Genomic DNA, 144,179 nt, shown 5'->3' on the forward strand with positions numbered 1-144,179 from the left:
AATTTTCTTTGTGTGGTGTCACCCCATTAATTATCAATACAATACAATACAATACAATAGCAGAGTTGGAAGGGGCCTTGGAGGTCTTCTAGTCCAACCCCCTGCCCAGGCAGGAAACCCTATACCGTTTCAGACAAATGGCTATCCAACATCTTTTTAAAGACTTCCAGTGTTGGGGCATTCACAACTTCTGGAGGCAAGCTGTTCCACTGATTAATTGTTCTAACTGTCAAGAAATTTCTCCTCCATTCTAAGTTGCTTCTCTCCTTGATTAGTTTCCACCCATTGCTTCTTGTTCTACCCTCAGGTGCCTTGGAGAATAGTTTGACTCCCTCTTCTTTGTGGCAACCTCTGAGATATTGGAACAATGCTATCATGTCTCCCCTAGTTCTTCTTTCTATTAAGCTAGACATACCCAGTTCCTGCAACCGTTCTTCATATGTTTTAGTCTCCAGTCCCCTAATCATCTTTGTTGCTCTTCTCTGCACTCTTTCTAGAATCTCCACATCTTTTTTACATCGTGGCGACCAGAACTGAATGCAGTATGTTATCGTTCTTGAAATGCCAAGAAGTTTCTTCTTTTCTTTATCTGAACCATGCGTCTATTCCCTTGTTTCATTTTTCCTCTCAAATGGGTATTTAGGAGGGGGAAAACCCCTAACCTGAGCTCCATTGTACTTCTTTTACACAATGTGACTGCAACTTAAGGAAACAGCTTTAACATTTAGATACAGATTTCAAATACCTCTAACTGCCCTCTAAATAAGTACCAGAACATTTTACTCTATCCATAAAAAATTCTCTAAAATTTTGTTCTAATTTAAAAGCAAGTTATTTTTATCAGATTCAAATTAAAATCAGTAATGGAAAATAATGTCACGGAATTTATATTTATGGTTAACAATCAGCTCTGTTAGTTTTCTGTATGGCTCAGCGCTCCCCTCTTATCTGTGAGCCAGCAGAAAAATTAAATTGGCATAGATATTTACTCTTGCATTGCCAAACTCAGCTGTCAAGCTTCATTTCTTATTTGTCTTGCAGGAAGTCTGCCTCTCTTATAGCTTTTCAAAATCACCAACCAGCAGGAAAACCACCCATTAATCACACCACTGCTGGGAGAGTTTTGAGAGACTAGTAAATCTGCAGGTTTAAACATTTGTAAGAAATGGTTTCCTCTTCACTGCTACTTCTCCCCATTGTGGCCTTAGTCACTGAGATAGACAGGCCAAGAGAGAAAAGGCTCCCACCAAATCTATGGACTAATCTTCATCGGGAAATCTGGCTCAGTCTCAATAGTTTATAAACTCAACAAGGGTTTGAAAGAGTTGCAGAAGGTCTCTTTCTCTCTTCTCTTTCATAGCACACTCCAGCCTGAAATGCCCAATCAGTTGCTCCCAGTCCTTAAGAGTGACCTGGCACACTATCAATAAAATAGCTGATGGCACCAGAGCAGCTAATGAACACTTATGGTTCTGTTGAATAGGACAGTACAGGGACCAATAACAGCAACATTATGTGGACATGGAGGATAAATGTGGTTCACCAAGCATGTTCATGCTATGGTTAGAAGCAAGTGGGGGAAAGCCCTATATACTGTATCAAAGCCCAATATCAAGTTATTCTAAAAATTTAGAAGATTCCAAAAGGCTAGCTTCTGCCATATATTGATAGTCTGAAGAATATTCAGCAAGCTACACAGAGGGAAATATTTAGCTACCATATCTTCCCATCTACAGATCTCCCCATTTATTTCTTAGCAGTTCTTCTTGCTACATTTAGCTTTCTTAGGACCATATAAATGTTGCTTTGAATTTTAAGAATCATGGTTGAAAATTAATGAAACAAGACATTTGTACACTGCTGTCCTTGCACCAACTTATTTTTTATCGTATCTCCATAAAACATAACTCCATTTCATTTTATGTGCTCCAAGCATAAAATGGGAATTAAACTGTGCTGTCTCCTCAGCTTGCTAGAAGGATAATTACAGCAAGAACTGAAAAAAAAATCATATGGTACCATCAGTTGTTGCATAACTTTTCTGACTCATTTGCAGCTAACATCAGGACATAAAGGTTAAAAGTGAAAGATAGAGGGATACTTAAATGCTATCTCCTAATTTCCAAATCTCTGATTTCAAGCTTTAGTAAATAATGTCAGCATCAACAGCAGTTAAAATATAAATATACCCAAAGAAAATTGGCAGTAGTTGGAAGTCAAAATTGCTAAAGCTGAAAGAGGAAAGTTGAAGCTTGCATCATCATATGATAAAAATCATTTATGTAAAGAAAATGTAGATTTTCCTTCCACTAAAACAATCTTTTAACATCTTATCATTCTGCTTGAAATAATTTAGTTTTTAACATAAAATGTATCTTATAGCATCAATTGTGAAGTAATACTCATGTTTACTATAATCATCTTCCCATGTAAACTCACTTAAATCAATTTCATTCATTTCATTTCTTTTTCAATTTCAAAATCTTTGATATAGCCACAAGTGAAGACATATTTTAAAGAATTTAAGCCATTGAAATCCCAATTATTAATTATTATAAATGCCCATAGAAATATTCAAGTCTATGACACCTTTATGGGACTTATTTTAGTTAACTGAATAACTTGATAATTACAAAAATACTGCATGATATAAGTGTTTAGATACAGGAAAATACATAGCAATCAATGACATTTAATATATTATCAGTATATAGAAACAGTTTATATTAAACTCAGTCATGATTATAGCCAAAATGTTCTAGATTGGTCTAATAAAATAGATCATTGGTTTCAATACTAGAAAAGATAAGGGATATTCTTGATGAGTTCCATGAGCTTCTTTAAAAGTTAGGAAGTAATTCAATCTGTAAAAAATATAGTTGAGGAAGTATCAATTTAACTGAGGTATCTAACCAAGGAAATTCAAATTTTGTTTCAGAAATCTCCACTGCACAATTTCAAAAGATCTTTGCATGCTAAATGAGACCACTACACTGATCTCATTTTTTTCTGAGTACGTCCAAGATATCAGTTAATAATCTATATTGGTACATATTTATTCATCATTATTGAACAATATTTTACAAGGAGAACAACCAAGGTATCCACATCAGGGTTGCTTTCAATGTTTTATGTGAGTTTAATAAGAAAATGAGACAATAGTTTGGACAGTCAGAAGACTCTTCACCAGCATTCAAAATATACAGTATGTCTCAATGAAAAGGTCAGAAAGATTATTGATCCTAACACACTGGGACAAAGAGCTGAATACATTTTTATTCAATTCAACATGATATCCATCCAAAGTGGAACTTTTTCCAGTTTTTATGAATTTGATCATATTTGTTAATAGACAGCTTGTGCAAAATATTAGCAAGAACTGTGTTTTATTTAAAAATAATTTCTTCCTATGTTCTGTTTGAATTTTTATATTACAGTTGAGAATATTTTTAAATGATTTATTGATATAAACTATTTAAAATGTTACCTTGGGTATTCTTACTAGTAAAATGCTATTGCTGCAACAGAGAGAAACTGACAAATATGTCTTATATCTTATTCCCAGAGGGAAATGAATTCCTGATTAATACTCATAAAACTGTTGCATAATTCTGATGATTGATTGTATAATGACACACCTCTGGTATAGATTATTTTGCAGATCCTTTCTAAAGTTACTTATTTTTTCCCACAGATGTTCTTGGGTTCTTTTATTTTTTACAAAGTATAAGCAAAAATATGTAAATAAATTTACAGAATGTTTATAAAGAAAAAATGTTCATACTTTTGCTGCATCTGTTTTATAAAAAGCAAATCCATTAAAATTATTTTTATATGCCATCTAGAAAACATTGATATCAATTTCTTCTAGGAACTGATAGTGTTTCTGGGTTCCAGAGGATGGTAGTGGAGAGGAAGGCCTGGAGGAACATTGTCCATGAGGTCACGATGGGTCAGACACGACTTTGCAACTAACAACAACAACAAAATTTATCTCACAGAGGACACCTTGGATGGATTAAACTCCAGCTTAAATCTAATAACGTGTTCTATTTATGAGAATTACATTTAGGTGAGGTAGTATTATAATCCAATAAAGGTTCTAAAAATGTATTAAGATTGCCAACCATAACGATCTTAGACATAGCCAAAATAAAACGATATTCAGAATATCTGTGTAATGTATCCCACAAGTGATGGGGCTTTTCACTGGTGACTTTAGCTGGTTTTTACATCATAGCCTCTTGAATCTTTATTGGGGCAGATATATCAAGTAAGCAAAGAAGGGAGAAAGCACAGGGTGTTTCCTTGCAGCAAACCAACCTAGCAGAGATGCCCTCTCCACTGCAAAAGAGAGGGAAGGAAGCAATGCAGGAGGCACACATAAAAGCAGAATTTTCCCTTGCAGATTACTCAGAGAAGAAAGCAGAACCAGCAGAGATTATGGTCAGCGGAATCAAGAAGAAGAGCATAGAATCGTGACGGCGAACCTATGGCACGTGTGCCACAGGTGGCACACAGAGCCCTCTCAGCAGGCACGCTAGCTGTCACCCCAGCCCAGATGCACCATGAATTTGTGTGTGCCTCCTGCCAGCCAGATGGTCTTTTGGTCTCTGCCATGCATTGGGGGGGGGGCGCATGTGTGGTCAGCACTTGCATTGCATTTGGGGGGGGCGAACCCCATTTTGGGTCTGGAAAGCCTCCTGCACCAACCTGGAAGCCAAAAATGGGTGAAGGGTGGGGCACATGCACGGGGGGAGCTTGCATTGCATTTTGTGCATGTTTTGGACACTTGGCATCAAAAAGTTTAGCCATCACTGGCATAGAACAATAAAACAAATTGGACAAGAAAATCGGGATGGAGGCATCATGGACAAGACAGACTACAGAGAAAAAAGGATTTTGGACTGTTGGCTCCGAAGAGTGCAGCCTATTTGACATGTACTGTGTTCATAACACTGAAAACGTGCAGCAGAGACAGCTTTCAAAGACATTCCTGGCATAGAAGGTTTATTTTAGTGGCATCTATGGCAGAGGGGAGGGCAACGGGGGCAGAATGATGAAAGCAGCAAGATCCTATTAATGTTTGTGACTCTTTTGGAAATGCGTGTGCATGAAAGAAAGAAGCTAAAGGATAATTGTGCAGCCCAATCTCCAGCTTTAGAAACTAAATATTGATTTCTAATAGGATTTTTTCCCCCTGCTTCATTTTATTTCAGCACTGAAAGTTTCTTTTTCTTTTTCTGCTGTTAGGTTGTAAAATTGTCCATTTGTTTTCTGTTCACAGTGAAGAGATAGTTCTTGTTTCATTGGATTTCTCAGAAAAGGAGCTAGAATTGATCCAACAGACCCCTCAGCCCAGATGGAGTCATCCCATTAACACCAAATTTGTTTAGACAAAAAGCATGTAGGGAAATTGGGAACAATCTATTGAGTTGGGATTTTTTTTCGCAAAAGCCAGATCCTGAGACTAAGTGGGGGAGAGGGGAGTACAAAAAAATTGCAACTACAATGTTTCTCTTGTTTAAAAAAAAACAACTTAGGAAGGCCACCTGTGTTTCTGTAATAAATTAAACATTATGCACCCAGTGTTGTAATCACATTTCCTTTCTTTTTGCAGAAGCGAAATCTTGATTTAGCATGCATTTATGGCTGTTTAAAATGCACATGATCAGCACCTATCGCTCAACCAGTTTGTTTTAGAAACAGTTTGCAGTTGCTGAGGGTCCTAGCATACAGCTGAAGCACTAAGGTGCTGTTAATGGCCTAGAGACAGGGGTGTCTAACTCAAGGCCTGCAGGATGCTTAGATCTGGCCCATAGGGCTGTCCTGGAAACAGTGAAGGACTGGCCTGCGGTGCCTCTGCTAGCAAAAACGGGCTCCCGAGCTTTGTTTTTGGCAGCAACCCCCTCCTGAAATCCTTTGCCAGTGCACGTGGCACTCTCAAGTTCCGTTTTCACTGGCAAAAGGTTGCAGGAATCTATCACATCTGAAAACAGAGTTTGGGAGCCCGTTTTTGCTGGCGCTCAGGTCACCACGGGTGCCAACACACGTGAGTTGGCCACACCCACTCCGGCTGCCCCAAGGTCGAACACAACCTTGATGCGGCCCTCCATGTAATTGAGTTTTACAGCCCTGGCCTCAAATGCTTTGCCTGCAGTCTTGAAATATGGCTTAAAAAGAAGAATAGGAGGCAGAAACAGAGAGCACGCCATTAGCACAACCTGTCAATGCTGCTGCTCGTGAGAAATATCTGATGGTTAAAAACCTCTTCCTCTGAGTACCTTTGACTTAATCATTTTACCAGATGATTGATTTAAAAGAACTATGGGATCCTTGGTGCTGGGTTGTTTTTTTGCAGACATTTCATTACCCAAACTAGATAACATCCTCATTGCTAGTCGTGTTACCTAGTGTAAGTAATGAAACATCTTGCAAGAAAAGAACCAAGCTCAGAGAGCACCAAAGAGCCCTTGTTTCAATCGTGAGCTACAACTATTCTCCTTTATTAGTAAAATCATTATTTATATATTGTTTATATAGAGCTATGGTGGCACAGTGGTTAAAATGCAGTACTGCAGGCTACTTCTGCTGAGTGCTGGCTGCCAGCAGTTTGACAGTTCGAGTCCCACCAGCTCAAGCCTTCCATCCTTCCGAGGTCGGTAAAATGAGGACCCAGATTGTTGGTGGCAATAGGCTGACTCTAAACCACTTAGTGAGGGCTGCAAAGCACTGTAAAGTGGTATATAAGCTTAAGTGCTATTGCTATTATAAGACTAGTAGAAAAACAATTTATTTGGTAAAGGGAAAAGAAAATAATTAGATTTACACTGTATTCAGACAACATTTTCACAATAAAATGTGTTAGATTTAAGCTTTTTATGTTGTATGAACTCATCCCTACCTTTTAAAAAAAGAAATAAGTGTATAGCTCAGTTGTGTCAATACAGCTAACTGTTTATTCAGTACATACAAATCTGCTGTGCCATTCCATTTTGGTGTACACAGTGCTATGCAAAACTCAAGAAAAGATTAAAAAATAGTAAGTAACAGAAAGAATAGGACATAAGAAGAAATATTGTTCAGTAAGAAAACAATAAGTCTCCAAATCAAGCTTGATGCGTTGTTAAACAACCCATGGGTTGGTGTGATATTGAACCACTGCATGGATTACAAACAGATAACAGATAAGCAGACACAAAGCAAACAAATTAGCACAATAGATGTGAATTGTATTACCGAAGTGGGAAACATATTCTAGAATGACCATGACCATTCCTTAGTAAAATAGGGATAGAGTTAACGATGGAAGGGTGGGCAGGTTATGAATGTGTGTGAATTGAATACATTGTTATGATGTATTGAGGCATCGAGTGTTTATTGATTAGCCCTTGGGCCATATCAAAGTGCAGAGTTCCAGAAACAAATTATTACTAACATTTGATAAAAAGCAATTTAAAATGAAATTTGATAAAATACAGTCTAAAGTGAAATTGGAATAGAATACAATAATTTAAGATATAGATAAAATATGATAAAATTATATTTCGGTGTCACCTCTGCAATCTACCCCAATCAGTCCCACATATCCAGATCTCAACTGAACCATTTTGTTTAAGTACTGTGCTGTGTTAAATGTTATTTTCTGGTTCTGGACGCACATACTGTAAGGTAAGTTATTTTGATATGGGGATCCCAATGGCTCATTTGTTTGGTATATAGACCAAGGTACCTGTCTCTCACCCCCTTATACAAGCAATTACGATCAAATAGGATGTGATCAGGTCTTCTACCTCTGCCGCTCCACAAATGCAGAGATGCTCATTGTAGGGCATAGAATGGAATTTCCCATACGTATCTAACCATTGTGTCAAGCTGTTCGAATCTCACTCATGTAAATATCTCCCTAAGATGTTTTGGCAATTATAACTTCAAATAGCTGTCTACTTGAAAAGTATGTTTGTATTTACTCAGCCATTTCAAGTTACACACCTTACTAAGGATAGCTATATCATTTTGTGCTTCTATATCCTTAATTCTTTGGGCAGCTCTTATTTTGAATTGTTCTTCTGTTACGTATGCAAGAGACAGGAAAGCCACAGCTTCTTACAAAAATTTGTTAATTCGGTGATCCAGGAGATTTGTGGTTGTAATTTTGTTTGCTCTAGTAGACATAACTTGGGGAGTCTATCAGTCTCCATTTCATTGACTTTGCACCAGTAGTTATAAACTCTAATTTTGTATAGTGCATGAATTGTATGAATTCCCAATTCAGCTCTAACTGCTGCAGCAGATGTTCTTGGATCTATGCCTAAAATACATTTGAAGTGTTGGGACTGCATTTGTTCTAGGGCTGTGGTTAAGTATAGATCCCAGACTTCTGCTCCATACAAGAACATAGGGGTAACCTTAGCTTTATAAACCTTAATTAATGGGGCTATGGAACCTGGGTAACTATGGTTCTTTAGTTTAAGCAGTAAATTCAAACAGGCTTTTGCTCTAACTGTACTCTGTTGATGATGGCAAGCCCAAGATCCGGTCTTGGAAAAAGTTACGCCTAAATACACAAAGTTGTTAACCTGTTCAATAGGTTCACCATCTAATTGCCACCTATGTCTCTAATAGTATTTTCCAAACACCATTATTTTTTATTTAGATTTACTGATATTAGGGAGTTATCCTGGCAATAAGAGCTGAATCTTCTTAATAGCCTTCGTAATCCTTCTAGTGAATATGATAATAAAATCATATATCAGCATAAAGCAAGCTGTTACAGTAGGTATTTAGGATCATTGGCATGTGTACCATGGAATCCTTAATTAACTCTGGCAAGTCGTTGATATATAAATTAAATAATAATAATGGGGCCAGGATGGTTATGATATAAACATCAACGGTTTGCAAGACATTTTAATTTCTTCTCCTTGTGATTCCTTACATTACTTAATATTCCTTATCCCAAAAAGGAATAGATTGATGTGTATGCAGCATAGTATATAGATTGTTGCAAGAAGCATTTTGACAATCAGATCACAGTTCAGCTCTTTAAGCAGAGATCACAACTGTTTAGTACCACGACATGCTCAAAAGATAATACTGACATATCATAGGGATGAGGATGTAAGGCACAATTGGTAGAAGATAGTGCAGGATAAAGGGAAATTCTTCCGCACCAATATAACACAACTTCAGATCTGGCATATCATTGTCACCAGGTTCCATAACATAAATCTGTTGTTATTGTTTTAGTTTAACCATATATAGAAAATTATAGGAGTATGTATTTAATTTAGATCAATTTGGTTATCAGTTAAATTCAACAAAATAAATAGGGTAACTCAGATAGGAAATCTTTCCTTCGACGAGTTCTTCAAATATTGTGCAATTTTTATATGTATGATACTTTTCCTGTATTGATGACAGTGACTGTAATAAAAATAAATCCATTTTCTTTTTTTTCTTTTTTTTATTGTTCAAAATTTTTATTAGTTTTAAAAAATTTACAAGAAAAAGGGGTTATAGGGTTATAAAACATTTTGACAACTACATCGTGCGAGGAGAAGAAGCCCCCCCCCCCCAGGTCTTGCAACTTTTACAAACGAAGATAGAAAAAAATCAACATTTACATAAGTATTAGCAGTTTTGAGTTTAACACAAAATCATCAGTATGTTTCAATCATTTGTTTTGTATCATTTCCGTAAAGGTACATTGTAACAACAATTGCAATATTGTTTCAAATCACTTTTGTGATCTGAGTCTTCTAGTTGTTGCGTCCTCCCTCCCGTCCACCGGCTGAGCCTCAGCCCCTCCCTCCTTTGTTTCTTGTGTAACATCCCCCATTTCGCCTAAGAGAGCACTGTGTTTTTTTAATGAAAGCCTCTGCTTCCACTACTGTGTTGATTCTAATTCTGCTGCCCTCCCAAAAAATCAACATGCCTTCTGGAAACAGCCACCTGAACCAAACCCCATTATTGTATAAATTTTTTGCTAAGAAGGAAAAATAAATCCATTTTCAAAGCTCCTCATTTTCTTATTTGAATAAGAATTTGTTATTTATTTTTTGAATACTGGCTTGAACTACTGGTCACTATCTCCTAATCTCTGAATCTACATGCAGCAGATCTTTCCATTATTTGTTTGTTTCCCTCTCATTATTTTTCTCAATGGTCTCCATGTCAACTATTATTTCTACTGACAAATGCATACTGGTTTGGTATCTAAGGAACATAATGAAGAAATGTTTTGCAGATGCACAAAACAGAAAACCTATTCCTTCATTTCTAATGAACCTTTGCCATATGATTGTCAGGTTCTTTGGCATATCTTTAATTCACTTTAATTCATCAAGTCATAATTCACTATATAGCATATCATTTGGCTTAAATGTGCCATCATTTTTTGGAAGTCTGATGATGCATTTAAAACATAATAACATAATTAGCCACTATCTGCCCTAGATTATGCTTTGTAGACAGTTGGTCCTCAATTTACAACCACAATTGAGCTCAAAATTTCTGTTGCTAAATTAAACATTTGTTAAATGAGTTTTGTCTCATTTTATGACTTTTTCTTGCCACCGTTTTACAACTCATTGAGCCACTGTGTCTCTTTTGCTCTTTATAATAGGACTATACCATAACTATGACTATGCTGATATCAGAACAACAATATTCTCAGCAACCACACTATTGACTCTTTCTAGAGCTCTCTCTTTATCTGCTTTTGAACATCAACCACAAAACACTACCAGTTTGAATGGAGGATGTGGGACAAGGTGTTAATTATTTTCTTTCTCAATATTCTCAATATTTCTTTCTCAATAATTTTCCAGTCTGCCTTTGAGTTTGTATTCAAAACAGGAGAGAGGGAGAGGGAGAAAGAGGAGAGGAGTTATAGAATCCCTAACTCCATATTAATCCTGAGTTCATGGGACTGATCATGAGCCACAGTACGAGAACATTTGTTAAATGAGTTTTGCCTCATTTTATGAATTTTCTTACCACCATTGTTGAATGTATCATTGCAGTTGTTAAGTTAGTGACATAGTTGTTTAGTGAGTTCCCCACTGAGTTTGCTTGTCAGAAGGTGTCAAAAGGGGGAATCATATGACCCCAGGATACTGCAACTGTCATAAATATGAACAAGTCGCCAAGCGTCTAATTTTGATCATATGAGCACAGGGATGTTCTTAAGTGTGAAAAGCGATCATGTCACATTTTTCAGTGCTGTTGAAATTTTGAACGGTCACAAATGAACTGTTGTAAGTTGAGGACTACCTATATACTATACATATCTGAGTCCTTCCACTTGTAGATTGGATTCTTACTCTAGCTAGCTAGCCAAAACAGTCATGGAAAGGACTGGAAGTTGACTTACAAACAATTTTACTCAGAGTGAGGGGATGCGGGGATGCCAGTCACTTTTTCTCCAACTCCAAGAAATCAGGAGCCAGCAAAATGTAACTATCATCCTATCTCTGGCTTTCCCATTCTCTAACAAGAAGCTAGACTGAACTTTGATCACCTCCATAGGATCTGGTTCAAGGCTGGAGTCCAATTTGGAGGACTTTATCCAAGAGATGCCTCGCATATTCCTCATAGCAACCCAGCAGATAACTCTCTAAGTCCTCTCTCCCCAGGAGGGAGTGGTTGGCAATAGGAATTTTCTTAGTTTTGTTATCTATTATTCTGCAATAATCAGTGCTATGTAGTTGGTTGCATAAAGTTACAGCAGGGGACAGCCTGTGAATTCTTAAAGGAATGTTACAGGCATTCATTTCTCTTTGTTTCCTTCCAGTTTTCTCCTACCTACTTTCATGAACAGCATGAAAGAGAGCAGCTCTGCATCCATTTAATTAAGCACAGTTATTACATTGTGCTTAATTTAAAACATATTATTTCATGGAAGAAAGGCATCGGTTCAGCTTTCCCTAAGGAAAAAAAAATTGAGAACATTGTGCCTATCAAGGACAACTAATAATGTATGTTATTATAATCCCTAAAAGGCTTTGCTAGCTCCCTGCTTCCACACCGCTGCATAACCAGCCAACTCTGAAAAATGTCACCTCTACTAGTGGTTACAATAAAACAGATCTTCACACATCTGTTATACAAGGTGCTGTGGTACTTATTATTAAAAGCATGATGTTCAGTATACATACCCATGAGCAGTGAACTGTGGGTGGAGAAAAAACTGCTTTTTAAAAAAAAAGATGTTGGCCTGAATCGTCTTTTACTTTGCTTTAAAAAATAGCTTAAAGTCCACAATAAATGTAATCAAGGAAAAACAATGGAAAGGAATGTCAAGAGAAGATTGAATTAATGCAAGAGATTAATTTGTGTTCAAACTAGGATGTACCATATCAAAATTATACAAACCTGTTATATTTGAAAGGAACAACTAGATACAGAGACAGTTTTTTCCTTCATTCCATCATTCTGCCGAACACGTAATTCCCACAGTAGTCTTATCTCTAAGTATAATTACCATGTGGTATGGCTGTAGTATTATCCTTCTCATCTTCTCTACTACCTCCCCTTACTGGTATTATTACAATTATTATTATTCTGTTGTTTTGCATGTACATTTGCATGTAAATTTGTCTCTGCACCAGAGACAAATTTCTTGTTTGTCTAATCACATTTGGCCAAATAAAGTATTCTAAAAAAAGGATTACATAGCAATTTGTAACCTGCAGCCTACAGATGCTGCTGAAATCTCTCTCTCTCTCTCTCTCTCTCTCTCTCTCTCTCTCTCTCTCTCTCTCTCACACACACACACACACACACACACACACACACACCATTATTCATACTTAATCTATTAGCATATCAACTGTTCAAATAAGAACAGAAACTCTGTGGCAGACACAGAAAAAGTATAAGGCAATTGGATTTTACAAATTGGGGATGCCATGCTACAGGGTTATGTGGATGTTAAGCAGATTAATTAATTAGCTAAAAAGAATAAATAATGTGATTTAAATGTCTCATAAATCGCAAAAAGAAAAGAAAAATCAGCTAATCAATGATATGCATAGACATGTTTGCAAATGGGGCGGAGTTTGGGAGTCCAAAAATGCTGTTTTCAGTATATAAGAAACCCCCAGTTTTTCACCCTTTTTTGGGGGGGGGGGGAAGGTGCGTCTTATACTCCAAAAAATACGGTAAATCAAACATACTCCCTTTGAATCTGTTAGAAGAAATGTCCATCTGAGTTCAGTTCTGAGTGGGAAGAAAGACACTGGAAACATGGAGACTGCTTGGAAAAATGGTTTAATGGTGGATCACATGGTTTGAGGACCTGGGCAAAAAAGGGAAGAGATGCTGGGAGTGCCTGGGTTTCATGTACTCTCTGGGCTTTTGAATTTGAACTTGAATTTTGATTGGTTGTCAGACTCCCATAGGGCATGTAGGGGAACTTTATAGGTTGTGTTTCGAGTCTCAGGCTTGATTGAGCCTTGCTGGGTGATGTAATCTTCCCAGGTGCCATGGGATGAGTTCTGTTGCTAGATGGGTCCTATTATGTCCTGGAGGCCATGTCTTTTGGGTTGTAGATAAGCTGGCCCAGGCCTTAATGGCTCATTAACAAAGGTGGGGGGGGGGACTGGGTTTCTGCCTCCCCTTTTGGTGAAAATATTCTGCCCTTTTAATATTTTCTAAAATATTTCATTTTTCTAGGAGAGGGGTGGGTGCAGAGGTGGGTTGCCAATTTTTCTAATACTGGTTCGGGTGCGCTCCCGCCCATGCGCCCACGTATACGCAATGCTTCTACGGATGCCTCCCACCACCGCTACTACCGGTTCGCTTGATCCGGACCGAACCGGGAGCAACCCACCTTTGGGTGGATGCTATCTTCTTACAAATAAAAACCCTGCATCCAAGATTCACTACAGAACTAGATAATGAACAACATTTAAAAATGCAATTTTTAACAATTAACAATTTCTACACGAACCTCACTTCAGTACATGAAGTGGGACAGAACATCTCTTCCACTTCAAGGCAATACGATGGCTTAATGCAGGGGTGTCCAAACTTGGGAACTTTAAGACTTGTGGACTTCAACTCCCAGAATTCCCCAGCCAGCATGCTGGCTGGGGAATTCTGGGAGTTGAAGTCCACAAGTCTTAAAGTTCCCAAGTTTGGACACCCCTGGCTTAATGGGTTCAGGGTAGGCTACTTAGCCTAGACATCTACCCTCTGCTGCCAAGTTTCTGTCAACCCAGGCAGTTGTTGTTGTTTTTTCATTTCGTAATTGTGTCTTTAAAAACTTTAAGCTATGGATTGGCCAGATCTTCTATTAGAAACATTACACTGCTGGCCTGGAGAGAACCGTGCACCTCCTGGGCATTTTTAAATTCTATTGAGACTATTGTGCTATTCAGCTTTTCACTGTGACCTTGTGGCTAGGTCACCTCCATGAAGGATTTGCATGCCGCATCACAGAAGAATGTGGAGTGTGCAGGTTTAAGGGAAGGCAAGGTGGATACAAGAGTCCTGCTTTTTAGAACAAAAGAAAACGAAGCAAGCAGAAGAAGAAAGGCTGAATTAAGCATCTGGAAAATTACTGCAGCCTCTCAGCTTCAACTGCTTGCTACCTAGGATGAGTCATCTGCTGGTTGCTGAGGCAACAGCAACTTTCCTCTTGCTGCTGATCAATTTTGTCTGCCCAAAGGTCCTATAAAACTGTGAGCTGGGTAGATAATGCAGCCAAGTCAGAGAACTCCTACCAAGCATTTAAAACATGCCAGGCAGGCTTCAAATTCTACACCAGGATTTTTTTTCCCCTTCTTCTTTTGATTAAGACTGCAACAGGTTCATTCAGACTACACATGTTGTTATGATTACATCACTACTGGATTTAACAATTCCTTGGGATGCCATTCCGATAGATATAGATTAGCATTTCATCATAAAAGGAAAGGAAGGAAGGAAGGGTAGGATGTATTGTAGGAAGTTAAAACCCATCCCTCTCCTAGAAAAATGAAATATCCTAGGAAATATTGAAAAGGCAGAATATTATATTTCCCTGGATGTGAAAAGGGAGAAACATGTTTTAAAGAGAGATTAGCTCCCTGCAGCTTCCTGCCCACGCCCCTTGTCAATGGGCCATTAAGATGCCCAAGCCAATCCCTTTACATAATAAAGAGTTCCCCCCTTCAGGTCCAGGGGGATGGGATTAAGGCATGATTAGCCTTTACCCACTCACCACATGGCATCTGAGAACTCAACCAAACCTGGTTTCAAAACACAGCCTAGAGCAGCGATAGCGAACCTTTGTTGGCTCGCATGCCATAAGTGGAGGGAGTGCGGGGGGGTCGTGTGCAGGCATGCTGCACCTATAATGCAATTATGTGCACACTACAGGTGCGAACCCCCCCCCCCATATTTGCATACTTTTTCACCCTCCACAGGCTCCAGAGGCTTTATAGGAGCATGGGGAAGGCAAAAACAGCCTCCCCCGCCCTCCCAGAAGCCCTCCAGAGGGTGACTCTCTGAGCAAACCGGAAGTCACTCTTCTTCTCCAACATTGAAGCATGTGATCACCTTTTCTGTTCAGGATTCAAGCCATGTGGTCCTGTCCACCATTAAACCACCTTTCCAAGCAGCTTCCATGTCTCCAGTGTCTTTTTCTCCACTTGGAGCCGAACCCAGAAGGACATTTCTTTCAACAGAAGGAATGAAGGAAGGAAGGAAGGAAGGAAGGAAGGAAGGAAGGAAGGAAGGAAGGAAGGAAAGAAAGAAAGAAAGAAAGAAAGAAAGAAAGAAAGAAAGAAAGAAAGAAATGAAACTGTGCACTATGGGGCAATAGGTTTTGAACCAAAGTACCTCAAATGGGCTAATTTACAGAATGGGTCCAAAATTCAAGGGAGGGAGAGGGAGGGAGAGATTTCAAAACTGAATGCAATATAATACAAATTGCATTGAATATTCTGACAGACAAGGTTCCAGATTTTTATTGAGTTACATTCCGACGATTGTAAAATTTTGGCTGAAATCTCTTGGTAGCAACAATATAATTAAGAAGTCCATAATCTCTCAGTCATCTTTGAAAAGCAGGTAGATTTAATGCCATACAGTTAGTATGAAGAGGTACTGTTTCTTTAGATTTGGATATATGCATGCTTATCTGCTGCTATACCTTGACAGGCAGAGCACAATCAGGCATATACAATATGGGCCAATCCAGAAATATATCTTCACATAAACATATAAACTGATATGGGGAGAAAAAAAATCAATGAAGATGTAGAAAGAATCAGCAAAACCTAGCCCTCCTTTGTACATCACCTTTCTAGGTCATTATTGTTGTTGTTGTTGTTTATTGTTTATTATTGCTGTTATTATTGTTGTTGTTTACCTTAAAACTGAGTCAGTTTAAAAACAAAATGTCTAAATCCAGTGTTCACTCAGAACCTTTGGTAAATACAACAGACATTCATTCTTTCCAGAACAATTTCAGAAAGGCAACAGACATCAAAAGGAAATGGAAATGTGGAAGTTTGGCAGGTTTTAATTTAGGTTTATTTGAATTGATCAAATGTCTCTTCACATCACACTTTAAACAATAAGATAAGCGCAACATCTGAGCTAAAATAATAGTGAGAAGATCAGTCATCTGATTACTATGATTAAGGGAATATACCCACCAAAATGAGGCCTACCACTCTTCATAATAAGGTAAAGGCAATTCTGTTACGTGGCACTAGGAATTCGAACCGCCAAACTGTCGACCTTTCTGATCGACAAGCTCAGCGTCTTAGCCACTGAGCCACTGTGTCCTTTTTACTCTTCATAATAGGTAGGACTATACAATACCGTAACTATGACTGTGCTGATATTGGAATAACAATATCATCCTCAGCAACCACACTACTGACTCTCTCTAGAGATCTTTCTTTATCTGCTTTTCTTCATATGAATGGCGGGGGGAGATGTGCTTCCAAAACATGTCTATTCAAGTTATTTTACAATAATAAATAAATTTGCTTGATTGTTTGGTAGGACTCAGTCAGATTCTGCATAAAAGTTTCCAAGAGGTTTTGTAACACTCTTCAAAATAAAAAGGGGAGGACATTTGCTTGGTCTTCAGTATGAAGCAAGAGCCCACCTCGGTTTCATTATCAAGTGCCAAGTGGGTGAATTTATATTTTAAAATGAATAGTATCATTCAATTTGCCTGCTTTTACAAATTGTGGACAAAAATGATATTTTCTTGAAAAATTACTTTTCTAGTTCTGAAAGAATTTATGCAATTCTGAAAGATTGGCCCAGGATAATGTTGTTTATTGATTTTTATTGTAGAGAGATTCTAGGAAGAAAGGGATGAAACTAACAGGTAGTAATATTTTCCTAAACTGTTTTTTAAAATGAACATCAACCACAAAATACTACCAGTTTGAATGGAGGATGTGGGACAAGGTGTTATTTATTTTCTTTCTCACTATTTTTCCACTCTGCCTTTGAGTTTGTATCTAAAACAGGAGAGAGGAAGAGGAAGAGAGGGAGGGTCATGAAATCCCTAACTCCACATTAATCCTGAGTTCATGTGACTGATCCTGATCCACAGTATGAGAATCCCTGGTAAACAGGGATTCTTGTAGATTAATTTTTTTCTTTTTTTGACACATGTGAAGTTTCATCAGAAAAAAATACACTTTCATAAATCAGGTAATCAAATTCTATGAGCATGACCACATTTTATGAATTCATATGCTTGTGTAGATTGCTATTTCAATTTTTTAATCATCCCATTATTCCACATTGTAAATATCAAAAGGCTGGTATTCTAAGTAGGATTTTAATTATTTAATGTGACTCTAGTTCTATGCTCTCTCATGTTTTATGCTTACTGTACCCACAATTCAATGTGAAAATGAATAAGACATTTGAAAACAGCTAGGCTTTGTTTCATACTTATTGAACATACAACAAAGTAATAATACAGTTTGTGGACTTTTCATAATTCATTTTATATTTAATGTATAAACTCCATATCATTTGAATCTTCCTGAAGCTAGGATTGGAGCTGCTGGAGAGAAGGAGGGGGTGAGTCACAAGACAAAGACACTGAGGTGGGGGCCCTTAAACTCCATATCATTTGAATCTTCCTGAAGCTAGGATTGGAGCTGCTGGAGAGAAGGAGGGGGTGAGTCACAAGACAAAGACACTGAGGTGGGGGCCCTTAAACTCCATATCATTTGAATCTTCCTGAAGCTAGGATTGGAGCTGCTGGAGAGAAGGAGGGGGTGAGTCACAAGACAAAGACACTGAGGTGGGGGCCCTTAAACTCCATATCATTTGAATCTTCCTGAAGCTAGGATTGGAGCTGCTGGAGAGAAGGAGGGGGTGAGTCACAAGACAAAGACACTGAGGTGGGGGCCCTTAAACTCCATATCATTTGAATCTTCCTGAAGCTAGGATTGGAGCTGCTGGAGAGAAGGAGGGGGTGAGTCACAAGACAAAGACACTGAGGTGGGGGCCCTTAAACTCCATATCATTTGAATCTTCCTGAAGCTAGGATTGGAGCTGCTGGAGAGAAGGAGGGGGTGAGTCACAAGACAAAGACACTGAGGTGGGGGCCCTTAAACTCCATATCATTTGAATCTTCCTGAAGCTAGGATTGGAGCTGCTGGAGAGAAGGAGGGGGTGAGTCACAAGACAAAGACACTGAGGTGGGGGCCCGCGCGCCTAACGGCGCGCGAATCATATATCTATAAACCAAAATAGCAATAATACATTCTGGATTAGTGTGTTTGAGATTGTGATTTTATTTATTTCAAAATGACTGGCTTAGTTCAATGTAATAGCTGTTTTGCACCTGTCTTTCGCAGTACTCTTTTCAAATTTGGATACTGTCCCCTGTGTAAACAAATTACGAGTCTACATAGGCAGATTACCTATCTAGAATCTGTAATCTGTGCTCTCCAAGCAGAAACTAGGTGTCTACGTCAGCCATTCCACTCTATGGTGAAGCCACACTATCAGCCCCCTCTACCACAAAGATCTTGCAGGAGAAGAGCTGTCTGGACAACTGTGGGATCTGGCAGGTTGAGAGCTGTGAACCATAAACCCAAAGCTTTTGCTGTGACCCAGCAAAACAGATATAGTGCCCTTGCTGACCTTAATGGGGACACTAAAGAGATAGGTCAAGGCAGTTGTGATAATGATGACTCAAATAAGCAGGGGATCGTGGTCCAAAACGAAGAACTTTCTTCGGAAAGGCGAAAAGGGGAACCAGGTATCACACATCAGTCGCAGAAGAAGATCAAGGTATGTAAAAAGAGAAGTCACCTTCTGGTTGGTGATTCAATCGTAAGAGATGTTAATTTAGGAGAGGATACGGAGGTTTTAAAAGAGGTCAGGTGTCTGCCAGGTGCTACTGCCAGCAGAGACAAGAGGCGTATTCTTAAGATAGTCAAGAATGCAAGTAAGGACTGTGACGTTGATGCTATTATACATCTTGGCACTAATGATCTATCCCAGAAAGATGTACTTACTGTGCAGAATGATTTCCAGAACTTGGGGTATGAACTTAATAGTATAGGTTGTAGGCTTATCTTTTCAGAGGTTTTACCTGTATATAAGGAACAAAAAGGGAAGGGCCAGCGTGTAGCAGAGTTTAATGTTTGGCTAAAGGAGTGGTGTAAAAGGGAAGGCTTTGGTTTTATTAGTCATGAAGCCTGTAGCTGGTCCAATGAAAAACTGTACAAAAGAGATGGGTTGCACCCATCCAAGAAAGGAACTGAGTTACTTGGCATTAAATTCACAGATTTTCTTGATAAACATTTAAACTGAAGAGCGGGGACAGAGAATTAATAGATACAGAACATCTCTGTCCCCAGCAAACTAAAATTCATAGGGTTATAAATGCATGTAACATAGATGTGTGTGTGGGTAAGATTATCACTCCTGCTGTCAAGCAAAACCAAGCATGTAATAGTGATTGTCATACCATGTGCATGAATCACACAAGTGGCAAGAAAATAGGGGCAGTCAGGCATAATACAGGTTATGTAGACAGTAAACACAAGGTCAATCAAAATGGACTCAAATGTCTATATACCAATGCACAGAGCATGAGGAATAAACAGGGAGAATTAGAAATTCAAGTAAAAGAGGGCAGATATGATATTATTGCCATTACAGAAACTTGGTGGGATGAAACTGACAAATGGAACATACAGCTAGAAGGATTTAAATTATTTAAAAGAAATAGACCAAATAAAAGAGGAGGTGGAGTTGCACTATATATAAGAAATAACTATGTCTCTACAGAAATAGAGCACAACAATAATGAGAACTATCTTGAATGCATTTGGGTCAATATTAAAGGTTGTGGGGGAAATGACATTGCCATAGGTCTATACTACAGGCCACCCAACCAAGCAGAGGAAGAAGATGAACTTTTTGCTAGTCAGCTAACTAAGGTATGTAGGAAGCACACCACAATAGTAATGGGAGATTTTAACTACCCTGACATCAACTGGGAAACAAACTCTGCACCAAGTGGAAGATCCAACAGGTTCCTAACAAACCTAGCAGACAACTTTGTTTTCCAAAAAGTAGAGAAGGAAACAAGGGGATCAGCCATACTGGACTTAATTCTCACTAACAGAGAGGAAATGATAGAAGGTGTTGAAGTCATAGGAACCCTGGGGGCAAGTGACCATGCAATATTGGAATTCAACATTATCCAAACACAAGTAGTAGAACAAAGTCAAACTAGAGTCTTGGACTTTAAGAAAGCTAATTTCAATAAACTTAGAGAGAGCTTGGGAAAAATTCCATGGATGAGAATCCTCGAGGGGAAAACAACTCAAGAAGCTTGGGAAATTTTGAAAAATGAGATTAGAAAAGCCCAGTCTAACACAATACCAATGAAGAAGAAAAACAACAGCTCCCAAAAGAAACCAGCATGGCTGCATAAACAACTATCTGACAAACTGAAAGACAAAAAAAGTAAGTATAAAAAGTGGAAGGAGGGGGACATAACTAAGGCAGAATATCAGCAAATAGCCCGAGCCTGTAAAGATGAAGTGAGGAAAGCTAAGGCTCACAATGAAGAAAGGCTTGCCACAAAAGTAAAAATTAACAAAAAAAGCTTCTTCCAACATGTTAAAAACAAGAAAAAAGTTAAGGAAACAATTGGTCCATTGCTAGGAGAAAGTGGCAAGAAGGTGACAAGCAACAGGGAGAAAGCAGAACTATTTAACTCATGTTTTGCATCTGTCTTTACACAAAGGGATAAAACAGTCCAACCTATCAAAAGCAGCACCACAAAATTAGGAACACAAATTGAAATAGGGAAGAAAATGGTAAGTGAGCACCTGTCTACCCTAGATGAGTTCAAATCACCAGGACCGGATGGATTACACCCCAGAGTTCTGAAGGAACTAGCAGACGAGATCTCAGAACCACTGAATTATATCTTTCAGAGATCCTGGAACACCGGGGAACTACCAGAGGACTGGAAAAGAGCTGATGTGGTTCCCATCTTCAAAAAAGGGAAAAAATTAGATCCAGGAAACTCAATACCAGGAAACTCAATACCAGGAAAGATTCTGGAAAAAATAATCAAGCAACGAATTTGCGAACACCTAGAAGCAAACAAAGTAATAGCCAAAAGCCAACATGGATTTGTCAAAAACAGATCATGCCAGACTAATCTTATTGCATTCTTTGATAATGTGACAAAATTAGTGGACCAGAGGAATGCCGTTGATATAGTTTACTTGGACTTCAGTAAGGCTTTTGATAAGGTAGACCATAACCTACTACTAGATAAAGTAGAAGAATGTGGGTTAGACAGCATCACCACCAGATGGATTGGTAACTGGCTGACCAACCGCACTCAACGTGTAGTTCTCAATGGAACTGCATCTACATGGAGGGAAGTATGCAGTGGAGTACCCCAAGGCTCTGTTTTAGGCCCAGTACTCTTCAACATCTTCATCAATGATTTGGATGAGGGAATAAATGGGGAACTCATCAAATTTGCAGATGATACCAAGCTGGCAGGAATAGCCAACACTCCAGAAGATAGGCTTAAGATACAGAAGGATCTTGACAAACTTGAACATTGGGCACTATCTAATAAAATGAAATTCAATGGTGAAAAGAGTAAGGTTCTACATTTAGGCAACAAAAACGGAATGCACAGGTACAGTATAGGTGATACCTTACTCAGTAGTAGTAACTGTGAAAGGGATCTTGGAGTCCTAGTGGACAACCATTTAAATATGAGCCAGCAGTGTGCAGCAGCTGCCAATAAAGCCAACACAGTTCTAGGCTGCATCAACAGAGGGATAGAATCAAGATCACGTGAAGTGTTAATACCACTTTATAATGCCTTGGTAAGGCCACACTTGGAATACTGCATTCAGTTCTGGTCGCCACGATGTAAAAAAGATGTGGAGACTCTAGAAAGAGTGCAGAGAAGAGCAACAAAGATGATTAGGGGACTGGAGACTAAAACATATGAAGAACGGTTGCAGGAACTGGGTATGTTTAGCTTAAGAGAAAGAAGGACTAGGGGAGACATGATAGCATTATTCCAATATCTCAGAGGTTGCCACAAAGAAGAGGGAGTCAAACTATTCTCCAAAGCACCTGAGGGTAGAACAAGAAGCAATGGGTGGAAACTAATCAAGGAGAGAAGCAACTTAGAACTGAGGAGAAATTTCCTGACAGTGAGAACAATTAATCAGTGGAACAGCTTGCCTCCAGAAGTTGTGAATGCCCCAACACTGGAAGTCTTTAAGAAGATGTTGGATAGCTATTTGTCTGAAACGGTATAGGGTTTCCTGCCTAGGCAGGGGGTTGGACTAGAAGACCTCCAAGGTCCCTTCCAACTCTACTATTGTATTGTATTGTATTGTATTGTATAGTCTAAATCTTTTAGACCAGAATTCCCCAACCTTTCCAGATTTGCAAACTAGTGGGGGGCAGGGAATGGTTCGACGCCAGTGGTGGGCAAGTATGCATATATGTACCGCTTCATTTCCACAAGTGGTGGGCATGTGTACCTGCCATCTGCACAAATAGAGTGCTTGAGCGTGGTGTCACTCACTGCTCGCACAAGTGGGTAAGTGCTCATGCTCACATGCTTGCGCACCACTTCTGAAATCCAGTTCTGAACAAGTCAAGGCCCGGTAGTGGGCCAAGGCCTGGAAGTCGGGGACGGCACCTTGTTTTAGACAAAAATGTAATCTAATTACAGTGTCTTAAGAAGTCAAGTTAAGGAAGAACTAGGCAGAAATGAAATTTCCCAGTCCTGCTTGCTTTCTTAATGAGCAGGATTGTAAAACAGGCTGAAATTACTCCAAAAAAAATTGCCTTATTTTGAGGAATGTTTCTTTTTTAATGGTCTCCCTCACAAATTTTTGGAGAATATTAGCAAACTATTTTCCTAATGCTCTATGGAAAACATATGAAATCTGAGAAGACAGCTGATGTCGCGACGGCACGACGTGCAATCTTGGTGCTGTGAGATCGCAGTTGAATTTTTTGCCGCTGGACAGTCCATTTGGACCTAAATCGTCCGGCAGAGACAGTGATTGAGAAGGGCACCTCCTGCTGATCTCAGGGACACCGGAAAGATCCAGGAATAGCCTTTTTTCCGGTGACAGAAACACAGCTAATGAAGCTACTGAAGTTGGGACAGCTCCAGAATGGGAAGAAAGCGGAAAGAGAAAGTGTGTCAAAATGGTGAGGAAATTTTATTATTAGACGAAGAGACTACCCATGAAAAACAGTTAAGTTAAGTTAAGATTGAAGGCCAAAGACTGTAGGCGGCGAGATTGATCTGCATTGAACTTTGTGTTATCCAGTTTCTAATTTCTTTTTTTTTCACGGATTGAACTTTTGCAGGAGCTCCCTATTTTTTAAACTGAATGGATTAATTCTTTCTTCTTCTTTTTTCACTTTTGCTTATACCTATGGATTAAAATTCTCCTTTTTTTATAATGCTTGATTTGATTGATTGGATTGTTTTTGATCTCCAATTAAGGGTTTTTCTTTCTTTCTTAAGCTTGGAATATAAAGAAGATAATAAGAAGGTTTATAAAGAGGGTTGTAACAACAGGAGGAAAGTAACACTGCCACTTAGAGGCTGGAGGCTGGATACATTGTTTTTTCTTCTTTCTCTTTGATCACTTGAGATTCAAGGTTCTTTCAACTTGTTTACTGACAGTGATAGTAGGAAGAGCAAAAGTTGTTTATGCAGGTGCCTTTTGGAAGTTCTATCACTAGCTATTGGAGGGAATACAACTTTTTGACTTGAAAGATAATAAATGAACCTGTTTGAAGTTTATTAAAATAGCCTTCAACTCTATAGTGGCAGTATCTGCAAAATTGAAGGAATGACCCAGCAGGAAAAAGAAACTGTAACATTGCAAATGATTATGTTTGAAATTAAAAATCTATTAGTTGTGACAGAGAGAATTGAAAAGAGATTGGAGAATATGGAATGCAAAACAGAAAAATCTGATGGAGAAACTGAGGGTGTTTACCAAATGAAGAAAGTGGAGGACAGAGTTCAAAAGATGGAAGAAAAAATGAGCAAAGAGATAAGAAAACTGGCTACTGACAACAAAGTGAGCATGATTGGTAATGGCAAGAGCGGAATATGGAAAGGGGAGATGGATGGATTGGAACTCTACCCCAGACTTCAAAGCACAGAAGAAGAAAAGAGAGAAAAATTGATGGAGATAAGGAGAGAAATCTTGATAGAAACACTAGTGATAACCAAAGATAAGCTGATGGAAAGAGCAGATGTTGGGTTTCAAGCTTTTGTGAGATACGAAAGGAACAGAATGTTGCCAAGAGAGGTTTATACAAGATTTATTAAGAAAGTAACTAGAACATTAATGCTACAAATGGCAAGAGATATAAGACCGTGCTATTGTTGGAGGTATACAGGTTGATGCAATGAAAATGTATAATAAAAATTAAGCTAAATTTAGTTTACTAGTAGTATGTATAAAATGAAGTGACAATAGCTATAGTTAATAATGATTAATAATGATAACAATACATATAGAATTTTAGTTTGATAATATGAAATTTTATATAAACAATATATGGAGATTATGAGAGGAGGTTTAAAAGCTTTATCTAGAATATGTTATAAAGATGTATTGTGATTGGATGATTTTAGGATGATTTAATGGAATGTTATCATATAATCCTATTCTAGATTTTGAATCTATATAAATAAAAATGTAATATTTGTTTGTTCAAAATCTCAAATCTCTGAAAGTTCTTCACCGATTGCTTTGAAATTTTGACACAATGTTGCATTCAACTACGCGCATGTTTTTATATATGTATATTATATAGATGTGACACCTGTGATAGGTATAAACATGCTTTTTTGTAAAAACATGCTTTTTTGAAAACCAGCGCCATCTGCTGGACGTAAAAGCAACACATGCTATACCATAGCGTTCATTTCTTGAGTATAGTATATTCAGAACAGTTTGGCCTCTCTCCAGCTTCATCCCGACGGTCCCTTTATATGTGTGGCTGGGCTGCGGCTGCACCCTTTCCCCTTTCCGCCCCTCCTCTGACGAGCTTCACCATTTCCACCAAGGGGAGCCAAAGTCTTTCAGCCTCCCTGCCCCTCTCTCTCCTCCCCTCCTGCCAGGCCTTTGCTGTCTGCGGCGGGGCAGCGCCTGCCCCATCCCTCGGCCGCCTCCTCTCACCCTTATGCCAGCCTCCCCCGCCCAGTCCAGTGGAGTTGAAGAGGAGGTGGAGGCGGAGCGTCTCCTCAGCCCAGCCGGCTTGCACGTTCTCCACCCCCCTCACAGGGAGCCAGTTACGGCCTCGCCAAGGCGGCTCCAATGGGGCGGCGGCGGTGTCAACCTGAGGTGCAGCGGAGCTGAGGTGGCCGCTGGGTGCCCCGTGAGGCGGCGACTGCAGCAGCAAAGGTGTCTCTGGATGGGGCTGCGGCCATTGGGGGCTGCCTCATGTCTGTGTCACCAGGGGCAGTCCTTCCTCCTCCTCCTCCTCTTCCTCCTGCTCCTCAGGGGACGCCGGCGGCCTCCTCTTGCCGCCACTGCTGAGGGAAGCTGGGTCGGGGGCAGCAGCCGCCTTCTCCTCCTCTCCTCCTCAACTTGGCCAGGCCGGCACCTGTGGGAGCGTCCTCCGTGGTGGCTCTTGCAGGGACCACCATGGCTCACTTCCATGCGGGGGCCGCCTCTGTCTGGAGACTTGCGCTTTCTCTTTTCTTTCTTTTCCATTTAACCAGACTGGGCCACAGCAGCGCGTGGCCAGGTACAGCTAGTATTATATATAAAAGGATGTAAAAACAATTATAGTCAAATTAAGGTGGAGATGTAATAATTGTGATATACATGAATATAGGTGAATTTAAAATATGCAATTTAATATGAAAAGCAGGTGGTGACTATGGAAGAGATGCATGGAAATACTGTAACCAACTGACACACTTTCTACAATTTGTAATGGAAGATGGGTTTTTTATATTTATGTTTGTTTGTCCTTGTTCAAAAACAAATAAAATTGTTTTTTTTTAAGAAAATATACGAAATCTGAGCTGAATTGCACAATCAGTCTGAATGCATTTTGTTTAACTATGATTAAGCAATTGTCTCTTCTAATCTGCTTCATCAACTTCTGTATGTCCTTTATTCACCAATATAAATTCATTATAGCAATTCAATCATAAGAATGCTTTTGTTTTCCTTCCATATGCAAATGTGAAAGTAACTGTTTCCACTCATTTCCAAATTAGAAGATACTATCTGCAAAGAAATTATTATATATCTGCAAAGTAACTCCAATAATAAAGAATTATTGGAGTTTGTGATGTTTGAAGTACAACATTTGAAAAATATCTGGTTAGGCACAATGGCATGATAATGCAACTAGTTATACTTGTTGGGGAGGGGCAGATTTCACCTCATTGAACCTACTCAAAAGTCACAATTCCAAACACTGCTCTTTGCAAAAGTCAACCAGATGCCTTCAAAAAGCCTCAAGCTAAGCTACAATCTCCTTACTCCACCACTGTGTTCCTGAAATTAGTAAAATCACTGGCCTATGCTATCTTTGGGTATGGAGATTCCATGAAGGTAACTTGACTTCGAATTAAATATCAGATAAGTGTCGTGAACAAAATCAAATAAAAATAAATAGCAGGAATTTATATGCTACTGCTTAACATATACACTTATTGGAATGTAATAGAACTGGCTTTCAAGTCCATGTAAACATCACTTATATGTTTGCATATATATGTACACACATACATGCATGCTAACCTATGTTTAGTGTACTGGAATTTTATAGCATTCTTTTGCTGGTCAGCCAGTTTCTATAATATAAAACTATAATTATCAGTGTAAATATACATAGGATGCTTAAGTACCCATATACAGTATACATTTGATTAAGAAAATGATGGAATTAAGCTGCCTGAATCATCTTCTATATTTCACATCTATTCTTGCCAAACCAACAGCCTCACATGAATGTCTCTCAGTTTTGTTATTGCCAGAACGAACTCCTTTCCCGATCAACCAGAGTGTGAGTCATTAAACTGCCACCTGTCACCATCTGCTGGAGTGTAACAAGAAAAAAAAATACATGAAAACATTCAAAGGGTGATGGAAATTTCAAGAAGCAAAGACTAAAGATTTTGTTTTGGATGATGGGGGTGTTATCTTTTAAACTTCATGCTTAGTTTCTGCTTTGAGCCAATTTTGAAAAAAAAAAGGACCTGAAATCAAGGAAATCTTGATTCTTTGAAATTGTAGAGACTTGAAGGACTTCTGTTGATAGAGAATCTACATTACAGAAACAACTGGCTGCATATCTGGGAGGGTTAAAGCTCTTGTCCATAGGTCCTTCATTCTATTCCTCTTGGATTTGAACAGTCAATTCCCACTTACTGGGCTTTTTCAGGTTTCAATTTTAGGAAACATTTTCCACTTACTTCATTTACCTTAAAAAGTAAGACGAAACTTTGCTGGTCTCTCCAAACAGATGCTGCATGTCTTTTGAGGGTGGCTGATATGTTTTGACTACCTAAGGATATGGGAAGTAAGGACTGCTAATAGCATGCTTTGCATGTAATACCAGTCAGTGTTGAATAGGATGGAAAGGTCCTCTGCTTTGTGAAGTTCTGCAGTATTGTTCACTCCTGGTTAACATTTATATGAAGCCCCTGGGTGACATCAACTGTTGCCATGAGATGACATATCATCACTATGCTAATGATACCCTATTTTGTCTCCATCCCAGTGAATTAAGTGATGCTGTTAATATCTTGTCCCAAAGTCTGGAGACCATCAGGGTGTGCATGAGCTTTAACTAAACCTGATTTGAGTTTTGTGTTGTGTGCCAGTTGTTACCATTTCTAGTCCAGGAGGCTCTGCTCAGTCACTCATGCCCTGATCACCTCTTGAATGGATTACTGTAATGCACTCTGTATGGGATTCAGCCAAAAGCTGCAGTTAGTGCAAAATGTACCGGCAGTTATGTGCACAACTCGATCTATGAATTGTATTGGTGGCCAGCATGTTTCCAGGTTTAATTCAAAGTGTTTGGAAATGACCTTCATGATATGGGACTGGGTTCTTTGAAGTAGTGCCTCTCCCCAGTTACACCAGAACAGCAGGAGAAGAACGTTACAGGCCCTGTCTATGAAAGAATGTCCTCTGGCAGGATCCAAGAGAAGAGTCTTTTCTGCTATGGCGCCATCAGAATCTAGATTGAACTCAAACCTTTTGGTCTTTAGGATCCAGCAATGGTGGGAAGCTTTTACAATGTTTGTGTTGAGCTGATTCTGCCTCTGGCCATGATTAATTTTATTTGAAAATGAATGATAGTTTTATGTTTGTATATTTGGTTTTTTCACCTGGCTTGTATTGAATTGTTTTTATTTAATCTGAGCCACCCAGAATCACTTACATGATTGCATGCAATCATGCAAATAAAATTAATAACTTTATTCATAATAATATTATTAATGTATTGCTAGACATTTATTATGGAAGAGAAAAAAATAATTCTACCTAGGTTGCTGTAACAAAAATCTATAAGGGACCAAACTATAGCTATTGTTCTGGGTAGTATTTTTCATAATTATGATATACCGTAGCTCAATAGCTACTAAAACTCTCATGTCTGTTTGATTGTTTGTAACCTTCCATTGGATGAAACAATGCATCATGCAGCATCAATTTTTGACTCAACATACCTCAAATGGGTTAATTTAAAGAAGGTGTCCAAAATCTGGGACACATACAATAATACAATAGTAGAGTTGGAAGGAACCTTGAAGGTCTTCTAGTCCAACCCCCTGCCTAGGCAGGAAACCCTATACCGTTTCAGACAAATAGCTATCCAACATCTTCTTAAAGACTTCCAGTGTTGGGGCATTCACAACTTCTGGAGGCAAGCTGTTCCACTGATTAATTGTTCTAACTGTCAGGAAATTTCTCCTCAGTTCTAAGTTGCTTCTCTCCTTGATTAGTTTCCACCCATTGCTTCTTGTTCTACCCTCAGGTGCCTTGGAGAATAGTTTGACTCCCTCTTCTTTGTGGCAACCTCTGAGATATTGGAACACTGCTATCATGTCTCCCCTAGTCCTTCTTTCTCTTAAGCTAAACATACCCAGTTCCTGCAACCGTTCTTCATATGTTTTAGTCTCCAGACATGACTCTCATTGGATTGAATTTGTCAAAAGTGTTGCTGCTTCAGTGATGCCATTCTACCTAACTACTGTTCTACTCTAGTAAGACATGATTATGTGATCATCATTTCCATTATTCCCTGCCAGTTTCCTACAAGGAATGTCAATGGAAAATCAAAAGTCATTTCCATTTTCACTGCTTTTCTTCACTCTGCTCATTATGATTGTCTGTTTAGGTAAAGAAATGTCTCTGAAATGATGACTCAGTACAGCACGGGTTGTCTAGTAGCTTTTTAAAAGACTCTCACAGCACATATTTGTGTGTATATGTTTAAATGCTGGCTTGAACTGTTAACGTTATTTATTATTTTATTATTAGTTTCATTGTTGTAATTGATAACTGAACTGTGCTAATTTATGTTTTATTGGAAAGCACAGAGAAACATCAGTGATCAGCAGTATGTCAAGGAAAATAAACTAAGCAGAATTGAGTCATTCTTAATTACTCAAATTAAATACTCATCTTTTATTACTTGCGTTCACATGCATTCAAAGGAAAGCAGCTAGTAGTAAATTACCATTTTTCACCAGCAGGATGTTTCTTTTCCCTTTTATATCACACTGATATATCATTTTTCCAGGGGAATGTGAGTCTAAACTTCAGGAGAATGTATTGCAATCATAGTAAAAGGCATTAGATATAATGGTTTTTCAGTTGTGATATAGCAATTCTTTAGTATCAGAACCGGTTTGATTTTTCTGGATCTCCCCCTCCTCCTCCTCCTCCATCACCCTTCTCACCCAAATAATAACACCCTTCCCCATCTACCTACTAGCTGTTCGTGCTGGCTTTGCCCATTTCCCTCTAAAAACCTACAAGGAAATAAGGTTGCTAAAGTGAAAGTAATCAGATTGCAATTCTCAGTTGTTCCATTTGTTTGCTGCAGGAATCTCTCTGGACAGTGATGAGTCATACATTAGCAGTGCAGACTGCGCAAGCAAAACATCAGCCATTATTCTCCCCACATATTTTCTGTTCAAATTACCCAGTGCACTTTTGCTGGAAGCACTGCAGATCTACAGCAAGACCATTTAGCCCATCCGCCCTTCCAAAAGCAATTTGTTTAAAGAAGCAAAATTTCTTCCCAAGCCCTTGTTTTTGCACACAGAATTATATATTGAGAGAGGAAAATTACAAGAAATAGACAACAATCCAGAAGTACTAAGTAGACCATTCATGATTGGCATCCAAGCTAAATAATGTATATGTGTGTGTATATAAAGAATTAAATGTTAAATAAATAACCAAAAGGTCTTTTGATCAGTACTAGGAATCAACTGATGGATGAATCATAGCTGGCTTGCTGATAACATCGGCTATCAATCATTTGAGAAGCAGCTAAGATTATCAAGTACAGCACAGGCAAACTCAACCGTCAAGACTTTTATATTTCCATATGGGCAACCTACTTTCCTACTTTATTTATTTATTTATGGCAAGGTTGTTTTTAAAATAATTTAATACGCTGTGAGGAAAATGTTAAATAAATCATAATATTTTCTAGGTTGTTTTGTCTTCTGCACATTAATGTAGATTTACAAAAAAAATACTTGAAACCTATGGTGTAGCAGGAAATGAATGGGGGCAGGCAGTGTAAACCTGTGGGCCTTTTCCCCATGTTGGTGCATGTTAGAATCAGAGGAGGAGGACGTGGCCTTCTGCTAGAAGGTTTTTTACCCTGAAAGAAAGGCCATCAAAATTTTGAAGTTTTCGTTGCTTTTTAACGTTCTCAGAAAATATGTACACATGTAAGCTTTCCATTTCCTCCTTCCTCTTCAATCTTCCTTCAAGCCCCTTCTGGTTTGAGAAGTCCTACATTCATCTGTCATCTTTCCAGATTGTGGGTGGTCTCATTTTACAATCTCAATCTAAGTAATATTTCCATTAGGTTACTCAGAGTAGTTAGCATGAAAGGAAGCCACCTTTTTGTGTAGAGAGCAAATTACACACTGTAAACCTCAATAAAGGCGCTAATAATAAAACCAGATGCGTGGTTTAAACATGCTTTGTAATTAGAGGTTAGTGAACCTGTCGGAAAGTCTGTCTTTCAGTTGTTCATTCTTGCAAATATGTCAAGTCTGATTTCTTAAACTTTGAAACTGTATTTTAATATTGTGCCCAAAATTTGCATTTTACAGTATCCCCAAATACATTAAAGCCATTTTTTTATCTTAAAGTGTCTAGGGTGTATACATATCCCACTTGTATTCTAGATGATGCAAGATAGTTCTGAGTATATTTTCTTGTCCTGAGCAGAGTTCAAAATCATTTCTATAATAAAGATTTTTAATATTGCTGGCAGCTGTTCATCAGCACATACCCATACAGAGGCTTAACTTTATCATCTCATGCAGTGTTCAATATGGCACTTTACTCCCCTTAAATATCACACAACACAAGCATTAATATATCAAGAAATGTTTATCCAGAAGTAAATTCCAATTGATTTAAACTGTCAGAGCTCTTTTATTTGGAATCAACCTTTATTGAACATTTCCTGTTATGCCATGGCCCAGAGTTAGCATAATTTTGGTTCCTCTGGCACCATAATGCCTTTGATAGCATATTTCTTCCTTGAACTTAGAGTTATCCTGCAGGATTGGCTAATTATATGTTTCTTTTGCTTATTTAATTTGCATTAATAAAAGCCAATAAGAATATAATAAATACTCTTGTTAATTCTATCATTTCTCTGTCTGACTGTCTGTATGTCTATATCTCATAGTTATGGAGTTCATTGACCTATTGGATGGAGTTGCAAAATACATGTTATTATAATTGTAGAGTACAGTATGCTAACAACAAATTTGTACTTGGGAATGGCTATTAGATTTGGACTGCAATACTCTATCAGTAGATAACAGCCTAAAGGTGGACTGCAGTATTTCTTTGTTTCTATCTAGTGGTCCTTTTAAGATCTTTCAGTTCTTATCTATTGGCCATTGATTATACTGCTGTGTGCTCACTTTGCTGGCGCATGGTTCATATAATGGTTTCATCCTTGCTAACCACTTATTAGAATTAATGGTGTGTGGATCCAAAGAGATACTGCATGCTTTCATTGGTACATCAAGGCTTTGAGGAAAAGCATAAAGTTTTAGACTTAATGATTTTATTTGTGATGCTAAACTATTGCTTATTATCCTAAATTGCCCCCATATTGTGTGGGGTGGAGGATGGAGGGGGGGTAAGTAATTGATCTCCAGACATATTGTCCTGATACTCATAATGTGTCTTCAAGTTAAATTTTAATCTAAAAGAGACATCCTGTGCTAGAAGCTATGTTATTGGATTCTCCAAGAAGAGTTGGATAGCAAGAAAGAATGATTCAAATTTCAGAGAAAATGGGCCCCATGTAATCGACCTCAGAAGTATACCATTCTGGCATAAAAGTGGGCATAAGTGGATATGTTGAGCAAGATACAAGACTCTGGGCATTTCATAATTGTGCAACAAGGGAGATGGCAGGTATAGAATCATTCTCCACCTTTCAATGGTGGTGATGGTGGTGGTGATATTGATGTTATCCATTCAGTCATGTCCAACTCTTGGCAATTCTGTGGGCCAGGTTTTTTTACATCTTCTGATCTTGCACTACTTCCTTGAGTTATTCTATGCTCTTGCTGATGTCAGCTTTGATAATGTCCATCCACTATGTTCTTTGGCGGCCTGGTCTCCTTTTACCATTAACTCTTCCAAATATAATTGCTTTATCCAGGGATTCTACTGGTTCGGACTGGTTCGGGCGAACCAGTAGCTACGACTATCAGCTGGGAGCAAACCGGTTTGCTCCGACTTTAAAGTGGGCCCGCCCATCCCTGTGCTATACTTATCTATATTTCCTTTTCCAAAGGCCAGCTGATCGGTGGAGCAGAGTGAAGTGAGCACGAAGCATGCGCTCAGCAAACCAGTTTTTAAACCGGTAGGATCCCACCCCTGGCTTTATCCAGTGAATTCCCCCACATGACATGGCCAAAGTAAATGAGACACAGTTTTGTGATTTTGCCTTCCACCCCAACTTTGAGTCCTATGCAAATGTAGAAAGATGTTTGCCATGCCTGCCTGCCTTCCTTCTATGGTGCCTTCCCTTATATCCCACCCTCTTGGTTTGACTGTTCTCATCTCACTCTGCTGTGTCATGATATGTGAAAATGTCCTTGATGAAGGAGCCACAGCCTGGACAACATCTGATAAATGAAATTGAGTCTGCAGAAGGAAGGAAGGCATGGCAAACATCTCCCATCCCAGAAGAGTTTGTAAAAGTGGTGGGGAAAAGAGGTACTTTCAGACTTAAGTTCTGTTAATAAACCCTATAATAAAGTAGAGCTAGCACCCCTGGGTGTTCTTCTTGTCTGGTTTACCTCACAATATTGACATTAACCTTGCAAGCCTGAAAGTATCTCTGTCCCCTCCTTCACCTTTACAGTCCTTTCTGAGAAGGTTGCTATGCCCACATTCCTTCCGTGGAGTCAAATTTTGTTTTCCAGACCATTATTCTAGTCTGCAGCTTTTCCACCTGCCTCTCAAGGTAATTCCCCTATACCATTATTGCGTGTTATTCTGGCCTACCCTTTCTACATCTGGAACAAAGGACATCCAAAAAATCAACCAGTGAAGACAACTTTCAGCTAAATCATTTAAAAATAAAATAAATGCCTGCTGTTAAATATGAGAGCCACAGAAAACATTTCAAAATGCAGCAAACATTGAGGTCAGTCCAAAAGATAACCAATCTGTTTTCCTGACTGAGGAAAAACTAGATAATATATGTCCAGTGGTTGTATGGACTTTTAAAATCAGTTACTATTAATTCTCCAAAAGAACCTATTGTCAAGGCATGCCTAGAAAAAATATATTAACTAAATGAGAGCACTGTTCTTGGTTTTTGTTTAGATCAAGGCTGCCATCTAGTGTCGAAAATGTTACAATAAAATGTGAAAATACTCCTTAAAATAGCAAGTCTTTGAACTGAAGTAGCGTAGAGCGAGACTAGGCCCCCGAATTACAAAGAACTTCCATTTTACAATTTCTATATCATAGAACCAGTAGTTGGTAAAAAGGAACTACTTGTTATCTTTCCTAATGCTTATGTTTATAAGTAAGCTATCAAAATTTATGCAAATCGTGCTCTACAGCTGAGTATATATTTTATATTTAAATAAATATCTATGTATGTATATGATTAGATTATATTTCCATACTGATTTACTATAGCAATTGTTCTAATTACCTATAATTTCAATAATTTTATTGTTTTATTAGTATTTTTTATATTTTTATTTTTATCTTTCACTTCAATATCTATATTGAATTTTTCTCATTCTTATTATGGCCCTCTCCAAAAGATATGTGTCCGTCCCCTGTTTTGCTTCTTTTTATGTCTTCCCTCACAGTGAACGCTAGGTTGAGTTCTTATATTTCTTTATCTCAAACACTGCTTCTTATAAGTGGATTTAACAGCCTGATGATGTTTTTTTTCCCAGTTGCTGCCAATTCTGGTGTATTTTGCCTTTACTGTGGCTTCAGCTGTTGTTTCTTTTTTACGACTAAGTGTCATCATACCAGAGCCATGCTCTAGAGCAGGGGTGTCCAAACTTGGGAACTTTAAGACTTGTGGACTTCAACTCCCAGAATTCCCCAGCCAGCATTGAAGTCCACAAGTCTTAAAGTTCCCAAGTTTGGACACCCCTGCTCTAGAGAAAACACTTAAAACAATCAAGAACATCGTCAAAGGAAATTCACAATGGATGAAGAAAACAACACCCTGGATATCCTCATCAGCAGAGGAAACTAGAAAAGCATGTTTATTGAACAACCGGCCACACTAACTCAGTGTCAATGTTCCAACTAATGAACCCAAGCAATTCAGCATTCTGAGACTTTCAGCTTTCTCAAAGAGCTGTTTTATTGAGTACATCATTTCGGCACGAATGAAAACAAAACCAGCTCTAAATATTTCCCGCGGTTTCAGTATAATTAAAGAATAGATCATTCCCTCCCTCGTGGTCACAGGTCACATTGTCCAATTAGATGGTCTGGGCATCTCTTTGGCAACTCCACTCAGTCTCTGACCAGCACCTATTGAGATGACCTTGGTTTATAAGGTTGATAGGATGGAAGAGGCTCATAAAGGCCCATAAAAAATTAGGGGGGGGGGGGTCACATAAAAGATGATTGAACATATTGTTGACATAATGCAAAACAAAAAGCTGCCAATGTTTATTTCTTAATTTTTGATTCTTTTTTTTTCTGTAAAAGTTGTGAGATTTGGGGGGATTTCTACCTTTCGCACGATGTAGCTGTCAAAATTTTCTTGTACCTATTTACCCTTTCCTATAAATATTTGTAAAAACCAATAAAAAAAATTTTTTTTAAAGAAATTAGGAGCAATAAAAGAGCTGCTGGTAGACTACATGGAATCAGTATAAAGACATCAACATTTTGGAACGGGGCCAGGGGTGGGGTCGGTTTCAAAGAAGATTGGAGGAACCGAGAGGAGAGGAAGCAAACTGGAGTCATTGGGCCAGATGGGACTAGGTTCATCCCTGAATGATGAAGTAAGGAACCGAATGATAAAGTAAGGAACTGCAAAGCGGGGGAAACAGGAAAGCTGCAGAAATAGCTGTTCCTGTGATCATTTTTGAAAGGGAGGGGTAGGATTACTGAAATACATGCTGTACTAAGCTTTAGAAATAAGCTGCATGTTTAATGAAGTTACTTTGACCCTCTCTGCAGGACACAAGGAGTTCATCTCCCTCGGTTCAACAGCTTAGTGTTATTTATAATTATTCTGTGTGATACTGTCTGTATTTCAGTATTGTTCAGAGGTGGTATTCAGCTGGTTCACACCACTTCGGGCCAACCAGTAGGAGAAATTTGACCTGGTTCGCTGAACCGGTAGCAACCTCTGGCTGGCCCCGCCCCAGCTTGCCCAGTAACCCGGCCAACTTGACTTGCCCTGCCCACTCGGTCAATGCTCGCTCGCCCTGCCCACCCACTCAACACTTGCTCATCCTGACTGCCCACCCGATGCTCACCCCACCCATTCCAGCCCTATATATGTTGCTTCATCATGCGGTCCAGCTAATCACCTTACTAATCACCTCCTCACCTCACCCACTCTGCTCAGTTCACCAAAGGTAAGCATGCCACCTGCTTGCCCTTCGCCTTGGGTCAGGGGACAGGGCCCAGGGATGTGCCATTCCCTGAGGCCCCAGAGCCTCCACCTGCTTGTCATTCACCTTGGCTGGGTTGGGGAATGCATCATTTCCTGGCTATGATCTTCCCGGGACCTCCTCCTGCATGCTTCCCGCTCTCCCTTCGCCACGTTTCCCCTCCTTCAAAGGTATGGCCCTTACTTAATCTCCCTGTGGCCTTATCTTAATCCTCCTGTTCTGTGGCTGATGGCAGAGGGGAAGTCAAGGCAGGGCTGAGCCATGCCTTTTTCTTTGGGCTTACCTTCCTCCCTCAGCTGCTGGTCCAGACTCCAGAAGGCAAGCTCTCTTTTTTGGTGTGACTGCAAGAAGCCTCCCAGCTGCCACCTCTTTGCCAGCCTCTTCCCAACAGCGGCGGCTGGTTGAAGGCCACCAAAAACTACTGCAGGTCTTTAACACACCAAAAAAGCTGCTGCCATTAGCTCCCTGTTCTTCACGCCGGCCGTGCACGTGCATCCCATTGCCTGCTGCACCGGAGAGACTTGCCCGGACAAGTCCAAATGGAGTGTTTGATGTTGAAGTGCACTCCTTATAGTGGTGTAGTAATTTTATGGATGGCACTTTTAATAAAAATTACACAGAAAACAAAGTAACATTGAAGAAGAATCGAAGTCACACTTTTTCCTTTTGGTATGAGAACATATTAAAAGAATCACACATTTAATCCATATGATTAATTTTATTCATCCATTAATAATTCAGTTATGTGGTTGCTGACTTTTTCTGTTTATTTTTCTGAGAAATGATAGACTCACAGAAATGTCAATTGGCATTCTGGGGTCACATATGCAATTGTCTATATGAGCAATGTTCAAGTAAGCCAAAATGGCACAGAAAAACTACAGCATAAAATATTTACCAAGAATGTGAAACAACAAGAACTTCTAGCCAGCAAATAGATCAAATGAAGTCTTATTGGATGTCAGTGAAAATGCAACAAAAATACAATATTCATTTTTTAATGATTATTCCTACACATTTATTGAATGCCAATAGAGATGCCTGGTAGAGTTTAAAGTTATCAGCACTACTAAAGGACTGACAGTCTACAATGGAAGGGCAAAAAAAGTTGATGATGGATTGGATAGCTTTTCACCAATGAATTAGTTCAAAGAAAAATATTGTTACTACTTTGGGCACTCTTATAATTTACCATAAACGTTCCTCTTATGAAGATTTAAGAAAATTATTGAGATGTAATATCTTCTCTGTCCTGAACAATAACCCAATTCAACAGAATTGTTGCATCCCTGTGTCTTTCTCTCTTTTCATTGACATGACAAATTGAATGTGTTCAGGGGCAAGCAAGCATTTGGGGATTAAATTCTTGTCTTATGGAATTTCATTCACCCTAGAAAAAAAAGATACGCCAAGACAGAAGTGACTGGGTTAGAATCAGAAAGATGGCTGTACTTGCTTTTCTTTGGTTACTCTTAGTATATTTACTATAACAAATAGGGCTATCAGTCTCTGCTGGTTTTCCAATTTCATCTGGAACATAAATGATCTTTTGCTTAATCTCAAAGCAACATGTTGTGCTACAAAGAATATTTTTTTTCTATACAGTTATATAAGGGGTGAAATGACCTTGAAGACTTCACCAATTCATGCTTGCTTTATCTATTACTATGCATTCTTGAGGAATAATGTTATAATAATTGATTCATTCCTTCATTAACAAAAAGAACAGATAGTGCAAAACCGGAATTTCTTATTAGATGTGGCTTTTTCCTATGCTATGGCAGCCTCCAGTTCTGTTGTCGGGTGATCATGTGCTCCTTCCCACAGCCCACTAGAAAGAACGAGAGGTGGCAGGTGTCCAGGTTGAATCAGTTAATCTGGAGAAAGCAGGTTCCAATTGCGTGTCCATGTTGCTGGCAACTGTGCCTGGTAAACCAGATGAGGATGTGGCAGGCAACGCAATGCTGCTTCGCAGAAATGGGGAACTGCTGCTTACATCACTTGCCAGGTTAGAAACGTTGACGGCATTGTTACTGACAGTCCAGAGGCAAGGATAGTGACTGCAACAAAGCAACACACACAAAAACCACAACTGAAATTTGCAGCTACCGTTATCATTGCTTGATGTACGACAGGAACGGATAATCATTTTGGGGGGCTGAAAATTGTATTTCTTTATTCAATGCATTATTTGTCTTGCAAAGAAATAGGGCTCCAGAATTATGATTTTATGCAAGTATATAGCACCCATTTTTCATTTTTTTTCTAACAGGGCAAGGCTGGGGAGAATTTCTTGCAGCTTTAGGTGCTTCAGCCTTTTCTGGTGAAACAACTTAGTAAAGCTCCAAGATTCAAGAGAATTTTTTTTTAAAAAATTAGAAACCACACGAAGCTTTTAACATGATAGTCTGCACTTGATATGAAGGAATATAACATTCAAAATGTTGACTTGTTTCATTTTGTTTTGTCCATATTTCTTATTATCTGAGAACTTAAACCAAACTCTCCCTTTGTTGGATCTGAGAATAAATGGTCTGACTGGGCTACGATTTACAGCACAGCTGTATGATAAATCAATCCCCGCAGTAAAACACTTCTTGCAACAATTAGAGTGTATTTGGAATCTAGTCAAACTCCTGGTGACTTCATGGACTTCATCTTGGCAAAAGTATAAAAAATATATTGCTATCACCTTCCACAATATTTTCCCCCAATTTCCAAGGCTAGTCTACAGCACCTCTATTTTCTTGTGGTTTTCCATCCAAGTACTAACCAGAACCTGTTTTGCTTTTGAGCTCAGACCAAGTTTTAAATTCCACCCTCAGAGACAAACCAGTCTTAAATACTGGTTTGGCTGCGGCCTGAATTGTAATAATACTTAAATACAATTCACCTGATATTTATATCAGCAAAATATAATCATTCTTCCTAATTAAAGTTGCCTCTTGTCATGTAGGAATTTAACATAGCTGTTTTATTTTATTTGTCTTTAAAGGAGGAAAAGTGCTATATAATAAAATCTGACCTATTTTTTTTCCTCGTTGTATACAAGAAGGGCTGCTGGGACTGCTGAGGTATTGCTGCTAGGACGACGTACATACTGAAGAGACGCTTGCTTACCTGGGCCCTGGAGCAGTAGAACCACTATTGTGTGGCACTGGGAGCAGGTTGTTGTGGTGACTGGAGGGTCCTGTAGGCCAACCTTCATGGCTTGGGGACACTTGGAAATCACTGTTGGCATTTTCTGTCAGATTCACTTTAGAATAGAAAACACAAAGGATTCAGCACCATTGCAAGATTATGTTTACATTACCAAATCAGGCTGAGTATTAAAGAAAAACCAGAAAAAGGCAGAAACTTGAGCTGAATGGACAGCCTTTATTCTTTCACTCCTTGATATGTTCACGAGGTGCAGTTTGTCTGAGAATATGACTCTTTTCAGTAGTTGTTGAACTATCCAGCAATTATGGCTTGGGGCAGGGATGGGTTCCAGCAGTCACTACTGCCAGCTCACTTGTGGTCGTACCACACGCGCACTTCGCGCACAAATGTGTAGTGCAATAAAAATTGCTCTGCACATGCGCAGAAGCAAAAAAAACAAGATGGTGGTGCCTATGGCGCCCCCTGCAGAACCAGTTCTTGTGTGGCAAGCCTAAGTCACTGCCAGTTCCAGCAACCCAGGTCACCAAATCACTACCAGTTTGGCTGATCCGGTCCAAACTAATAGGAACCCACCATTGGTTTGGGGGCCATAATGAAATAAAAAAACAAAATATTAAAAACACCCAGGGTCTTGTGAGATATCAGCAGTCTCATCTATGACATTCCATTCAAGAATAATGAACAACTAGGATTTCACATATTCAGATTTTTTTATTTTATTTATTTTCATTTAGCGTATGGCTAAGATTTTTGATGAAACTATATTTCTATGTAATGTTGTAGTACAATTCAATTTAAGATTTTGCAATGCTGTGTGTCAAGGGACCTCAGCCTGTGCATTGCCAGTTCCTGGTTTATTCCATCTGCTTCCTGTTAACTGGGACATAAGGAGAAACCTTTAAATGAGTTGTGGTGGTGCAGTGGTTAGAATGCAGTACTGCAGGTTACTTCTGCCAACTGCCAGCAGTTTAGCAGTTCGATTCTCACCAGCTCAAGGTTGACTCAGCCTTCCATCCTTCCAAGATCAGTAAAATGAGGACCCAGATTGTTGGGGGGCAATATGCTGATTTTGTAAACTGCTTAGAGCGGGCTGTAAAGCACTCTGAAGTGGTATATAATTCTAAGTGCTATTGCTTTTCAATGGAGCATCACTGGGAGAAGACAGTTGGACTATTATGCTCTTGCTGTCCAAGTATATTCCAGTATGTCTTGAGAGGAAGGAATTATAGTTCTGTTCTAGTGTACATACTTCGCTTGCATCATGTTCAGCATCCTATAGATAAGGCTTATATTACTATATGGCATTCTCTCTTTATATAAATTTATGAGGTTCCTGAGAGTATCAAATCGTGCCTCATGTTTTTCTACTCTTTTTAATCTTTTTACCCAAGAATATCATAATAATTTGTGAAAGAAAAGGAAAACTGCTCAATTCTTCTCTGCCATTAAAAAGCTGCTTTTCTGGAAGCTTCATGGGGAAGGAAGAGTGAAGAAAAGCATTTCCTGGAAATGTGCTCTATCTTTCCAAGCAGAAGCTTCACTGATTAATTTTGCCGAAAAATTAAGTCTCCTTGGAATCTAGTTTGACACCTGGGGATATCATTGGTGTAATTTTCTTGGCAAAATACATAGTTTCTATTCTCTGTGTTTGTTTAATTTCACAGCTTAATTTACAGTCTTAGTATTTCTCGGTGGTATTTCCCATCAAAATACTAATCAAATCTAATCCTTATTATTATTATTATTATTATTATTATTATTATTATTATTATTATTATTATTATTATTATTATTATTATTATTTGAACAAAATCAGCCAAGATCCACTATCTCTTTCTCAGCTGTGAAGGAAAATAATACAGAAAAGAAGGGCATTCTGTGTATTAATAGTTTTTTCCCCTTCTGTGGTTATTCAATATATTTTTCCATTTTTTTTTAAAGGAACACTTATTGACTGACATCTAAAATAGTTATGCATCTTCATTTACCCTTTCAAAATCTTTTTGCTGTGATTCACTTGCTAATCATTTCGTGTGATTGTAATTTGGCATTTGCTTTTGATAAATAAATTAAATGCAAGAACTTGCCTGGATAATTATTTTTTTGCATGTACGAAGCAGGATATGGAACGGCTCTGTGACCTCGTAGAGCTGCATAATGTTCACAGCCATGATGAGAATGTGGAGCAGGCAGAGAAAAACTCCCCGTGTATGGATAATTGGACGTTCCTGCTGCACAGACAGCATCAGGATTGGAAATCAGCCAACCACCCACTGCAGAAATATTGAGAATTGAATTACAAAAAAAAAAAGCTGAAGTAGGGAAACAGGAATGTGCACACGCACACATCTTTTAGTCTGTCATGCAGACTAAAATACTCAAAAAACATAGGATAACTACTCTTTGCATCTCAAAGAAAAAGAATGGAAATAAGAACCATCGAGTCTAAATCCTTTTTACTGGGATGGTTGCTCTCCTTGGGCAATTAGGCACAGCAGTGAAGTTCATGGTTTGATATATAGAGGTAAGGATCATAAAGTGTCTCTAGTTGTATATGATATTGGCATTTTCTATATTAAAATCTATAAAATCGATAAATAGCCTGCAGTACATTATCTGCTCTGAATATATTATTAATAAACCTAAATGTGAAATGAGTACCTTTGATTTATCAAAATTATCAAGGAAGGTATCAATAGTCCACATCCACTCAAGCACTTGAGCATTTAACATGTGTTTTTTTTACAAAGTAATAGCCATATACTAATTATTTATGAATGGTTGTTTGACTACTTAAATTAAAATTTCTAAAATAAATGTCACATATTTTATTAGCAGTAAAATTACTGTTAATGGTTCAGTTAATTAGACATAAATAGGGTGATCAAATTTTCACAAATTAATTTTATTCTGAAAGATGCAATTATTTTGTAGATTTTTTTCATTCCATGCATAATATACCAGCAACTTGGAAATTAGCAGAAACAAATGGACTTCTTTGATAGCTAAAACATTGATATTAAAAGACTGGAAGGGAATCTATTTTCTATCAGCAGTATAATTATGTACTTCAAGTCCCTGCTGAGCAAGCATTTTCTCATCGAGAAATCCACCTGTAGAACTAATAGATAGTTGGGATCCATAATTTATATGTTTAAGTTCACTTTTACCTATGTCAGGCAAATAAACTAATTTAAATCTTAATTGTATGCATCCTTGTAAAATAATGAATTTATTTTTCAATCAGTGATCAAGCTTCCTTGAGGTTTATCTATTTTATCACTTCAGAATCTATTCATAAAAATGAAATACTCTTCCTCAGCAGTTAAAGTGCCTGTAACCTAGTGTGTGTGTCAAATTATTTAGTACTTAGATTTGTCCAAATGTTTCAGCTTTTCCCACAGCTTTCTTGGCAACATTGATGGAATTGTTTGCCATTGGCATTCTTCTGGGTTTGAATTTGGAAATTTTTTGTCAAATGGCTTGGCTTTTCTCATGCCTATAGAGCCCTATATCTGTTATGAGTTGGCCTTTCCTTCGGCTCTTGCATGATCTTACTAACAAGGGGTTTAAGCACTTTTAGGAGTGCAAGCTTCTTGGGGCATCGTTATGAGAATCATTTAAATGACTGAGTTAGCTCACCAGATTAAAATAGCAATCCCTTGGAGGTTGATACAGAGAGCCAGTTTGGTCTAGTGGTTAAGATGCTGACCTGCAAACTAGGATGTTGAGAGTTCTAGTCCTGGTTTAGGCATGGCTGGGTGACTTTGGCCCAGTTACTCTCTCAGTACAACCTACCTCAGAAAGTTGTTGCTTTGGGAAAATAGAAGGAGGTGGTATTGTGTTTGTTGGCCACCTTGTTACTTATAAAATAATAAAAGTAAGATAAAAACCATATGCAGGCACGCACGCACGCGCGCGCGCACACACACATGCACACACACACACACACACACACACTGTTATTGTTGTATTCGGGTCTTTTCCCGTGTAAGATTGAGATTGTCTTGGCAACGTTTCGGCAACCCAGCCTGAAGATGGCGATTTCTGTGTATACAAAGAATGCTCACTAACCCATAATCACTACTATTTTACTCAATGTGTAAAACAAAATACAGTAACTTAGCAAGTGACAATATCTAAATGAGCTCATTTAGGCCCAAAGGTTAATCAGGAGGAATTCTTGGTTAATATTTGAATGGGGAATTACCAAAGAATACTAGAACTATACCATGGAAGAATACAATGATACACTATTCCCATTATGTTCCCAAGAAAACCGCATGGAACCACTCACAAAATTAGCAGCAGTTAAGTTAGATTCAAAGTGAACTTATCGTTTAACAATGAGTAAGAATAAATGAACTTTCGAAAACATAAATTAAGTATTTTTGCTTTTTAGAAATTCTTGTTATTGCTATACAGTATTTCTTATTATTATTATTGGACTAATGTAAATGTTATAATAATTTTATCTTTGAGAAAAAGTCAGTGTTGAATTACAGCTTTCTTTTGTAAAATTAAGCATCTATACTGCACATGTAAAAAGACTTCAATGGACTTAAAAATTTGAAAGAGGAACAAGGTTTTCCCATAGAGATTTGTGTTGTTTGTGTCATCACTGGAAGGAAGCCTATCTTGGCCAGAAAAAAAAAATGAAGTGAGAAAATAAAAAAGGAGTGCATGCAAGGAGCGACAATGAGGCAATATTACCACAGTTGGCTTTCTCTAAGTAGGTGTTTTATTATTAGCCATGACCATCATGGTAGCAATTTGTACATAGGCAGGTTCAACATGGCAGTGATATTATAAGAATATTCAAAACAATGTATCCACTAGTTCTAAAGTTTGCCTTCCTGTGAAATAAGATGCTCAGAATAATATGTTCTTGGAGAGAAGTGGTAATAAGGACATTTGAGTAAAACTCTAATCACAGCTGCAGGAAACTAGAAAAAATATTGTTTCATACTATTGCCTATTATTCAAAATACTTTTCCATCTGTGAACCATCCAATACGGTGCACTGACAGATGTTACAAAAGCAAAAATCACCAGTAAGCTCATGTTATCAATTTAAAATAAGCAACAAGCTATTATATAACTTACAGTGAGAATATGTCATGTGTTGACTTTCAGAGACAATATCTGGAGCATCCTTGGAGTGATTTCTGAGGGATAATGAGATTAAAGTTTCATTGATTCTGGTAAAATTATTCTTCCAATGACTTTTCTTTATTCCATCATGAAGTTCTGTAGGTTAATTATTATTTACATGTCTAATCAACTTCACAAAGCTCTCTTATATTTTTTGTCATTAAAATCTGCCAAAGAATTATTATGATCTCTAGTAATACAATACAATACAATAGCAGAGTTGGAAGGACCTTGGAGGTCTTCTAGTCCAACCCCCTGCCTAGGCAGGAAACTCTACACCATTCCAGACAAATGGCTATCCAACATCTTCTTAAAGACTTTCAGTGTTGGAGCATTCACAACTTCTGGAGACAAGCTGTTCCATTGATTAATTGTTCTAACTGTCAGGAAATTTCTCCTCAGTTCTAAGTTGCATAATGTAGTCATAATGCACAGATTAGATTAGTGTTTATCATATTTCTAATGCAGTGAACAAATTAAGAATGAAAAAGAGTAAGCTAGCTGGTATTCCTCTATCACCAACAAGTTTCATACATTTGATGAAGAACTGATCTTACCTTTCTTTTGCATCCAGAAATGCCTTGGCAAATGGGTTGTATTTGATTTTGAGAGCTGTTATCTTGAGGTTCAAGAAAGAAGGGTTCTGTTAAGTCTTTTAAAGGTGACGGTCGATCATTTAACCACATAAGGTTCAATGGGTTTTAATTAGCCACAAACAATTCACATTCAAATACATTATACCAAGAAGTTATACAAAGGCAAGGCACAAAATGTAAAAGACAGAAAGTTTTTTTCATACTATACATAATTTAGTAGAGCTCTGATATTTATTAAACAATGCATGGTGTGGAGTGGAAGAAATTTTTGTACCTTTTAAGGAAGTTAAAAGAAAGATTTTAAACTATTTCATAGTTGAATAGTTGAATACTATTTAGTATATGAGAGGGACACAGTGGTTCAGTGGCTAGGTGCTGAGCTGCCAACCTAGCAGTTCGAAAGCATGTAAAAATGCAAGTAGAAAAATAGGAACCACCTTTGGTGAAAAGTAGTGGTGGGTTCCGGATCCTATTGCAACTGGTACGGTTGCAACGGGACCCGGCATCCACTACATGAATGTGCGCAGCACGCATGCACACACATGCAGCATACAAATGCATCCTTACCTCTTGCGAGACCTCCGTGAGCCTCCGCGATACTCCAGCTGCTCAGTGGAGCATCGTGAAGGCGCTGTGCGCTCCTTGCGCGTTTGTGGAAGCACTGAAGAACTCAGGTACAGGTAAGGAGCTCGGGCAGGCGGTTGGGTCCTCCAGAGCACCGTACCGGAACGGTACCCGGTGCTCCGGGCAGGCCCCGGTACGCCTGTAGTGGGGCGTACCACCTGCAACCCTGCAACTGATGGGAAGGTAACAGTGCTCTGTGCGCCTTTGGCGTTTAGTCATGTGGGCTACATGACCACATAGATGTCTTCAGACAGAGCTGGCTCTTCGGCTTTGAAACAGAGATGAACACCGCCCTCTAGAGTCGGGAACGACTAGCACATATGTGCAAGGGGAACCTTTACCTTTATTTTATTTAGTATTTGACATTAATTTGGATAACTTTAAAAGAATATTAAGCAATTTTCTCAAAAAGAGAAAGCAATCAATCACATAATGATTTTGTATTATCCCTCACTATCAGAAGCAATATACTGAGGAACACAACTTGGTTGGAGTTATTGCATAGGCTTTTCTTGCTATGGGCATTCAGTTGTCCTGTGGCAGCCTATCCAATTTCTCTCTTAAGCAGAACTTTAGATTTTGCAGCAGAAAGAAACTAACTTTCCAATCCAGCAGGATAACTTCTGGTGTCGTACGAATGCCTCTTCCATGGCTATTGAATAGCAAGCATACAAGAAACACATCCTTTTTGATAAAATAAAACAATACTTTAAAAAGGACACTGGATCACAAAATTTACCTGTGCTCATCTGGACAGTTTAAAGTGATTCACACAACTAATAAATACATTGCTCTTGTACTATAGCCACCTACCTCTTCGTTCTGGTAGGCAGTCACAGCAATGAACTGAGTTTCTGGAAAAGAACAATTCATTACCATCCTATGTGGGCCTCCTACTCGCACAATATGAACTTGAGGCTCATATTTATGTAGGGAATTCAACATAATCTAGAATGAGAAAAAGGGAGAGAAAATAATTGAAGAGATATTATTTTGTATTCTACAAAAACTTGTGACATATGGAGGTTATTACACAAAGTTGTAGTAACTTTGGTTTCATGCAAAATGAGACCCCTGGTATTGAAATAATTGCCAATTAAACAAACATTTTGATATACTCCCATTATTTCCAAGGTCAGGCATCTTTCATTTTAAGGCCTATTGCTATATATGGATCTGACCAGTCATCTTTCCCTATCACACCACTCTCAAAAAGGGAGAGAGCAAAAATAAATTACTAATAACAGCAATAGTTGGTTTTTGCTAATGAACTGTGATCAGTTTCATCTCTAGTCACTTTAATTGGATGACTGTAGGTGCACAAACAGCTGCAAAGTAGGTAAAACAGAGAACAGGTCTGCAAACAGTAACAGCCAACTGAGTCTATTTTGAATACATTTTATTTTAGAATTAGAAGAGTTGAGAGATGGAAACCAGGTTGACTAGAAATGGTCCATAACTCACAAGAAGGATTCCAGGTTAGGTTTTTAATACATGATTACCCTGTCTTATTCTCAAGATTTTATGAAGCCTCCAGAGATCAACATCCTTCAAATCCTCCTGCCTTTTCAGGCCACTTCTTCCACCTTTTATTTTCCTAGAGAAAATTTGTTAAGGAAGAGAGAAGAAATAGCTGGTGCCTTTTGAATGGTAGAGGAAATGACCCTCCAGTTTAATTCAGTGTTAAAACAATGAAATCTTGCATTGTATTAATTGCATTGCACTTACTTGTAATTGAAGCAATGAAATTTAACTTTTCATTGTTTTAAAGATCTGGGTCAGTACAAAAAGATAACTCGATTCTTTTACAGTTTTTAGGCTTGCTAGGGGAGAAACTGTATGCATATGAACTGGAAAAATGATTCAGTTATAATCACAATGACACCCTAAACCCTTTTCTAGGTATCTTAGATGTTAACAACTCAGGTGGTTGGTTGAGGATGCTTCTTTAATGTGAACTAATAGTTAAGCAATAATTAGAATGTTCTGGACTTTGAAATGTAGGGAAGATACATATTGTTTTTGTAGTAAAATTACAGTGTTCCAGTTTGGGAATGAAACAGGCACTATCTGAATGCTTTGTTGTTGTTGTTGTTGTTGTTGTTGTTGTTGTTGTTGTTGTTGTTAAGCATCTTTCTTTGAAAAATCTATATTAAACAATTGCTACATATAAAAATCAAAGTTCCTGCTGCCCATGCTTTCCCAGTTTTATTTCTTCATGTAAATTCTGGAGGGCCCCAGATAAGCATAGAAATGGCCATAAACAGGTCAGGATAGATGTAAATAATATGCAAAGCTGGAAATTCGTTCTTTGCTTGCTAATGGATTTGCTTTCAGATTTAATCCTGCATTCCAAAATAAATCAAAGAAAATGTTCATCACTGTAGTCCTAGATGCATATTAAACAAACAAGCCAACAAAGCCAACTTTCCTCTTTCATTTTTAAGGGCCTTCAGAGAGAATGGCACTTATTTTCTCGTACAGGTACATACTTTGTATTATTATTCCAAAGGCCAAAGATGATTCAATAGAATATTGATAATTATCATGAGGCAAAAGTAAGCACAGTAATTATTTCATTTAGACGAAGCCTTTTATTTGAGTACCTGACTATTGCCAACATCCCACTTACGCACCAAATGGCAAAGGAGAGAAAACAAAGGCTCAATACCCCCCAATCATTTTCCCCTTCTCTGAAGCCCTATGTAAAAACTCAGCATATAAGGCACACTATGGAGGTAAAAATCCATGATGGTTAAACCACAGCATACTCTGTCTCTCTTGACATCAAGAAGTCCATTAAAATCTGAAAGCTCCAATTAAAGCCTGTTTATTCCTGTTTACATTTGGACTCCATGGAATAATTGGCATCTGTGGGTGAAGAGGCCTCTAAGGGCCCTTCTAATTGCATAAATGCACCCTTGATCATTCTTGATTGGTAGAAGCCAATGACTCAAGCCAAGAGGCCTACCCCGCAAAAAAAAAAACCATGGTGCCATACCTGCCCATTTCCATTTAGTTTATTGGTAAGTTTCACTTTGCTAAAAGATACTGTGGCCTTCATCCAGTGTGCTCCAAAGTTGGGTGAATCTGGATGGATATAGACACAGCTGTGGTTGGATGGCTCTGGCTTTCCAGCAGGAACCCATTCTCCATTCACATACTTCCAGCGGTGGCTATCAGTTGGAGCAAAATCCAGCAGAAAAGAATACATAGCATTTGGATCCAATCCTGAAACACTGATCTTTAAAACTGGAAACATCCGCCTGTATAAGAAACAATTATACGTGAAATTAAGTCTTTTTAAATTTGGGGAATAATTTGTTTTAATTGCTTGTTTTCTAAATTAACATATTAATGAGTCACATAATGACACAAAATCTTTTCCGTAAGAGAGACAGATAACACTCATTCCTCTTCTGTTTTGCATAGATAGCGCTATGAAGTATGAGATCTTGCAATCAAGACAGCATGTTCTGTTCCTAAAACAATTGACTAGGGAACATAAGTCATCACAAATATTTGGCTCATTATCCAATAGTCCCTCCAATGAAAACTACATTCAAGGATATGCTACATAATGATAATTGGTCAAAAGGCTGGTTGGTTTTGGTAGTGAGTTTAATTTTTTTCAGTCTGTTTGCCAGAAAGAGGACAACCAATATTGAAGCACTGAAAGGCTAATTTTCTATTTTCAGGAAGGATGGGAATAATTTTTTCAGTTTTCCTAAGCAGCAGTTTCTGGAAGGCAGGAAGAAAAGACAATATTAACTGTATTCAGGATATTTAAATTAGAGATGTTAACATTTTGGAAATGGAAAAGTATATGCATTTATTTGTTTATACTCTGTTCATGGGAATTCTGTCACTGTCTCGATTTTGAAATAATATATGTAGTTCTCAGTTTTCCTCTCAGTTTCCTGGTGAGTAAGGTTGGTGAAAGTGTAATGCAACAACATTTGGAGGCTTAAAGAATTATATTTTTCATATTATTTGTGTTTATTATTATGTATGTGAACCATTTTTCAAGACCTATTCCAACTATTGTTGATCTCAACTTATTTCAGTTTTCAGTATTTTTACATTTCCAATTACCTAGTAACTTGCTTTCCTTTCCTTAACCTCATAATGTCTGGAGAAAAACTATTTCTCCTCCTCCTCCTTCTCCTCCTCCTCCTTTTCTTCCCATGGGTAAGAGTCCTGGCCAATTTATTAGATTTTGATCTTGTTTATTATGCTTTTATTTACATTATTTACAAAATGAATAATATGTGGGTTACCTAAAAATAGAGATAAAAATCAATTCCATTTGGCTTTACTTGCTGTATCACAATATAGGATAAGACATCCTATCTGTTGACCTATTTAAATAGCCAATAAGAAAAAGAGAAAAAAAAATAGACTCAATTAAATGCATTACCAAAAACAACCAGCCTTTAGACCTATTTGCTTCCTAGCTCCAGTTTATGGGGAAAAAAAACCTCTATGCCTTGAAACTGATAAGCATGGAGAAGGAAGAGGCAGGATAAATATGACCAACGATAATTCCCTTTTGTTTTGTTTCTTTTGTTTGTTTTATTGGATTTATATGCCGCCCTTCTCCCAAAGGACTCAGGGCGGCGTACAACATTAAAAAAACACATATTACAAACTTTAAAAGGAAATTAGAAACAATCCCAAAAACAAACCCAATTAATATAGCACTAACATTTAAAAAATTAGATAAAATTAACAGGCCAGGCCGGCTTGCTGGAAAAGCCAACTTTTTAGGGCATGTCGGAAGGACCAGAGGTCAGGGATTATGCGAAGCTCTGGGGGCAGCTCATTCCAGAGGGAAGGCGCTCCCACAGAGAAGGCTCTCCCCCTGGGGGTCGCTAGCTGACACTGTTTGGCCGACGGCACCCTGAGGAGGCCAACCCTGTGGGATCGCACTGACGGTGGGAGGCTACTGGTGGCAGTAGGTGGTCTCGCAGGTATCCTGGGCCTAAGCCATGGAGCGCTTTAAAGGTCATAATTAGTACCTTGAATCGCACCCGGAAAACAACCGGCAACCAGTGCAGGCCGCCTAAAAGGGGTGTAACATGGGAGCACCTAGGTACCCCCATGATAACCTGCGCGGCTGCATTCTGGACCAGCTGAAGCCTCCAGGTGCTCTTCAAGGGCAGCCCCATGTAGAGAGCATTGCAGTAGTCCAGGCGAGAAAGGACGAGGGCATGAGTGACTGTACATAGAGAATCCCAATCCAGAAAGGGGCGCAACTGATGTATCAGGCGAACCTGGTAAAAGGCTCCCTGGTCACGGCCGTCAGGTGATCTTCGAAACTAAGCCAGGAGTCCAGGAGGACTCCCAGATTGCAGGCCCTCTCTGAGGGGGCTAAAATTTCTCCCCCTATCATCAAAGATGGAACAAGATGCATAAATCGGGATGATGGAAACCACAGCCACTCAGTCTTGGAGGGATTGAGCTTGAGCCTGTTCCTCCCAATCCAGATCCGCACAGCCTCCAGGCATCGGGACATCACGTTGAGGGCATCATTTGGGTGGTTTGGGGTAAAGATTTTTATTAGCCCATTGATTATTCTATACTAGTAATCTTCAAATGGATTGTTTTGCATAGTTTGTGTTCCATTATTCACTACTTAAAAGTTTGGGGAATGTTTCTAGGAATATTTCTGAACAGGTTTAGTCTGTTTTATGTATATACTTACTTAGAGAATTTCTATTTTCTCTTTTTACTCCACCTAAAACACTTAAATCATACTTGGAAGCAGGTCTGGGATGAGGATGAAGAAGATCCAGATTCAAGTCCATCATGAGTCATGAAAATTCACTGGCTGTCTGGGGTTTTGCTGCTTCTCCTAAAGCAGTGGTTCTCAACCTGTGGGTCGGGACCCCTTTGAGAGTCGAACGACCCTTTCACAGGGGTTGCCTAAGACCATCGGAAAACTCATATTTTCAAAAAAATACCGAAAACATAAAATAATTTTATGTTTGGGGGTCACCACAACATGAGGAACTGTATTAAAGGGTCGTGGCATCAGGAAGGTTGAGACCCACTGTCCTAAAGCAATATCTCACAGAATTCTTATTTGGGGGAAATTTTTGAAGAGGGCTATGTACGTTGCCTTTGATTTTCAGAGGAAAAATGTTATATAAAACTAAAGAATTTCAGAAGATTTGAGATCTTTTAGGCCATTTTTCCTAGCCTTGTGCTAGCTTGAGAGTAAATCTTCCATCATATTAGTCAGAGATGGTAGAAGTTGTAGCCTAGCACTTCTAAAAAGCTCAGAATTGGGAAAGGCTGCCTAGATATAAATAAACATCAAATTCTTTCTTAGTTTGTTTTGATTTCGTTGAGTTGGGTTGGGTTGCTGTTGCTTTTTAATAATAACATATAGCAATAGCACTTAGACTTATATACCACTTCACAGTGCTTTACAGCCCTCTCTAAGCTTTACAGAGTCAACATATTGCCCCCCAAAATCTGGGTCCTCATTTTACCAATCTCGAAAGGATGGAAGGCTGGGTCAATCTTGAGTTGGTAAGACTTGAATTGCCGAACATCTGGCAGTCAGCAGAATTAGCCTGCAATACTGCATTCTAACCACTGCATCATCGCGGCTCTATATAATATTCTTGGGACAGCTTGGTTGAACCCAGATGCAATCTACAGACTGTCTTAAATTAAAACACAATCTATGTATTAAATCTTGATGTAAAAATACTGTCTATTTCAACATCACTCTTTATAATTTTTAGAAAAACATTGTGAAGACTTTTGCTGCTATGCATGGATTAACTTAGTGTTCATAAATTCATCTGTGCATATTTTTTTTTGCCAATGAACCAAGTTAGCAAAAGCAATAGTGTGAATCAGAAAAGTAAAATTAGAGAAAGAAAACATTGAGCAACAGCACAAGCAAAATCAAAGCTATTAAATTTCATACCCATGGGCTACGACAACAGGGCTTTGAACTGAAAGTAATTGACTTCTGCATTGCTTGAGGACCTCCTCTTCTTTTTATCCATTATATTATCAATACTTGCTCAGCCATAATATTTCATAACCCTTTAGCCAACTGAGATGTTCTTAGAAAAAGAGACTTACCAACTGAGGGTAAAATCTGAGTGAATTTGCATTTTATAATTTGTATTAATGTTTAATCCTGTACTTCGGAAGGTAAATGCTTGATTTTGCTGAAATGCAACTGTTAGCAAACCCAACCAGAATTTTATATAATGAAAATACAACAAGTTACAGTTTAGCAGTTTAAAGAAATTCTTAGACCTCCCACACAGATACACATTATTCCTTAAGTATCCTTTGCATAATTGTTATATTCGCTTTAGCACCTTTTCTGATATATTACAGATTCTACTCAATTTTCCCCTTAAAATGAGACGATGCAAAAATATAATCCTTTACTATATGACTGGTCTTGTCATTTTTTACATGAGTTGAGTTCTCATTTGTACATAGCCCCGTCTCCATCTCCCAACATAAAGACCACAAAAGATCATCTAAAAAAATGTGACCATCAAGGGGAGATTGACTTGGGAATCAGTAAACTAAAGTATCAAAGATAGCACTGAATTTGGTGATTCAGTATTTATGTCTGTTGAAGAAAGATAATTGTCAAGAATCAATGAAGACAGAACAGAAGACAGTTTCCAGTTTCATACTCTGTCTATAATTACACATCATAGGAGAGAGAGTTTATTCTTTTAGCTATTAGGAAAAAAACCAAGGGTATTTTTTGTGTGTCATTATTCCAAAAGCTATACAGGCTACTGGGCTTACTGTTTACATAAGCAAAACTATACAAATTGTATTGATTGATGGATTATGTACAATCAAGCCATCAACTTCTACTGATCTTGTACATAGATTTTCTCCATGATGATGATACATATTGAATACATTTGGCCTTCACGTAATACTGACCACTGGAACTGAGATCTGTAGGTAATGTTTTCTCTCTTATTGTAACCACTAGAAAAGCATAGTTCCTGGATTCTTTTCGATAGGGAACTTCTAGCACTATCTAGCATTTACTCACTAGTGATTTATAGCATCTTCTATTCACATGCATTCATTCTGAGGCCAACATGACAGCAATGAGCATAGGCATATTATTTTGCAATTGTTGGCTCTATTGTGCTTTAAGTCACTATTAGAAAAAAAAATGTACAAAATGGATTGTGACATAGTTCCATATTTTCACCCCAAAGAGTTTTTTTTATGGAAAGAAAAGTGATGGAACAAGTAATGAAGAAGATAAGGTTAGAAGAGAAGTCAATTAAGAGTGGAAGGTCTTCCAGCAAAAATGACTTGCAAACAGCCCAACGGGACACAATGTTAAATATGCTTGGATAAATCCATGCACAACAACTTTATCATATATCAATATTGTAAGAATGCATTATAAACTAATCAGAGATTTACATGATCTGCATGTGTGACAGGTAAAATCATTTTAATTGATTTATATTATGTCATTTATGTTGGTTTTGCATTTTGAAGTTTATAATGCTTTTAAGTCTTCATAAGAGCAAATATGTATTTACCATACACAACACTAATCTCTTATATCATACAGGAAATGTCTGATATCCAATGGGACCCTCTCATAAGACACAGCCTTTCAGAAAAGAACTTGAACATTTGGTTCAGAAAAAAGATGAAACCTTGCTTCTTTTATTAAGATACTTGCATATGGAAATATTCTGCATCAACATTCATTGGATACACATAAAGAAGATATTTCACTTGCTTCCAAGCTGTCAATAAAAGCATCTCTCAACAACCACTAATATTCAAAAGGGCTCACTATTTATACACAAATATATAAAAAAATATTCAGGTGCAGTCCGCCAGCAAACTATCCAAGTTCACTTGAAAGAAGTGGAATAATGGCAAGACTATAACCCTGTTCTCATGCAGTTTTTAATTATTTCTACAAATCTTCTCAAGAACATCTCCAATGAAATGCAAATCAATCACAGTTGTTGTTCTATGTAGCAAATTCACTTCACCATTCACTGTAGCAAAAGAGAAAGTTAACACTCACCTGCCATTCTTGGTGACAATCATCTCATTTGTAACTTCTCTGAACCTCTGCCACAGGGCAGAATCTTCCAAGATAACCTGGAGTTGTTTCTCAGTAGGATCTCCTTTGTCTCTGCCAGCCAGGAGTTCATTTTCCACCACATTGAGCAGCCTGGAGATGGTGCAATCACTGTGTTTCTTACAGCCCAAATCAGTCATGGTGACTCTAATGTCAGAAACTTCTCAGGTTATTTTAAAAAAAAATGAAAGAGGGAAGCCTTCACAATCCCCTCTCTGATCCTAAGCCCAAACTAATTAATTAGCCACAATGGAACAAAAGTGCCCACCTCAGCCTTTTGCCACAGACCTGTTCTTTCCTCCACTACATCCCAAAACGATGATGACACCTGCATGTTAAGGTTTTAAAAACACACAACCATGTCCTAATTACCAACAGTCAGGTGGGAGGCAGTCTGATTAGGCAATTGGCTGCTTCTGAAGATGAATCTTCCATTCAATTTGTTAAGCTTTTATCTTTCTGAGAAGGGTCTAATTATTCTGCTCAAGAACTATATTTCCATTAATGAAAATGGGTTTAATGTCTCAAATGAAACAATGAATGGAAAGCAAATCTGTACAGATTTGTAAAATCAAACTGAAAGGGGAGATACACATGGCACTGAAAAGCAAACTGTATGATATACAATATTAGCCTTTCTTGAGGCAAGTGTATTTTCCCATGTTTCATTATATCACTGTCTAGAAAAACATTTATGTTCCTCACCAAACTATATTTATATACTGGAGAACAATTCATAGGAGCTTCCTATTTGCAAGCCAGATTCCCAAATTCTAGGGTGGCAATGACCAATTTATGTACTTTGGGAAATGTAAGGGATACTATGAACAGTATTTGGAGGAAAACATATTGGATATTGCCATACAATAGACGACCATACTGTTTTTTTCTGTGTTAGCAGGAATTCCAACTTATTACTATGTTTTTTTTAAAATGTAAAACTCTTTTTTTATTGATTGACACTGCAGTTTTCATTTATTTCCCATCTAAAGTGATGAGAATTTTAAGCTTTCGCAAATTTAATATTTTACTTATTGAGTATATACAGTACAGCTGCCACTCACCAAGAGAGCTGGGCTGCTAACAGAGTTATCTCAGAAGAAAAATACCATGGTGAGAGCAAAAGAAAGTGATCTTAGACAGCATGTGGCATTGAGACTGCAACCGCAAAATGAGTGAAGAGAGAGTGATATGTTCTAATGTTTCTTGTTCATACTATCATTCAAAATTGATAATTATTTACCATCTGCTAATAGGCTATCTACCACTGAATATTGACCACTGAGGAATAACTGTAGACCAGGGGTGTCCAAACTTGGCAACTTTAAGACTTGTGGACTTCAACTCCCAGAATTCCCCAGCCACTGGCTGGGGAATTCTGGGAGTTGAAGTCCACAAGTCTTAAAGTTGCCAAGTTTGGACACCCCTGCTGTAGACTGTGGAATCCTTGATGCTCCCTGAGTTTGATTGCTTGCCTGCAGATATTTCATAACCTGGCTGACTGGGTAACATCATCAATGCTAGTGAGTGCGGGATTTGCTCCCTTTTTATGTACAGCATCATACTTTTCCATGTTGCTTGGGGGGGGGGGTATGCTTTTCCTGGTACAAGAAAAATGAAGGAACCATTTTTCTTCTTGGTCAAGGAAAATCTATACTCCCCAATGCAAGTGCTTTCTATATTATTTATTTATTTATGATTAAATTAGTAGGCTGCCCATCTCACTAATACAATGACTCTGTATAAGGAGAGAGCAAATCTTACACTCACTAGCATTAATGATGTTACTTAATCAGATGATGAAACATCTGCAAGCAAACAACTATCTCCGACAGCACCAAGGACTCTATAGGATTTGCAAAACCTGAGGGTAGAGCTAAAGGAAGGATCAGCCTAGAATCCCGAGGTAGCCATAAGTGAGCTAAGTCCAACTCCCTTGAATTCTATGGACCCCTATTTAACTCCAAGCAGATACTAACAGTTGGTGAGAAATTCCTCTGCATAAGCTGTTTAGCAATAAATCAATTAAATTGGACTTTCACATGTGGATCTGGTCTTTTGTACCTGACAGTTCAACTCTGAGCTACCTGGATTTCTTTTATTGAATATCTAGGCATTAACTAAATATGCTGCTTCTGGCTGCTTGGTGTAGTAGCAAGCAAGAGGAAATATATGAATCTAATCTATGCAGTGAATATGATAACCACTTCAAGTGAACAGGTCTTAAGGAAAATGAATTGATATGTCTGTTGGATTAAGAACCTTTGATTCATAGACTGAATCCTGTTTGCAACGTATTTTTGTCTACCTCACATAAACTGTTTCTGTTCCTAAAACTTTACCCAATGCTCACAAGGGTGTTGTATGGAAATCAAGCTCTCAGTGTAAAAGAAATAATTTTGCTGATAAGTGGCAGCACCTAACACTGCTCTGATCATTACACCACAAACTAAACTAAACCAAAAATACTGAGAGCCTACCAATTATTATTTTAATGAGTAGACAGCTGTTTTCTAAAGAGGCATCAAATATTGGTACTAACTACTGGATTTACTGCTTCTTCATAAATTTTATGGTAGACTTAGAATCAATATTTACTGAACCTATCTAGAAATAAATTTTCCTGAGAATAGCAATAGACTACACTCACAATAGTGATGCTATAATGATGTAGGTGTCTTGGAACAATGTGAAAACGGTGTTCTAGTCTTTTTTCAAAATGATTCCTCAACTTCCTGATCAAGCCTACTGACCTCATGTTCCTGATGGTTTTACCATACAAGTACTAAGCAGTTGTAATCCTGCTAAGCTTCTTGAAATCAGCAAGGCTGGCAAGATGCTGCCACTGGTTGGACTTTGCAACACCTGTCATTATTAATGGGATGTCTTAAATTAGGCTTATCAGTATGATACCTAATAGCCTTTAATTTCTAGAGCTCAGTGGATAAAGTATTCCTTAACAACAGAATGAATCAAAAGTAAGTATTTGGCAAGAGTCAAACTTTCCAGATTTTATGCAAATAAGTGGATTGATGGTTCATCCAGACTGTTAGTTTCTCTGAAATTTGTGAAAATAGAATTTTCTATATGCTGCTAACGTTTACCTATACATTATTGCTGTAAATAAGCCCTGCTGTCTGTGAATCTCGGCCACCAGCAGAAGTTAATTGGTCCTTTTTCTGAATATGTCTGCTAAAGTAATGAAAAGACTAATCTTTTCTAAATCACTTCAAGTCCAATAATTACTGATGGTGTCAAACCTTGATTAAAGAACACCAGAAAGCCTGCTGTCTTTTTGTCCTTTGTAATTATGACTAGGCATTGGATGTCATGGCTAGATAGATATTTAGTTTCCTAGCTTCTGGAACTGAATGTTCAGGGAAGAGAATCCATTCAAATGGGACAGGAGATGGAAAGAATGAGTTAGCTTCTCATGGATTTCATTTGACCAAGAATTTTCTATTATATTATTATAGTCAGTAGAAAGGCCTGTAGGAAAGTACAGCTGTTAAATATCAGTTAAAGAGGAAGCATGTCATTTACATTTTTTTCCTGCTATATGTAAGCAGCTGTTAGCTTCAAAGATTTTCAGATTGATTTGTTGATTTTTCTTGGTTCTGCTGAACCAAGCCAAACACATTTCCCAAAATCTTTCTCTGCCTCAATCTACTTATAAAATGCCATATATCAAGTTTGTGCTATAACTATATGTGACAAATAATTGAACAAATCTAATAGGGGAAAATCCTCTGCAAATTAGATCTCTGCTTAGATCTTATTAGACACATCATTTGGATGACTAAGACAGGATGTATCCTGGGTACACACTTTTTGTATTCTCATCCTATTATAATAATAAATTACAGAGCATTGGTGCAACCAGCTAGGTAAGCAGGGTAAACTTTGTTAGCATTTGCCAAAACAGCAGAGAAAATCAATGGTCCAGAGCGTACTAGAAAATTGAAAAGCATCCCAGAATGAGGCAATGGCAAATCCCTTCTGTATGGTTAGCAAAAAATAAATAAATTACATGGCCAATGCCATGTATATAAAAGTGCCAGAAGTTGGGTTTGATTTTCCAGTATTTTACATAAACCTCACTCACTTTTGCCTAGGATGAACTGAACATCAAGATGGAATTCTTGTATTCAAAGTATAAACTATTAAGAAACCTATTTGTTCAGAACATGTTCATTTTTTTTTCTTCCTTTCAATTGTCTTCAATTGTCAGAGTCTGCCTAGAAAAATCTCTCCAATTTTTTTGGCAAAGTTTTTTAGTAGTTTGCCATTGCCTCCTTCCTAGGACTGATAGAAAGTGACTAGCCCAAGGTTACTCAATTGGTTTCATGTCGAAGGCAGGACTAGAACTCACAGTCTTCCAGTTTTTACTGTGATGCCTTAACCATTACACCAAATTGGCTCTCGCCTGGAGTAGCAATTATGTAGAAAGAGAACTGAGCTTCGGGTTAAATATTTCAAAAAAAAAATTAAAAGCCACTTTTTAAATATGGGTCACAGGTTTTTAAAGATTGTTACTGGTAGTTAACACATATCTGCATTAAGCATTAAGTTAACTAAATATTATGTAGAAATTAAATTACTTTCACAGAAACATTAGGCTTTACTAACAAATTTGCATTATAACCAATTGTTGTCCAATTATTTTAAGTTTAATTTTATATAGCAACAACTTAGATTTCAGTTTAATTCACCATTTAATTCCCTCATCTATACCTAGTTTATATGTGATCAAAATTAGTAAAGTTGATTTGAAATATTGTTAAACTAGGAAGTTTTATTTTGAAAAGGTTTTATATAAAGCTTTAACACTATATCAATATATATTATACTTGTATATCATTTTTAATATAATCAAACCCCAGAGGGCTTTAATGGATCTATTTTCACACATAATCCTCTTTATGAACCAGGAATTTCAGAATAATTTCAACTATTCATATTCCAACTCATAAACATGAAAGTCAGCATGAGGCTGACGTAAACACGTGTAATCAGTATTTTTGACAAGTTTCTCTTTTCTCTAGAGACAAAATAAGAATTTTCATAAAATATATCCTTATTTCCAAGAGACTCTAAAACACTTGTTTACCTCAATTTTCACAATAGCAAGATTGTATGTTATAATATTAAATAAAATACCATAATTACAATGATGCCAATCATTTTGTTCATCTTTTCTACTATTTAGTGTTTTTTTCCCTTGATTCTAGATTCTACATTTCATTTCTTAGCTTCAAATTCAAGAGAGAAATTCAAAGCTTCAGCTTCAAAACAGATGTTGAATTCAAAGAATGTTTATAATCTCTATTACAGTATATTGACAACAGCAATGTGTTCTCAGAAGATACGGCTCCAGTTTCACAACTCTGAACATTGACTTTAGGAAAAACACAATACAGACATGCATTGTGAAAACACTTTTATTACAGGAGACATAGTACTGAAAAAGAGTTCCTTTCAAAAGATATTTTCTTCTAAGGCAAACCAAATTTCCAGCACAGAGAAAAGGTTACAAAAGCCAGTGTACAAAAATGGAATGTTTTTTCAAACAAAAAAATCAATAGCTTATTACAAGGGTTCTGCAAAACATTCAACAGAAATGTGTTTTATCTGTTGTTACACAAATAAGAACCAGTTTTTGGCTTATTAAAGTAGCCGTATCTTTAACAAGTCTTCTATGACTGCTTCAAGCCAAAGAGTTTTTTAAAGTTCTGTCTTTAAGCTTTGCACAAACTGGTTTAATAGTTTGAAGAGGGTGATTCATTTGCACTCTTCTGCATTCTGTGCACTCTTCAAAAGTAACTCTTTTGAACACTTTGCACAACTCTATTATGGAAATCCCTGCTAACATGATTGGGTCAGTCTATAGAGGTAGGCACTTCATTTCCAATGCCCACTCAAATAAATATATATCTCAAAAACAATTCACATTATTTATATTTAGCGGTGGCAATACTTCAGAGGATGCAATAGCACACTTGCAATTAAGGCAGAGTTTATCATAAGAGTACAGAAATAATGCACAGAGATAAGTGATTTAACAAACTGACAATATGAGGAGGTGGGAAAAATTACAAGAAAAGCTATCTTATTCTATATTTGCTACAACATAAAGGCTGAACATTGGCTCAGAGAGAAAGTTATTGAAAGGCCATATAACTATATCAAGACAGCTTCCTTAATATACATTAGCAGAGAAAAACAATAACTCAGAGATGATATTCTTACAAGACATTCAATACCTTTAATAATATTATATTAAACATAAAAAATATCCCTAACCAGAATTCAACAAGATCAAAACTTGGAAGTTACTCAAATTGAATTTACGGATTCAATTAGTGTTGGATATGTACTGTAATAATTTAAGAGTCAGACAAGACAGAACATTTGTTTGTCTTAAAATGCAAGATCTTACTATTGGCCTAGCAGGGTTCACATTCTGTAAGCAAGGAGATAATCGCAACTGGAATTTGTGAGAATTATTTTAGTCTCTCCCCAAAATAAGCCTCCTACTTCAGACAGACATATTGTAACAAAAGATTATTTCTTCAAAGATTTAAAAAGCTGGGTTTCTCATTTGATACATTTCTTAAGCACTGTTTCCCAATTTGACAACTCCATGAGGACTTCATGCTGATTAAGAATTTAGGGGATTTTGTTTCAACTTGGAGACCATCAAGTTGGAGAAGGCTAACATGAAGCAGCCAGATATAAAGGCAGGAACTGAGAGCTGTATGACTCGGTGGGATTCAATCCAGTAGTTGGCATAAAGTTATACATTTCTTAATGTGGATGTCTGCATCTTCCAGAATTTCTATGATTACCCTTCTATTATTCTAACAGGAATAGACCTGAGATGGATTGCACATCAGTAGCAGCAATGCATGTTATCTTAAACTCAATTCTCTGAAGACATCAACAAGGAAAATGGTAAGATCATCTCAGCTGGTATTCAAAAGAAAGAAGTCACATGGTTAGGAAATTGGGGAGGGCAAGGGGGGAATCAAGGAAGCTTCACCAAATCCTTTAGGTTTATACAATAATTTCTTACCACTTTATATTCAAGTGACCTTAAAATTAAGACAGAATGTATGATGCTTATGTTTAAATTTTTCGCCACAATTTACGCCTGAAACAAGTAAGAGATTTGTATCTTTTAGAATGTTGTCCCCATTGCCTTTTTCAATGCTTCAGAAATGCATCAGGAAGAGACTCCATCAAGTTTAAAATTCTGACTTTTGTTTTTCAGGAGCCTCCTTGTGTCACAACAGTCTACTATAAGAGAGAGTCTGCAATTACCACTGTCACTAAGCACTACACATTGCTTCACTATAAAAACCTATTAAATATATATACTTAAATATCTATAGAATATATTTAAAATTTATAATGTACAGATCTGGGCAGTTTTATATTTTAAGCAGTGATAATTTTAAATGCTCCCTCAAAAAGCAGATGTAGGAAAGAATCATATCTGTTCATTTCTTAAAACCGAGGTCTTGCAGACCTAATTTTAATACATTACTTAGAGTTGTCTGATACCTGTATTCATTTACAATCAGTGTATACAATTTTGTGCTTCATTCACAATGAGAGTTATAATAAAAGTGAATTATTTCACAAATATCAAGCTTACAAATCTATAAATATGTTTGTTTGGTAAGCAGTGCAATACAATTAACTTTCCAAGATCTCTGGAGTAAAACAACCAACAATATTTATCAAAGAAGCTATACTAAAGCAGATAGATACAAACATTGGTTCCATTGTGTAAAAAATAAGAGTTAATGTGGCTACTTCTCACTGGAAAATTTCTGTGCTCTGATATCCTGTATTAGTCTCTTTCAAAAGACAAAAGAGAGCAGAATAGGCAGTATAATGAACATAGATAGTAAATCATTTTTCTTTTAGCAATAAGTGTTTACAGTTCATGAATTCCACCAAAGGAAAAAATATTGGATTTTTTTTAAAAAATAAGCATAGCACAGTATCAAGATAACCAACTGCAAAAACTCTCAAATAATTCTTAACATGTACACACACTAATTTTACTTCTTATGAAAAATAACCAAGGAATATGCCAATGCAAATAGGAGAAAATAGGAATGCCGCAAAAAATGCCAATATGCTAGCATCCATCAGTTTAAATAATCCCAGGATACTATCCTCTTGGGAAATCAAAGCATGAAACATAATATGATTATACACAGTGATTATACAACCAAACATAAAATATTGAAAGAAAAGATAGGATGAGAAAAGGCGGCACTCAAAATCTTGAGATGTTTGTTTCCCCCGTTAGATTATGGTACACTTTTGAGTTATGCAAATCATATCTGACCAACATGAAAATAAAAATGAGAGAGGCACTGCAGTGGCATCAATGAGAGGAGATTTTTTTTCAGAATATAAATTACCCATAAAGGCAGAAGTCTAGATTTTATTTCATTTCAAGGCCACATATGTAAAAGTCCATAAATAGAAATGCTTGGAGAAATCATCTTATCTAATTTTAAGATTCCTACTTTTCTCCAGTTAGTTATTCTCTTGCTTATCAGACACTAAATCATGTAATTTAAAGAACGGAATTATAATTGCTATCTTGTTAAGACAACAAATTAATTCCAGGAACTTCCCTCATTCAATTTGCAATCATGATTTTTAGAATGTAAAAAGACATTTAGAAATGGTCTTTTGGTAGCAAGTAACTAAAAGAATGAAAAATTTACTACATGCTTAGCAAATATTTTCAAAAATATAATCTGTCCTATGGACTTTTTGATAGAAACCTGTTGATAGAAATCCCATCCCTACTAGAATATCCATTTTACTTCCAAAATAAAATCATCTGAAAAAAAGATTTTTTTTTGTGGCGTACATTAAGTATTAGTTTTGCAAGTGAAGACGAGACATAATTTATCTTGAAAGTTTCATAAAATGTGTTATCTTCAGGAGAATATATAGTAGCTTTGTCTTCTGAGTCACATGTTAACCTAACACATTAATGCTTTGTTCTTAGGCAGGTGTGTGCTGTTTCAAGAATCATTTGGTTGTACAGGTGTTGTAGTCCTCAATGTAAGAAGATAGCCAACTTAGCCTGCAAAAAGTAGCCAAACCAAAAGTTTTTTAGTAATTTCTCCATTAATTATCTGATTTATCTTATGAAAGGCAGAAAATTGTTTTTCTAAAAAGTATATTGCAGTTTCAAACGGGAATACTGTTGGCAGTAGAATATATTAATTGCAGTAACAGAAGGCATTTTGGGGGGAATAAGCAGAAATGCATATTCCTTTTTTTAAAAAATTGCATCCCTCCAACCATCTATTCTTTAATTTGTAATTTAGCTGCTGATACATGTCCTCAGACTGGAACTCACATGTAGAAAAGCTTTTGAAAATGAAAAAAAAAAGTTTACTAACTAGAAATATCTTAGCTTTTACTCCCCCATAATATGAGAGTAAAATATCCACATCACATCTGCAATTGCTTATTCCATAGCATTAAATGAAGAAAATGGGAACATTTAGTTAGATATTACAACATCCTTAAAACTGGCTTATTTTATGTAGAGGTTAATTAAAGGGACCTACACCTTAATAAACCTGTTTTACATCAGTATATCATTTTAATCCTCACAGTGAATTGTGGACTATTTCCCTAATTATTTTTTTAAACATATCCTAAACTCCATGTTCTCTGGAATGTAGAAAATATAACTAACAAGCAAAATGGAGGATGCATCCTTTAAATTCCTGAAATTGAACATTACCAGATTCAAATCCAGCTCCTCTCTTTGCCTAATTCCATCAGACTCAAATTGACCCTCCCTGGCCCCAAAACAGAGGGCAGAGGTGTCCTTGCCAGCTAACAGAACAGCCCAAGAGCAGTCCTAATAAAGGAACATAACATAGTAAGAAACTGAAACACCCCAACCTTCCATCTGCTTACTAGCTGATGACTTCAATATTCTATCTCCTTTACAATGGACTTCCCCAAATCTGCTGCTCTCCTGAAAGGGCCACTTTGCTTAATAGAACTTATCCAAGGAACATTGATGAGGACTTGCCCATCTTCCCCAACCCGGACAGCAAATCAGATCCCTATGACACGTATCAAAGGTGAACCTATGACATGTGTGCCAGATGTGGCACGTAGTGCCCTTTCTGATGGCATGTGAGGCATCATCCTAGTTCAGCTCCACAGTGCATGTGCGTGTTCCTCCTGCTGGCCAGCTGGTCTTCGGGTCTCTGCCATATATGTGCGGGGGGCATGCGAGGATCACACATGCATGCAAGGGGGCACATGTGCAGGGGGATGGGTGCAGGCAGGTAGAATGCATGCAAGGAGGGCCGCGCACATTGCATTTTGGGGGTTCAGGCGTCTGCTTTGGGCACTTGGTCCAGAAAAGCTTAGCCTTCACTGCCCTAGGATATTGCAATACATATGGTTTTGTTCTGTACTTCTGAATTTTCCATAACATCTTCAAACTACCTCAAAAATGCTGCATGTTATGTCAAAATATCTCTCCAGGCCCTTCCAAATGTTTGTAGAGTCCTTTTCTTTATTATAAATTAAGATGAACATGGCTAAAAATAAGGATATAATCATTTTACTCTAACATACCAGTCACTGTATTTTCTGGAAGTTATTAGGTTGTTTGTTTACCTGTTATGTGAGGCACGCAGCAAAACATTTTTTCACAGCATCCCTGTGGAAAGAAATGCTGATGAAGCTAAGGGTGACTAGATTTAGACAACACCAAAATATTTAGGCACAGTTTATTAGCAAAGCTACAACTGATAGGATTATGCTAAGCCCAATGATCCATATTATGACTTAAGGCAGTATATGAACCTAGGGACTACATCATTTAAACCAACCACGTTAAACAAACTCTCTATATTTCCTTTTAATCCTATCTCAAAACTCGTATCTTCCATGAAATCCTGACAAGAAGCAATCTTGATATTTATTACCCCGAAAGTCCTCAGTATCATGACTCTATATTTGTCCATTCTTTTCTTATTCAAACTATAATTGCCCAATGCTACCTATGCATACCAATCACATACCTATAGGTCTCAATATTCTTTCCTTTCTTCATCTTCCCTTGTCATAATATAGATTAAAACTTTTCAGCATTCACATTAAAACTTCTCAGCATTCACTTGTAAAACAACGCTCTATACTGATGGCAGTATTTCACTAAAACAACCATGTACCTGTTATTCCTGCCAGGAAGTATATAGTTTTTATAAGTAATTCTTGGATTTCTGGCATACAGAACAAGTTTTCATTAAGATTAGTTTGACTTTCCAACCCATATGGATCACGGAGGAAATGTGTTTGTCCCATGAACAAAATGCGGGCAATCAAGATTACCTTGCAAATGGTATGTAGGAAATGCTGTACCTAGAAAAGAAATAGCACAAATTCCTTCATTAGCAAGAACAAAGAAAATCACCTTCCTCTCACAATTCAACATTGTTAACACTCTACATTAGACATGGCTGAACTCAGATGCCGGGCAGCAGATACACAAGCACACACACACACACACACACACACACACACAGTGCACTGCAGTGCGCCAAGTTAGACCATGCTAAAATACACTTAGACTAAGCATTGCTTTAATTTTAAAATCAATTTACATATGGATGACTTCTAGGGTGGCAATGACTGACCTCAGGGACAGGGACAGGGGAAATGAAGTTCCAGCAAACAAGGGCAACGTAACTTTTTTTGTGTCGCTTTGGCCAGGGCTGATCAAGGAGATAAATGTTGTGCATTCAAGAAATGAACTTGGTCAGAACATTTGTAATATCATATATCACTGCAAGTGGAAGGATATGTAAGCAGAAATGTAAGTGTTATACGCACCCAACTATTTCTCCTATAGATTTTCATTCTATAGAGATGGTTTGAATGTTTCATTATATTGGATGAAAAGAGTTAGTGGGGATGAGAAACTATCTCAAGAAAGTAATTCATCTCCATTCACATAAAATTTGATAGTGGAACCATGGCTTATTTTATTAGATAATCAAAGAAGATCTGGGGTATCAATGTGACTGGAATTAAACACAGATGATTAATATATATTTGGTTCAACATTGCCAAACAAGGAGGTTATTCAAAGAAATAAGTAATATGTTTTCATTCAGATCCAAATTGTTTTAGGAACAATCCGATGCGCCCTAAAAAGTTGGCTTTTCCAGCAAGCCGGCCTGGCCTGTTAATTTTAACTTATTTTAAATGTAGTGTCTTTTAAATTCGGTTGTTTTTTTGGGATATGTATATAATTTTTTTAACTTTGGGATGTGTGTTTTTTTAATGTTGTACGCCGCCCTGAGTCCTCTTGGAGAAGGGCGGCATATAAATCCAAATAAACAGAAACAGGAAATCTATAAGAATGGATTTATTATTCATATGTTCTTAAATATCGTCAAATATTAATTCTAATAAAAACTGCTTTGGTGAGCTGAACATTATTAAATGTTTGAGTCATCATATTTGTATGGATGGCTGCATATCCTAATGAGTTTACAGAAAAGAAAAATGTTAAAATGAATGCAGCCTCTAAACTGATTTTCATACATGCATATGCAGGTGTATGAAATCCAATGTTAATTCATTTTCAGTTTTTTAAGAAGCTTGATAAGCAATTGAGAAAGTTTTAATGGGCTTAGAAGACCCACTGTTTTCTTTAACTAAATTACCATCCTCATATGAAAAAGGAAATTTTAATCCCCTGGATTTTCAATGCTATCACTGGGAATAGTTTTGGTATTCAAGTAGTTTTTTAAATTAAAAAAAGTTTGACTATAATAGAAAAACTATTTGATTCTCATAAAATCTTGGTTGGATTTTGATTTCTCTTTTAGCTAGGACTGAGTTGTTTTTATCCTATTAGTCTACTAAGCATATTTGGAGGATTTAGGGTAGAAGTTTAATTCTGAGACCTGTTTACAAGAAAAACTCATACTTTGGATGAGTGTAACATAAAGATTACAATAGATTTTTTAAAAGAACATAGCCGCAAACTGGTTTAGTACCTTAAACTAGGTTACTGCCTTTTAACTACTGCAAGAAGTATTTGGAAATGGCTCGTATATTCATTTGAAATCTGCTTTACTATTCAGATTTTCCCCTTCTGAATCCCACAAACTATTTGTTTAACTGGAAAACACTAAAGATTTTAAATTAACAAACTATGGTCTAATCCATGTAGGGGTTTTTCCCCTTCAAGATTTTGGAAGTGCCTTTTTTCTAGGGTTGTGGAGAATGACAGAGAGAGTGACTTGCCCAAAGTCACCCAGCTGGTTTTATACCTAAGGCTGAGTAGTCTTCTAGTTTCTAACCTGTTGCCTTTAAATATTGCCACAAACTGACTCTTTAATAAAACTTTAGAACTAAGGTTCTGTTCTGACCCCCCTTCCTCCTTTGCCCACACAGAACACACTCCGGAACAGTACAAGGGAACAAGGTTTATTGCACAAACAAACAGAAGGTTCTGTGGCAGTAAACCACCAAGACAAAACTCACAAAAACAAAACACGAAAGCAGCTATCCAGCTTGCTAGAATTCCAGACTAGAACTTCTGGCATAAGTCCTCTGTTGACTGCTGCAAAGGGCGTATGCACAGTCAACCCTTTTTATAACCTGGAGAGGAGCCTCCTGATCAGCAGCTGAGAGCTCTTATCGCCGATAATTACGCCCACGCTCCTTGCGTCTATGGGCGCGGCGGTAACGAGCGTCCAGGAACTCCCTGCTCAGTTCTGACTCACTGTCTCGTGACTCCTCCCCACTGCTCCAAGGCATGGCATCGGGAGCCCCCCTCCTCTGGCTCTCACCGCTGTTCCATGCCTCAGGCGCCTCCTGGTGGCCGACCAGACTCTCTGATCCCTGCTCAGCGTTGGAACCCTGTCCAGGGTCCCTCACCTCCTCTGGAGCCGACTCATAGGGACCCTCACTCTCGGAGTCTGGTGGCAGCAGCAACGGCGCGTGCTGGGCCACAACAGGTTCATATGCCCGGAATAACCAGGAGTTCAGATATAGAATGAGTCATAGCTCATCAGATAAGAGATCAAATGTTCATGCTATCCTGCAAATCCCTTTGCATTATATGCAAATGTGGGCATGGCTTCTCATGTGAAATCCAATGAAAACAGATACTTAGGGCAATGCCTTCAAAATTCCTAGCGGATTAGGAGAAAATAATTTGGCTTTGTTATAATACGCCTTATGTGAAAAGTATTCAAGGTCTATGAAGATATAAGAAAGGCTTTTGTTCCTAGATGCACCAGAACTTCCAATTATTGCCAAACATCTATGGAAAACAAGCCAAGAAAAATGAGGTAATACATACCATCCCAAGGCAAAGAATTGTAAAATGCAAAAGAGGATGGTAAGCCCCTTATTATGCCACTGAAAAGAAAAAGATAGTTACAACTTAGACAATAATTATTTATAAATGATTTTATTAAGACATATCAGTGACATTGTAAATTTGTTTACTTACCCAGAAAGCTGCACACAGAGTTAATATGAGGCATAACTAAAAAAAATAGAGAGAGAAAGTCTTTGAATAAGAAATGCTATCTAACCTAATAGCTGGAAATAAATAAATGGGCTAAATAAATTTATTTAAGGAAGTGTATAAACATTGCTTTAATAGTAATAGTTAATTTTGAAGTAAACAATTAAAAAGCAGGTGTGTTTGTAATTGTTCTTTATCCCCATACAACATAAACGTCTCTGGGTCAGGCCAAATCTAAGCTTTCTTTTTTGCAAGTATGTTCTTTCTAAATTCTAAATTAATTAGGAATTATACTTATGCAATATATGTATATAAAATAAGGTCAAAATATTGGGTAAAATATTTCAGCACTTTTTCCTGAAAGATTAAAACCTGTGTCCAAATACTATAGCAGCAATATTACAGAGATCCACTTACAATAACATTAAAAAGTAAGCAACAACCTAAAACGTCCCATTTGCCTCCATTGCAAAGTAAAACAAGTCCTACATCCCAATTTGCTATTATGGTTTCATGTTTATAGTATGTATATTTTAAAGATAACAATGAAGCAAATAGAGAATCTGCAAATAAGATATGTACTGTATCAAAACATTACAGAAGAACATAGTTGAAAGGGACATTGGAAGTCTTCTAGTCCAACCCTCTGCTTAGGCAGGAAACCCTATAGCCATGATGGCGAATACATGGCACCCTTGTCACAAGTGGCACGCAGACCCCTCTCTGCGGGCACACGAGCCATCTCAGCTGAGCTCCACCACGCATGCGCGCGCACCTCCCACTGGCCAGCTGATTTTCAGGTCCCTGCCGCACATGCATGGGAGGCAGGGCGAATGTGGCAGATGTACGCACATGTGTAGGGGATAGGGGGGGTCACACATGCATCATGGGGGTGGGGGGGAAATGGGAAGGTGCCTCCCCATGGCCCGTTTTGGGTCCCAGGAGGCTACAGGCAGTAGTTTCCATCCATTGCTTCTTGTCCTGCCATCAGGTGCTTTAGAAAATAGGTTGACTCCCTCTTCTTTGTGGCAACCCAAGATATTGGAACACTGCTATCATGTTACTCGTAGTCCTTCTTTTCATTAAACTAGAACAGGGGGGTCAAACTCAAGGCCCAGGGGCTGGATCCAGCCCATGGGGTGCTTAGATCTGGCCCATGGGGCTGCCCTGGAAACAGCAAAGGACCATCCCGCAGTGCCTCTGCCAGTAAAAACGGAGCTTGGAGGGCCAAATATGCCCCCCCCCCCCCGGAGCTCTGTTTTCCCTGGCAGAAGGATGCAGGAGGCCATCACAGCCAGAAATGGAGCTCAGGAGCCCGTTTTTGCTGGCAGAGCACTCAGACCACCAAAGGCGCCCCAACACAAGTGACACCGAGCTGGCCATGCCCACCCTGGATACACCCACCCAGCTTGAGATCAAACACAACCCTGATGCAGCCCTCAATGAAATCAAGTTTCACAGCCCTGAACTAGACATACCCAATTCCATCAACCATTCTTCATATATTTTAGCCTCCAGTCTACTAATCATCTTTGTTGCTCTTCTCTGCACTCTTTCTAAAGACTAAAAGTCTTTTTTACATTGTGGTGACCAAAGTTGGATGCAGCATTGGTGTAGTCTTAGCAAGTCATTATAAAGTGGTATTAATACTTCACATGATCTTCATTCTATCCCCCTGTTAATAGAGAGGGAAAGGCCTGGAAAACATTTCAGAAAATTGGGGGAAAATAGGGTTTTTTTCCATTTTTGTCCCCAAATGGGAAAAACAGAAAAAAACAGGTTTTTTTCTAGGGGTTTTCTAGGCCTTCTCTTGGCTCTAAGGGTTCCTGTCTGAGCAAAGGGTTGGGCTAGAAGACCTGCAATGCCCCTTTCAACTATGTTCTTATGTAATGTTTTGATACAGTACATATCTTATTTGCAGATTTCCTATTTGCTTCATGGCAGCTGCTGCACGCTAAAACATGCATGCTGCTTGCTAAAACATAGGTGGCAAAATTAAATCTCTTTAATTCTTTAGAGGAAGTGTATTGTTAGCTATGTCATATATGGCTTATTTTTATAAAGCTCTATGGTTTTGATTCCTTTTTTCTTACAGGTCGTCTAATTTTGATGTATGTTACTCAAGAGTCACATTATTTGAATTTAGTAGTCATATAAATCTTTGTAATAAAATATATATTCCTCCTCTTTCCATGGTCCTAAAGTGTATTGATATAGTTGTTCCCAAGTGTGGGTTGCTATGGGTTCGTCCGGGTTCAGGAGAACCTGTAGCTAATGTTATAGCTGATTCGGAGAACCTCCAAATCCCACCCAGGCTGACCCCTCCCACTCCACCCCTCTCACGCTGCCCCTCCCCTCCCAGAAGTCTCTACGCAGCCCATTTTGGATGAAAGATAAGTGCAGGGCCGGGGGAGGGGGAAAATGGGTCTCCAGAGCCCGAGGGGCAGTTTTCACCCTCCCAAAGGCTTGAGGAAAGCCTCCGGAGCCTGGGAAAGGTGAAAACGTCCCCCCTGCTGTGATGCAGGAGGGCAGCTAGGCCAGGCCCACCATGGCCACGCCCACTCAACAACTGGGCAGAGAACCCATTGCTGAAATTTTTGAAGCCCATCCCTGGTTGTTCCCCCAAGTAAAAGATTTGATACTGCCCCCACTTGTTCTTGGAATAACTTTTCATCTGAAATCTAGATGGAACTAAAAGGAGATTGTTTTTTTCCAAATTCAGCTTCTAAATAAAAGATCCCAATTATTCTTAATAACTGGATTCCCGTGGTTTGGAATGTATCTTGTATCTAAATCTTGTATATTTCTTTCAAACAACAACAAAAAAGGCAGTTTCCTATATTAAGCCTCATGTATTATAAAACCCTTAAGAACCATAGACAATTACAATAATCTATATTCATTTAGTTATGAGCAAAAGCAATTTTTAAAAAGCAAAATGGTGTTTATCTAAATTTCTTTTTAAAAATGTGGGACAACTTTTTGGGCAAAGAGATGAACTTTAAAAAAACCTGTCTCTGAGAACTATGGTGCTGGCATCATAGGGTAGTGGGACTAACTTTCTGTCATTTTAAGGAAATGATATGCCAGATATATAAACCTCTTAAAGACTGAAAGAACGTTGGTCTTACCTGAACTTTTTTTTCTGGAGAGTGGAGGGAGGGGTCACTGAAGGTTATTACAGCCTGATTGGTCCATTTGACTGAGAGAAAACTTCTTAGCCTTCGGCTTCTCCCGTTGGCTCCCAGTTTCCGCGATGTCACGGTCAGCGTCTGCATGGTGTAAGAAGACAAGGGAAAGCCGCCCAGGGCCACCCGATTCTACCCCTCCCGGACCCTGTCTATCTACCTAGGGCGGGAAAGTGACCCCTCCCTCCACTCTCCAGAAAAAAACGTTCAGGTAAGACCAACGTTCTTTTTCCAGTAGAGTGGAGGGAGGGGTCACTGAAGGGACATACCCACGCTACGTCCCAGGGAGGGAAGACTGGGTCCCAGGGGGAGGATCGGCCGCCACCCGCTGGAGCACCCTCCGCCCAAAGGACGCCTCAGCCGAGGCATAAGAGTCCAGGCGGTAGTGTTTTATGAAGGGAGTAGGGGAGGCCCAGGTGGCCGCGCGACAGATGTCCTCGAAGGGTGCCCTTGTGGCCCAGGCCGCTGAGGAGGCCGCACTACGAGTGGAGTGAGCCGTGATCCCCGAAGGGGGGGATTTTCCCGAGGCTCCGTAAGCCTCAACAATGGCCAACCTGATCCACCTCCCAATAGTTGAAGACGAGACCTTTTTACCTAAGGAGCCCGGGTGGAACGAGACAAACAGCGCCTCGGTCCTACGAATGCCCTCCGTCCGTTTTAGATAAATACGGAGGGCCCTGCGTACATCCAACCGATGCCACGCCTGTTCTCTCTCCCTTGTTGGATTGGGGCAAAAATTCGGAAGGACAATTTCCTGGGCCCTATGAAACAGGGTGTTAACCTTCGGGATGAACGAAGGATCCAAGCGCAGAACCACCCTGTCCTGGTGAATCATACAAAGGTCACTTCGTACAGAAAGGGCCCCCAATTCAGAAATACTCCTGGCCGATGTAATGGCCACTAAAAATACTACCTTCAGCGAGAGGAGGCGCATGTGAACCGACCTGAGCGGCTCAAAGGGAGAACCCGTCAGCGCCTTCAGGACGAGGGTAAGATCCCAGGTAGGGAACCTATGAACGGGAGGCGGGCGGATGTTGGCCGCCCCTTTAAGGAACCTCTTCACCAGTGGAGAGCGAGAGAGGGTAGAGGAGCCCTCTCCTCCCAATATAGTGGAAAGGGCCGCTACCTGTCACCTAAGCGTATTATGGGACAACCCGTCCTCTAATCCTTTTTGGAGAAACTCTAAAACGTCCGGAACCGTGGCCCTAGCTGGATCCACCCCCCTGGGGCTACACCACTTCGCGAAGGCCGACCAGGTGGCGTTGTAGATTCTAATTGTGGACGGTCTCCTAGCTGCCTCCAAGGTAGCTATGACCCCTGATGACAACTTCCTCCCCTTCAGTAATCCCCTTTCAAGAGCCACACGGTCAGATGCAGCCACTGCGGCTCTGGGTGAACTAAGACCCCCTGACACAGGACTACCTCTTCTGGTGGAATCCTCCAGGGGTCTGTGACCGAGAGCTGGACCAGGTCTGCGAACCATGGTCTCCTCGGCCAATATGGGGCTAATAGGATGACGTGAGCCCTCTCTGTGACTACCTTCCGAATGGTTCTGGGAATGAGGGGAAGGGGGGGGAAGGTGTAGAGGAGACCCGGAGGCCACCGGGTTCTGAGAGCATCCGCTCCTTCTGCTGCTGGAGTCTTGAATCTGGTGAAAAATCTCGGCAGTTGTGCGTTGCCGGGGGAGTCAAACAGGTCTACAAGGGGGTTGCCAAATCTGAGGCAAATCTTCCAAAACAACTCTGGGTCCAGCTGCCACTCGCCGTTGTCCAGAGTCGCCCGGCTCAACCAGTCTGCCTGGTGGTTGGACTCCCCCAAAATATGTTCCGCCGTAATGGAGGCCAAGTGTCTCTCCGCCCATAGGCCTAATGTCTGCGCCTCCCGCCACAGGGCTCGGGAGTGAGTCCCCCCTTGACGGTTGACGTGAGCTTTCGTCGCTACATTGTCCGTAAGCAGGAGGACGTGTCGCCCCTGCAGCTGGCGGTGGAAAGTCCGGAGGGCCAGTCTCGCGGCCTTGAGTTCGAGCCAATTTATATTGTGTCTGAGGTCCGAGGCAGTCCAACGTCCCTGGGCCATGTCGGACCCCATCACGGCCCCCCAGCCATAAAGGCTCGCGTCCGTCGTGACTTGTACTCTCTCTGGCTCCCAAATTGAGGCCACCTGTCGCAATGCTGGGGACATCCACCACTTGAGCGAGCATCTCACTTCTGGCGTTAAGCGAAGCGGACGTAGAGAGTTGCTCAACATTCTCCTTTGGGCTGGTATCAAGGCCCACTGGAGAGGATGCAGATGTAGACGGGCCCAGGGGACTATCCCTATACAGGATACCATCTTCCCCAGGAGTCAGGATAAGGTCAGGGTGGAAACGGACCTTTTTGTCCTGATGGACGTGATCAATTGTCTCAGACTGGTCAGGCGGTCCGGAGACAGGCGAACCCTCCCTGACTCGGAATCTATTACTGTCCCTAGATGCAGGATCTGTCTGGATGGGGATAGATGACTCTTGGGAAAGTTTACTGAGAAACCTAGTGTCTGGAGCCATTGGATGGTCAGCTGGAGGTCTGCTTTGGCTCTGGGGAGGGACCCTGCCTGCACTAGGACGTCGTCCAGGTAACACTGGAGCCTGACCGGAATGGATCTCAGGTATGCAGCCAGGGCCGCCAGGACCTTGGTGAACGTCTGAGGGGCCGAGGCCAGGCCGAATGGAAGGGCCCGGTACTGGCAATGCTGGCCTTTGTGGGAGAACCGCAGGAATTGACGGTGAGCCCGGAAAATGGGGATATGAAGATAGGCCTCCGTCAAATCTACCGAGGCCATGAAATCCCCCTTTCGAATGCCCTGCAGGATTGACTTTAGGGAGGCCATCTTGAAGCGCCTGTAAACTAGATACTGATTCAGGCGCTTCAGGTCGAGGATCGCCCTCCAACCCCCCGAGGCCTTCGGGACTACAAAGAGATTTGAATAGTAGCCCCGCCCCCTCTCCAGCTCCGGAACGACCTCCACCGCTCTGATTTCCAGAAGGTGTGAGACGGCGAGGTCCATGAGACGACGGCGTTCCGGATCTCGGGATGGGGAAAACACTCTGAAGCGTCTCGGAGGGTAGGAGAGGAACTCTAGTCTTAGGCCGTGGCGAATGGTCGCTCGGACCCACCCGTCTGATGTGATCTGGTTCCACTTGTCCGCATACAGTGTCAGACGGCCGCCTACGGGATGACTCGGGTTCGTTTGGATTGGGACTGATACCTGGAGTGGTCCTGAAACCCCTGTCTGTTGTACTGCCTGTACTGCCTGTACTGCTGGAAACGGGGCTCCTGGTCCCTGTCATAAGTCCTGAAGGAAGGCCTGCGATACGGGTGACTACGAGTTTCGGCCTTCTTGGTGGAGGTGGGCATCACCTTTTTCTTGTCTTTATTCTCCACCAAGATCGGGTCTAGGGCAGACCCAAACAGATTGGGACCCGCAAAAGGGGCAGCTATTAAATCCCATTTGGCCTTATTATCGATCTGCCAATTCCTAAGCCAAAGGAGCCGGCGTGCGGCCACAGAGGTAGCTAAGGCGCTGGAGCCAAATCGCATAGCATCCAGGGTAGCGTCGGCCGAATACTGGCAGGCCGCCATAATCTTAGTTAAATCCTGATGGATGCGATCATCCTGGATCGGGATACGATCCTGGAGTTGGCGGAGCCACATAACGGTCGTGCGATTAAAATACGAGGCGGCAGCCGCCGCCCGCATTGCCCATGCGGAAGCCTTGTAATTTTTCCGCAAGGTGAGCTCCGCCCTTTTATCTTCCGGCTTAAGCTTATCTGCCGCATCCCCCGAGACCACCGGGGAAGATGAGACCAGGGCAGCTATCGGTTGATCTATGGCCGGTAGTTGGATGGCCTGTAGGAAGGCTTTTTCCATGTTATACGCCCGCCTGTCATTGCTGCCAGGGGGAGAAAAATTTGAAGGCCTCGCCCACTGACTGGTGGCTACCTCCAGGAACAGTGAAGGGGCAGGGATCTCCTCTTTATTGGTGGCCGTGTTTGAAAACATCGCCATATCCGGATCTCTGGGCGGGGGCACCGTGGGGTCCCCCGTGCCCACCTTGGTGGTTCTTCTAGCCTTTTTCAGAAGGGGCTTAAACATGGCCTGGATAAATAGGTTGGAAGAGGTGGGCTGATCAGTAGCCGCATCCTCCTCCTCAGAGAACCCCCAGTCGTCTTGGCGACGGGCCTCCTCCCTAGAGGAGACCTCGCTCATGAGGGAAGGAGAAGAAGTTCTAGACCTGGCCCTGCTGAAGGGAGTAATCCTACTATGCCGGGAAGGTCTGTCCCTTTGAGCTATTCCCTTGGAAATGGCTGCGGAGATTAATCGTTTTAGATTTTCAGGGAGGTGTTCTAGATCCTCCTCATCCCATTCAGAATCATAGTCATGGGGAATCGAATCCCTGTGAGACCTCCTACCCCGGGAGGAGCCTGCAGAGGGGGCCTCTAGTGGGTCATTTCTATCCAAGCCCCCTGTCCCAGGGGAAGCTGGAGGTGGGGGAGAGACCCCCCGTCCTTCACTCCTAACTGATCTGGATGAAGAGGAGGAGGGAGACGAAGGGCTGAACCCCCTGTTGACAGAGGGGGAATGACAAGGAGCCTCAGATCTGGGGGATCTAGATCTAGGTCTGGGATCCCTGGCCTTCTTCTTCTCTGCCCTCTCAATGGCCTTTTCAATCGCCCTGGAACGTCTAAGCTCGTCCCTTTGAAGGGCTCTCGAGGGTCGATCCTCCGCAGAAGGCCTGGAAACTCGAGGCCTAGCTGGGGCAGTGGGGCCTGACTTATCTTCTTGGGCCTGGGGAGCCGCCGTTTGAGCGGCCTCGGATCTCGCTGCCATCGCCCCACTCACGTGTCTTGATGAAAGAGGAGTGTAGATTAGTCGCAGCCAGAAGCCTCTTGCTGGTGGGAGCGCTCAGCTTGGGCCTTGAATGCTGTTGGGAGCTGGCTAGGCCTGGAGAGCTAGGCCCGACACGTGTTCAAAATGGCCGCCGGTTGGAAATTAATGTCTTTCTCCTCAAGCGGCCGTTAAAATGGCGCGCGATCTTGCCGCTTGCCTCCCCAGTAGTTTGTTAGGCTTGCCGCTTTGAAACAAAGGATCGTGGCTCGTGTACGATCTCCGCCGGTCTTCACGCCCGGCAAGAGCCGCTGGCGCTCCGGTCTCGTCTGCGCGCCGCCGCCGAGGGCACCGCCGACCCAGTAGAGGCGGCGCGGTCGCGTTTAGAGGCTGCCGGTCTTCACGCGCGGCAAAAGGCCGCCGGCGCTGCGGCTTTAAGGCAAGCAAATCGTCTTGGGGGAGGATTTGTGAGCTGTAAGCCCCCCGGCACGCCCGAGTCACCAGGAATCAGTCGGGGGGAATAAAAGGCCCGCAGGGAGTTGGGTGGAAAGAGCGACACTCCGCGCTGCTCTCCCTGCCTATTTAGGACCGCGATGGCTTGTCCTATTGGGCACAGCTCTATTTTGATTTTAGCACTTTTAGTTAGATTTGGAATATCCAATTGACCAAATAAATTTCGAATTTTGTACTCACAATCACTCTGGGAACCAAAATTTAGTCTTTGGACCTTCTTGACTGAGAGGAAACTGGGAGCCAACGGGAGAAGCCGAAGGCTAAGAAGTTTTCTCTCAGTCAAATGGACCAATCAGGCTGTAATAACCTTCAGTGACCCCTCCCTCCACTCTACTGGAAAATACTACAATTTTGATTTTTTCTGCAAAAGCTCTTCTTTTTTTAAAATTTCTAATTTCTGCAGTGCAATTGGGAATGGAGATTTTAAAGACCAGAAAAAAGTAGCTTTGAAGCCACGTATACCCCTCTGTACAAACAATATTGAACTGAACATTCTTATTAGTCATTAAGAAATCGAAAAGAGAAATGACTTACAAGCATAACAATTGTAGCTATCAAACGAGTGGGCTCAAACATTCTTTTTAACTGTTTCATTGGTCCCATAAGAAAGACGGTACTGCAGAAGAAGAAAAAGATTAACATAACCTTCCACAAATATATAGAATAAAAATATTTCAACTTAATCACATAGCAGCAGAAATTAACAGAGTTACGTGTTTCAAGTATTACTAATGCTAATCTCATTAACACATTTGAAAGTCTTTTATCATCTACAAGTTCAAAATAAGAGCCATTTACCTTCCAAGGGAGGAGATATTCCCCAGGGTGTAAAATACTCCAAACAAGATAGCTCCTTTCTTGGGAACCCATAGTAAACATGAACCCTAAAAAAGAGAAAACGAAATAAGGAGCCTGTAAAAAATGTATATATTGTCCTGTAGATAAAAGTATAAGGGGCTATTAAATTCAGATTCTCTTATTAATTATCAGAGTCTGTTTGTTAAAGCACTAAATATTCAAATAAAGCAACTTAAGACAACATTACTATGTATAATGCACAGTCTTGTTTTCAGAGGGAACAATTATCATATAATAACAAACTCAAACTTCTTGAATGCTAATCCTTGCTTAGCCAAAATAGCATAATCCATGTACAAGTGGGTGGAGAGGGAACTTGGCTTTGAGTGAACACAGAAGATGCCCTGATCAGCCATCACAAACAGGGAGGAAATAGAAAAGAGTCTCTAGAAGGCTGAAAAAAAGTATTCTGCAGGCAGCCTCTGATTCATGCCTTCAGTTAATTATTGGGCAATTAAAGTAGTTTTCTTCAAGAAACAAAGAGGTATGGTTTGGCTAGGAAAAAATATGCTAAGATGATATACTGCAGAGTATACTTACTTGGGAGTGCACTCACTGAACTACATTTTATTTTTTGTTTGCTTATAATTTTTTTGTTTGTTGACCCTTCAGCACACAACAATAAGCATAGCATGCACTTTATCGCCCCTTCAGTATAGAGAATCCTAATTCCAGACATTAAACTTTAAAGTCTTTTAATGCTCGATAAGCAAGTTTTATTTGGACTATTTTATATGGTAATTGCAGTTTAGAATGTAGAAAATAGTAAAAAGAATGTGAAAAGAAAGGAAAAAGATATTTAGCATTAAAAATAAGAAAAACATCAAGGATATATTTGATGTGGTCTGCTTTTGTAGAGTGAAACTCGTGAATAAATGCATAGAAGCTAGGGCGTAGGATGAATTAATAAAAAGGCTAAAAGTTATAGGAATGGGTGTGGGTGTAGGGTCTGTGTATCAGTGTTATCCAATCCTTATTTTTCTCTTTTGTTAAATTAAACTGATTTCACAGCACCCTTTGGATGAATTCTTACTTTAAGAGATTGCAAGTAGTCCTAAACCTGGAAATTGTGCTATATTCTGAGTTAAATTATAAAAGTTGAAAATATATCAATTCTTATATCTCAATGCACCTGCATAGGTTTGCAACTGTTTAACTAATATAAAATTATATGGGGAATAAATCAGAACTCATTCACCAAAATACACGTTTTACTTCAGTTAGGGTATATCCATGTACAGCAGGGGTGTCAAACTCGCGGGCCGGATGCATCATGTGTTGGCCATGCCCTCCCCCATTTTAGCAAAGGGAAAAAAGTTGTGATACCTCACGTGATGACAACATGTCACAAGTTTGACGCCCCTGGTGTACAGTAACAAGTAGTTGAGAATAAGTGTCAGTACAATATTTTGCACTGTGTGTGACAAGTGTCCTAAAAGAGCAGAATTTTATGATAAGAATAGAAGAAATTAAATACTTACCACAATAGAACACACAAGTCCTATTATAAAACAAGCTATGAAGGCTTTCAGTCTGGTACTCCAGCTTAAGGTACTGGCATCAGCTATCTGGAAATATTACAAGGTAAAATAAGGATGATAAAAAAAAATCAATTCAGTTCTTGATGAATGAATCTATGAAGCTTTCTTGGCAGAGTTTTGCCACTGTCTTCTTCCACGATTGTTTTTCAATTTCCTAGTATAGCCAACTGTGCCCAGGTCTCCCATGCATTACCAAGGAGATTCTGTTTAGTTTTGTAATAAGCAAAGATCAGGGTCAAGCAACACAGTAGCTGTTGCTTTCTGTTTTCTTCCTAGCAGTTTAGTAACAGAAGGAAGTATCAAACATCTTCTTTAAAAAGTTTTAAAAATAAAATGGTTCCATTTTAAGTTTCATCCACGCTAAGGGATAGTAACACTGGACTGAGTTGTTTTACTAGTGACTTTCTCAATTCTAAAATACTCTCAATTGTTGCCTGGATTTTCTTTCCCGCTAGGCTAATAAGATTAACACTTTAACACTTCTACGCTACCAACATTCATTAAATTACTCTCTTTCTGCTATTTTACTACTTATATGCTATGCCCAACCACTGCTGGTATTAGTGTTTAGCTTAAATTTAAAATAATGCTTTTTATAATGCTAGAAGCTACCTGCTAAATACGTTTTTTGAGTTTCTAATTTTTAATTGAAAAAATAAAAAAATATCTTCCAGATAAGAGCAGTGGGGAAAACATGAGGCAGCAGTGTACACCACTTTGAATTGTACAAATAAAGGTAGGATATAAATCTAACAATGTAGTAAATTACAGTATTTTAAAGGAGTCCAAAGTAAGGCTGGTGTGTGTGTGTGTGTGTGTGTGTGTGTGTTTTAATACTATTCATTTCTAATTCCTGACAAGAAAAGATCTGTGGCTCTTTATATAAGACTGACCAAAGCTGTTAGATACCAGAATCAGTTACAATGGTTTACACCAGGGGTGTCCAAACTTGGGAACTTTAAGACTTCTGGACTTCAACTCCCAGAATTCCCCAGCCAGCCATTCTGGGAGTTGAAGTCCAGAAGTCTTAAAGTTCCCAAGTTTGGGCACCCCCGGTTTACACCAAGGTCCTCTGTTCCGGTGGGAACAGAGATTCAACCTGATTGGTCGAAGGGTCTGACAGCTCCCTATAAAAGGGCTGCTGTCAGACTGAAGCTTCACTGGATTGTACATAGTTGACTTCTGTTAATAAAGAGCTGTTGCTGCCTAAGCCTGAGTGTGCCTTTCCTTTACCCCATCTAGCAAAAGCCATTATGCTTCCAAAGCTGAAGGCTAATTGAAATCTGGGTTTTCCAGATGCCAGTCAAACTGGTTAATCATTGCTATACATTGGCTCTAATTTTTAAACAACTCCCCTGAGTAATCAAACCACAAATTTAGCCATAAGTTTCATAACTAATTTAAATTGTGAAGCCTTTCGTTGTTTGTTTGTTCCTATGCGCTTGTGCTTTGCAAATATTGCTCAGAGTGATTTGCTTGTTACTGGTACAACCTTTTCATAATTTCTTCCCCTGAGATCCTGTCCTGTTTTCAGTGCTTCAGATACCTTTTTCAGTATACCAGAGACATATTTTAAATTTGGTAAAAATTAAAACTCTTTTTTAATTCTCTAGTCACATCTATCAAAATGGGACTTTGCACTTTTTCAGTGTTTGTGAAACTATAAAGACACTCATTTCATTAAGATAAAAGTACCAAAGGAGATATGGCATATTTTCTAAGACTAAGGAGAAACAATTCTTTTAAAAAAAAAACCTATACTGTAATGTGAAAAACTAAAAATGTTGGAAGTGTAATAAAGAAACAAGTAAACACTCAAGCATTGACAGAAAAGTGTGCATATACGACTCACCCATGTTTACTCTAATCACTAATCACGATCCCTTCACATTTTTTCTGGATTTGCACAATACAGTACCTTAAACTAACTGGAGGAACTGTTTACTCAGCATGCTAGGCTAAAAGATGACTGTTAATGGTTCAAATACACCATGCTAATATAGCCATGATGTGTGGGAGCACATTGGCTTTATTTAAAATTAGGATGATCACACTAGAGTTAAAAGCATGAGAACTTTGCAGAAGGAAGAGAATGACACCTGCAAATAGGTTTTAGATTACAAGATTTCACCATATCAGCTGGAATAATGTAAATCAGATATACTGCCAGCCTAGTTAGAAAAGCTGTCAGTATCAAACAGTAAGAAACAAGACGCCGAAAAAGCTCTGGGAAAAGTAAAGGAGGAGGCGGATGGTTAGAAAGAGTTCACTTGGGGGACTACACGGAGCACTGGCGGTGGGCAGAAGCAGCAAAACACGGTGAAACAGACAAAGGAGACAGTCCAAAAGACAACACAACCTAAACGGAAGAGAACGACGACTCAGGTGGTAACTTGGCATCGCCTTAACCTGTTGAAATAAAGAGAAGCTTACCTCTGCCAGAGGTCCCGGATCCTCCGCGTCCTGTCCACCGAGAACTCGCTTTAATTTATCCATTCGTCCTGATCCAGGCACTCCCGAGTTTCGCCAGTTCCGATGTCGATTCTACGCACGCCAAACAAGCTTCTCCAGCTTCGCAAGACTACAGCTCCCAGCAGACAGAACGTTCAGATGTTCCTTAAGCTTCCGTCTTCCGCCCGGTGCCTCTCAGAGCTACTCATCCCGTCCCGCCGCTGCGATGCAGGTCGGGAAATGTAGTTGGGGTGTTTCCCACTTATGCGCGTGAAGTCAATGATCTTTTCTTCAGACGGTTTAGCGCGGTGTTTCTCAACGTCAGCAACTGTAAGATGTGTGGACTTCAACTCCCAGCATGCTAACACGTGAATTCTAAGTGCCGGAGTCTGCATTTTAAAGTTGCTGAGGTTGACAAACACTGGTTTGTCTGATGCGGCTTTGCTTGTAAGAGGAAATGGGTACACTGTACTGTATATGTTCTGGACTATAATTGAGCGCATTTATTTTGACTGCTTTGGTTAGACAAAGTTTATGATAAAGAGAATAAGCTTTATGTTTTATATGAATTGAAGGTTAATTGCAGAATCCTGTGAGAGCTATATATGGAAGAATAAATTGAGGTGTTAGAAATTGTCAAAAATGTATAAGGGAATATTGGAAGTACAACTGTAAAAAGGATACATTTGATCATCTCTGATGGACTTGTGATAAACTAAGAATATACTGGGATCAAATTTTAGCACCTGCCTCCAAAAGTTGTGGATGCTTCATCACTGGATTTTGGAATTAAAGTACAGTATTAAAAATATGTCAGCAGGTATACGGAAAAGGGTTTTTCTTCTAGGTTTGACAGGAGATACTGCTGGAAAGGCAATGGGAAAGAACATTAGGGGAGAGGACTACAGAAAGTTGCTATTTGTTTCCCTTTTTCAGTGCATTGCTTAACATCTCTATATTATTCTTTAGTGAGACTACTAGCATCAAAAATTTACACCATTACTGCTGCAATATAATTTTTTTCTCCATTGGTGACAATCACAATAACGGATGGATTATCTGACAAATTATCAATAAGGTTAGACTCCAAGGCAAAATTATTGTTCGTTTTACATATTCATGATTTATTATGTCATATTGAAGGAAAGTAAGAACACAGGGTCGCTAAGCCATGCTTAGCTTTAGTATACTTTAATATTCTATTCCGCCGAATGGATTTTTCCTCTGGAGTCCCTTCATATTTTTATCTGATTTTACCTTCAATTTTATCTGAAAATTGAAGCAGAGTCAAAGGAAAATAGATAAAATGTGTGCAGTACTTTATATTTACTGACAAAGAAATAAAGGGTGACTAGTATAGAACTATTTCAAGCTTTTTAGCTATCATCAGCTAGCTGTACCCTTCTGGGATGCAAATTGAAATGTTTCTGTCGGTAAACTTTAATTCAACACAAAAATAGTTTACCGCAAAAGCGACTGCCTGTGAAGGCTTCTAGATTGGGGCTGAAAGGTGAAAGCGGAAGCAGTATGCTCCGTCCCATAATTGGATAGATCAGGCTGCCCTGATAGACCGGTCCTACCGGAAAAACTCTCAGTACTTTCAATATTCAAATGCAACTGTGTAGCTGAAATCCCCTTGAGTCCCTTCAACTCCCATCAATGATATTGGTGTGAGTTTTCCTCTTGATGTAAACAATAGTTCTAGTTTAATTATATATTCAGGACGTGTATGGGAGAAACAAGTATGGTGATTTTCCATACTTAGTGTAACCTACCTTCACATATTGTATAAATTCTTATCAATAGCTATTTGAATATTGTAGAACTAGAAGATTAGCTACAATTAAGCAAGTGTTCTCCAGAGGATATTAAATTCAATTCTACTCTAGCCAGCAGGGTAAAATGATGGACAAACCAGGGAATGGAATACCATACTGGAATTAAGGCATGGGTTGGCAGTAATGTAAGGCCTTCCCCATCACTGACTCTTCACCTCAACTAGGCTTGTTGAGAATATCCAGTAAGCAAAATAATATTGATCATCTTAACTCACTTAAAAGTTCGTGAGTTAAGATTTTCTTCTCCATGGACAGCCAAGGAAGCAAGTCAACTAAAGCTTAAAGATCAACCTGACTCTTACAACAATTTTTTTCTTCCATTCCTTTGTGTCCAATTCTCAGAGACTGACTGGATATGTTCCTTGGCAGTTTTTCAAAAGTGGTTTACCATTGCTTCCTTCCTAGCATGGACAGAAAGTGACCAGCTTAAGGTCACCCAGCTGGAACTAGAATTCATGTCTCCCAGTTTCTAGCCTGATACTTTAACCATTACACCAAACTGGTTCTCTATTACAGGAATCACATGCCAACAAATCTGAAGAAAATCAACTTGAAGAAAATATTTTTTAAGTTTAAAAAAACCCTTTCTTATTGTAATATCTAAAATGAAAGTGAAATGCTAAATACAACTTTTTTATTTTTTGACTAACACAAACCCATTACATGTTTCTGACTAAACAATATAAGCCTTTTTCATGCTGACAAGAGTACAACTTTAGTAAATAGTTCTGCACAAGTGCTATTGAAATGAAGGGATATACAATATAGCTTCCATTAACTTCAAAGTTGTAAATATTGATGGTATATTGTACCTTTTGAAGGTATGAATTTGATTAATTTCACAAAGAAATGTTTACAAGAACAAATCCCACACAGGAGATTTCGCTACTGTTAAATGTCAAGTAGAACATGCATGATACAGGGATAAGGATCCAGTTTTCTCTCCCTCTCTGGTCTGTTATATGCAACTATTATTGTAGGATGAATAAATAGAATAAATTTAGCTTCTTGAAAAATTTTAAAATACGACTAATTTTATATTTGTTAAAGTGTTGTTTGCTCTTGTTTTTGAAATCTTTTTGCTTGTTTCTTCTTCTATTTTATCCCAATCACTTTTGTAGTCTAATTATCAGTTCTGTTTTGTTATATGACTACAAGCATGACTAGCTATGCAGTATAAACAGTTAAAAGCTCTCTCAAGATATAGAATTGATGTATTTTTCTTAATAAATTCTGGAATCAACATATGTATTTGGAAAACAATACTCTTTTTCAAATCAAACCAAATCCCTGCCTGCCTGAATTCTTACCTATGCATCTATGTTAAAGTAGTGAACATCCAATGTTGTTTCAGGTAAGGCTTAATAAGGTTTAAAAACCTAGAAGCTAACCTTCATCTTTACTCTTTAACACACTGCATAAGGCCCAATGCAATTTGTTACTAATTCAATGGACACTGAATTAAACTGCCTTATATTAGTACTTCTGAAAGGGTTAGTTATTTGGCTTTTTCAAGTAAGAAAATTGAAACACAGAATAAAAAAGGATGAAACAAGCAGTCTTATTGATTTTCAAACTCTCCTCTCTTGAAGTAATAGATAAGAAAAATCATATCAGAGAAATGCATATATTTATACTGTATCAGACTGATAATTTTTATGAGTCTATAATATATAAAAACAAAACTAAAATTTATTATTCTGTTATTACCAAAATCTCAAATATTCTTTTCCTGTGCCAAATATAACAGGATGGATATACCAAAATGTAAGAACTGAAAATGAGTTTTAGAAATAAACTGATGAAACAACTTCTCTACAACAGTTCAGTTTATCTTCTATAAGAAATATATGAATGGTGCAGTTTGATAACTATTTTATAAATATATGTGCAATCGTTTTTATCAAAAATACTGATAACTTAAAAGTATGAATGTCTGTCATAGTTGCAATAGCCCAATACTAGTATTTTATATTGTTACAAATATTATAAGAATTTACTTTTTGTTAACAATGTAATCAATATAAACTTGCAATGTTTTTAAAAGGAGGTAACTTCAGGTTGACAAGGAACATTAACAATTTAAATCTGTGATACCATATTAACATCTAATTTATGACAGAATGGTAGGAATCAGGCAAAAATGGATCCTATTGTTATATGTACTTAGTCAACTTATTATTTGTTTGTTTTACAATTAGTGAAAGATTTAGCTTTGTTTAGAAGGTAACAAAGCTCATATCTGATAAGACAGGTAGCAAGCAAATGAGGATTATTAAGAATACCATTCAATATACATTAAATGTAATGAACTGAAATTTCAAGCATCAATGATCCTCAACAAAGTAATCAAATTTAACCTAGAGAAGAAACATAATTAATTATTCTCTTTCACACTATATGAAACACAAGTCCTTTTATAACAAAAGACTATGTTAAAACAACATCCTTAAAAGTTACTGCGCTTATGAAGGACTCTTGTGTTGTTTTGATTTTTGAACATCTGTGCAATTTCTTGAAATGTTGCACACTTTAATATAACTGATCCTGATTTGGGGACTTATTCTCCAATATCAGAAACAGCAGTTTCCTATTACATCAGAGCATTTTCAAAACAGAGACACAATGAAGGTACAGGAAAAACTTCCAAGTTAACTTCACCCACCCAAGGCTACAGATATTTTAGCCAGACCTCCTTATCCAGCACCTTCAATGCTAAGGGCCAAGAAGATAAGAACAGGATCTATATCAATTCATCAGATTATGCTGGTCTCATTAAGTGCCTTCTGGTGCAGCTGCGGATTCATGGCATGAGTTCTCAGGAAATTCCAGCTTCTCACAAATATGTTCTTTGACAGGCAAATACTGGGCAATCTCATTAGGATCCGTGAACAGTGTTGGAGGAATGTGCTTGAAATAGGAGAGAGAGATCAGTATTTAGAGAGCAACAAAAGAGAAAGTATATCTAAATATAAATGTAGGTTAATGTTACATTATCATGTTTGGCAAATATTCTTTTAACTACAGATTTTTGTTTTCCAATGTTTCCTCTTCTACTCTGAAAACCGGACAGCTAAAGAAAAGTGAAATGAAATTGCTTACTTATTTATATGGTCTCCCAATTTGCTGAATGAACTCGGAATGAAATTGTGCTACATAACAAATTATTACACTAGGGACGGTGGCGTGCTGGAATTTCGTGAGGTGATTGAGAGCAGAAATGAGCCTCCATGCCTAGCATGCACTGTTCCACAGCCAGTAGACCGAAGGACCAGTGATGGCAATAGACATTTAGTATTAACGGCATAATAGCAATGTACACCACTGACTAGAAACAGAATCATACGAATTGTAAGAATTTGTTTACCAAATCTTTTCCCATGTTATATAATTTTAGAGGTTCAGATGTGTGTCTGAGATTAAATAATGGAATAAATAATTACAACAGGAAATAAGGTTTAATCTTTTGAATAAATACTAGTCCTGCATGCACAAAGACACTTGAATGGTCAGAAGAATGAAGAACTACTACCAGTGTTTCCCCAAAAATAAGACCCAGTCTTATATTTTTTTACTCCAAAATAAGCACTAAGGTTTATTTTGGGGGGATGTCTTATTTTTCCCCATGTACAGGAGCCCCACTTCTGTTTGCTCGCAGCCACAACAGGGCAGGAGGACACATGGCGTTACTATACAAAAGCAAACAAACTAAAAGAGGAAATGGTCAAATTGTTCAAGTCATACAAATGGACCCACTGAGTAATCTCAATAGAATATAACTAGAAGTTTTAAGATATCAGGTAGAATATATATTTGTATTTTTCTAAAATATTAATACCTTTAGATTTGATATTTTGCTTTCCCTAGAGGTATATTCCCGCAATATGAATGATTTGTTGGCCTATTAAAAAGAAAGCAGATAAAATGTATTTTCATAAGTGAAACAGATATTGTTTCAAATAAAATGAAATTTCTGTAGTACAAAAGTAATCTATTGCAACACTAACAAAGAATCCTATTGTGATACCCAATAGAGATGCTGTAAATCTAGTATTATTTACAGATACTAATAAGCCAACTATATTCATGCTGGAAATAACATACATGGACCCACATGCCATCTTAAATCTGGTAAGATCCATACAGGATGTACTTGTATATAGTATATATCTATATGCTGAATATTTGTATTTTAAAATATACTGTTCTACACAGTACAGATGGAATGTACACAGTATTACAATAATTGCACTACAGACAGTATATAAATTAAAAAACTAATAGCTGCAGATCTCATTCCTAATATTTTTAGGCCTGCTCAACAAAAGCCAGGTACAGAGAACAAGGCAGAGATATCTTTGGGATTTATAGAAGTCTATTCAACTAGTTGTACAAAAAAATGGCTAACAAAGCTGCAACTATTATATTTCTAAAATTAGAGACAATAGCGTACATACATTAGCAAATAAAATGTCAATGCTAAACATCAAGGTATACCCTATTTTTAATGACTTTTTCAACCAAATGTTCACATTAAGATTTTCTTACCTCATGATAAACTCTTGTATCGTTCATCCTAATAAGAACTCCATCAACTCGCAAGAAAAATCTCAACAGCACGAAAAAACTGGAAGGCATTACTCTCTGTCAAACATAGCAAGAATAATTTGCACTTGCACATATTTAAAACAGATTACTCTAACAGGTAATTAAAAACATGGTAAATGTCTTAAAAGCCTTCATTAGTCAATAGTATTACCTTTCCAATAACTTTTAGGAAGATAATCTTAATAGATCTTAATTTCCTGCAGGCATAAATACATGATCAAGAAAGTTTATCACTTTTGTATTTTTATAAGTCTGGGAAAATGTCAGCAATGAAGACATTACTTTTAGTATACAGGTAGCATGTGTATGATATAATTTTTTGTATAGAAAGTGTTTCCTGCATCATTTTAAAATCAATATTTTGCATGTTGGCAATGACTTGTTTATATCCTCATTATATCATTTAATTAATTATTTAATTATATAATTCCAAGTAAATAAAAGTTATTTGAAATTTAAACCCAAAAGAAACAAATTTAAGGAATATTACTTTGTGATCTCTCAGTTCTGTATTTTTCTGCATTTTATACAATTACGGAAGAAGCATGTAAAAGATTACTGGACTCACAATTTTGACACTCAGACTTGAAACCCCATGATCATGAAGTTCATCTTCAAACAAAATCACTTCTTCAAAAAAAATTATCTGTTCTTTGGCTTTTAACTTTTCTGTATCTATATGTTCTGTTGTGGAAGAAACCTAGAACAATACAGTAGAAATTAAATGTTTTTTCTTATATAATTGATCCCCCAACTGTTCAACAAATTCATTCTTGCAAATAGTTGAACATCACAATCATACTTTTAACTTTAGGGTTTCACCGAGCAGAGTTCCTTTATAGTCTGTTGTGTAAGTCCAATCATATGGTTTAACAACTTCCTTTGTGTGTTCAGGCTCAGACCTACAGGAAAAGACAAATATAGCATATCAGACACAGGACAAAGTATTGCTACACATCTATTTTACAAAATACATAAATGATGATTCTATAAATCAATATGCATCTGTAAACTGATAGATTTAATGTGCTAAGAGAGAAAATGTGGTAAAGACATTACAGTATTTTTTAATACTATTAAAAAAATTCTTTGCTATAGATGTTAGCTACAGAAGCAATGTAGCCCTCTTCACTTCTTCCTGCTTTTATGCTTATACTTATAATCATGTGCATTGTGACCTTGAAGTCAATTCAGTTTCAATCACTCAGAAATAACACATATAGGATCATATGGTAGCTGTTCAAAGATGAAGCAAAATATTGGATATTTCATCAGGATTCTTCATCAGACAATCTGATATATTTATACAATTATTTTTATACAAGACCACACATGCTTCAGCATTAACAGATTAACCATAATTTCAAAAAAAGATTAAAGATTAATTTATAAAAGTACAAGTACCATTCATAGAATACATAGAAAACATATCAAATGAACAACATAAATACAGATAATTGCTTTAATGAATTTCAGATAAGTATAAGAACTGAAGCAGTTTGGAGAATCAGATCTGAAGCATTACACAGCTTCCAAAATCATTCCTTAGTGCCCATCAAGCCATACTATTTAAAAAACCCACAAATAAATATGCAATTACCTGCTTTCTTGCCACTCTTCTGCACAAGCAACTTTAAGCATTCCTTGGGAGTTATTTACACATTTTAAAGCATCAGTTGCATTGAACTCTATGCCAAAGAGCAGTTCATGCTGAATTCTTAGGATATTGTCACCAAACATCATTTCTGGAACACATGGCATGTGCAGTTCTTCAGCTAACCTACACAGACACAAGATTAGATTATTTTGGAGCTGATTTTATTTTAATAATTTAAAATAAAGATGTATATTTTACCATAGAATATTTTAGTACCATGTTTCCCCGAAAATAAGACATGGTCTTATTTTCTCCCCCCCCCCATTTTGCTTGAGCCTTATTATGGGGGGGGCTTATTGGTTTGAGGTTGCCAGGTGGCTGCTCTCTTGCGAGTGGCAAACGGCTGTGTTGCATTGTCGCAGCAGCGCAACAAAGCCGCCATGAGGTGACCACGCTCATGAGCAGCTGCCCGGCAACACCTCTTTCCAGCAAGGCAGAGCGCCACTCACCGATCCAGTAATATACCAAAGGCGCTAAGCCGCATGGCGCTCTGCCCGGTTGGAAAGAGAAGTTGCGCGAGCACTTGTTCTGCCTCCAGCTCGCATGCCTCCCTGCCTCACCATGCCCAACTCTCCCTGCAGGGCTGGGCCAGGGCACCGCCCCTGCCCCCGCCATGCTCCGAACATAACCAGCTTCCAAACTCCGGAGATCCGCTGCCGAGTCTTCCGGCAGCAGCCGCTCTGGGACTACGCTCTATGGTTATGGGCTGGTTGCGGGAAGACTCTGAGACAGCCCACAACCATAGAGCGTAGTCCCAGAGCGGCCACTGCCAGAAGACTCGGCAGCGGATCTCTGGAGTTTGGAAGCCGGTTATGCTCGGAGCATGGTGGCAGCGGGGCAGCGGCGGCAGTGGGGTGGCTGTGGCACCTTACCCCAGCCCTGCAGGGAGAGTTGGGCATGGTGGGGCAGGGAGGCACGCGAGCTGGAGGCAGAACAAGTGCTCGCACAACCTTTCTTTCCAGCAAGGCAGAGTGCCATGCGGCTTAGCGCCTTTGGGATATTACTGGGTCGGTGAGTGTCGGTCTGCCCAGCTGGAAGGGGGGGTTGTCCAGGGGGCTTATTATTGGGGGAGGGCGTATATTTTTGCCCACAGGAAAAATATTACATGGCCTTATTATCAGGACATATCGTAATTTCGGGGAAACGCAGTATACATTTATTACATATTTGAAATTAGCAGATGGACGGCTTCCCTCTTTTCTCCCCAAATCCTAGACAGCTATGAGTCACTTTTAGGGATGATGGAAGGTAAGAATTCTGTGTATTTAGTACACAATACTAATAACATATATGAAATCAAAACAGCAATCTAATAAGGTTTGTCAAATACAAGTCAATAACAGCTTAAGAGGAAATAGACACAAAAACATATATACAAAGTTATTCATATATTTGGAGCACTCCTTAGAAAGAGCATTGTTACAGAGTGAAAAGTACAGTATATTGAAAATATTTTAATATGGGAATATCAGTAAGAGAAGCTGTGATTTTATAGAATTATCTAACAAAACAGTTTAATTTTAAAAGTCTGAAAAGTATTCTACAAAGGAACCATACTATATACTTCACTGCTAACTTTGTAGATAAGAAGCTGGGGGGGGGGATGGGGGATCAATATCTTGGTAGTAGACTGCACTCGGCATGTCTCAACTTTCCATTTGCTGCATATTATTACAAATCTTTGGCAGAATTACAATGGGGGGAGGGGAATTGTCATGCATTTGTAACAGGGATTCTTCAGCATCACACTTCTTTTTTGTGTAATCTTAAAGTACACACTTCCCCTAAAAATCAAAGACCAAAATATACACAGATGAATAATGGGGCGGGGAGCAATGACATCTTGAGAGAGAGAGATTTATAAAACTAAAAGGTTCTTCACAGCTCCCCTGCACTCTGCCTATACCTCCCTAAGGGTAGTACACCTCATATTTGGGAAGCTGCTGCTTTAACAACCCAAACTATTCCTGCAACTATGACTACAAATCTGGACTGCATAATTCCAAACTTCAGCACCTTTAACTGACAACAGAGAGCCAGAAAATGTGATTCTCTGTTGCCATTTAAGAGTTGCCCATATTTTTGAAGCCCAGATATGGAAGGCACCCGATACTCTCTGATGTGTTGATCTACAACATCTACATTATATGTCTCAGGGCCATTAAGCACCAAAGACTGAGCCAAACCACTACAGGTAATCCTCAACGTACGACCACAACGGAGCTCAAAATGTATGTTGCTAAGTGAGAAACTTGTTTTGCTCCATTGTACAACTTTTCTTGCAGAGTTGTTAGGTGAGACCCCCGCAGTTGTTAAGTGAATCCGGTTTCCTCATTGCCTTTGCTTGTCAGAAGGTTGCAAAAGGGGACAACCCCATGACCCAGGGACACTGCAACTGTCATAAATGTGAATCAGTAACCCAAGCATCTGAAATGTTGATGACGTGTCCCTGGGGAGGCTCCAACGGTCGTAAGGGTGAAAACAACGGCCTTAAGTCACTTTTTTTTCAGTGCCCTGTTGCAACTTTGGACGGCCACGAAGAGAACGGTTGTAAATCGAGGACTATCTGTACCCAGGCTAAAAGCAGCGAGCGGCTTTCTTGTGATGCCAGCCGAGCGCAAGGCAAGCGCCCACCGCCCACCCTTTTCTCTTACAGGGGTCGCCACCTCCCCCTCCCCACCCCCAATAGTCACGCCCAATCGCACCTCTCGGAATCGGCCGACTTGATGATGTGGGTCCGAGCGGCCGTTAGCTTCCACGGCCCGAAGGCAAAGTCGCGGCGGCTGCTTTTGAAGACGGGCATCATAATGGCGGCGTCAATCCCAAGGCGGCCAGCATAGAGACGGGAAAGCTTCCTTCGGCAAATGACAAGAATAAAGCCCCGGATAGGAACCTCGCAAACAAACGACCTCAAGCGCCTCTTCCACACGCAGCAGCAGCAGCGCCGCCCCAGTCAAGCATGCCGCTTCCGCTGCCGGGTTTTCGGGCCTCCGTATGAAATGAAAAGGCTTCAGAAACTCGCTTTCCGGTTCCTGGTCTCCGTAGGGGCTGCTTTTCAGGAGCGGAACACGTGTTTAAAAGTTAAAAGAATTCGTCAGTTTTCCCCCCTATTGTACTTGTTGCAGGGCATTGAAATAATTAAGGCCCCTCCGCAGGAAAAACTTTGCAAGCATCTAGGCAGCGAAAGGGCAATTAGGTTATTTCTCCAGCACGTTTTCTTTCAGATATTGTAAGAGGAAAGCGTTGCTGGTCTGTGGTCATCAAAACCCAGAGAGAAAGAAAAATTAAACATTTAAAAAAGGGGGAAACTTCAGAAATGATAGGGAACCAAACCCTGCGTTACCTAGTGCTGAAATCAAGAGTGCAATCTATATGCATCCCTACCGTTAAAATGAGCTTTAATGATACCTTCTGTAGATAATAAGTCATATAAGGGTTTGAAAAGGTTTGGGGTGTTTTGTTTTGTTTTCTTAAGAGAATGGAAAAATTGGTTTCTCTGTTTTTTAAAAAGTGGACAAATAATCTTCTCAACTTTCTTGCACCATTCATGACTTAGAAACAATGCTACAATAGCAGGAATTCAATCGGGATAGTCCTGTTCTGTTGGAAGAAATGTCCTTCTGGGTTCAGTTCCAAGCGTGGGAAAAGACACTTGAAACATGGAGGCTGCTTGGAAAGATTATTTTAATGATGCATAGGACCACATGGTTTGAGGTCCTGGGGGAAAAGGCTCACAGGCTTCAAGATGTTGAGTGAAGAAGAAAAAGAAAAAGAAGGGGTTTGCTGAGAGTTCCTGAGTTTTTTACACTCTGTTCAGCCCCCACCTCTCTGTTTCCTGTTCCTGTGTAAGAAATGTATTCTGGTTGGTTGTCAAACCCCCATGGGGCCATGTGTTTTGAGTCCAAGTTTGGTGCCCTGTGGTGAGATGGGTAAAGGGCTAATACTATCATGCCTTAATCCCATCACCCTGGAGCCGAAGGGGGATCTTTGTTATGTAGAATAGACTAGCTCAGGCATGTAAATGGCCCATTGACAAAGGTGAGGGCTATTAAGAGTGAGTCTGTTTCCTGCCTAAAAACATATTTCTCCATTTCTTATCCAGGGAAATATAATATTCTGCTTTTTCAATATTTCCTAGGATGTTTCATTATTCTAGAAGACAGGTGGATGCTAACTTCCTACAGTTCCATGTAAATAATTGGAAAAATTGCACATATTTTATTTTTCCCCTTTATGAAGAGTGGACTAGTCCCTTTTTTATCTTTCATTTTAGTTAAACATTAACATTAACTAAATTGAACACTAACATTAAATTGATTACTAAATTGAAACATTAGATTGTTTACTAAATTACAATTTAAAGTAGGGAACAGTAAAGATATGTAATCAATTGGTGGCTTAAGAAGTATAATGTCTGTTTAAGACAGAAAAAACACCGAGAATACACTTTACAATATACAAGTCCAGTTACTGAGAACCTCTGGATTTTGCTAGGTTAGAATACTTAGGTTATATTACTTAATATTAACAATGTTACTAGGAATTGGTACTAGGAATTGTTCAGCAGCATCTGGAAATCCTCTTGTTCTTTGCACTAGGATCATATCTTTATATCAGTTATTTTTTAATACAAATACTTTTAAAGTTGACTCTTATTGTTCCAGAGAGAATATAGTAGATCACTGAGCAATTGCTGCTTTTCCTTTTTTCAATATAACTTGTGGGCTAAGCAAACTACCTTACTTCTCTGAGCCAGTAAGAAGCAGCTTCTAAGACTAACACTACACAGTCATACAATCTTGGATTTAGTTTGCTAAATCTGTCTTTGTGCTCAATTCCAACCTTCAACTATGTTTGTTCAATACATTAAAAAAAATCATTAAGAACCATGTGAGATGGCATTTTATACTTCCCATCAATATATATATAAACCCTAAACACTGATCCCACCACCTACCTGGAAAAAACCACCAAATCCAAAATAAAAGCCTCTCCCATCAGTGAAGAGATCCAGCAAAGAATCATTCCCAGAGAGAAATCATACAGATGCCCCAAGCTCTATGGCCTCCCCAAGATACACAAAGAAGGAACACCACTCAGACCCATAGTCAGCTCCATAGGCTCACCTCTACAGAATCTTGCCAAATTCCTCGCCAAACAACTTCAACCCTACACAGAATCCATCACCTCACACATACATGCATGCATCGCAGAACACAAGGACACAGTCAGAAAAAAAGAAAAAACTTCCTCCCTTTTCCAGCACCTTAAAATAACAGAACATGAAATTGTTTTTGAAGGAACCAAATTAATCTCCAAAACAGAACACTTCAACAAGAGAATAATTATGGAAGCCATCGAAATAGAGAAACACTCCCACAACATGAATAAACGTGATGATACCTCCCGCCTACCAGACATCTGGAAACCAGCCCTAGTCAACAAACGAACCTCACCCACCACCCAGGTCATTACAATACAAAAGAACAACGGACATACAGCCAGCACAAATCAGCACCAATCTACCAATCATGATACAGCCACACATCCAATCAATCCACTTCCAATGAGCCAGCACCTCAGTCACACAGGATAATACGAAACATCTGACCAATCTACAAACATCAACTTCATCTACCAATCAGGATGCAACCACAAAACCAATCAACCCACTTACAGCAACAAAGCCAGCACTCCACACCCACCCACCAAGATTTATAGAAAGACAACAGCTCCGACCACTATATATTTGTTTTCGTATATTTTCGTAGATTTAATCTCCAAAACTGAACACTTCAACAAGAGAATAATTATGGAAGCTATCGAAATAGAGAAACACCCCTACAACATGAATAAACATGACGATACCTCCCGCCTACCAGACATCTGGAAACCAGCCCTAATCAACAAACGAACCCTACCCACCACCCAGCTCATTACAACACAAAATAACAACAGACCCACAGCCAGCACAAATCAGCACCAATCTACCAATCATGATACAGCCACACATCCAATCAATCCACTTACTGAAACAATGCCAGCACTTCACACACCCCCACCAAGATTTATAGAAAGATGGCAGCTCTGGCCATGCTTTAAGCCAAAACACCAGCCTGAAGATGGTGAATGAGACCTTGTCGAAACGTTGCCAAGACAATCTCAATCTTACACGGGAAATATATCTATGTTCTATTCCGTGATTCTAATGAATATGCAGACACAGGCTTGGCTGTCTGCCACGGCTAATGACGGAGATAAAGCCATCCCTTAGCTAGGAGCCTAGAACACTATCTTCAAGAAACCAAGATTAGACTTACGGAATGCTTTCTCAACGGCTAGTAAAGTGGACTGTTGTTTCCTGCAAAGATTCCCCTCCCGTCGCTCCACCTATAAGCTCTTTGGGAGGGGCCACAACAGTGGGCACCTATCCCTATTTCCTTCTATGACGTCTTCTCCACAGCTGCTCCCTTCTCGTCTCAGCTCTACGCACACGCATATCAGGGACAACCTCACTCTGTTCCTCCTCACTGCTCCCTGACTCAGATGCCACCTGGTGGCCAACAGGCCTCTCTAGTCCCTGCTCTGACTCCAAACACCCTCCAGAGTCTTCTTCATCCTCCAGAGCAATCCCATAATGTTCATCGCTGTCAGAGTCCACCAACAGCTCAGCCGGCCACTACTGGGCCACAACACTATCCCTCACCACAAGGCCCTTCCCCTGGGTCTGATGCTCAGGGTGTGGCTTAGCTGGGAATTGTTCATGGAAGGCCTGCACCAAAGCAGATGTGTGCACGGAGGTCGCATCCTCCCAGGTAACATCCTCCAGCTCATGGTCTTTCCATTCTACCAGGTATTGGAACTGTCCTTTCAGCCATCGGGAATCCCAGATCCTAGGAACTTTGTACTCGGCCGGCTCCTCATCGGCACGGGGTTCTGTCTGGGGATGATCGGGTTGGCAGAGGACAAGCCGACCATTCAGGAACAAGAAGAGATCGATGAAAGACCGGATGGACTCGCATCAAACCGGTAAAGTCAGGCGATAGGCAACCGGATTGATGACTGCTTCAACAGGAAACGGCCCAAGGTAACGGTGGTCTAACTTCTTGACCAGCCGGTTTGACAAAAGGTGTCTAGTGGACAGCCACACTCGATCGCCCACAGTCAACGTCAGCGTCATGCACCAAGACCTGTCTGCCACTCACTTATACTCTCTTATATGAATGTACAAAGTTTTCTGTTTCTTGAGTAAATGCACCTTCTATGTGATGATGATTATTATTATTATTATTATGTTATTATTATTACTGATTATTATTATAACTAGGTTATTATTATTAGAACTGAATTATTATTAGAATAGAACTGGGAAATGGAAATATAGTGAAAGCATTAGCAAAGGATGACTGTTACAAGTACCTAGGCATATTGGAAGCAGATAACATCTTGAATGGAAAAGTCAAAGAGTCAACGCAAAAGGAATACATTAGGAGGGTCCGCAAAATATTAAAATCAAAGCTGAATGCTGGAAACATAATTAAAGCCATTAATACATGGGCAGTTCCAGTGATATGCTACTCAGCTGGAATCATCAACTGGACTCTGGCTGAACTGGAAAACGTGGACCGGAAAACACACAAACTTTTGAATATGTACCATGCTTTACATTTACAAAATGACACCGACAGGTTGTACCTGCCAAGAAAAATAGGGGGCAGGGGCTATTGCAAATCCATCAAACTGTAGAAGAAGAAAAATGAAGTTTGAGTGATTATGTGAACCAAAGTACAGAAAAATTGCTGCAGGCTGTGAAAATTTATTTATTTATTTATTTATTTATTTGACTTATCAGTCGCCCCCTCTCTGCAAAGGGACTCGGGGCGACGTACAATCAAAACAAATATACAGATGTGGCATGGAGGAGGTGACATCAATGCTTAACAAATAAGATTCCAATAAAAAGCCACTAGGTTAAAATAAATAACAATAAATTAAAACAGTTAAAATAATTTAAAACCCCAAAATTTACATTTACCGTAATTAAAATTGCCAAGGAGGTTAGAAAGTTCTAGTTTAAGCCAGGCCGGCTAGTTGGAACAGGTGGGTCTTGAGTTTCGTGCGGAAGGAGCGGAGATCGGTCGTTATCCTGATGTCTGGGGGGAGGTCATTCCAGAGGGCTGGGCCCATCACAGAGAAGGCCCTACTCCTGGGCGCCGCCCTCTGACACTGTCTGGTGGACGGCACCCGGAGGAGTCCCTCTCTGTGAGAGCGAATTGGTCGCAGGGATGTATGGGGCAGAATGCGATCCCGCAAATAGCTAGGTCCTGTGCCATGGAGCGCTTTAAAGATGGTAACTAACACCTTGAAGCGCACCCGGTAGACCACAGGGAGCCGGTGCAGCTCGCGCAGGAGAGGTGTTATATGGGAGAACCTTGTTCTCCCCATAATTGCCCGTGCGGCCGCATTCTGGACCAGTTGCAGTCTCCGGGTGCATCTCAAGGGGAGCCCCATGTAGAGAGCATTACAGTAGTCCAGGCGGGACGTCACCAGCGCGTGAGTGACTGTGCGGAGGGCATCCCGGTCCAATAGGGGGCGCAATTGGCGCGCCAGGCGAACCTGGTGGAACGCCCCCCTTGCCATGGCTGCCACATGTTCTTCCATAGACAGCCGGGCATCTAGGAGGATGCCCAAATTGCGCGCCCGCTCCACGGGGGCCAGTTGCTCGCCCCCGATGGCCAGCGATGGAATACACTGGTTGAACCAGGGGGCCGGTAGCCACAGCCACTCCGTCTTGGAGGGGTTGAGTCTGAGTCTGTTGTCTCCCATCCAGACCCGTACGGCTTCCAAACACCGGGACATCACTTCTACGGCCTCATTGGGGTGGTTTGGGGTGGAAATGTACAGCTGTGTATCATCAGCGTACAGGTGGTATCCCACCCCAAAACCACGGATGATCTCGCCCAGCGGCTTCATATATGTGTTGAACAGGAGAGGCGAGAGGACCGACCCCTGTGGCACCCCACAAGTGAGCGGCCTCAGGGTCGACCTCTGCTCCCCTGCCAACACACATTGTGTCCGGTCGGAGAGGTAGGAGCAGAATCACCGCAACACGGTGCCTCCTACCCCCAACCCCTCCAGCCGGCGCAGTAGGATACCATGGTCAATGGTATCAAAAGCCGCTGAGAGGTCTAATAGGACCAGGATAGAGGAACAACCCCTATCTCTGGCCCTCCAGAGATCATCCACCAACGCGACCAAGGCCGTCTCTGTGCTGTTCCCGGGCCGGAAGCCGGACTGGCGCGGGTCTAGATAATCAGATTCCTCCAGATGACGTGGGAACTGCTGAGCCACCATGCTCTCTACAACCTTCGTTAAAAAAGGAAGGTTGGAGACAGGACGATAATTTGCTAGCTCCATTGGGTCCAGAGAAGGCTTCTTGAGCAAGGGCCTCACAACCGCCTCTTTCAAGGCGGCTGGCAGGAAACCCTCACTCAATGAAGCATTCACAAGTCCCAATAGCCAGCCTCGTGTAACCTCCCAGGATGCCAGTACAAGCCAGGAGGGACACGGGTCCAATAAACACGTGGTGGCTTGCAGTCGCCCATGCAACCTGTCCAAATCCTCGGTGGCAACAGAGTCAAACTCCTCCCAGCATGGTCTCTCAAGACTCGCCTCGGACGTCCCCCCTGGAACACTGAAGGGGGCCCATTCCCTCCGGATTTGAGCGATTTTATCCTGCAGGTATTCCTCTGCCCTGCCCTGCAAAGGGGGCTCCCGCTGCCTCTGTGACAAGAGGGAGCGGGTCACCCGAAAGAGGGCGGCAGGGCGGTTCTCTGCGGACGCAATAAGAGTGGCACAATATCGACGTTTGGCCACTCTTAATGCCACAAGGTAAGTCCTTAAGTAGGTTGGAGAACAGAATAAAAACAACAGAAACAAAGGCAGAATATAAGGAAAAACAGCTGGATGACAGATTAAATAGATGGAAACCCAAAGCTTTGCATGGGCAGCACTTGAAAAACATTGAAGGAAAATATGGTGACAACTTGACATGATATGGCTTAAGATGGGAACTATCAAGAAAGTAACGGAAGGTTTAATACTGGCTGCTCAAGAACAAGCACTACAAACTAATGCCATGAAAGCGAAGATACAAAAATCCACTGACAACCCAAACTGCCGACTTTGCAATAACAAAGTCGAAACTGTTTCACATTTAATATGTGAATGCAGCAAAATTGCACAAACTGATTACAAAGCTAGACATGACCAAGGTGCTAAATTAATCCACTGGTCATTATGTAAAAAATATGATTTACCTGTATCCAGAAAGTCATAGGAACATAAAGTGGAAAAAGTTATCGAAAATGAGAAAGTGAAGATATTGTGGGACTTTTGAATACAAACGGATCGTCATTTGGAGCACAACACGCCAGATATCATGGTTGTAGAGGGCCGAAGTGTACAGTTTATTGATATGGCTGTTCCTGGAGATGCCAGAGTCGAAGAAAAAGAACTAGAAAAAATAATAAAATATCGCGACCTGGCCATCAAAACTACACAACTATGGATAAAGCATGTAACAGTGATACCCATTGTCATCAGGGCACTTGGCCCCATGTCCAAGAATTTTACAAGATACATCAACAAATTGCAGCTTCCTGCAGTAACACCAGCGGAACTGCAAAAAATGTGCTACTCGGAACATCTTATATTTTAAGAAGGTACTTTGTTGATACCTAGGATGCTGGCAGCAAACCGTATCAACCATTAGCACCAGTCAGTGATATTTGTAATGCATTTTTGAATGTTCAGTTGGCTGAGTTTCATTCTTAATGAATAAAGTATATAACAATATAAAGATTTCTATCATTTAAATAGCATTACTTGAATTAAGGAAAAAGAAGAAAATGGACTTTCTCTTTTTTTATTTTTTTCTGTTTTTTACATACTGTCCCGTATATTGCTGTTTTCCTTTTCATCTACTATAACAATAAATATATTTTAAAAGGAAGGAAATTGAATTTCAGAGTTGTAAACTATATTCATTATAAGTATTCTATATAAACAAAAGCCAAGCAAACTGATAACCTTCCTAATCATTTTTCTCTGAAATCCTATTTGAAATAAAATTTACAAATAGTACAGCAAATTTTAACATTATGCAATACTGTAGTTTAAGTTACAATCTCTCACCACTTAATTGAAAGTACATTCTACCTATTTCCATTTTAAACATGTACAATTGCAGTGTAAAATGAACAGATTTATTACTAATTTGAAGCCGGGTGTATCCAAATTAGCCAATATATATATATAAACTGTTGGAAGAAGGGTTGCACTCATGATTTATTTAAACGATATTCCTTTATGTAAAATGTGATTTTTTAAAAAAAAATCTAAGGAATTTCCCTTTATAGTGAATTTGTCTGCTGTAGGAGTTGCCCGTTATAGAAACAAATCATCTCTTGGTTTCTGTTTTGCCATTGTGCAAGTGATACTCTTCAACTGAGGAAAGAAAAATTATATACAGTAAAGCAGAGGGCAGCATGAAAGTTTTCCGAAGGGGTGAAGAAATGGAATGTTGGTCTAACTAACATAAATTATTTACTTAGTATTGGTGAAGAAAATTTGCCTTCGAAAATTTCATCCTACTGTCTCTATACACCAGCTTTTCCCGCAGAAAGACAGCTTGTTTAAAGCTGCTTTCTAATTGTAAGGGAATTACAAAAAAAAAAAAGTTAATGATGGAAACATGAAGTGGGAGGCCGAGCTGCTGAAGAACAAAAGCGAAGCGGGGCAAAAAAAGACAGGGTGGGAATGTGGGAGGAGTAAAACGGGGATGGAGGGAGTGTTTCAAGGAAGGAGGGGGGTGAAAAAGTAGATGAGGGGATGGACGAGAAAGAGGGGGGGGGTCGGCCTATTTTTCTGGGCCTCGACTGGCGGCGACCGTAGGGGCCCCTTAATCTGAACCCCTTCGCCCGCATCGGTAACTGGGTTGCGGGGCTACCGGAGGGCAGTTTGGTCAAAGGTGAGTGGGTCGTCTCACCCCCGCGGAAGGTCCCCGAGACCTTCTAGTGCAGAACAGAGTACAACGGCCCCGCGGTATAAGGAGAGCGGGGTCCTCGCTTCCTCGGAGGGATCCCATGGACCCTGCGCTGCAAAAGGAAATCTTGCTTTGCCTCTATGCGACGATGGGACTGGTATGTTGGGCGAGGGTGGTGGCCGGAACGGGAGACGCCTGGCTCCTCAGCCATGATTCCCCGTGCCTCGGCAGCGGAGAGAAAGGCTGGCTGAATATTCTGGTACCGAGCCAGGTTATGCTTCTTCTTTTTTTCAACCCATCGACGAGACATCTCGGCGTCCCGATTTCTCTGTACTGTACAGCTGACCGAGGGCGAAAAAGCAGACGAGAGTAAGCAGATAGTTATCCCACCACTTAACAGGGTGGTGTCTGGAGCATCCAGAGGGGACTTCAGCTGTACATACTGCGAGCCTGGAATACAATCCTGGGTGAATTTTGCATCCAAGTCCCCCTGTGCAGGCACACCGTAAAAAAAAAAGGGGGGGTGGGAGGAGAAAGGAAAATAAAGTAGTCTGAATCTAACATTTAATAAGAACTCTTCTAGGCCCTACTTACCTGGCATTTCCAAGACACCTTCGTTTTCCATCTTCCAATCATGTGTAGGCATCCAACAAACTACTGTGTTGTAAATCAGTAGCCCTGGCGAATGTATTAAGAGTCAGCTCACATGGAGGAAAAAAAGTTTTAATTCCTGCTTAAAAAGTGATCGATTCATGGAATAAAGCAGTTATGAAATCAAAAGGTTAAGAAAAAAGTACATGGAAAGTACAGTAACATAATGTAATTTTAAATCCCACAGAGAGAGACCCCTGAAAAGAAGTTTTTAAGGACAAAACCAAATGTATAAATCAATGTATGGAGGTGATGGAAGCAAAGATGATTTGCAAGAATAGAAAGGTAGGAGACTTATAGTGAATGGTGCTGATGAAAGGTAGATTTAGTGATGTTTCCTTTTTATCTTGTGCCTTAATTCCTTTGGATTCTTTGATATTTTCTCCCTGTTCTTTGCATAATGTTGCTTTCCTTGAATGGGTCTATATGCTTATAGATTTTGTCCTTGTGTTGCTGTTTTAAGAAGTTTCTAAGGATAGATCATTCTGTTGTGCACTTTCAAGTCAAAGAGATGCTCCTGAGCATCCCATGCTCTGCGTGATCCAGTAATTTTCCATAGCTATGCTATGCTTGGATGACAGCAGTGGTGGTCTTTTTTTCAAGAATAGTCCACTTCCGTTACTGTGATTCTATTAGACGTTTTAGTTAAAGTTTGTAAGGACATTTGGATTTCTGTATATTATTATAACTGACATTCTTGAAGTGTAATAGACAGAAATATCATGATAATTAATTATTAACAAATTAACATTTCATATATACATGGGATAATTGGCCCTAAGATGATATAGTAGCAATGTGACTATGTTGCTAAGCTTTAGGGAGACCCAACATACAAAAATAACTCTGTTACATAGGAGTTACTTGTTCTGTCTGCCTTTGGAAAATGCCTTGCATATTATTGCACCTATCCATCAAGTTCATGTGATATTTTATAACTTGATAAGTCTTATGTATGTAGTGTTTGTAATATTTTGACTAACACAATGCAGCCAAGTCCGTACATTGAGAATTGTGGAACTAGTAACTTTGTTTATGGAAATATAAGTAGCATTCGTTGATGTAATATATGTATCAACTGTTTTTGTATTTCTTTAGCAGACGCTCAGCATGTCTTGGTTGCTCTGACAATGAGCATCAACCTGTCCCTCAGTAAGGAGAATGTCTCAGAAAACCTCACATTGCTGGAAGAGGGAGCAGGCAGAGTCACCGAGTCAATTGCTATCATCATTATTGCTATTTTCATCTGTTTAGGGAATCTAGTGATCGTCCTCACTCTTTATAAGAAGTCATACCTGCTCACCTTAAGCAACAAGTTTGTTTTCAGCCTCACTCTGTCCAACTTCCTCCTTTCGGTGCTGGTGCTTCCTTTCGTTGTTACCAGCTCCATCCGCCGGGAATGGATCTTTGGAGTCGTTTGGTGCAATTTCTCTGCCCTACTCTATATGCTCATCAGCTCTGCCAGTATGCTCACACTTGGACTCATTGCTATCGACCGGTATGCCATCTGTTTTTTTCATGAACTGAATATGGCCACATTGGGGTGGGGGGAGTTTTTAACACGTACCAGCATTGAATATACAGGGGCAGAGAAATATGTTTTAAATAATAATGCCACCAAGTCTATACATTGAGATTGTGGAACAAATAACTTTGTTTATTAATATGTAAGCAGCATATGAATATTTAGGCAGCAAAGAGAAAGTGTGTTTCCAAGAGACAACCCTGGTTCTCCAATTAATCTGATCCAGTTTTCAAAAGACAAACTCATTCCTTTAATCTTTTTCATGTTTGGTATTATTCAATTTCCTATGTATTGCATCTACCCTAACGTTACTGCATACTCCTTTTATGTTTTTCAGATACTATGCTGTCTTGTACCCCATGGTTTACCCTATGAAGATTACGGGTAACAGAGCTGTTGTTGCCATTGTGTATGTGTGGCTTCATTCCCTAATTGGATGCCTTCCGCCCCTCTTTGGTTGGTCATCTTTAGAATTTGATCAGTTCAAATGGATGTGTGTAGCTGCATGGCATAAGCAGGCAGGTTACACCGCTTTTTGGCAGATATGGTGTGCTTTGCTACCATTTATGGTCATGATCATTTGCTACGGTTTCATATTTCGCGTGGCCAGGATTAAGGCACGGAAGATTCACTGTGGCAGCGTGGTCATTGCAGCGGAAGACACGCAAAGGAATGGGAGAAAGAACTCGAGTACTTCAACGTCCTCATCAGGCAGCCGAAGGAATGCTTTTCAAGGGGTCGTTTATTCTGCCAATCAGTGCAAAGCTTTGATCACAATTTTAGTTGTAATTGGGGCTTTTGTCATCACATGGGGGCCTTACATGGCAGTTATCACATCGGAGGCACTTTGGGGTAAAAACTGCATTTCCCCTGCCTTTGAGACCTTAGCAACATGGTTATCTTTTACAAGTGCTATTTGCCACCCTTTGATTTATGGACTCTGGAATAAAACTGTACGCAAGGAGTTACTGGGAATGTGCTTTGGAGACCGGTACTACAGAGAATCATTTGTTCAAAGGCAAAGGACATCCAGATTATTTAGTATTTCTAATAGGATCACAGGTAATTTTTAAAAAAATATTAAAGTGCCTCTAGAAGATACTGTAAATTGCAGAATGACCACCATTTAATTAGTTTGGTACAACCACTAGTGTTGTTTACCTTTTATCACGTGGTTTCTTTGTCTGCTTCATGCTTGAGAATTTTTGGACATGGACATGGCCACAATTCTTGCATATACTCAAGGCAGGCAGGAGACCTTGGGAGATTCATTTTGTCCGATTATCCATTTTATTCAGATAAACTTCACTGAACAGCTAAGATAGAATAGGAAAATCAACCTCAGTGCTCTCAGGACACATCCTTTGCATATGCATATTTTTGTGATATCGTAGCATCCAGAGCCTCTTGCAATTCCTCTGTTTTCGGTTTGTTTGTTTATTATTTATTTATTTAAAAAAAATCTTTATCTCCAGTTTAACTGTTCTGGGTAATGGTTTCCTATTAAAGCTGATCAAGGAGCTTCAACCTATAGTATAGATTAATTTATTACTACCATTACAATTGCAATTGCTTTTACACTGTTCTTTGTATGTAATTGATTCTCCTTACAGTTAGCTCTCTTTCCCGCTAACAATCACAATCGGCACAAACATTATCACATATTAAAACCTAGATAAATATAAATGTTCAAAGCATTTCTTTAAAAAGTTTTTCAGAATAAATAACAGAATTGGAAAGGACCTTGGAGGTCTTCTAATCCAACCCTCTGCTCAGGCAGGAGTTGTACACTAGTTCCCAACCGCCGGGCAACTCCATGTGAAGCCATGCCACCCAATGACCTTGATTGCTGCCTGCCCTGGGGGCGTTGGATGGCTCCAGGACTGACCAGCTCAATGGGCACTGTAGACCAAATTCTGCCTTCTCTGTCCTTAATTTTCATTATTTTTGAGCTACTCAAGCTCTAATACCAAGCTAAAAAGAAGTATAAATATTTTTTTCATTGACTTTATTAGATACAGGTTCCCAATGGTATGAATTTTAATTCTGAATTATTCAAGAGTCATGCTTAATAAATTCAGATGTTAAAAACTTTTTTTTTTATTCCATTCGATCATGTCTAGTGCTGATTGGACAAGTAGCTGCAGTTTTCTTGGCAAGGGTTTTGAGAAGTGATTTGCCATTGCCTCTTTCCCAGGGCTGAGAGAAAGTAACTGGCCCAAAGGTACCCAGTTGGCTTTGTGCCCAAGGCAGGACTAGAATTCACGGTCTCCCTGTTTCTAGCCTGATATCTTAACCATTACATTAATGTAATGTATGTAATGTTCTTGTTACAGACTTAGCCATTATTAAATAAAATGCACTGAGGATATTTGAAGATGTTTGGCTAATTTGTTTGGATGTTGAAATACTTTTACAGATCTAGGATTGTCTCCACATCTGACCGCTCTCATGGCAGGGGAACGGACTTTAGGACACAGTAGCAGCACAGGAGATACAGGCTTCAGTTTCTCTCAGGATTCAGGTAACTTTTTCTTTGAGTTACGTTGCAACAGTGACGTGCGGTGAGGTTTATGACTCATGAGGCACTGACACAGTGCTAAGTTTCAAATATTTTTAGACTTGTGGACTTCAACTCCCAGAATTCCACAGCCAGGCATGCTCAGTTCCAATTTAAAGCGACAGCATTTGTTTTTCTCCTTTGCTCCTTCTTTCTTTTTCTTTTTCTTCTCCTTCCCCTCCTTCCTCCCTCTCTCCCTTCCTCCCCCTCTCTCAAACACACACACACACACAAGTTGGATTGGACTATCTCTCCTACCCCTTCCCTCTCTCACTCACTCTCAAACAAACACCCACACACACAAAAGTTGGATTGGATATCTTCTCCAGTGGCTTGAAAGCAGCTCCTCTGCCATTCCCCCCCCCCATTCCCCTGCTGCCTTTCCCAAACACCTCCACCATTGCAAATGCAGACTGCTGTCTGGGTGGGAAATGCCTGGAACACAATAAAGCCCACCCACCACCTCCTGCTGGCAGGCTGGGGTGAGAGGAGAGGCAGAGAAGCCGGAGGGGAGCCGAGCCGAGCCTTCCAAAAGAAAGAGGCTGGGGGGAAGTGTGTGTACTACAGCATGGCTCTTTGCCTGGCTTCCTGCCTCCTCCTGTGGTCTCCTCAGTGCTCGCTTGTGCTCTCCCTCCCCAAGTGTAGTTTGATTGCAGGTGGAGCCACGTTGCCTTTTCAAACTTGTAATCAGTGAAGCTGGGCTAGATTTTTATATAGTTTTATCCAGCTGTGTGTGTGAGAGAGAGAAATGAATGGGGGCCTGGGGAGGAAGTCACTACACTTGGGGAGGGAGAGCACCAGTGAGGTTAAGCAGAGCCATCCACGGTGAGGCAGCAACTAGCTCAGCTTTTTCCTTTTTTTTTTTTTTTCATGATGAGAGTGGTGAGGCTGTGCCTCACTTGCCTCACCTGACTGCACGTCACTGCGTTGCAATGAACAAGAGCCAGCAGTATGATGCAGCCAGACACACAAAAAGCTTGCAGTAAACTTGAAATGCAACTTAGTAGTGCTATCCTAGTGCTATCCATGGAAAAATATGCATCTATTATAGAATTCCCGCTTCCCATGGGTTTTGTGTGTGTCTATGTATGTCAATGAAAAATAATGGAAAAAGCATTGAGAAAAAGACTACTGGGCAATAAGTGTGTAGACTTCCCTGTAAAACTCAATGAATGTAGGCAAGATGGAGACAGTTAACTGTAACTTCTGATTCTCTCCTGCAAATGCGTCCAGTGCCTGTCCCTACAAATAAGTTTAGTGATTAAATCAAATACAATTTAATATAAAATTCATAACCAAAGATGGCTTGGTTACAAGAAAAAGTGTGCAAAAGAAAGTTGAAGCATTCTTCCCATTCATGTGCTTCCTAACTCTATAATTAGCATCATAAGCAAAAGACATTCTTGCCAACCTCACTTTTCTGCACTGTAGTAATGATTCCAGCTATCAGCTGTTTTCTAGATGTGAGGGAAGAATACAGCTGCTATATTGCCCATATCACAAACATACCATTTTTGCATGTATCCATTAAATGAATTATCCCCTTAGTCAACTGTTTAAGCCATGATCTCTTTTTAGGGACAGATGTTATGCTGCTTGAAGATTATAGTTCTGATGGAATTAATCACCCTCATTGTATTTACCCTCATCGACGGAGTTCTGTAACTTTTGAAGATGAAGTGGAACAAATTAAAGGTATGTTGAGGCTAGGCATGCCATTACTGAACTGTGTGTAAGACGGGACTGCTTGGATTAAGAATTCAGTCCTCAGTTGCTATTTGGTTTTACTTAATTTTAGTTTGAATTTAATTAACATTTAATTTAATTTATTTAATATAAAATTAGACTTTACGAAAGACTTGAAAATGAAATAAATCTACTGAAAAGTCTTATAGCTGAGAGATGCATATAATCTAAAAGGGAAAATTAAGGAGGGGAGGAAATAAATTCATTTACATAAAAAGTTGATGCTTAATGAAGAAATGAGTTCTGTTTCATATAGTGTGTGTGTGTGTGTGTATGTATGTACACACAAACATACATTATACATTACATACATTATACATTAGTTTTATCTTATTCTTTAGGGGAAAAATAGAACAAGCAAATATTTTGCAGGATGTAGATTTATTGGACATTGTCAGAGAATGTGGTTTTGCTCTGAACAATAGGAACTTTTAAGATTTTTGCCTGTAAATAAATTTAGTAATGACCATGCATTATTTATATTCATAGATATACAGTATACACATATATTAACAATTGTATCCTCACTGTCCAAAGGCTGTTGATCTGCCTGTATGTCTAAAAAAAGTAAAAGTAAAATTATTTATATTACATTCAGAAAGGATAAACATTCATTATAGAGAGTTTCCTTAAATAGAAAAGGACAAGCAAGGGAAAGGTTTCCATATGAAACGAAGTACAAAGGAAAGTGAAAAATATGGAAGGACAACAGCTTCATGGATTTGTAAGGAGAACTGAGTAACTGTTCTAAAATGGAGAAAAACTCATTTCTTCTCTTAGCTTTACTTAGGTACTGGTATTGACTGCTAAGAAGTCATGCACGAAAAGTACAGTGGACTATAGAAGAGAAATCAGCAGAGCAATTTCAGAAAAAAACAAAATGAAACCAAGCTCAAAATTAGAACTCTAGATAGAAGATTTAATCTGAATTACTCAAGGGCTACTCTTAGAAGTGCTGCTGCAAATGTTGGGAATAATAGTAGTTTGCAGTAGTTTTGAATAATCTCTAGTCTGCCTATTTCAGTGGCAGTGCGGAGGAAAGTACAGCATGTTTTATTCTGTTGTATTTTTAAAAAAAAAATAGTTTCTTTAAAGCCTGTCTTTGTTATATAGTTTGCTGATGGCTGAGATCTACATATTTTATTTTTAAGTTTATGGATAGACGTCACTTGTCAGATTAAATTATCATGCATACGCTTGACCCATTTTGTCCTACATAGAAATTCCAAAGCCACAATAAGATGACTCTTCATGAATGTATTTCATTACCAGAGAGATGACTACAATGATCAAATTAACACTAACATATGAGGCATTCATATGGCGTTAGTGGGCTAATATCTCTCTTTTCTTTGTTCAGAAGCAGCAAAGAACTCTATCCATGTAAAGGCTGAAGTTCACAAATCTCTGGATAGTTATGCATCCAGCTTGGCCAAAGCAATTGAAACGGATGTGAGGATCACCTTGTTTGGAGGAGATGCCCTCTCTGGCTTTTTGTTCCCAGCACGAACTGCGGCAGGCAACAATGCAAGTGCAAGGCGTGGCGGCAGGGTCCACATTGGACAAAAAATACAACTACAGAGCATTGAAGAAGGAAACACTTAAAATTGCTTCAAGAAAACAAATAGGAAAAAAATACACTGAAAACTGTTGCACCGCCACGATTCCCTGCAAGGAAAACAAAACAGGTCCCAGTATTTTAAGCAAAGCTTTAAAAACTTCCCAAAGAATCATCTTAACACAGTGTTAGAAAACAAAATAACTCAAAATATTGGGAAATCAAAAGTATGAAAAGGTTCACTGATTTTCTATATTTTTGTTCCTTTTCTAAAGCTGCAGAATGTCCATCTTTTAATACATAACCCCCCCAGAAAAGTTACATTTTTTACAGCTAATGCTTCTCAGGAGAAATTCATCATAAACACTGCAATAGCTACCATTTAAAAACCTTTATTCCTCAGTTGTTAAACTGGTGGTGATCAGAAAATGTTTTAATCTTTATATTAGGTGAAATACAGCATTTATTAATCAGCTTACAAAACACAAGGAATACAAAATGTTTTTTCTCTCTCAACTTTATAATGTATAGTTTTTTTTAAAAAAAAGTCGATATGTTTTTTAAAAATAAAAGTGGCATCCCTTGCAAAAGTATACAAAGTTATGCTGAGTTTTAAGTGGCAAACGGGTAATTTGTTTTCCTCGCGCAAAAACTGGTAGATCATATAGAATGAATGAAGGTGTAACTTTGTTGATAGTGTTGAATGTCAGTTGTGATTTCACTTGTACCTTGCAGAGAAAATGCAATGTTTGTATAGCATTAGGAATCATACTTGGGATACTTTCGTATAGTGATTAAGGAAGTGGGAAAGGGAGTAATTTATATGGGTAATTAGGATTAACAATTTCATTAATATGGAACAATTCCATTAATATTGTGCCCTCCAAAGATGTTGGATTGTGGCTTCCACAATTGTATTTGTCCTTGCTATACGATAATTATAGAAACTATATTATAGACTCATAGTTCAGCTGTATGGCCTTCCACCATTTCTGTGAGGAATCATTGGAATTCAGTGTTTCATTCTTTCAGCAATGAGCTGCTTTTGGGTTCACAAAAAAGGTGAGTTACATTGCCTTAGTGCAGTTATTGTAATCTGGATTAATGATGAACAATATTCCGTGAATGACGATAGATGTCCACTGATTAAGCAGATTCCATTTCCATGTATAGGTAGACCTTGACCTATGACCACAATTGAACCCAAATTTTTTGTTGCTAAGTAAGACAATTGTTCAGTGAGTTTGGCCCCATTTTATGACCTTCCTTGCCAGAGCTCTTAAGTGAAACACTGCGCTTGTTAAATTAATCACATGGTTAAGTGAATCTGGCTTCCCCATTGACTGCTTGTCAGAAAGTTGCAAAAGGTGATCACATGACCCCAGATATACCCCAAATATTAGTCAGGTGCCTGAATGAAAAGCGGTCATAAATTAGTTTTTCCAGTGCTCTTGTAACTTTGGTCACTAAATGAACAGCCGTAAGTCGAGGATACCTGTATGGTGACAGAGCTATAACTGAATTTAAATTCTGCACCACCCTTTTCTCTTGTTATCTACCATCATCTTGTTTACAACGCTGGAATTGTGCTAAATTCTGTGTTCAGAATAAATTCTGTAAAATAGAGGATTTTTTGTTAATTATATTTAAACATATACTTCTTGCATTTTTACAGAAAAGGTGATATTTTTAATACTTTTCCTTAGTTGTAAACTGAATACTGACACTCAAAGCAACATAAATGTAGAAGAACATTTTTTAAAATTCTAAACTCTCTTGCCAGTGAATTGGCACCTTCAAATATTGTTGTAAACTACGTTGAGTGTGTATACAAGCAGAAATGTGGGTTATAGATTCAATAAGAAGCATATGTATTGCATTTATGGTGTTGCATCAGTGGTGGGATTCAAAAAAAATTACTACTGGTTCTGTGGGCATGGCTTGATGGACGTGGCAGGGGAAAGTTACTGCAAAATCCCCATTCCCTCCCGATCAGCTGGGACTTGGGAGGCAGAGAATAGATGGGGGCAGGACCATTCAGAGGTGGTATTTACCGGTTCTCCGAACTACTCAAAATTTCCGCTACTGATTCTCCAGAACTGGTCAGAACCTGCTGAATACCACCTCTAGTGTTGCATCCATTATGTATCCTCAGATTAGTTGCTAAGGAGTTCAAGTAATGTTAAAATGTAGCATGTTTTGATTGTATGAATCCATCTATTGCTTCAAATTAATATATAGCTGCAATTGTGGCTTATTTAAAAAGCAAGACAAGTTATTATTTAGTTAAAACGTCAGACTAGACTGTGAGTTCTATTTCATCCTTAGGCACAAAGTCAGCTAGGTGACCTTTGGCCAGTCACTCTCTCTCAGCACTAGTAAGCAGACATTGGCAAACTGCTTCACAAAAACCTTGCCAAGTAGACTTCAGGAATTCTCCAGTCACCAGGTCGCAAAAATTAACTAGAAGACACACATACTATATATATTGTTCAATGCGTCAAAAAATAAAATACAGTGCATTTTTCAAGATTATTATGTCATTAAATGAGATATTGATACTGGTCAGAGAAAGGAATAGATGAAGTGGGGAGATGTAAAGAACACCATAGTGCAAGTCAGAAATTTTCATAAAACACTTGAGGCATCTACAAAGTGAGAAATGCAACCTGACACAAAATCACTATTGATTTGCATCAGATGTCTCAATGACAGTTCATAAGTTTGGTCGTGACATATGTACATTTGGATCAGTGGTTGGATTCAAATTTTTTTACTACTGGTTCTGTGGGTGTGGCTTAGTGGGTGTGCCTTGGTAGGAGAAGGATACTGTAAAATCTCCATTCCCTCCCCACTCCAGGGGAGAGTTACTGCAAAATCCCCATTTCGTCATGATCGGCTGGGACTCCGGAGGCAGAGAATAGATGGGGCGGGGCCAGTCAGAGGTAGTACTTTACTTACTGATTCTCCGAACTACTCAAAATTTCCAAATTTCCACTGCCGGTTCTCCAGAACTGGTCAGAACCTGCTGAATACCACCTCTGATTTGGATGTAATTTCACTTTCCTGCTGATACTTGTGTTGAATTAAAACAAATTTAATTAATGGGCCCATTCAGTGCTGTGTGTCCCCCTTGGAATTATTTATACAATTATTAAAGATAGGATATAACTAAATATAACAGAAATAAATACATTCCAAAATAGCCTGCTGTGTTTTATTTTTGTATTCTGTCCATAAGTCAGGGGTGTCCAAACTTGGCAACTTTAAGACTTGTGGACTTCAACTCCCAGAATTCCCCAGCCAGCTGCTGGCTGGGGAATTCTGGGAGTTGAAGTCCACAAGTCTTAAAGTTGCCAAGTTTGGACACCCCTGCCATAAGTGTTAGATCATGTACCATTATTCTTGACAGAATAATTATGAAGGTTACTGTAAATATGTGCCTGTGTCAAAGAAAACCGCAAGGGGGAAAACCAGGGATAGCAGCCAGCGTTTACGTCAGCATGTCACAACAACTTTTGACCAGAAATCCAAGCCCATTCCTATGTATGGCCAAGCGAGAGTCGGTATCACGACCTGATACTTTCTCTGCCAAGCACCAATTGCCAAGGGGGCGCTACAATTTTTACCCAACTGTTCTAAGGCCAACTCGACTGAGCTTGCTTTTTCGCGCTAATGCGTCGAGTAGCGAAGTATACAAAAAAAATATTGGCTGCCTCTCTGACCAATTGCGCTCCTCTCTTCTCTCGGAGGCGTTTCCTATATCTCCTTCGCAATTGGGCAAAAAAAACTCCTTAGCTCGTTGCTCTGAGAGTAACACTCTGCTCTTCGTGGGCGAGAGAGAAATTCTGATTGGCTCCACCGGGAGAGGAAAAATCAGGGGATTGGCAGCTTTGAAGCCAAGTGGGCCTGGCGATCCCCGGGAAAGCGAAAGTGCCCTTCCCTTTTCTCCGGTTAGGATTTGATTGCTGTGAAGGGAATCCCTAGACAGAGCTTTAGAGATTGAGCCCTATGGAGAAAGTGTTGTGCTCTGCTCACGGTGAGGTCGTAGGAGGGTGGACGGGGTGATGAGTAGGAAATCTTGACCGAATGTTAAGAATGGCTTGTAAAATTCGAAGGTGATCGGGCTCCCCCACCCCCCGTTAGTTTTTTTCTAATAGTAACTACTTAATGCAGTGCCAGGGGGGAAAAGCAGGTAGATTAATACAAACGTAAATATGCAAGTTAAAGTATGATTGGGAGTAGGTTTAAAACATTTGCTTCCTGATTTGAAGCAATAAATGGCTCCCGTCCTCCTCCCCTGCCCTATTTGCAGAAAGTAAAAGCCCTTCCTAGTCACAAGTAGCACCATAAGCAGAAAATCTCCCCCCTCCCCCGCTTTAGGGCACTTCTGCAGTACAAATGTACAAAGCTTCATTTTATGAAATCAAAACGTGATATTGATCAAGGGAATTTTTGCTTGTTAAAAAGGGATTAAAATAATGTGGTTGAAAGATTTCATATAGGACAGGATGTAGCTCAGAAATCGAGGGTGCCTTTTGTTAACCAATAAAGCAAAAATCAGGCTCCCAGGAATCCTCAAAGTTATATTTATCAAATGGCACACAGAAATATTTTTTCTATAACATTAGGCATGATAGTCCTTCTGGTCTGTTTGTTTTGTCTCTCAACCTAACTCTCCTCACAAGATGATAAATGGGAAGCTGAGTAAAATTGGAAATCCTGGGGAGGATTTTGGGGAAGAAAGTTACTGATAAGCAATAAGTTTCTAAAAGGCATTATATAGGAAAAGACCACCAGACTTGTCTCAATTATTCCTGAAAGCCAGACCCAGAAAATGCATTTGTGTTTGTGTATGTCTGTATTAAGTCATAGGATATTTAAATTATTAAAAGCAGTTTGATTGTAGAATCAGTTTAACTACTGTTATTTATGTTCCCTTTTCTTTGTGTCTGGATAAACATTTTTTTGGGGGGGGGGAGTTACAGTTTGGATTCCTGTTTTAGGCAGGGTGGGCTTGGTAATCTAAGCAGCATTTTCTATTCTAAGAACCACAGATAAAATATAAAATTGATATATGAGCGTTCTGAATATTTGAAGTGATATTTTTTTTTAATTAGTTGGCTTCGTACTTTCCTATCTCTGAACTTCATACTTTCATTTCCTTCCCATTCAGGGTTTCCCTGTTTTTTGAAGACTGGAAACAGAGATGGCCCAAATAAAGGCAAAAGCTTTTATATGTGTGGAATCCAAAATCAGGAGCCATGCGGCTTTGTGCTCCCCACTGAGTAAGTTGTATTTAAAAAATATAAGCTTGGAGAATCATCAGTTGCTCACCTACTATTCAGCAGTTGTTTATCAGAAAGTAATATCTGTGCTACTTTAACATAGAAAACTATTTCTAAATATGTAGCACGCTATCTCCATTTATAACTGAAATATAGTTTTATATTTAGTTTATAATTTTAGTTGGAATGATAAAAAGGTATCATTGGAAATACATTTGTGCCATAATTATACAATGTCTTCTTTGAAGTTGAAATATTAGTTGCCTGCTTCTGCAGAAGCTTAAAGGTTCTATTAAAGGCTTAAATATTCTAAATATTGGAGCCTTTAATAAATTTTTGGGCTGTTTATTTTACATCTTACTATGCTTTTCGAGCCCTTTTTATAAAACATTTTATTGTAGCTGGATTTACAAGTGCTTATCCCAAAGGTAGGTTAGAAGAAGGCCATTAATTCTTGAATCCGCTTTATAATACTGAGAGGGAGGGTAGCCAGGTTTAAATATTTTCACCATCTTTGATACTACTGAGGTAGCATAGACGTAGCATATTTTTTGTGTGACAAATATCTGTGTAAATAATTGCCTTTTCTATCTATAGTCTTTCTCCTTCTCATTGTTTGGTGCATGAAGAATATATAGTGGAGCTGCAAGTTTTGGTTAAGCAAACAAAAACAGACCTGTACAGGTATGTTTTCAGAGGGACATTTGATGCTTTGACAGAATAGTGTCAATTAATTAATATTCAGCATTTATACCCAGTGTGATAATCCCATGTTTTGTTTTCTAAACTAGATTGTTTTATCGATGCAGTAAAGGTAAAACTGAAGGGAAAAAAATGTGTGGAAATGTCCCCTGGCAGGTATAACATGGCTATTTAAGTTTACATCTTTATAATAATTAAATATCTTAAGCTCTTGTACCTTGATGTATTACTATTTCTTTATCTTCTTCTATTCATCATGATATGAACTACTATTCCAGATTAATTATGGGAAGTTCTAAAAAAAAATAGCAGAATAAGATTTGCTTTTCAGAAAAGAACTAATATTTTTGTTAAAGACATTTAATGGATATTAGTGAAAACTGAAGACAACTTTAATAAAACATCAACTAAATATTCACCAACGTGGTATTTATAACTGGAGATTTCCAACAGATTTTATTGCTTTGGAATTGAGACCAAGAGCCCAGGGTAGAAAGAGAAAATGTTGAATTGGTTATAATAATTTGAATTAGGATAATAATATAGAACCACATAATGCAGAAAAATCATTATATAATTAGTAGTTGCATAACTTATGAATGATCAATAATTGCTATTTATTATAGTTAGAAACTTTGCAAGATATATAAAAATTAAGGTATTTCTCAATTTGCATGTTAAAAACACTGTAATTTAAATGTATACTAATATTTCATGTGGCTGTTTTATAGGATTCAAATACCAGTGAACTGCCAGCTCATCCACAATCTCAGCATATTTTGGAATTGCTGCATGATCATACAAATGAAAGAAACCCTTTCAAAATTTCCAGCAGGAATCACAAGCAATTTCCTTACAAACAAATGAATGAAGATAGAGATAGAAATTCAGGAGAAAAAGAAAATCAGAAAAGAAATGTTCAGACCTCTGATGGAGAACAGCCACCCAATTTTCAGACTTTGTCTATCAAGAAGGAATTTTCATCAGCCGTGCACATAAAAAACAAAGATTTTGAAGACAAACATGAAAGTTTATCCAGAGAAGAAACAAAAACGCAAATAAAATCAAGTGAGCCTCAGACTGAAAGCAAAAAAACATTAGATAGACATAAAAGTAATTTGAGCAAAAGATTTGAGATGTCTTCTAGCCACATGCAAGAGGATTCATCTTTGAGATTTACTGAACATGATTTGCTGAAAAATGAAAATCTAAAACAATCATTGTCAAGCGTCAGCCGCACATCAAGCATAAAATCTATTAATGGAGAAAAACTTGGAAAAGATGAATCAGAAACCTGTAGAAGCAAAACAGTTACGACGAAAAAAAGTAGCAATTGGAATACAGAAGAAAAAACACTGCTACCCAAAGAGTTTGTGACTCTTCAGGAACCAAGAAGCTTCTCAGTAGAACATGCTGGAGACAGTATAGCAAAAACACCAATGCTATTTCAGACAGAGAAAACTCCAGAAGAGCAAAAGTGTACAGAGAAACATTTGGACAGTGATAAACAAGAAACACTTGTTTCGTTCAATGGGCAGGGAATTGATTCCCAGCAAGGAAAGGATTTCATTCAGAAAAAATCACCTTCCATATTGTCTGAAGTAGCTTCTTTGCAGACGGCTAACAGAATGGATAACAAAACTCTTCACAGCCAACTCTCAGCTCAGCTGAATCAGAAGCAGGTCTAATCTCTTCTTGCATCTAAGTATTAATTTTTCAGTGAACCAAAATATTTTCTGTATCAAAATATTAGTTTCTTATTCTGTACTAAATTGCTAAGGCAGATTGGGCTATTCATAGCCCTTTAAAGGTTATTTTATTACATATTAGCCGATAACCCAGCGTTGCCCGGGTATTTATTTATAGGGGGGAAATGTCTGGACCAAATGTAATTTTTAATGTTGGATTTTTCCCGTTACCAGAGGGAGCCCCCTTGTGAAGTACTTTGAAACCATTACCATGGCAACTCCACTGCACTGTACAGTAGAATCCATTTTACGGCAGTACGGTAGAAGCCATTTTAAGGCACAACAGGCTGCATCTTAACAGAATACACACACCTGAAAGGTGTTAGGGGTGTCTTACCCTCACAGTATTTTTTTTCCTGAAAGTAAGTCATTGTGTACCAAGTTTGGTTAAAATTGCTCAAGGTGTTTCAGAGTTATGCTGGAACATATACACACATACATATAGCCATTTATATGTATATAGATTCCCAGCAGTCTCTTTAAAGGTCCTAGGTGGTTACTTGAGAATGAAGGTATAAGGTATAATAGTTGCATTCCCTTAGGGATAATTTGCTGAAGGCTAGATTTCTAAGTAAAGCTGAAACAAGTAGTACATGGGGCCAGAGCCCCAAGTGTATGACTGCTTTATCCTTTTTTCCTTTTTTCAGAAGCTGTCTTTTCCCCCAAGCAGTAGATTGCACAGAAAATACTGGTAGTTTTTAGAGTTAGAGAGGAAGGGAAACATAGACATGAATAAGAGTTTGGGCATATTAACTATTATTCTGATAAACACATTTCATTTAAATATTTCATCTATGGGGAGTGAGTTAAATTACTTAGCCTATTAGTAAATAATCAGTAATGTAACTTCTCTCCTTCCCCTTTGTTTTGTTTTTTATTTGTCTATAGAGGACTTTGAAAACAGTGAATGTGCAAGCTCTCCCAGATAAAGGTGAACGATTATTAAAGCAAGTTCAGGAACTGGAATCTGCCCTTAGCTCTTTGAACCTGGAAGCAGAACAATGTACAAAGGAAGGTAAACCTTTTTAATAACAGAATGGTAGCATTATGCAATTTCTCTTAAGTTTCACCTACTGTATTCCCCCCCAAAATAAGGCAGAGTCTTATGTTCTTTTGAAAATAAGGCACTCGGCCTTATTTTCGGGGAGGTCTTATTATTTTTGAGGTGCAGGAGGCGGTGAGCTACTGCTGTGTTGCAATATTTTCGGGGGGAAACTTATTTTAGCACATGCGCTCAAAAGCCCGATTGGGCTTATTATCCAGGGAAGTCTTGTTTTCAGGGAAACAGGGTACTATATTTCCACAATAGTTGGCTACAGAGATAAATCCTTGGAAAGCAGGCAGGCTAATATTGGATGAAGTGTTTGCTGTTAAATTATCTTGAAGTATCTATTTAGATAGTCAGAAACATTTCTGAGTTGTGCTCATCACTAATACAATACCTGGATCCATGTTACAGAATAAAATCATAGTTGATATGTGACTAATAGAAAACTCTCTTCCATTTGCATTCTGAAATTAGCCTATCCGTAAAAGTCAGCCCAAATTATTTTCTTCACATTTCAGACAATTTTTGCAGAACAGCAGATGTGAGGCATAAGAAGATACAGCCTGATATGTTCACCAAAGTCAACCTAATGCAGCCAGGCGCTGTCACGGGGAAAGAGCCACAGTTTTTAAAGAAGAATCCTGGGCCTAGTTCTTTGGAACTCCATCTTCCTTGGGGATCCGGTGAGTTCTGCTATAATACTTTTAAAAATATATGAAGAAAGGAATAAACTTACTGATATCAAAAATGAATGTGGAATATACACTATATTGCCAAAAGTATTCGCTCACAACTGAATCTGATTATGTGGATGGGTGAGCGAATAGTTTTGGCAATATAGTGTATCTTAATAATGAAAAAAATCAAAACTTATTATTTCATTGACTCAAATTTACAAATGGAAGGGGGGGAGCATAAATTCAATATAGGATTTTGTTCATCAGTTTTCAAGAAATAACATTTTCACGAAGACCTTGTCTTGATCTATTTGATGGGTGATCCTATATCAAACTCGTCACGATACATGACGTATCGTGACTTTTTTCCCCGTTTGCTAAACTGGGCATAGGTGTGGCCAACACATGACGCATCTGGCCCACGGGCCGCAAGTTTGAAACTCCTGTGTGAACGGCTTTGGCACAACAAGTGTAAAGTTGTTGTATAACTTCTGAAATTGACTTCTAGATGATTTTAAAAGGAATATGCTTTATGGAGGCCCAATGACCAATGATCAACTTCAGGCAGTACAAAATGCTACAAGTGATGCAATTAATCAGCTCCATAAATCTCTTGAAAGTTGCCCCACAGAGACGTCTATCGGCGAAGATCCGCCTGGATTGAAAGTAAGTGAAAACAAAGGAAAACTTTATAAAGGTTTCCTTCCTGTAATGTTCTCAATCAATGTGTCACCAGTTCCACTTAAAGAGCATTCATAAAGTGCCCTAAAATTCAAGATGAGTTTTTGCACAAAGGAGGAGGCAATGTAATTTAAATAGTTTGCTTACAATATTCTGGTTTCAATAAAGCCTATTTACTAAAGCTTTGTTTTCATTTCCAATAAGAGTGTTTAATTTTTTTTCAGACAAAGAGTGTGAGGTCTCTCCTAAAATTATTAGGGCTTCAACAGCAGCATTAAATATCTATGAATTTTAGTAAATTGAAGAGATGGTATGATCCAAATTAAACATAACAAATGGCAGATTTATTTCATAAAACTTAATTTTCAAACTACTTTGTTGAGCAATCATTCATATATATATTTATATTATATGGAAAAACAAACAAAAGCAAGAAGTATATATTCCGGTAGTCTGCATTTAGCAATTGCTGGTTTGGTGACCCTTCATAGTTATGATAGTGATGAAAAAGTAAGGTAACTACTGATCATTATATTTATGAACTTTTTAAGTCTGTAAAGCTGCTGTGGCCTAGAGGTGGAGCTCTCACCTTACAATCAGGAGGTTGTGAGTTCGATCCTAGGCAGTGGCAGATGTAGGGTTTCCTGCTTGGGCAGGGGGTTGGACTAGATGACCTGCAAGGTCCCTTCCAACTCTGTTAATCTCTTAATGCATCTGTAAAGTAAAATTGAAGTAAAATCATAAGCACAGAAAGTTGCCAGTCCCAATTGTAGTTGCTAATCTAGTACTACATGTATTATAAAATTTTAACTTATTAATACATAAAATTATATATTAATGTAATGAAGAATTAAAATTAATAATATAAACTTATAAATGCAGTCCAGCATCCTAAATATTCATGGGTGGTTTTTTTTTTATTGCTTGTGATGTGTTGTTGGTCACCCAAAATTTCATCTACAGGGTGGGCATTAATCTAAATCAGTTTAATAAAAATAATCCTATAAATTGGGTTCATAATAGAACATTTCTTTATTCTGGAATACTTGAGATAGAGAGATAAACTTTTGAGACCATTGTGATATTGAGAGAAAATAAACATGTTTAATAATAATCATATTAGTATTTTTTAGGAGAAGCTACTTTTTAATTTAATGTAAAGGATGTCTGCCATTAGTAACAAAAAATAAATTAGGTTGACTAGACCATTGTGGACCTTAAGAGAGTCTCTCAGAACTACAGATTGCCAATACTTACTATATATGTGTATAAGTACAAAATAACATTAGCAGTTGATTCCTTATTTTTTTCCCCAGGTTTCTCTATTGCTGCATCAAAAGCAAGCCCTTAGTTGGCTTTTGTGGAGAGAGAATCAGAAGCCATGTGGAGGAATTCTGGGTAACATGTATAGCAAAATAGCTGCGCCCATAGGTTCAAAGCCCAGAGTTCATGGTTTTCATATCATAGCCCCATGTTCTGCACCATGGTTTGGTAGTTCATGCTGCCATTACTAACCTTCAATCCTGGTGTGTGTATAAGAGAGTGGACTTTCAAAGTTGTGCAACCCTACAATTAAAAGACCAAAATGCAAAAAAGAAAAGAAAAGAAAAAGAGGGTGATAACCTCCTTACAATGTACATACCCTGTTTTCCCGAAAATAAAACCTCCCCGGATAATAAGCCCAATCGAGCTTTTGAGTGCATGCGCTAAAATAAGCCCTCCCCGAAAATACTGCAACACAGCAGCAGTCATGCGGTGACCACCCACGTTGCCTCCTGCACCTCAAAAATAATAAGACCTCTCCAAAAATAAGGCCAAGCGCTTGTTCGGGGGGGTCAAAAGAAAATAAGACCTGTCTTATTTTCGGGAAAACACAGTATGTGGTTGAAAGTTTCAGCTTTCCCTGTTCCACTTCAGGGGAGATATATCCATCTCACAGGAGATAAAATAAGTACAATTTAATTTTTTAAACAACTGAAACAATAAATCCTAATTTCTAACTGTAAATAGCCAAAATGCCAACATTCAGTGTTGATTGCTTGGTTTAAAAACCAACATGCAACAGAAAATATGCTCCAAGATTCACAGGGTGAAACTGGTTTGTTGTAACCAATGAGCCTTGTCTAGATTTTAGAAGAGATATTGCAAAGATCCTAATGTACAAGTCTGATCACAGACTATTCTAAATAAAGCAAGTACCTTCATGTCCTGCCTGAAGAAGAATGAGGGAAAAGCTGACAACCCAGTTTGATAATCTTTTTCAGAGAATTAGACACAATTAGGCTTATTACCTCAGTGAAAATAAACAATTGAGCAGAAAAAACTAGGGGTTTTTTTGTACTGAAAATTTATGTTCTCTCTATTTCTTCCTTGAAATTTCCTGCTGTTTATCAGACGCTGTTTACAGCAGTATTAAACTCCATCCTTGGTTCAACAAGTTCCTTCTTGAATTCTGCCCTTCAGTTTTTAAAAGGACTAAACTTTTCCTTTTTTCACTTACTCTCTGTGGAGATATAATTTACAATAGGATTTTAATTTTAATTCTCAGAAGTAGAGAAGTTGGTTTCGGCTACAATTTAGCCACTTTCCCAGGCGAAATTTAATCCATCCATTTTCCTTTAATGATTTTTAAATAAAAGTGGGAAAATGTAGAATGATTAGTGGAAAACAGGATCCAAATGGAAAATGAGAAGACTCAAAGATGAATCAGAGTTAAGGTATCCATGTACATAAATCCATATTTTTGTTTTGTTCTGTTTTTTTTTCTTTCCAGCTGATGATATGGGCTTAGGGAAGACTTTAACAATGATTGCCCTCATCCTGGCCCAAAAGTGTACAGAAAAAGAAAAAGATAAGAAATTAGACCTTTGGATGTCCAAACAAGGTACAAAAATAAAAATCACTATCTCTCAATTCATTTACACAGCGTAATTAAATTGGATTATTTATGGTTAATTGTTTAGAAAAGAAATATGGAAATATAAAAACTTAAAAATAAGTTTTTTAAAATATCTCCATGAGCTATTTATGTAGGAAAGTTAGGTATACGCAGATTGATAACTAGATTAGGTGAAATATTAAAACTGTAGGGAAAAAATCCTAAGGAAAAGAGCTCCTTCTCTCCACAAACAGAATCTGTGGCCATGAAATACTGACGATTAGGAAAGATCTAAAGCTGATGTTAGGGAGGGAAAATATGAGGGGCCAGAATCCTGAAGAGACATATGATGCACTGTGGTACTTGGTTTAAGTCCCATTTCACCTAGTAACTTTTGCATTTTCAGGTTCTATTGATACCTGTTCACACGGCACCTTAATTGTCTGTCCTGCATCTTTGATTCATCACTGGAAAAAGGAAGTGGAAAAATATGTAAAACTTGGCAAGTTGAAAGTGTACTTATACCATGGACCTAACCGAATTAAGAATGCCAGTATGTAAGTGCAAAGATAATGTTAAGATGTAACGTACTTTGCCCAATGCTATTGGATTGATATGTTTGGATACTGAAAGACAAGCATGGTTGTAAAGCCATTTAAGAATAAAAGCACAAAGTGACATTTCAGCTCTGATTTAGGCCTACAATATCAGCAGTCATCTTCAGCCCTCATTAGTTAGTAATGAGTATCTCAGCTTACTCTACAGACAGGGCCATTGTCAGGGCTATCCAGCAATATAACTAAGGATATAGATTTATTCAGTGCAAAGTTTCCTTTGAAAACTGATCTGGAATACCCTAAATTTATCACAGAAATATTTGTGATTTACTCAGTTGCGTACTTGTTCATAGCAGTTGTGTTTCGGTAATCTTTGTGAAGCTGATAAAAATATGGTCCCAGTTATCTTAAGTTGAGGACTGCCTGTAATTTTGTGATGGAACTAGAAGCAGCTGTCTGCTGATTTGTTTGTCCCTTTCTCCATGTTTGGAAACATACAATTCATTAGAAACTTTGAAAGCAGGCACACATTATTCATCAACATTAAAATTAAAAACAGGAAGGTAATTCTGAGGTGCCAGATTTTTTACTAACTATTTCTCCTTGTCTTTGCAGCCTTTCTCAAAATGAGATTGTTATCACTACCTACAGTATTCTAGCCAAGGAAATTCCTGTACAAAAGGAAGAAGTAGATGTTGCTGAAGATTGTCTAGTACAGGTGACTGTAATGTGCTAAAATGATTTTAAAACAGAATCAAGGAATCACTCCATTGAGATAAAGACTATATTTAAAGATAGACAGATCTGTGAACTTGATATAGAATGATTTGTGCTGGAGTGGTTACAGATTTATTTGTTATAATTCAGTGGATTATGACTTTTCTGGTGTGTTTGTATTTGCATCAAATTATTCTCAATGTAGCCTTAATTATATGCTGCAAACGCAAGTAGTAAAAGTTAGTTTAAAGATGAAATCAATTTAAAAAATGATTTTATTTATATCTATTTGAATACGAACATCAAATTCAGATTCCAGGTAAACTTTATGGCATTTAATTGAAGGAGTGAAATGGTTTCTTAATGTTTCAGATTAAGATTCTTTTGATCTTTTAAAAAAAGCTCTTTACATATTGACCTGATCTATAATTTTCAGACAAATTGGTGGATCCAATTAATTTCATACTTTTAATGTTCTGATGCCTTCAGCACAAAACAGTATTGCAGTACATTTTAGAACATGTATGTTGAGAAAAGATGTCTTACATGTATACTGCTAGATACACTAAATTCAAATGTTCTAGTATTTTTGCAAATATCACAGACTAATGGAATCTATTTCTCTAGGATAAATCACTTCCCTTCTGTCCTCTGGTATGCATACGCTGGGCTCGAATTATACTGGATGAAGCCCACAATATCAAAAACCCCAAAGTGCAGGCCTCAATAGCTGCTTGTAAACTGAGAGCTACTGCCAGATGGGCTGTTACTGGAACACCTATTCAGAACAACCTCTTGGATATGTACTCTTTGCTTAAGTAAGTTAATCACATTAAGGAGCAGCAGACAAAGGCTTTGTAAATTAAGCATGCTTCTTTCTTTCTTAAATGGGTGTTGTCTTCCTTTTTCTATCATACATGCTTATATTTTGTAATTGTAAAGGAGAGGTCTATGGAGATTCTCATTCATCCAGTCATGGTGCTTTTTTCAAGAGGCAACTGGACTTTCTGGTTTTTCTTTGAAGACATTTCGCTTCTCATCCAAGAAGCTTCTTCAGCTCTGACACACACACACACACACACCATCCAGTCAAAGCTGAAGAAGCTTCTTGGATGAGAAGCAAAATGTCTTCTAAGAAAGGTGCTTTTTTCAAGAGGCAACTGGAGTTTGTGGTTTTTCTTTGAAGATGTTTAGCTTCTCATCTAAGAAGCTTCTTCAGCTCTGACACACACACATACCATCCAGTGAGAGCTGAAGAAGCTTCTTGGATGAGAAGCGAAATGTCTTCAAAGAAAAACCAGACAGTCCAGTTGCCTCTTGAAAAGGAGAGGCTAACTTAATATAAACCTAATACAAGACTTTTGTTGACATGTTGAGCTTACATTTTGCCAGTAGTTTTAAATGTCAAGTGATTTGTCCTGAATCTGTTAATCCTCAACAGCAGTGTCTCACCTGTCTCTACTGCCTTCCTCTTACTGCCTTTTACCCACAGATTTCTTCGTTGTTCTCCTTTTGATGAGTTTAAGGTATGGAAGAGCCAAGTTGATAATAACACAAGAAAAGGAGGAGAGAGATTGATGATTTTAACCAAGAGTCTCTTACTACGAAGAACTAAAGACCAGCTTGATTCATCTGGCAAGCCTTTAGTAATAACATCTCTCCATTTATTTTGCTATTCCTCTTTCCTTAATAGATCACAGAATTACAGTTTTTCTCCCCCAAATGTGAAAATAGAGTATACTACTTTTTTAATTAATTAGACAAATTTTATTTTAAACTCAAATTTTTCTTTTTATACTATTCCATGTATAAAAAAACAATGCAACTTAAATATTGGTGACAAATACCAGCTCAGTGTAGCTAAAAGGAAGTAGAACAAAATCACGTATACTCTTCATTCCTCAGCATTTTTGTCCAGCATTGGATCTTCCCCATAGCAATAAAAGTTTAATTTTTAAAAATGCAAAATTTGAAAACAAGATGTTTACATTGTTTACTTCTACAAAACTGAGATTTAAAATGTTGTACTATGTGCTCCTGGTCTCCAAGTTTTATTATATTTGATTATTAATATGATTTTTTTAAAAAAATTGCTAAGGCAATAGGCTTTTGAATCATTTATGCACAACACAGTTGTTCTGTTGCTTAGATAAATCTATGTTTGAGATGTTAAATATTCTGCAAAATTTCCTTATTAGATGTATTATTACCTGGTGGGTTTCTGGGATTTTTTATGTTCTGTTGGCACAAAACAGCATATAATGTGTCAGTATTTTGTTCACATAGCATCTGTATAGTTCTAGGCCTGGGAATGTAATGAAAAATGAGTCTTCTGAATTTTTCATAGACAAAACAGTCTTCTACTTTATTAATTTTGAGTACCTGAATTGCACTAATTCTGTTGGTACAGTCTTTTAAATTGTTCTGGTTCTTCGTTCCATTTAGGTATCTCTGCCTCAGCGTTGTGTTCAGGTACACAGATTGAAACTCTCTGAAGATGAACAGTCAGTATATGATGTACTTTTCAAACGATCAAGGTGCGATGCCTATAAATTTATAAATGTATCTGTAAACTTAGTTTCAGTGATTTGCTCTGCTTTGAGAATGCAGCGCTCCTTCTTGTGATAAGCATTTCTGGACAGTATCTAACCTTTGTTTTTTTTTTCTGATGTGAGTTCTGTTTTTCCATCTGTTTAAAACACAGAGAAATCAGTTGTCTGCACGGGAGAGTTACCATCTCAGTCACACCTTCCCACAAAAGATTGATGTTTAAATGTATGATATAGTGAAGAAATAATGAATATCTTAATAATGAATAATGAAATAGATATAATGAAGAACATTAGACCCTGAATCATTTTGTCATATTATGTATTTGCTTTCCCTTTGAAAATAACCTTTAGTCTTACGATTTCATAAATCAGAGGTATTGTTTAATTTTTGTATACCTTCCATCGTATAGTTAACGTCCTTTCATTTAATTTAATATTCAGAGTGTTTAGTTTCATCCAAAGACAAGAGCCTTGGAAATCATTATTATATAAATAAACTGTAAGGTTTAGTGATCAGTTGGATTAGACTGGAAGTGATTAGTTTTGTCTTATAGCTTCTGCCTAAATTCTGTTTATTGGTTTAAAATGATCAGAATTTTGCTATATTCCAAAAGGTTGGGGTTGTTTGCTTTTTTTATGTTACAAGGTATCAAGATCTCTCTCTCTCTATAATCTAGGGGGAGGCTACATTTACAACAGGGGTTCTAAGGAAATATCTTGGACTATCTCGCTCCCTCCTCCCAACTGAGATCAGCTCCAACCCTCTTGAGCTTCCACAACAGCTTAAAGTCCAGCTCTGCCAATTGACTTGGGGTTCCATAGGGATGATTGATAGATTAATATCAGATCTCATCTGCTCATCCTGCTCCCTTCCCATCTTTTAGCAATTTTATTTTGTATTTTTATATTTTTGCAGTAATGTATATAGTTTTACCTTTTAACATTGTAATGCACCCAGAGGTACCCTGTGGTAAGATGGGCAGCCAATAACTTTAATAAATAAAATAAATAAATAATGAAAGAGAGAAAAATAGCTGCGTCCGCTTTTTATCTTTGGTGTGCCCGCCATCATTATACGGCTCCTGAAAGGTTTTTTTTTCAAAAAGTTATGTCTTGCAACATATTTTCTGCTCTTTCCTTAAAATATGAAATTACTAAATGATAATGGTAAATATTAAATGATGCAGTGGCTCAGTGGCTAAGATGCTGAGCTTGTCGATCAGAAAGGTCAGCAGTTCGGTGGTTCAAATCCCTAGTGCCTCTTAACGGAATGAGCTCCCATTACTTGTCCCAGCTTCTGCCAACCTAGCAATTCGAAAGCATGTGAAAATGCAAGTAGAAAAATAGGAACCATCTTTGGTAGGAAGGTAACAGCATTCCATGCGCCTTCGGCTTTTAGTCATGTCGGCTACATGACCACAGAGATGTCTTCAGACAGCGCTGGCTCTTCAGCTTTGAAAAAGAGATGAGCACCACCCCCTAGAGCCGGGAACAACTAGCACATATGTGGGAGAGGAACCTTTACCCTTATTTTACTAAATGATACATGTTAATCTCTGCTTACTACAGATAATTGTCAATTTACAATCACAACTGAACCCAAAATTTATATTGTTAAGTGAGTTCTGCCCCATTTTACAACCTTTCTTGCCACAGTTGTTAAGCGAATCACTGCACTTGTTAAGTTAGTAACACAGTTAACTGAATCTGACTTCCCCATTGACTTCACTTGTCAGGAGGTCACAAAAGATAGTCACAGGATCCTTGGACACAGCAGACATATGAGTCAGTTGCCAAGTGGTCTGATTTTGGTTCCTTGACCGTGGGGATGCTGCAGTGGTTGTAAGTGTGAAAAACTGTCCTAAGTCATTCTTCAGTACTGTTGTCATGTTGAATTGTCACTAGACGAACTGCTGTGAGTTGAGGTCTACCTGTACTTCAAATATTTTCACTTGCTCTCCATATTATGTTCATAGTGTTATAGTGATTTGAGATCAATTCCTTAATAAACTGCATTTTCTTTTTGGCCAAGGTTTTCGTGGGGGCACCAGATTAGCTGGCTGACCCATCTCCTGTTTAGTCATTGCATCTTTGTTTGTTTGTCTTGAGTTTGCATAAAAACAGGGAAAGAGACCTTCATTCAAGTTGCTTTGTTATGCTTTCTTGATGTTTAGGTCAACACTGCAGTCTTTTCTCAAACACCAGGAAACTTTGTATACAGGCTATTCTGGAGACAACTCATTTACTATAGGTAAGGTGTTAAATTTCTCTTGCACGCGGTGTAGAGATGTGTCAGTAGGAATCTGATCAGGTTGTTCAACATTTTTGTTGCTGTTTTTGTAACCTTGTTAGGAAGGAAACCTATTAATAGGAAAGCCAATTCCCCTATCCACTGCTTTGGCTTCCTACCCTCAAATTGTAATGATAGCTTTCAGAAATCAGATTGCACACTCCTGATATAAATTCTGTTTTTAGCCTCAGAGTTTTGTCTTTGATACATATGCAGTTTCATCTTTGATAGGAGCACAGCAGCTTAAAATGTGTCAGCAGGATTCCTCAGGAAAGATGGTGAAAGACAGGTCTCCCGTGTCTACCACTATTCACATCCTATCCCTCTTGCTGAGGCTTCGTCAATGCTGCTGCCATCTTTCTTTGCTGAAAGTGGTAACTATGGCTTACAACTATTCATCCCTTCTGGTGGAGATTGTTTGAGTTCAGAAATTGTAGATGCTTGGCAATATCCTTTTTCTTTCAGGCTCTTGACCAGGCTAACATGAATAGCGAAGGCATCTCTCTGTCAATGGAAGAACAACTCAGTGCTTTAACTCTGTCTGAACCTGAGACAAGTGATCCACTCTCAATGGTGAAACTCTTCGGTACAGCTTTTGGTGCTGATCTTTTTGAAATGACCAAGCAGAGCACGAAGGTAGGAAGACAATGGCAGTCTTTCAAGGGAATCCCAGATTTGGTGTCATTTTTAACAAAAGTAAGGACAGGGAACGGATTTGTGTGTGTATGTGTATGCTGTATTTTGCGGACTATAAGATGCTCCGAGGCATAAGAAGCACCTAGTTCTTGTGGAGGAAAACAAGGGGGGAAAATCTGCCTCCCAGCAATTTGCCTCCTTGCAGCAAACAGAAAACAGCATGGCCAGCTTTAGCACAGCCTGATTTAGCATGAGCAGCTGGTTGACGGTTGGATCAGCCTCCCAGAATACCGCCTATCAACTTACAGGCTGCAGGGATTGCCACCCATCGCTGCCGCCACTTCTTCCCACCTCCATGAACCCCATTTTCAGCCTCCGTGCATCCCGTTACCAGCCTCCATGTGTCCCATTTTCAGCCCATTCCAGGCGGTGGGGATCCAGAACAGCTTGCACTAAAACTGATGATTGCAGTTATTCAGTTTTAAGGAATAATTACTTATTTAGCTTGTTTTCCTTTCCCCTCCCATCCCGTTTTCATTTGTTACCTTTTTTTAATTAGTAAACCTAATGGAAAAATTGTCTTGTTTCCTATTGAACTTATTTAAGCTCATTAATAGTCTTTTCAGATAACAGCAAAATAAAAATGCTTTAAAACAACAAAGCTCCAGTTTTGAGTTTTAAGTGCGATGGAACTTACTTCTAACTGGTTTAATATTGGGCAGGCTCACTATTATGTGTTCTTTCCCCTCTCATCCTTTTAGATTTCCCATTTGTTAGAAGAACTGAAGGGAATTCAAAATCATTCTCAAAAATGGTGAGTATAGCCATAATAAGGAATGTTGTGTCACCTCAGTATCCGAGCATACAGTAAAGCCTCAGTTACCTTCCTTTCTGCTGGCCTTGCTGTGCCCAATTGACCTTTGCTGCCTTTTTTTCTCCTTCTGCTGCTGAGACTTGTTCAGCCTGCATGCTTAGCCTTTTCTAAATTTCTGAAAATGATTAGAAAAGGAAGTATGCAAATCCAGTGTCCTTTTAAAGGTGCCAGCTGCCATTCCCTTGAATTTTCGAATTCTAAACCCACCAGAAACCAAATCATACACTGCGGGAACACTTGTTGATGATCTCATATCCTCCCCTAATCCAGAGAGGAATTATCTACTTGTTGGCTTTTCATTCCATCACAATTGTCAAATTTGCTTTTAGTTGAGACATCTTCAGTTTGCCATTTTTCCCCAGCATCATAATAACCATTTCCATTGTGATACAAAATGTGTATGCGTGCTTATTTATTGTTACATCAGTTATGCTAGACCAGTGTTTCTCAAACTTGGCGACTTTAAGTCCTGTGGACTTCAACTCCCAGAATCCCCCAGCCAGCATAGCTGGCTGGGGAATTCTGGGAGTTGAAGTCCACAGGACTTAAAGTCACCAAGTTTGAGAAACACTGTGCTAGACGGTACAGCATTGTGTAGATATTGAAGAAGATGGGTGAACCTTTCTGAAACATAAGGTTAGAACCAGAAACAAGGTTGTTTTTGCTTTGGTTTTCTACCTTTATAGTGTTGTTGTTTCTCAGTGGACAAGTATGCTAAAAATTGTGGCAATACATCTTGACAAGCTTGGCCTGAAACATGCCACAGTGGATGGTTCAGTGAACCCAAAACAGAGGATGGATATCATTGAAGAATTCAATAATAATCCTAAAGGAATCAAGGTATGAAAAAAAAGAACTCCAAGGTAATTATTTTTCACCACTGCTGCTTCAGAAAAAACTATTTCTAACTGTTAGATATACACCTTAATGGGTTGATTTATACATCATTAAGGCAAAGAAAAATTCCCCTGGTAACTTAATGAATTTTGCTTTATATCTTCCCCATCTGGCACACCAGAAGTGTTGGATTACAACTCCCAATATTTCCAGTCATCATAGCCCAATTACAATATATATCTGGATTACAGTATAAATCAATATTCTTTATTATATTTATTATTAAATGTTTATTATTATTTATTGTTATAAATAATAAACCAACTATCCCTCTTATTGTTCTTATTGTAGGTATTGTTGATTTCACTTCTGGCTGGAGGTATTGGACTTAATCTTGTTGGAGGAAACCACCTCTTCCTTCTAGACATGCACTGGTAAGAAAAAAAATATGTTGTTCCCAGTTACAGTAATTAAATCTGATTAAAAGAATTGCATTACTAATTGAGGTTCCCAAATTATGTCCTTAATTCTTTTTGTCATTTGTCATTCAAAACAACATGATACACACACACACACACACACACACACACACCTACCTATTGGCTGTTTAATGAAATAAATCTAATAAATCTATATTTGCCAATTACTTTCTGAATTATTATATTTTCATCTTGCCTTATTTTATTTGTTCAACTGAAGATGACAAACATACCTAAAACTACTGACTCCTATTTTCCCTACAACAACACCTTGTGAGATGGGTTGGGCTAAGATTAAGTGATTGACCAAAGCCATCCAAATGGTTTTCATCCCTAAGGGACCTTAGACTTTTCTATGCCAGCACCTTACTATACTGTGGTGGCGCAGTGGTTGGACTGCAGTACTGCAGGCTAATTCTGCTGACTGCCAGCAGTTTGGCAGTTCAATTCTCATCGGCTTCAGGTTGACCCTGCCTTCCATCCTTCCAAGGTCGGTAAACTGAGGACCCAGATTGTTGGGGGCAATATGCTGACTCTGTAAACTGCTTAGAGAGGGCTGTAAAGCACTGTGAAGCGGTATATAAGTGCTATTGCTATATCATCTGGCTTTTCAGTTATCTTTTAATTGCTGCAGGTGGTGAGCTGTTAGTGGCTAATCGTATCCATTACTCTTCCCATATTGGATATTAATTGCATTGAACAGGATTTTAGGGTGCAATAGAACAAATAGAGAGGAAGAGGAAGATGAATAGATATTGGGAAAGGTACGGGATGCTACCACTGATTCTTCCAAGGAAAAGATGGATCTAACAAGATAGAAAGGGAAATCAATTGCTTGTCATTTGGCTCTGAAGTTAATTTGTATGAGAAATGTTTTCACTTTTTCCCTGTTGGCCATAAGTGCTTTGTTACTTTTCCCTTAAATATCAGGAATCCAGCACTAGAAGACCAAGCCTGTGACCGCATTTACCGGATGGGGCAGAAGAAGGATGTTAAGATCCATAGGTAGTGCTTCACAAAATGTCTTGCATCGTTGCTATAAGCCTTGACAGAGGAATTGTGCCAAGTACTGAATAACAGAGCTGAAAATTGCATGAGTAAAATTATTTCAGTTTGACTACTGTCTTTAAAGATTTATAGGAATTTAAGATTGTTCAACTATAGTTCAGTCACTTGATCCAGTGAAGAATTATCACTTTGCTGAAAACCATCTGGCAGTGGGTCAGAATTTATAGGAAGGGTGGTTTAAAAACTGTCCTAATTGTACGTTGTGCTTGGATTTAGGTTTGTCTGTGAAGAAACTGTGGAAGAAAAGATCTCAGAGCTTCAAACCAAGAAAAAAGAATTAGCCCAGAAGGTGTTGTCAGGAAAAGGAGAGTCCTTCACCAAACTTACTCTGGCTGATCTCAGACTTCTGTTTGGCATTTAGCTGTTCATTTTTTAAACATTTCTTCTGATGCACAGAATAAGTGTGCATTTAAGAAGTTCACTATTCTTTATTATTAAAATGGCTGAATATTATTATGCTACAGCTCTTTGTATGTGTAAATAATTCCATGAAATTCCATGAAAAGAAGGACTTGCTTATTTATTAAATTTAGGTACTACCTATCTTATTGTCAGAGTAATTGTGACCAATATTCAGCTAAAAGGATAAAAATCATATAAAAGTGCAAGACATCAGTAAAAGAAGATGGGTAGAAACAAAATTAAAATAAGTTATAAGGCAGGAGAAGGGCCTTAATGTGCCAACTATCCCTAGGGTTGTCTGCTGCTTTGTGAACCTCGTGTGAGTTGCCATAGCCAAGTCTTCAAACTCTTTTGACAGGCCAGGAGAGAGGATTCCCACCTCACCTCTAGGAGGAGATATTCCACGGGGCGGGGACAACGGCAGAGAAATCTCTCTTCATATCCTGCCAAATTCTTTAGCTGATGAGGTCTGTAACACTTGCCCTGCCACCTTCCCAATAGGAAAGACTGATGCGACAGAGATAAGTGGCTAAGATCCTGAGCTTGTTGATCAGAAAGGTTGGCAGTTCAGTGGTTTGAATCCCTAGCGCCACGTAACGGAGTGAGCTCCCTTTACTTGCCCCAGCTTCTGCTAGCAGTTCGAAAGCATGTAAAAATGCAAGTAGAAAAATAGGAACCACCTTTGGTGATCATGTGGTCATGTGGCCGGCACGACTAAAAGCCGAATGCACACCGAAAGCTGTTACTTATTTATTTATTTATTTATTTCGATTTATCAGTTCGCCCCGAGTCCCTTTGTGGAGAGGGGGCGACTGATAAATCGAAATAAATAAATAAGTAAATAAATAACAGCTTTCAGTGTGCATTCGGCTTTTAGTCGTGCCGGCCACATGACCACGGAGACGTCTTCGGACAGCGCTGGCTCTTCGGCTTTGAAACAGAGATGAGCACCGCCTTCCCCCCCCCCCCCGAGAGTTGGGAACGACTAGGAGGGGAACCTTTATCTATGTCATGTTAGCTTTAAAGGTAATAACTCACACCTTGAACTGGAACCAGAAACAAACCAGCACCCAAAGCAGCTCATGCAGCAAAGGTGTTACATGTGTCATCCTTGGGTACCCAAGATTGCTTTGCAACCACATTCTGCACCAATTGATGCTTCAGATATTTTTCAAGGTAGCCCCATGTAAAGCGCATTGCAATGGTCAGACATAAGTGACTGACAGGTTTCCTGATCCAGGAAGAGGCCTATCTGGCATGCCACGCAGGTTGGCAAAAGTCCTCTGCCTCAACTACTGCAGGAGTCATGATTCCAGGAGGACTCCCAGATTATGCACCTGGTCTACCTGAGCCAGTGCAAGCACATCCATGACAAAGATGATAAACCCCTGGATACAGAGGAGCCCACTACTCAGCCATTCTGCCTCACCTGAGTTCAGCAGAAGACTTGTTCCCCACCCAGGCCTCCACAATATGCCAATTTTCTGGTAACACATATATTCATATGCTACAACATACGTAAAGCTATTGCAACAGAAATTGAGCTATCCTTGTGATTTTGATACAATAGGATTTATTATATAATGGTACTTTCATTTTACTGTTTTGTTTTGGCTTTTGCTATAGCTCTTGTATGGTTCTTAGTCTTCAGATTGTTTATAAATTCCATAAATAAATAAGCACATTGTGGATAGAAATGCAGAAAGATGGGCCTTTCTTCAATGTTGAGGTGAGGACTGGTCATCCTGATGTTGATAAGATTTAACAATTATGAATAACAGTGCTTTTTCATCCAATTGTACTAGTTAATGATAGATCTACTGTAGAAGCTGTTATATACATTCCTATGACAACTCCAGTTTCGCCCCGTTTTGTCAGACATCCACAGAAAAATCAGCTGAGGGAAGGCAGAATAGCTGTCCAATGTGTGGATTATTAATACTTGACAAAAGAAGACCAGTGCAGTTGTTTTGACATTTACTGAATAATCCAAGAAACCAATAGTCAGTAATATAAAAAGCTAATATTAAGAGCTTTTCTTAATATCAGCTTTTGTGTGGTCCTTTAAATTTGCTCTTTCACTATGTATGATTCAGCTAACCTTTCTTAATGCTGTGTCCTGGTGAAAAAGCAAAACTAAAGCTTACTTCATGTTGTAATTGGGTACATTACACAAGTTGGATAAATTCTGAAATGCATCACTTTAAAAAATGGAGTTTGCTACATTCTAAATAAGGTCAAAATAGTTAAAATATAGAGCAGTATTTAAGGACCAGTCGGATTTCCCAAGGCTCTAGAGTCCATAAAATCAAAATTATTGGCTAGCCAATGTTGAAAAGTATTACAATATTAACACTCAATCAAACAATTGTAAGGAGTGAAAGGGCAGTTAATGCATCAATTTTAATTTTTCATATGATAAATATAATCCACACAAACGTATCGGTTCGTCACAATTTTTAAAAATGGGAAGAGTCCTGAGATAATTTTTTAAAAAAGAAACATTGATATTCAGGAACTTTTGCATCTGTTTTAAATTATGAATATGAGGCTGATACAGAAACAGCCACTGGTAACTTGTTTGATACTGAGAGACTATATGTAACTTTACTTATCTAAAGGTAATGGCCATAGGAATATTAGCAAACTTAACTCCCATATATTCAGTTTGAAACGTGAGAAAATGTTGCGCACGGTAATCCATTCAGCAATGGAAACATCAGAGGAACCCCTAGACTAAAATCTAAAATGTTTTGAATTAAACAGGACTCTGTAAACCTAAAACAGCCTTTTCAAATTTCGAATGTGAATGTCTCACATGTTGTAATTCATTACTAATAATACTTTAGGAAACCCCTACATGAATGTCAGGATGGCCGAGCGGTCTAAGGCGCTGCGTTCAGGTCGCAGTCTCCTCTGGAGGCGTGGGTTCGAATCCCACTTCTGACAAACTCTCCTTTTGCTTCCTGCCGTGTTTAACACATAGACTTCTTGCAAAGAGCCCGCTGTTTTGCAAATTGGAGCGCGATCGCTTAATTAAAAGCATATCCCAGGTTGCTCTTTAGCATATATACAAACATGAAACAAGCATTCCCTCTATATCCCAAGATACGCAGGAGACACGACGGCCTGACGTAGAGAACTGAGGCCCCCTCGCGCCGGTTTGGCATCGCTTCGTTGAGTGAAGGGAGCAGAATTCAGAGCCAAGATCAGGAGCGCTGAAAACCCGACAAATCTTTCGGAGGGCAACCTGCACGAGCCCCAAGATTTATGTATTTATTTTTTGCAAAGGAGTTCTTGTGAATGCGTTTGCTGGAAAACTTGCTGGCTGTTCTGGCTTCTAGGCTAGGCTCTAATTCCCTTTCACCTTGTGGTTGCTCAAAATTTCTTGAAAAGAATCTTATTCTGCAGAAGCAGAATAAGCTTCTTCAGGCGATCTGCAGTACACCAAATGCTACGACTAGAGAGGCGGGAGAAGAACCCAATCTAGGAAAAGAGACAACAGCCCGAAGATGAGATGTTTAGTTTGATTCTATTTAATTTTTAAAAACGCTGCAAATTGGTTTTCGTTTTTCGGGATTATATTAATAAACTGACTGGCAATTTTAACAATCCGATGAAAATCCAACAAATGGGAGAAATTAAATACATTGTAATGCCCCAAATATGAATATTCCGCTTTGCCTCAGATTGAGTTTTGGATTTTTCACCTGATTCTTTTATTGGGCTTCAGCTCATTCTTTCTGAACAAAAATACTTTGCCCTGAAGTTGCAAAAGCATGTTCTATGTGACGCAGAATGTGTATAACAATAGATACAGTTCAAAACTAAAGCCTTATTTCACCCTGAGACAGACATCATAGGCACCGCTGGGATTCGAACCCAGGATCTCCTGTTTACTAGACAGGCGCTTTAACCAGCTAAGCCACGGCGCCCAAACTTGACCGCCCGTTTTTCCAGAGGACTCTCCAAAGAATAAAATCATTTTAATCTTTTTTTAAAATAATAGGTGGATAAATTACTTCGGAAAAACCTATCTTATAGTCTAGAGTGGCAAATCTATCTTTATTTCCGTATTTTGGTCAGATAAACCCAACCACAATGCTATCATGAACTGATTTCAAACAGACTTTATCTTTACAGTTGTCAGTTTAAAAAAAAACCCAGAGCACTGCTTTTTTCTTATCATTTTGTCATATATTGAACAAAAAAGATTATGAACTGATTTTGCTAAATTCTTGTGTTTTCTTTAAGTACACAGAATCTTGCTAACGCACTCTAGACTTCTCTGAAGATATAATGTTGGCGGCATTACCCTTGTTAAACAACATACAATGTAAAACTCCCTTTACAGTTCTTTTTGGCTTTAAGGAGTGCCAAAGGAAAGAAAAAATACAATATTGTTCAAAGCACAGATAGTAAGTTCAGATACTGCCACTTTACACCTAATTTTGAGGTAAGACTGCTAGAAAGAAGTTCCAAGTTGCTCATAAGGAGAACATGAACAACCGGCCGCAAAACTAGACTCAAAAACACACATAAAGTAAAAACTATCTTTTTGCAATGTTTTGACTAATTTTACTTCAGAGATAGCTGTTGTCCCTCAGTTCTAGCAGGTTGCCCTTTCCAGCTCCTACAACAGAGTTTCTCAATCCTAGCAACAAAATCTGTCCTCGGGAATTCTGGGATTTCATGAGTTAAGAAAGGGATTTTTAAACTACCGTATTGGCCTCAGTTGAGACTTAGAATAGTTAACTGGACATCTTATTTTCTCCAACAGGTTTATCAAATACACTAGAGTGGCATGCATACCAGTGGTGGGTTGCAAATATTTTTACTATTGGTTCGGGTGTGCTCTCATGCATGCTCGCGCATGCGCACACTTCTGGGCATGCCTCCCGCCGCCCCTACTACACGTTTGGCTGAACCGGGTCGAACTGAGAGCAAGCCACCACTGATGCACACATATATAATAGAATATCATTGTCATATTTTATATTGTCTTTATCACCAATCAGAATTCATAAGGCACACCTAGTGCATTTTGTTTGGCCTACACACAGTGTGTATATTGCACTGCGGTTTAGGACTTGTTGCAGACTCAGCCAGCAATTCATGGTTAATAAAATTATGGTCAGAAATGGAAAGATATTTCAGTATAAACAGAAACTCAGTGTTTCAGCTTCTGCAATCTAGGGCAAAACTGTGCACACCTCCAAAATCCAGACAAAAGTATTTTGACAATTAAAATATTTAACTATTGGCTGAAGAGCCTATGAATGATTGCCTAAACTAGATTACCTAAACTATGCTTTGAAGAATAAACTTTCAACTAATCCTCTCGCATATTTGAGCTGTCTGTACTATAAACACCATTCTACAATATGGATTTTCTTTTCAGCTTCCAGTTCAAACATGAAATTGTGAAAGAGGATGAACATGTTTTTTCTCTGTGGTGGCTCCCTTCTTTTGGAATATCATCCTTGCAGATGATATACTGGCCCACACTTCAACACTCTTCCGTAATGCCCTCAAGCCAATGAGCCTGGGGAACCCAGAGTGGGATGGGGCCCACGTGTCCATTTAAATGAGGTCTGAGGAAAGCACAAACGTAACATTTAAGATGTTAATGTGAGAAAAAAGTCAAAAGATCATTTGGAGCTCAAGGGAGACAAACGTACTAATTAGTTCTAACAAGTTTTGTCTTATCAAAAGTCAAACTCCATAATCCTCTCCTGACCCGGAGAATAAACATTTTTTTTAATCTTTTCAGTTTAGCAATGTTGGAAGCTGTGAATCAATCTATAGCGCAATAGGATACATTCCAGTCTGCAATGGTTTGATCACTTAAAAGAAAGGAAACAATAATCAAACTATAAAATAACTCAGTAAAATAACTCAATAACCCGATAGATAGATAGATAGATAGATAGATAGATAGATAGATGGATGGATGGATGGATGGATGGATGGATGGATGGATGGATGGATGGATGGATGGATGGATGGATAGATAGATAGATAGATAGATAGATAGATAGATAGATAGATAGATAGATAGAGATGGATAGATGGATAGATGGATAGATAGATAGATAGATAGATAGATAGATAGATAGATAGATAGATAGATAGATAGATAGATAGATAGATGAGAGATAGATGAGAGATAGAGATAGAGATAGATAGAGGTAGATATAGATATAGATATCTTTACAGACTGTAAACTGTACTCAGTGGTCAGGAACAATTGCTTAAAATCTAGGAAATCGTGAGACCCACAGAATAAATTATACTGTTTGCAGAGAATGAACTTGGATTACTAAAAGAGCTGTATCTGTCACACTAAAGATCCAAAAAAGAATGAACCATTTAAACTCAGTTTGATTACAGGGTTGAAGATATATTGTGACAATTGCCTGTGCGCGCGCGCGTGTGTGTGTGTGTGTTGGTATGGTCAAATAATTAATTTTAAAAACTGCTTGAATTAAAAACTTTTAGTTTTCCTTCACAGTGAAAATATTTCTATGAATTCTAGTTTGGAGAAGCTCTTGAACATATTTAAGTAAAACGTTTGCCTTCCTAATGAAAAATAGCTGTGTTAAATAGTAATCTGAAGACATTTAAAACAATCTCATTTTAGAATTGATTTTCTGAACGAGATAAATTTTACAACCTAGTATCGCATCGGGCCGGTTAGCTCAGTTGGTTAGAGCGTGGTGCTAATAACGCCAAGGTCGCGGGTTCGATCCCCGTACGGGCCAAACCTTTTTTGTTTTTTGGAAGGAAAAAACATTTTTTTCGCATTTTCTCACGTTATTCAAGTTTGCTGTCCAGTATATCATTTAGGTTTTTGCAGAGATTTCAAATAGCCCTCTGTATCAGGTTCATAGTGTACAGCATCTGAATTGTGCATTCTGAATCCCCTTTCCTGCCTATTTAAAGTGGGGGGGGGGGGGAAACCTCACGTTTTGTTCCACCGAAGAAGGAATCATTACAGAAAAGTTCGAAGTTAGTTTTAACATTGTTCTATCCTATTTATTAAATGGGACATTAATTTAGAAGGCCGAGAAAAATTAAAGACTGCCGTGACTCGGATTCGAACCGAGGTTGCTGCGGCCACAACGCAGAGTACTAACCACTATACGATCACGGCGCGCCACTGGAGAACCGATGAGCGAGCTTGGTAAAGTGATATATAGCAGACTTGCTAAAACAACCACTAACAATGAAACTGAAGCCTATTTGTTATCTCTCCTTTCCGAAATACTTTCTCTGGAACTTTAAAACTCTCTTGCTTTATTTTTGGTTTTTAATCAGCAGAATAAAAGAGGGGAAAAAAAGAGAAGGTTAACCAGCAAAGGGGAGCAAAGGAGAGAGAACCAGCGGGCAAGATTCGGTTTCTTCTTCCCACGTGCTGAGTCTTGAGCAACCCGAGGCCGGGGGAGCGAGCGCGGCTTTTCAAACCGAGGCAGCTTTCTTCTGCCACGTTTCAAGGAACGAAAAAAAGACCCTATAACTTCAGAAAGGCATATCCATCAATGTTGGCCTTTTAAATTCGGGTATTAAACAGCGGACTGAATTCAAAGTTCCAGTGGTCGAGGGACAGGCTGTCTCAGCTGAGCTCTCGCTTCCGCAGCTCGGTGGAGCTTATGGGAAGTGAAATTTGCTGTTATACAAAGTTTTCAGCCAGAGGTCTTCAGTTTGAACTTTAAGACTTGTGAACTTCAACATAGCTGGCTGTAGAATTCTGGGAGTCGAAGTCCACAAGTCTTAAAGTTGCCAAGTTTGGGGTTGTAAGCAAATGCATTAGGAATACGGATGAAATGGATTTAATACGGAGCGTGTCTCCCCCTCTGCTTCTTGTGTACAGCGGGCTAAGTATAAACTGCCCCGTTCTTTGCAGACTTCGCACTAGCAAGACATCCTCAAGCCAACATTTTAATAGAATAGAATAACAGAGTTGGAAGGGACCTTGGAGGTCTTCTAGTACAACCCCCTGCCTAGACAGGAAACCCTACACCACTTCAGACAAATGGCTATCTTCTTAAAAACTTCCAGTGTTGCAGCATTGATAACTTCTGAAGGCAAGCTGATTAATTGTTCTAACTGTCAGGAAGTTTCTCCTTAGTTCTAAGTTGCTTCTCTCCTTGATTAGTTTCCACCCATTGCTTCTTGCTCTCAGGTGCCTTGGAGAATAGTTTGACTCCCTCTTCTTTGCAGCAGCCCCTGAGATATTGGAACACTGCTATCATGTCTCCCTAAATTCTTCTTTTCATTAAACTGGATATACTCAATTCCAGCAACCATTTTTCATATGTTTTAGCCCCCAGTCCCCAAATCATCTTTGTGGCTCTTCTCTGCACTCTTTCTAGAGTCTCGACATCTTTTTTACATTGTGGCGACCAAAACTGGATGCAGTATTCCAAATGTGGCCTTAACAAGCATTATAAAGTGGTATTAAAACTTCACGTGATCTTGATTCTCTTCCTCTGTTTGTGCAGCCTAGAACGGTGTTGGCTTTTTTGGCAGCTGCTGCACACTGCTGGTTCATATGTCCACCAGGTTGTCCAATGGGTTGGAGGATTTGGGAAAAGCGCCGAAATTGAATTCCTGATGCTTTATGTAGGTTTTATCATGCCTCAAATTTTATATGTTATACATGATGACTTCTAAGAATGGGCTTCTTAGACTTGAGATACTGCATTGCCCTTGAAATGACACATGATTATGGGTTGCTCTCCATGGATAAAACGAAGCATTTATTTGAGGCTGGGAGTACTCATAGGTCTAAACTTGACTATAATTCTCAAAGCAACATACCAAATTTGGAAGATATCACGTTAAGTTCTCAACAGCCCAAAGTCTGAAAAGACCCAAGTAGTCATGTTAGTTTGATTCTGCTGGGGACTTTTGACTTTAATTGAAATGAAGCTTATTGGAGAATCTTGGAACAATCATTGTTTCTGATCCCTAGATCAGATCTTCCCTAGATCGAAATTAATTTTATAGG

At 38.9% G+C, this 144,179-nt stretch overlaps 5 protein-coding genes across 11 annotated transcripts; 2 read left to right on the forward strand and 3 right to left on the reverse strand.

Moving 5' to 3' along the window:
• Positions 1-37,649: 37,649 nt before the first annotated feature.
• On the reverse strand, positions 37,650-55,751 carry TBX19 (T-box transcription factor 19). Its single transcript, XM_081952199.1, has 8 exons — positions 55,508-55,751; positions 49,439-49,703; positions 47,251-47,385; positions 45,775-45,836; positions 45,170-45,231; positions 42,151-42,336; positions 40,022-40,157; positions 37,650-38,961 (listed from the first exon to the last, which is right to left on the reverse strand). Exons 1-8 carry the CDS (start codon positions 55,702-55,704, stop codon positions 38,733-38,735), a joined length of 1,272 nt encoding a protein of 423 aa, XP_081808325.1. The 5' UTR covers positions 55,705-55,751; the 3' UTR covers positions 37,650-38,732.
• Positions 55,752-60,989: 5,238 nt separating this feature from the next.
• On the reverse strand, positions 60,990-83,892 carry SFT2D2 (SFT2 domain containing 2). The gene is made up of 10 exons (XM_081953293.1): positions 83,526-83,892; positions 81,033-81,119; positions 79,492-79,577; positions 79,228-79,309; positions 70,113-70,148; positions 69,960-70,018; positions 66,971-67,000; positions 66,254-66,296; positions 64,221-64,685; positions 60,990-64,189 (listed from the first exon to the last, which is right to left on the reverse strand). Exons 1-8 carry the CDS (start codon positions 83,586-83,588, stop codon positions 66,257-66,259), a joined length of 483 nt encoding a protein of 160 aa, XP_081809419.1. The 5' UTR covers positions 83,589-83,892; the 3' UTR covers positions 60,990-64,189; positions 64,221-64,685; positions 66,254-66,256.
• A 3,031-nt stretch (positions 83,893-86,923) lies between these two features.
• TIPRL (TOR signaling pathway regulator) lies at positions 86,924-94,676 on the reverse strand. Its single transcript, XM_081950887.1, has 7 exons — positions 94,352-94,676; positions 91,590-91,769; positions 90,792-90,891; positions 90,558-90,689; positions 89,930-90,025; positions 89,220-89,282; positions 86,924-88,291 (listed from the first exon to the last, which is right to left on the reverse strand). Exons 1-7 carry the CDS (start codon positions 94,450-94,452, stop codon positions 88,157-88,159), a joined length of 807 nt encoding a protein of 268 aa, XP_081807013.1. The 5' UTR covers positions 94,453-94,676; the 3' UTR covers positions 86,924-88,156.
• An 8,658-nt stretch (positions 94,677-103,334) lies between these two features.
• GPR161 (G protein-coupled receptor 161) lies at positions 103,335-112,344 on the forward strand. 7 transcript variants are annotated; one of them, XM_081949890.1, is made up of 7 exons: positions 103,335-103,460; positions 104,531-104,628; positions 105,442-105,841; positions 106,206-106,930; positions 108,288-108,392; positions 110,007-110,123; positions 111,535-112,343. In XM_081949890.1, exons 3-7 carry the CDS (start codon positions 105,474-105,476, stop codon positions 111,777-111,779), a joined length of 1,560 nt encoding a protein of 519 aa, XP_081806016.1. In that variant the 5' UTR covers positions 103,335-103,460; positions 104,531-104,628; positions 105,442-105,473; the 3' UTR covers positions 111,780-112,343. The 7 variants fall into 7 exon arrangements, with proteins under 7 accessions (XP_081806016.1, XP_081806019.1, XP_081806013.1 ...); XM_081949893.1 differs by lacking the exon at positions 103,335-103,460 and adding an exon at positions 103,544-103,677 and having other exon boundaries at positions 106,206-106,324; positions 111,535-112,344; XM_081949887.1 differs by lacking the exon at positions 103,335-103,460 and adding an exon at positions 103,544-103,677.
• Positions 112,345-115,541: 3,197 nt separating this feature from the next.
• On the forward strand, positions 115,542-135,227 carry TTF2 (transcription termination factor 2). Its single transcript, XM_081953294.1, has 23 exons — positions 115,542-115,771; positions 116,909-117,020; positions 117,618-117,704; positions 117,812-117,878; positions 118,454-119,404; positions 120,359-120,485; positions 121,037-121,201; positions 121,704-121,861; positions 123,193-123,274; positions 124,650-124,760; positions 125,161-125,311; positions 125,927-126,029; positions 126,656-126,846; positions 127,521-127,674; positions 128,474-128,565; positions 130,755-130,831; positions 131,102-131,244; positions 131,336-131,506; positions 132,268-132,320; positions 133,067-133,220; positions 133,569-133,651; positions 134,627-134,701; positions 134,981-135,227. Exons 1-23 carry the CDS (start codon positions 115,744-115,746, stop codon positions 135,123-135,125), a joined length of 3,480 nt encoding a protein of 1,159 aa, XP_081809420.1. The 5' UTR covers positions 115,542-115,743; the 3' UTR covers positions 135,126-135,227.
• Positions 135,228-144,179: the final 8,952 nt, after the last annotated feature.

The sequence above is a fragment of the Natrix helvetica genome (assembly GCF_964273705.1).
Source record: "Natrix helvetica genome assembly, chromosome: 4".
NCBI lineage: Eukaryota > Metazoa > Chordata > Lepidosauria > Squamata > Natricidae > Natrix > Natrix helvetica.

What these genes read in the sequence shown, in the direction of transcription:
- TBX19 (XM_081952199.1), bottom strand. Translation starts at nt 55,704, where the DNA reads ATGACTGATTTGGGCTGTAAGAAACACAGTGATTGCACCATCTCCAGG. An exon ending in AACTAAATGGAAATGGGCAG is followed by an intron (nt 47,386 to 49,438) that starts GTATGGCACCAT and finishes TTCTCATTCTAG; the next exon opens with ATTATGTTGAATTCCCTACA. An exon ending in ACACATGACATATTCTCACT is followed by an intron (nt 42,337 to 45,169) that starts GTAAGTTATATA and finishes ATATTTCTGCAG; the next exon opens with TGGGTGGTTGGCTGATTTCC.
- SFT2D2 (XM_081953293.1), bottom strand. Translation starts at nt 83,588, where the DNA reads ATGGATAAATTAAAGCGAGTTCTCGGTGGACAGGACGCGGAGGATCCG. An exon ending in GACTTGTGTGTTCTATTGTG is followed by an intron (nt 79,578 to 81,032) that starts GTAAGTATTTAA and finishes TCTCTTTTTTAG; the next exon opens with GGTTCATGTTTACTATGGGT. An exon ending in TAGCTACAATTGTTATGCTT is followed by an intron (nt 70,149 to 79,227) that starts GTAAGTCATTTC and finishes TATTTTTTTTAG; the next exon opens with TTATGCCTCATATTAACTCT.
- TIPRL (XM_081950887.1), bottom strand. Translation starts at nt 94,452, where the DNA reads ATGATGCCCGTCTTCAAAAGCAGCCGCCGCGACTTTGCCTTCGGGCCG. An exon ending in CAAGTCTGAGTGTCAAAATT is followed by an intron (nt 90,026 to 90,557) that starts GTGAGTCCAGTA and finishes TATGTTTGACAG; the next exon opens with AGAGTAATGCCTTCCAGTTT. An exon ending in GCAAAATATCAAATCTAAAG is followed by an intron (nt 88,292 to 89,219) that starts GTATTAATATTT and finishes TCCTATTTCAAG; the next exon opens with CACATTCCTCCAACACTGTT.
- GPR161 (XM_081949890.1), top strand. Translation starts at nt 105,474, where the DNA reads ATGAGCATCAACCTGTCCCTCAGTAAGGAGAATGTCTCAGAAAACCTC. An exon ending in GGACTCATTGCTATCGACCG is followed by an intron (nt 105,842 to 106,205) that starts GTATGCCATCTG and finishes TATGTTTTTCAG; the next exon opens with ATACTATGCTGTCTTGTACC. An exon ending in CAGTTTCTCTCAGGATTCAG is followed by an intron (nt 108,393 to 110,006) that starts GTAACTTTTTCT and finishes ATCTCTTTTTAG; the next exon opens with GGACAGATGTTATGCTGCTT.
- TTF2 (XM_081953294.1), top strand. Translation starts at nt 115,744, where the DNA reads ATGGAGAAAGTGTTGTGCTCTGCTCACG. An exon ending in GGCTTTGTGCTCCCCACTGA is followed by an intron (nt 117,021 to 117,617) that starts GTAAGTTGTATT and finishes TTCTATCTATAG; the next exon opens with TCTTTCTCCTTCTCATTGTT. An exon ending in AAGGATGTTAAGATCCATAG is followed by an intron (nt 134,702 to 134,980) that starts GTAGTGCTTCAC and finishes GCTTGGATTTAG; the next exon opens with GTTTGTCTGTGAAGAAACTG.